Source organism: Sesamum indicum, linkage group LG11, assembly GCF_026168435.1.
Source record: "Sesamum indicum cultivar Baizhima isolate 11 linkage group LG11, ASM2616843v1, whole genome shotgun sequence".
Taxonomy (NCBI): Eukaryota; Viridiplantae; Streptophyta; class Magnoliopsida; order Lamiales; family Pedaliaceae; genus Sesamum; species Sesamum indicum.
The window spans coordinates 10,960,850-11,082,919 of NC_142667.1; the positions used below are offsets into that span (position 1 = coordinate 10,960,850).

Sequence of the window (122,070 nt, forward strand, 5' to 3'; positions counted from 1 at the left end):
CCATGGTCTGGCTTATGCCATATACGCTCTCATTGCTAAGATAGAAATATTTTTGTGATAAGTTGTACCCATGCTATATTTTATGTGTGCTCTGACTATAAAATAAAAGTATTACTGTGATGCCCTGTGCCCACATCTTCTGTTAAGCTCGTTGCAATTTCTAATTTTTTATCTGTGAAAGTTCTTTGAAGTTAATGTATGTTCACAGCTCATCGATAAGCTAAAAGTTTTAATAAAAACCACTTGTCCAATGTCGAATGCATATTTGACGCGTGGCAGTGATTAAAATTATAATCATTTAAATTTTTTTAAAAGAAAACGAGGGACACAATTGTCACACAATGCATGTAAACCAAAATTAAATGAAAAAATAAAAAGAAAGGGCAAATTGTAATTTATCTACCTTTGATACAGAAAATATGCAATTAACCTCCTTGTAAAAAAAATAACACCAATTTCTAAATTTTAAGAAATTGTAACAACCCCTTCACATAAGCAGTGTACTTCACGGGCATGGGGTGCAATTTTGCTTCATTTTTAGCTATAAAATGCTGTTATACCCTTAATTATAAACCGTTAGATCTTATTTTATACATTTATCAATGGTCCAGATCTTAATGAACAAACCGTCTATATTTTTTCTAATTTAAATTAATAGTGTATATTTGATATACAAATCAATAGCTTATATCCATTCGAATTAAAACAATGACCAATTTTATTCAAGTTACAAAAATAAATTTATAAAATATTAGAAATAGATTTATACAAAGAATAATACATAAAATATACATATACATGTATACAGTATTTAGAAATAAAAAAAGAATACAGAAAAAATAAGAGGGTGGCTGTGAAGGGGGAGGGAGAGGCGGGGGGGTGGCAGGTCTGGGGAGGCGAAGGCGCAGGTGGAGCTGGGGAGGCAGGGAGATAGAGGCAGAAGCGAAGCGAAGGGAGAGGCGGAGACAAAGGCAAGAGGGAGAGGCGGAGGCAAAGGAGAGCGGTGGAGGCGCTGGTATATGTGGGGCCGGACGGGGGAGGTGGTGGCAATGGTAGAGGCAAGTTTTGGGGGGTTTGGGGGAGGGGGCTACATGAGGAAGACGACGAACTTTCTTTTTCTTATTTCTACTTATTTGTATTTTTTATACTATATATATTAATAATATATAAGATCTGAATCGCTGATTTATATTATATAAAATTCAATGAACAAAATAATTAAAAAAAGAAAATCGCATGTGCACAAAACTACTTCCGTAAAAGTGGTATTTTACACCTTTTTTAAATATTAAGGAGGGTAAATTCTTATTTTATTTTTCATAAGGGGACTAATTGCCTAATTTTATAAACTTGATAGGTCAATTATCATTTCCTAATAAGTTTATGTGGGTCCCATTCTTCTTCTATTTTCTATTTTTCTTTCCCTCTCTTCTATTTTTCTTTTTTCCCCTTCTCCTCAATCACATTATCTTATTTAACTAATTGAATTATAACTATTCTTGATCTATCATATATTAAAGTAAACTTAAAAATAATATAATAAATAATTATTTTATATACTCAAAAAAATTGTACACATATATAGAGTGAGCAAAGATCCACAACCATGAATAATAAAAAAGTATTTATCGATTCTATACGATTTATTAATTATGAAGGATCAAAATAATTAATAGTATCAAATCGAATTTTCTTCTTTTCTCCCAAATTTATTTCATTTGTTCTTTTTCCATCTTATCTAATAGAATAAATTCAAACACATACATTGGAATAATTTTTTAAAAAGCTATAACATAAAAATAAATAAATCATTAACTTTAATTAATATATTAAAATTTTAAGTACACACATCGTGTAAATCTCCCCAGTTAGTAAACAACACAATACCTCTCTTTGTTTTTACATATTCCAATTATATAAAAGTATAGAGATACAACACACGTATCACTCGACACTAAGAGAGCCCTTGGCCGAACTTATAATCCCCTTAAAATATTTTATAAGATGTTTGAGAGCATATAATATTTTAAAAATTATTTAATATTTTGTTTTAAATAGCTTATAGGATCTTAAGATAAGATATTTTGAATCTTATAAACTCTTTAAAAATATTAAGTTCGCCAAATGTTTTAAAATTTTTATAAGCTCTTTAATCTTGACATCCAATAAATACAGATACGCTCATAGTTTTATAATTATTTTAGTTTTACCCTTTATATAGTTAATGTTCCCCTGCAAAGCAAAATTTTATATTTATATAATTTTAAATTCTAATAGTTTGAAGGCATTTTTCCATCATTATTATAGTATGAAGACTTATTATTTTAAACACCGTAACATTTTATAAGGTTTGATATGTTATTTATTCAAATACTTTAAAATCTTATTTTTTATACTCTTAAAATACCTTATAAGATGCAGGAGTTTTATAAAATATGTTAAATAAACTTATCCAAATATATGGGTGAAAAAAATGAATCAAACTACTCGATACTCACTGGAAACCGATAAATAAAAGCTCGTTTGAATTTGATTTGTTAAACACAACAAACCAGAAAATTTTATTTGGTAAGCTTTTGAGTTCAGCTCGAGCTCGATTTGAAGTATAATAAAGATTAATTTATTCGGGTTAGATTCGTTTATGATCCAATTAAAGATCATTTGAGCTCAATTAGATTATTAATTGAAATCAAATTCAAGTTCGATAATAATACGAATAAATTTGAATAATAATGCGTGTTCATATCGACTCGAGACATTTACAACTCTAGCCAAGCACCCTATACATGAAATAATATTTTGTAGAAAATGGGCTAGGATAGGTATGATATACCATTGCCAATGGGTGGCCCAATGTACAATTTTTGCTTCTTTCTCAAATAACTTGGGTCCAGATATATTCCCATTGTACAAATGAGAAATAATAAGACTCAGAGGTCTATGGATTCCAATGCTAATATAATAATTGTACTACAGTACCTAAAATCATCATTCGGGCTCAATTCCGGGCCAAAATCCGGTGAAGAAATTAATTAAAAAAAATACATCAAATTACAGCTTCGATTATTTCCTCGAACGACGTCTCCTTCACCGATCGACGACTCGCTCTCGCCGGTGGTTTTTGAAGTATTTCCTCTCGATATTTCAGGTATTCTTTCTGTCTTTGTGATGATAATTGTGATTTTCATTTGACGTTAATTTTTTGTTTTGCGTTTGCTGATGTAGCTTTATCTCGTTTTTTCTTTTTTCTTTTTGGTGTGTTTTATTATATGATTTTTCAAAACCCTAATTGAACCCTTGGATGATTGATTGTTAACGGTGTTGGTTGATCATGTCTGAGGTTACGAGTTAGAGCTTTGTAGATCACACGTTTTTTGTTGAGATTTTGGCAGTGATTGTTTAAAAGTTTGTTTGCAGGTTACCTGTTCTCGTTGATGATTATTATCTTAAAGGATTACTGCTGGTTTTTTGACATTTTTTAACTGTTAAGATAGTAGGTTCAGAAGCTTACTGGTTTTGAATCTGAGGGATAAGTTCATTGACTGCCAAGAGTTTCTGCTGGTTCTCGTTTGATCACGGAGGTGCATTTTATTGGTTTCTGTTGGCAGTTGAAATGGGTCGTTTGTTACTACTGGTAAAATCTGCATGAAGGAGTTGTGATATGTATGAGTCACTTTCAGAAGCAGAATCTAGTTTGTGGAATTTGAATCTGACTTCCAGAATCTGTTGGAGAGAAAGAGAAGAGTTGAAAGAAATTTGAACTAAATAGGTCTTTTAGTTACGAATACAAGCTAGTTAGTAACTGAATATAACTATACGGGAGCACAAATGTTTCTTCTTACCGAACTTGGAAACTCCGTAATGAGACTTATTCTATGACTGTGAGTATTATTTACTATGAAACGCGAGATAATTGTTATTGCTAGTTAATATGAAAGTTTCAATTTGATAAATGGCACTGTTGGTATAGAGTATAAACTTGTTATTGTGATGTTAATTGACTTGGTTTATTGTTTAACCTTTTCTGCTTACAAGCATTCATGAAATGATCCCTGTAGGAGCTTATTCATATTACACTGCATGATACTTTTCTCAAGAGCTTACATTAGAAGTTTCCACTTGAAGACCCTCTGGCGCTGTAACAATCTAAATAAAAAACCATTTTTTTGGATGTCTTGCTCTACTTAATTGGCATGCATTGTGTTGCAAATTCTCTTTGGAGTATTTATCTTCTTGAAGCTCATTTGAATTTCCCAGTTGCCGTTCAATTTATTTATTTATTTCTCTCAAATGGGACTTGCTATTGATTTGTGAGGTGAATCTTCAAATTGCATTTTGATACTGGGTTCTCTTCTACCTGCAGGTCTGTCGTACTGTTGTCACATTCAAAATCTTAAGCCGTGGTTTGATGCGTGTAGATTGTAATAATTCAGCATTGCCATGCACAATTCTGTTAACTGGTTTTTTAACACAGATAGTGTGTGGACACTGATGCCATGTCAGCATCTAGCAAATTTGATCTTTCTTCTGGTAGCCCAGATAGGCCATTATATACATCTGGGCCTCGTGGATCCTACAGTGCCTCTTCACTGGACAGATCAGGTAGCTTCAGAGAAAATATAGAGAACCCGCTTTTATCAAGTCTGCCAAACATGACAAGGAACGGTTCATCTGTAACTCATGGAGATGTGCTGAACTTCTTCCAATGTGTGCGTATTGATCCAAAGTCTATGGTTGTAGAACATAAGTTGAACCGGCCAGCAGAATTCAAGCGGCTTGCAAGTGCTGCTGTTGGCATTCCACTGGAAGATTCTATGCCTGCATCATCAAAAAGCAAACAGCTGTCTTCTCCATCACTGGAGGATCTCCGACGACTCAAATCTGGTGTGCGGGAAAGTGGTACTAAAGCTAGGTAATTGTTATGCATTTTACTGCTGCCCCTCCATCCTTTCCACTTCCTTTTCTTAAATGAGTGGCATATTTTACTGTTGCACCTATATTAGGGAACGTGTGAAGATATTCAATGACTGTTTATCAGTAATTAACAAGTGTTTCCCGACTATCCCGTCGAGGAAGAGGTCGCGACTTGATGCCTTGTCTAATGACCGATCTAACACAATGTTGTCAATTGATCGTTCTGCTTCTGGAATGGGCATTGGAAAAATGGGACCACAGAATCATGCCAGTACGAGTGGTTTTGAACCGGAGCAACAAAAATCTGAAGAAAGGACCAAGAGTACCATTCCAAGCAAGCGTACTCGAACTTCTATGGTTGATGCTAGGGTTTGTGTCCTTTTTTCTCCTTTTTTTTTTCTTTGGTAACTTTATCTTTTTTTGTTTCTGTTTGACCTTCAAATAATATTCTGTACGTCTTTAGTGATAGCAGAATTTCATGTGATGATGATATTTAGCCACCTTTTCTTGTCATATTTTGCTCAGTTTTCTGTCTGCCTATACCTATAAGATCAAGAAAAGTTACTCTTACAATGTCTGAAATAAACTGCCAACTCCCATCAAATTTGGAGATTTTACTAAGTTATCTCATAGTTGTGGACTGTTTGTTCTTGCTTTTTGGAAGTGAGCATCAGAAAACCTTTCCTATGAAGGTCTAACTTTGTTTGCCTTCACCTAGACGGATATACGTGCAAATAACCCTGCAAGACCATCTGGCAGTGTGGATAAGGACAGGGATGTAGTAAGACTCTCTAATAATGGTGCAGTCCAGGGTGAGGATCGAAAACTATCAGTTGCGGTTGATGGTTGGGAGAATTCGAAAATGAAGAAAAAACGTACAGGTATAAAGCTAGATGTTGCTGCTAGTTTAATGGCAACAAAACCAGTTGATGGTTATAGGGAATCTAAACAAGGAATGCATCCGCGCCTTCCGAATGAAGCCCGTTCAAGGTTGACTGATCTACATGGCTTCAGGTATTACTTTCTATGACTTTGTTATTTCATGTATTGGTTGGTTGCTTTTAGGATGCATATATTTCTAAAGTTTTGGAACTTTGAGTTATATGTAGTGAATTGTTACATATATGACCCAGCCCTCAAATAATAAATAACCTTATGATATGGAGAACTTTTATTTTTGGTGGTAATGAATGATCTTACAGTTTACTTTTTCTATGAAAACTTCTTCTGGTACCAGGTGCAAAAGTGCAGAGGCAATACTTGGTGTGATTATTGTATGATACACTTGAGAATATATTCATCTCATTTATTCTCTGTCCTTGTTCTAGCTTGAAGATGCACAGTTGCTTTGATTATCATTAATTTTTCCTCTCCAGAAAACTACAGCTTCATAAAAGTTCAATTATATTTTCTAGCTCTGGGAAACTGAACTAGGTTCAACTTTCGTACATATGTTTGATGTGTAATGCAAAGAGAATACTAGAAATGGGCATATTGGTACCATCCACTACTTTACTGAATGGTACTTTTCTAACTTTTTCACATATGTTTGCTGTGTAATGCAAAAGGAGTACCAGACATGGCATATTGTTACCATCCGGCATCCAATATGATTTTATTGAATGAATTGGTGACATGACTCTGAGAAGTATTCTTCAAAAAATGTTACCCAAATGAAATTTCTGTAAACATTCACCAGGAGATTTTAGAAGGGAGCTGTCTTTTTGATAAATTTCTTGGTTAGGTAATTTATGTCATTAATTCCAACTATAAGGGGGCTAGTGGTATGCATGAATGGATTTAGCTGACAATGGAATGAACTTAGGAATAGAATAAAGGTAGGAAATGAATGGTTTTAGTATATCATTCCCACGTTTTGTATAATGAAGAAGGAATAAGAGAAGGAATTGAATGAAAGATTTTCAAAACACTTGTTTATATGTTTGGTGAATAGTAATGAAAGTTTAAGGGGGTAAAAAACACACACACAAAAGTTTTGTTATATAAGAAATATTAAATTAATTATAAATTTACAATATATAGTTTTGAATGTTTTCATGTATTAGATATCCAATAAATACTTATAATTAACAAAAAAGTATCATGCTTGTTAAAAATATAGAACAATATTACATATAATATTCTATACTTATAGTAAACATTTGGTAAAATACATATAAGTATGTAACTCTCCTTATTGTATATATTTATAACACATTTTTAAATATTTTATTATTAATATTTATTATACTTAATGTATTTAAAATAATATATAATTTTTGTGATTGTAAAATCTTGTAATTACAAATTTTATTAAATGTTATGTAGCAATAGAAAAGAAATAATGTATCTATTGGCATAACTAAAACCATGGGGAACATAAGGACTGGCTAATCTAGTAGGAATAGGCATTCCTATGTGAATGGCCATTCCTAATACTAATTTATACCAAGCACGTATTTAGGAATGAGCTTGGGAATGCTCATTCCTACATACCAATCATGCCATAAGAGATTTTTCTTTTGTAGCTTTATTGCTGACTTTGCATGTTTTTTGAGGATGTTGAAGCTCCCATTTTATAGGTGATTGTAGCTGTAAACATCTACCCGTTGTTGGCAATTCATAAGAATCTTTAATGAATCTAATATAAGCATTAAAATAATTGAGTCCACCGTCAAAATTTTCTGTTTAGTTGGATAGGTTGGGTGTGGCGTTAACTTGAAAATAATACTTATACTAATAAAATAGTGGAAGGTGGCATTTTAGTTGCTGCATGAACAGTTTAAGCTGTGGGCTTTACACTTGTGTATATCTGGTGTCATGTCTTTATGGCTGTTGAGTGCTTCCCATAGTTCACATAAAGGACCAAGGGACAAAGTTCTGTATGCATTCAAGGAACTGAGTTTTAGATTTAAGAACTAATGAAACTTAACAATAAAAGAAACATAACGGTCTAGTTGTATCTGTAGATTTATTTCCATCTTCTTCATGTAGATTTTAATATTCTATGCGCTGTTTTCTTAGTTTTTATTTGTAATCATATCGGGGAAAACATTCCTGCATCACAAAGGCTTCTCAGTTTTATAGCCTTATGATTTTGGGTTATGAATAGCATATTAACTTCATAAATCTGATATTCCATGTTCGATGTAAATTGCTAGTTGCATGCATGGTGTGGATAAACAAATCAAAGAGATCTCATTGAAAAGAGGGAATGTATGGGATTTGATATATGCAAGTCTTTCTGTTGGCTTGAATTTTCTGTGACATGTCTTCATGTCTTATCAGCTTCACCTTAAGTATATGTGATTTAATTGAATATAGTGTTAAATAGAAGGAAGTTAAAGCTTTTTAACTGCTTTCTGGATAAAGATGTTTTTGCATGGAAGATTAGCAACTACACAAAAAAGATTCATTTATTTTTGGTTTTTTTTTATTCCACATTTTCTCATTTTGATATGTACCTTGATGTAGATCTGGCAATGCTAATGGAGGTCTGGGAGTAGGAAAAGGTGAAGCCAACCCGCAGACCAGCTCAGGCATGCGCTCATCTGTATCTAGGACCGATTCTGATAACAGTTCCCTTCTCCATGAGAGGAGAGAGCGTCCAAGTGGTCAAGAGAAAGAAAGGTTGAATCCGAAAGCAACAAACAAGTATGAAAATGTCTTTACCTCACTTCCTTCTAAACGCTTTCAGAAATCTATTGTTGGCTTAATCTAATATATCTATGTACTGTTGCCTTTATATTGTCAAAAGACTCTGGTTTACTGTTTTGAAGTGCAAAAATTAGAGGATGTTTTTAAATGTTATGAGCTGCAAAATTCCGAGTATTAGGTGAAGCACTGAAGCTTGGCGTCAAATTTCTGGTTCAGTGGAGCCTCCCTAAAAGCTTGGTTGTCTTGTTATTACAATTGGATTGATCCAAGAATTTTCGTAGATATGTGCAGTGATAGTGAAACAGTTCAAGCCCCAAGAAAGATGCATTGCATGAGCTGAGTTAATAAAAGCTGCTAAAAATACTTTGTTGGCTGTCTATGCTCTTTCTGGGGGGTTTTCAGTTCTCTGGAACTTTTTGGGGTTATCACTTTCTCTTACAAAAGATGCTACTTGGTTGAGCCTATTCTATTTTGTCTCGATTAGGTAATATGATGTTGGGCATTACTTTTTTGCGTGGACATTGCTTTCACGGTGTACTTAAATTACTTGTCAGCTATAGTGGAGGAAAATGAAGAATCAGAACTAGCTGAACCAATTTTGACCTGGAAGCCTGCAGAGATAGCAGAATTTTTTTCCTTTTTATCCTTTTCTCAGGAAAAATATCGAATCAGTAATGGTGGAAACCAGCCATTCTGACTTAGTGGAAATTTCAGTAAGTAGGATGGGGGGCAGGATCAACTTGTGTCTTAGTTCTTATTAATGAAATAGTTTATTGTGGTCTGATGCTTACTTCTTCTTACTTTTGCATCTTTATTTGCTGTTTGCTGACCTATTATTATATCTTTTATGCACTTTGAAGTGGAAATTCACGGGAAGATTTCAGTTCAGGCAGCCCAACTTCAGGCACAAAGTTCAATGCAAATGTTCGTGGCCCACGGTCAGGTTCAGTTGGTGGTGTGTCCAAGTTGTCTCAAGTGGTCCAACGGTCTGCATCCTCTAATGACTGGGAACTGCCAAATTGTACAAACAAAGTTCCTGGTGGCCTTGGTGCTAACAGTCGTAAACGGACACCTTCTACTCGCTCTTCATCCCCTGTTACCAATTGGGTTCAGAGACCACAAAAGTTCTCCCGAACTGCAAGAAGAACTAATTTATTACCCATTGGTCCTGGCAAGGACGAGAACCCAGTTGCGGATGTTACATCTGATATGATGGTAAATGAAAGACGCTTTCCTGCCCATTCCCCTCAACAACTCAAAATAAAAGGTGACAATTTCTCCCCAGCTGCATTATCTGAAACTGAGGAATCAGGTGCTGCTGAAATCAAGTTGAGAGACAAGAATAAGAAGTGTGATGAGATAGATGAAAAAGGTGCTCAGGTCCAGAAAATGTCAACCCTCCTGCTACCACCAAGAAAAAATAAGACAGTGAATGGGGATGATCAGGGAGATGGTGTTAGGAGACAAGGCAGAACCAGTCGAGGATTTACTTCCTCTAGGTCCGTCTTGCCTATCTCAGTGGAAAAGCTGGGAACAACTAAACAAATTAGAAGTTCCAGGCTCAGTCTTGACAAGACAGAAAGGTTTAATGTGCATTTTCTCCTTTTTGCTCCTTATTTCTCTAATTACACCTTTCTGATGCACACCAAGATTGTGACTCAGTAGAGATTTTTTTATGACATGGTAAAACCTTCTGTTCAACAGAGGAGGTCGGCCACCTACGAGAAAGCTCTCTGATAGGAAGGCTTATACACGACAAAAGCATATTGCGATCAATACAGCAGCTGATTTTCTTGGTACTTCAACTTTTAATGTTGGAGTGAATATAATAAGCATTTGATTTTGAGGTCCCTGTATTTAGTTGCATTTCCTGATAAATGATTGACTATTCTTGAATGTATATTACAGTTGGCTCTGATGATGGTCATGAAGAGCTCTTGGCTGCCGCAAGTGCTGTTACGAACACCGGTATTGTTCATTTGACAGTTTTAGTTTTCTCGCTCCATCTGTACATTGTTCTCCTGGGAATAAGTGGCCTAGTATTTAATGCAGCTCAAGCCCTCTCTAGCCCACTCTGGAAGAAGATGGAGCTTCTATTTCGTTTTATAGCTGATGTGGACATATCCTATTTGAAAGACCAGGTGGAGTTTATTTTGGATATCTGTTAAATCTGTTGCCGCAAGAAGTGAACAGTTTGAATGTTGTAATGATATGCATCATATGTTAAAGCAACATTAATTAGTGTCTTATCTATTGTATATTTCATATGAGAGTGTTCAGTTTTATAACTGCATTCATTAGTACCTCCAGAGTAGTCAATATCAAGCTGTGAGTCGTACTTAATTATAACCAGCAATATCCTTGTACTTTCCTCTGACATTAAGTTTAATTTCGTGTCAATGGCTATGACAAATAAATTTGGATTCAGTTGCTCTTTTGTAAGTTGGCACTATGTCCTGGGATACTCTTAATCTAAAATAGTTTAATGTGGTTAAGATATAAATTTTTGTGTTGTTGTGTTCCCTTGTGCTCCTATGTACGTGCACCTGATTGACCATGCAAGCAGGTTTAGTGAAGTTTACAGATAAACAATTAAATGAAAATTTTAAAAAACCCACTATATGTGCTGCCAATTTCTGGTCACTATCTTTAGTGTGTTAATTATGCTACCTTATCTTTATTATATATCCTTTTTCCTTCTAGGTTAATCCTGGTGTAGCTGTGGAGACACTGGCTCCAGTGCCTCTTGATGCAGGTAGTTGCACTTTGATACACAGTGGCTGTGTGTCAAATGAACCGGGAAGTGAGGAAAATGAAGCGAGAAGTTTGGAACATAGCCCAGATCGTTTAGCAAAGACACCAAATGAGATTTCCTTGTATCAGAGACTCATTGCAGCTTTAATTCCTGAAGAAGGAACTCAGGTTCTTTTCGGTAGTGGAAAAGAGGACCTCAAATACGATGTGCATGGATCTCGATTTGAGATGGAAAAAGATATAGAATCAGATATTTTCTGCTCTCAGATATCACCGACTTGCGACCCTTCTGGATACCCTTCTTCTAATGGTTATGGTGTAAATTCTAATGGACGATCATATTATGAGATGGAGCACCATATCGTGTCCATTCCAGACCCGGGCTACGATGATTTACAAAATGGTTTACTTGCAGAGAGACTCATACCTGGCACAGTATTTTCTGAGTATGAGTACCAAAATTTGTCAATAAGTGAAAGACTTATCTTGGAGGTTCACAGTATAGGGATCTACCCAGATTTAGTGGTATGTTTGTCTCTTCTATAGGAACGTGTCTAATCTTGTTTGCCTTTTTCCTCTGCTCTGTGGAGCTCTCAACATTATTTTTACTGCTCATCTCTTTTAATCAGTCTGATTTGGCACAGAATGGAGATGAAGAAATAAGTGGAAAAATAAATAGGTTGGACGAGAAGTACCATGAAGAGGTAAGATGTTATTCCATACGTAGTTGTCGAAGTAACTTCTAACTTGGAAGCACTAAAACTTAGACTTAAGATTTGGTGCATTGAAATCTGATTGAGCATTTATTTACTTTTTCTCTCTTCCTCTTTTTCCCCTTTGTTTGGTATATATTTTTCTGCTGCTAGTGCATACTTCTTCAACGCGCATACGCTAAACACTGTAATTAAAGTATATGTCACTTCATATTACAAATAACCTAGGCTAATATGCCCAGGCGTTTGGCCGAAGCCTTAAGGGGACAGCACCAAGCAACACTGCTACCTTCACTCACCTCAGCTCTCTCTCTTGCATGCTCAGAAAGAAAAAATAAATAGAGGTAGTTAAATGTCTTTAGATGGAACATGGAAAGAAGCAAGGACATTGTTCCTTTGTTGTCCCCATAAATCTGGAGTGTTGATTAAGGTATTCAACTAGGACACTTCTGTTCTTATGATGGAGATGAAAATTGCCAGAGCTTGTGATATCCACTGTTTTGTGAGATTTACTCAATACCACCATCTGATTTCTATTTGGATAGGATCAATAATGCAAAAGCACTGTAGAGTTAAGAGTTTCTGCATTTGAGTCTTGTTTTCCTCTTCCTGCTGGAGAGGCATCCTACTCACATTGTAAATCAGGAGTTAGTATGATATTGATATATTGTTACATTTTCTTTAGTGAAACTTCTGAATTGCTGTCACTTCTGGAATCTTTCTCATTGTTAAGTCAATGTCTAGGTTTCAAGGAAGAAAAGCTTGCTCAGCAAACTTCTAACTTCTGCTTCTGAGGCTAAAGAGCTCCAGATAAAGTAAGGGTTTGTTCTTCCCTTTTATGCATGAAACCGTCATTATTGACAATCAGTCCTCCTGATAATAATTAAGCACCTTCATGTATTGTAGGGAGTTTGAAGTACGCGCTCTTGACAAACTTGTGGGAATGGCCTATGAAAAATACATGGTAATTATCATTGCATCTGTGCATTTGTCCTCTATCTTCCTTTAATAAATGATATCATAATTCCTGTAAAATATGAGATGACTATTTTTAGCATCATGACAAAATCTGTATCTTGTCTTTATCCACCTTACCAGAATATCTATTTCTGTTATGTGAAGTTTGATGCTAGATCTTGGCTTATATCTCTGTTTTATTTGTCAGATCTCGAGAAATTTCATTTTGAAAATCTTGAGTATCAGCTACTTAGGAAATATACTCTGTTGAACAGCTTGCTTATTTAGAAACTTGACTTTCAGTAACAACATATCCATGGCTGAGAATTTTTGCTACATACTTCAAATGCATATGGAGCATTATTTTGTCCCTGAAAATTCACGCTTGTAAACCTGTGCCCCTCACCCCCACCCACACAAAAAGAATGGGAAAGAAGAGAGAAGGTACAAGGAAAAGGAAAAGATGATTAAGATATATATGTACATATATACAAGTCTGTAGTTTATGGTTTTTGTGATTTGTTTTAAGTTGTATCTTCTGTGTTATACGTCTGTCATGATGGGTAACAAAGCTCATGGGAACTCTTTCTTGAACTGTATTGAAGCAAATAATAGCGGCACCTGTATTTATCTTAGGTTGTTGCTTAAAGATTGTGGTTTTCAGTTACAATAACCTGGTCTGCTTTAAAAATTGATCAAATACGATTTTCTGTTATATCCAGATGTGGAATCTGTTTGGTTGACTTGTTTTTTGTTAATTTTTTTATTTTCCCTGTAGAGTTGCTGGGGTCCATTCGCTCATGGGATGAAGAGTGCCAGTGGTAAAATGGCCAAACAAGCTGCCTTAGCTTTTGTTAAGCGTGTATTGGAGCGATACCAGGAATTTGAGGTGACAGGGAGGAGCTGCTTTGGCGATCCTTTGTACAGGGACATGTTCCTTTCTGGTGTATCGCGCCTCTTTGATGGTCAGCCTTTAAATTCCAGCTCTGATAATGAATCTGGAAAACTTCAGCATGGCACACCTGGATGCTCAGTGGAAGTTAGAACTTCAGGTACTTGGCACAAGTTCATGATGCTTATCAACATTTATTTCTGTTGAATCAGATGGGAGTTCCTTCACCATTTTTCTGTTCTTTTCTATAATCTCTTGTATCATTTCTTTGGATGCTTTTATTGTGCAGCTCCTGCAGGCATACAACAAAGCCCTACCTCAACCAATCAGGACACCTATTCTTCTGAAGCATTGCTATCGGCAAATCTGGATTCTGGACAAAATAGTGGTAGAGAAGACAGCTGGTCAATGAGAGTGAAAAGGAGGGAATTATTACTTGATGATGTAGGTGGTACAATCAGCAGAGCTCCAGGTGTCCCATCAGGAATTGGTGGTTCTCTTTCATGCAGTGCCAAAGGAAAAAGAAGTGAGAGGGACAGAGATGGAAAGGGAAACAGCAGAGAGGTCTTGTCCAGAAGTGGAACTACTAAAATTAGCCGCCCTGGACCAACCTCTGTCAAAGGGGAGAGAAAGTCTAAGGCAAAACCTAAGCAGAAAATCACTCATTTATCTACTTCAGACAATGGTCCTGTAGGAAAGATACCAGAACAACCAAAAGGAATGTTCTCATCAACAGTGAAGTCTAGTGAGATTAGTGGAAGTGACAGTGGCAAGGATAAAAATGAGTATGACATTGACATGTTGGAGGAACCAATAGATTTATCGGGCCTGCAACTCCCTGAAATGGATGATTTAGGTGTTGCTGATGATCTTGCTGGTCAAGGAGAGGACTTAGGGTCATGGTTGAATATTGAGGATGATGGATTACAAGATCATGACTATATGGGTCTTGAAATCCCTATGGATGACCTGGCAGACTTAAATATGATGGTTTGAGTCTGAGAACAATGTATATTCCTGTGCCTTATAAAATCACAAAAAGGGGAATTATTTAAAAAAAAAAAAAGAAAGAAAGAAGAGTGAGAAAACGAAAACAAACTGTTGTCGTGAATTTACTTGTCACGTGCCAAACCATAATTAGTCTATGTATCCTTTAGGTTAAGCTATGTACAAGTTGGTTCCAAGTGAACCTTTTACTACTATGGATTTTATTCGTACTCTAGATGTCGACAGTTGACTGTAAAGATCTTTTTGTTTGACGTATAAGCCCATATCTTAGCGATAAGGTCTTAGCACACTGTATTTTGGTTGTAGCGAACACTGTATTTTGGTTGTAGCAATTATAGATCAGGGACATGTCCCTTGTACATAAATTTTATATTTCAATAAGATCATGCTTTTGCCAATTCAGCCTTCGTTAGGAGCCATAAAATGTTCCACTTTGCAAATGAGCCTATTACTAGATAGCACGTCTAGTTTATATTCACGAACTTCTGATTATCCTTTTAGTTTATTTTTTCGATTCAGTTTCTCATCTCTTGCAGATGTGAGTCTTAGGGCTTGGATGATGGAGAACCGCTGGTTGTTGTCATACACCGAATGTTTCTTTGAGAATGATGTATCATTAAGGTAAGGGGTGAAGAGAGTGCCTAATGTATATAAAAAACCCCTTTTGCTGGTCACCTCTTCCTTTTAACTGTTTTTACTAGATCGGAGGTTAAGTTCACTTGCTCTCAAAGCTGACAATCAAGCTATGCTCAATCATCCTCATCATTTCGTTTATCAAAACTTGTGTTCTTCGGTATCTTTAACTACCACTTTTGTATGCATCTGAAGTACAAAATTAATTGAAAATTCTATTTGCTGCAAACTAAGGCAAACCCTTATGTTTTACTGTCGTAGTTCTGTACAGGTTCTAAATTCTGGTATAAAGTGTCTTGCGAAGCAACAACTTGATTTACTGCTTCACCTGAAGATCATTAAATCTTTGGCCCCCCGAACCCTGACATAGCTGTATTGAGGTGTCTGAGTTATATTCTATTGGTTACTTGGTAAAGGTAGTCATATTCTATTTTATCCTATCTACAAGGTTGTCTACTGACGAACGTTTTTCAGGTTAGTGTCACTTAATTTGTTATAATAATGGTGCAACCTTATTGAATCAGGCTTTAGTTAGAGGCTGCTCATTACCATTTCATGGCACAAATCTGACCTGATAATGGTTGGTTCGTTCGTATCATGCCGAGTCCATTTAACATCTCAATGCAGTCAATTCTGAAGCATTATGCTGCAAACTGTTCCTGAAGGAAATTTCAAAGGCCTGTGAGTTTTTCATTTGTTTATATTAATCTTACGATGTCATTTGATAATTTCATAATGTTCATTCTTGTCGTATTGCCTCCGATTTATTGTACAACTACTGCTATCTTGACACATCATGTTGGACACATTTTTGCACCACAGAATCTTGTCGCAGTTTCCCTACTATGCAACTTTTCCCTACTTCATCTTTAGTCAGTAGTTTCCATAGGCTAGAACCATTAGTATACTTCTCCTGTAACATTTGGTTGTAGTATTGTAATGTGTTTCTTATATTAAAGAGCAAAATGGAACAGTTTGATGATTACAGCATTCTTTGAGGACCATTTGTGCTAGCAAAGGTTCAGATAGGAGTTGCCTTTCCAACAGTCTCTGCAACGGCCTAAGGTCAATTCATCTAAATGGGGAGCTAGCTCTAAAGAGACGGACCTCATCATGCACCCAGTGCATTAGGAGCAGTATGGCTTGATAACATTTGTCCTTCGGCTGGTTCCTGAAATACTAGAATATAAGAGGTAATGTGGCATGCTAGTTTTTATGAGCTGTTTCCAACTCTAATCTATTGATTATTGGAAGTCAGCTTTGCAAGAATATAGTTTCTGAGAATTTTCGTAGTCACTGTTGATCTATTCTGTTAACTCTCCCAGTAAATCTGTATCCTTCACCAATATATCTAGTTGTCTTGTGCTTATTTTACCTTCACTTTGTTACTGTCTATTTTGAGCTACATTCAGTTATACCATCTCCCCTTTGAGGCAATTGTTATCTATTTATTGATTTGCATCCTCTTCTTGCTTCCCTGTGAAAAGCCCTTCTAGTGGTGCAAGAGGGTGTTTTTTTTCACTTTTGTAGTGTGTACTTTTTCGCTATGATCATGAACTACGTGGGTCGGGATTTGGATTTGCTATTCATTATCAGATGTTGAGCCCTTGCTTTTGTTCCATTTCCAAAGGACTAGTATACATATGATAGGTTGATGTAACTTCCAAAACACTGATGGAAACATATGCAATTGGATAAGCACCGTTGCTTAGGTGTTTTTTTAGGCATTTCTTACTCAGCAAACATGTCATTTCTTCACTTCCATATATCTTTCTTGCTGCTGGCATCAGTGATTCCGCAGGCATTCTCACAAAGTGGGATTTCAGATATTAATTTATCCTTGAATACCTGTTTTAGATTAAAAAACATTAAAGTTTTTATGGGAGTTAGTTTGTGATGTGAAATTGCCAACACAGCCATTAACTAGCTGTGGGAGAATCTAGCAGATAATTTCCTGAGATGAACTTGGAGTATCCAGAAGACCAAGCTGTAGAACTCAACCTCAAGACCCCCTTGAATTTCAGCTACTGGGGGTTCTGATGGTAATCCTGACTGGTATTCATATGACCAACATGATCTTAGGTTTTAATTACAATAATGTGTATGCTAACTAGGTTTGAGATGGAAAGCTTGGAGAACAGTAATCCAATCTGGTTGTCAAATGATGTTGGGTTCTGGCTGTTGCATTTGTATTTCTTTCAGTAACCTGATCAGTCCTGGCAACCATTGATAAAAACACAGTCGCATTTGACAATGAAATTCAGTGATAGCAGGAATGAGTTCCAGCTAATAGTTTAAAAGCTCTTAAAGTCTAGTTTCATATGTTACGATAAAAGGGAAACACATTGCTAATTTCAATAAAACAAGTTGGAGCGTAGAAAAGACACTTGGTATTATATTTAAACTATATTATTATTAAAAAGCCCAAATATCTTTTCTATCATTTAGTACATGATAATTATTATATTATTAGATATTAGAAAAAAAATATTTCGAGAAACTTTTTGAATATTTTATGTCTTGTAGTATAGATTTCAATAAGTCTTACATATAAAATAAATATCTTGTATGTACAAATATGCGTTTTTAAGAATTTGCTTGAGATCAAATGATGTTTAAAAGGATTTTTAAATTAATTTTTCAGCAAATTCCAGATGATTATGGAGATATTAATTTCTTCTAAAAAAATTCACTTAATTTATAGCTCACTTGAATCTTCTCTTTGTGAGAGAGGAAACAATCCAGATTGATTGCTGGATAAAGAAGATACAAGAAGAATAGGAGAAGTAGGGAAAAATATATATTACTATGGAGATATAAAGAACAAGAACCCTCTTAACTTCTGATTTCTTTTCTTGTATCAAGAACTTAATACACGATGACAATGGAGACATTTAGAGCTTTTACAATTAATTCAATACATAATGCTGGAGATATCTAGCTTAATTTAGCATCCTAAACCGAGAGACCCATTTACAGAATTAGCACAATTTTCAACACTCCTATGTTTGATTAGACTTATGATCTTCAATTTTTTATAGGGTAAATTACGATAATTTTGTTTGAAGTTTTGCATAATTATGAATAACCCTCGTTATTTGAAAAATTACAAATACCCTTATAAGAATGACAGGAAATGAAACACAATTTGCAATAAAAAATTCAATTCATATAAGAATGGGACTGGAGCGTCTTTTTATAACTCTAACAAGTATGCTAAGATTTTTTTTTTAAACTTCTCTCCTAGAAATTATAAAAACACGTTTTTTCCTACTATTTTTCTTGGCTTCTCTTTCTCTAAATCTTTCTTCTCCAATCTCCATCATTGATTATTCCGGCCGCGACACAGCAGACTACCTGTCTACGCAGAAATCATAATGATACATCTGAAAGCTCAAAGGAAATCGGAGAAGACAAAATTGTGTGTACTCCTTTTCCCTTAACGGAACAGTGAAGAATTTCATGTGGGGAGTACATTAACAAAACCACAATTTACACATTGGCAGTGAAGGAGGGTGTAGGGGCAGATGCTAAGATCATATCCTCATCCACTTAGATAGTAAGAGGCTATCATCTGATGATGAATAGTCTTTGCTTTCAACTTTCAGGATGTTAAGTTCATTTACTGAATAATTGGCAGATGGGATTCTCATGAATATCAAACAGCACTGCCTATTATTGGACAATTATACAGAAAAGCATTGGAGACAAGAAAATGTAGATCTCATCATATCTCTAGAAAGCATCTTGTACATAGGTTAAGATCAAAACCTTAAAGTGTGGCAAGTGAAGGTCCTGCACTGGTGAAGTACATGGCAAGCTCAATGTCAAGATTGTCGTATTTAGTGATGAAAGGATGTGCCTGTATTTCAAAGAATAAATAAGATTAATCACCATGTCTCCAATAGACTAACATGAAGCAAGGAAGTATTACAAGTACCATAAGTTCATTTGTAGACAGTCTATCGTTGGGATCTTTCTGCACGCTGAGAAAATCCAATTACATGAGATAAGCCAGGAGTGCGAAAATAAAGCTAATAAATAAGGAAGGACGCATGTAACTAACGAATCATAAGTGGATATAGAAGGCTTCTGGAAGTTCGATAAACAATATTGTTGTTTAAGTTACATGTTAATCCATTCTAACAACTAATAGCTATGTTCCTGATATTTCAACATAGAAGCGGCAATGTTCTGTGTTGTAACTTGTATCTCTTTTGTGAATAGAATTTGCAATGCATGTAAGGCTTATGATGAGAAGTGAGAGCACATTTTCCAAAAACTCTCAATAATGGATTTTAACACATCCAGCAAGATAAACATTGAGTAGTCAAGCAAGACCTAATAAACAAAGTGATACGGTAAATGTAGAAATGCAGATAAATAAGTTTGTTCACAATTTAATCAGAAAGTTGCTAATAACAGAATTAACACTATATCATACTTTACCACATTGAGTTTGATGAGATAGTAAATGCATCCAACATACCAAATGATTAGAAATTAGATTCAGTGTAGTATGTACCATGCAGAAATAAATGAACAGAATTCAGGAGAGTATAAATCTGAAGGTGCACGGGGTGCTGGTTCATTAACAATAGTTTCCATCAGCTCATAGACATTGATCCATCCCTCTGGCTGTGGTGACAAGTATGGAAATTCTCCTGTTGCACATTCAAGCAGAACAATACCAAGGCTCCATATGTCGCTTCTGTAACCATATCTGTCTGCGCTAATCCTCTCTGGCTAAGGATACACAAAAATGGAAACACAAAGAATTTGGCCATAAATGCTGGTAAAACACCAAAACATCATTGCAAATATTGAGATAACATTTTTACAACAAAATGAGATTATATGTGTTCAGCAAGTAACTAATGCTAAACACAGATAAAAAGTGGCATTAAGAACATTGCTGGTGAAAATAGTTAGTTGGATGATAAGTATAATACTCACAGCCATGTATTTATACGTGCCAACAAAGCTAAGAGCCGCATCAGATGTGCTAGCCAGTATTGCACTAACACCAAAGTCTGTGATCTTGACTTCACCTCTGTGATTTATCAGCAAATTTGAAGGTTTGAGGTCCCGGTGGATAACATGTTTTTCGTGATGAAGATACCACAAGCCTTTGAGTACCTACAGGCACAATCAGGAATTTATTAGAACTTGAGTAAATCTTTTTTACTCAGAATTTCAAACAAATTACCACCTGTTTACAGATTACTGCAAGATATGGCTCTGGAATCATGTTAACTTTCTTCAGAAGATCTGTAAGAGATCCTCCATCCATGTACTCCAAGATTATGGAGATTGTGCCATTATCATAGAAACACTGATAGCAAATTACAATGTTGGGGCACTTGGATGATTGGTTAATTTTTAGTTCTTGAGCAATATGCCTGCGAACAGACTCTTCGATGTTCATCTGAATAACCTGAAATAAGTTGTGAATAAAAATACATATGTTATGCATCAAGGAGACATTATCCATTGCAAAGAGTTTTATTCTATGCAAGTTTGTGAAGTTTTTTCAGAGATGCTAATGAGTAACCTACAGACTCTGAAACCTTGGACCATTAAATTTTTTATGGCATTAATATCATGGTGAAATCTCACTGTACCGGTGCATTTATATCTTTAATAAGCTCACTTTTCTAGCAGCCTGTGTCTCTCCAACAATGCCATAACAGAAAATTGAATGTGATATAGCTGCATTATCAGCATAAATCCCACTTGTTTATTTCATGAGTTTAGACTCTGAAAGACATTATCTTGCTCTATATGAGCTCTATTGGAAGCTGTTCTTTTATTTTATTAATGAAATTTATCTTACACCAAAAGAAAAACAAAAACAGTATAAAATAGTGAATGGCACAGACTGGAGACTTGCCATATTAATGAGTGTAGAAAAAAAGATACAACTCAAACATTTGAGAAAAAATTACAATCTGGATGACTTGAGCCAATAATTCATGTAAGAGACATTTTTATGAGGAGCTGGTTTGACTCAGTTGAACAAGTAAAACAGCACAATCTTTATTGTTGATTTCCATACGATGAAATTGTGATTTAATTACATACAAATATGTATTATGTCTTCTTGTAGGATTAAAATGTAGTAAGATACTGTCACTTCAAACTCCTGTTACAGTTGGAACCAAAGAGTTTTAGGAAACTGCAATAAGATCTGTAATTATTGGACTAGCACAAAGCAAACTAGATCATACTATAACCTACTGAATTGGAAAGACACATAAGCCTCCCCCATGAAAGACCCAAGTCCCCGTTCAACCTTGCCCTTTGAGTTCTCATAATATCATTCTTCATCAAGAATACTCCATATAATTTTCAGAAACTTAGTATGCTTTGCCAACAACATGATGGGGGTACGAACTTTAGATCTTTATACTGAGTGAAAACTATGTATAACTACCAAACCAAAAGAGTCATACCTTCAGAGCAAAAAATTGTCCAGTCCATTTATGTTGCACCAAGCGCACAATACCACCATTTCCTTTACCAATAACTCGAACTGCATCAAAATCTGCTAAGCTCAACTGGTTATCTGATGGCTGAACTAAGGATGGCTGTAAAGATTGCAAGAATGAACTTAAATTTAACTTTCCATTAGCTACAATGAAATTGTACCGACTTGTAGAATCTCTTTTTGAAATAGCAAATAGGAAGGTAAGTGAAGTATGACTTTGAGATTTGTGCATTATTATCATGCAACAGCTATACAAAGATTATAGAAAATAAAGCACAACCATTGCAAAGTATTAGAACATGTCAAACTCAATCTAACATACTTTTTTGTCTCTATCTCTATCTCTATCTCTATCTCCATTACTATAAAAAGAAAGAAAGTATTTCTGAATCTTTTGCCAAATTAAATTTCCTAGGATAGTATTAGTTTTAGCGGCAGTAATAGAAATCGTCATGTTCACCATCTTGAATTTGAATTTTCATAGTTTCTTGATTTTAGAATAAAATATTAATATGGAACCTTGAACTTGGACCATTTCTTATGGTAAGATCTTAAGTGCATGCTATTATTTCAATTGATTTCTATAGTTACCAGTCCAAATAATGTTCTAAATACAATATTTATCTCATCAGGTCGTATTTCTGTTTTCTAGGAGAAAAAGAAAGATGATATTATAGATAATTTAACAGATGTTTGGATTTGACTATAAAATGGAAAAAAAAAAAAAGTTCAATCTGCTCTCTTTGAGATTGTTTAACATATTTATTTTATTAACTCCTTCTTTCTTATGTTTGTAAATTATTTCTGTTCTCATGATATCATAAAGAATGTCCATGCAAGTTAGCGTTTCAATTAATGATACTTATATATGTACATGTACATTATAGAAATTTGTGCACTAGAAACTCTATGGAGAATGTGAGAAGTTTACAACAATGAGTAAGAACTTTTGCATGGATTAATCCCCTCTTTTCCTTGTGCCAACCAACATGCAATAAATTTCATTTTATAAATCGACTTTTTAAGTAATTCTTTTGATTAACCATGTAATATTTGAGGGATAATTTAAAATAATAAATTAAAAATAGTTTCTCAAATATATTTTGTAGTTTGAGCTGTGAGTTGATTTGATTCTTCTAAAAAGTTGTAAAGCTAATAAAATATTCCTTACAATATGAGGAAAAATAATTGACTTAATGATGTATTACCATCATCATTTTAAAATTTTGTATCTTAAGAATATATTAATTTCATACATAGAACTTAAACTTCATATTGTAATAAAATTTTGAATTAATTGAACTATATAGATTCATTTCTAAACTTATTAAGTCTTTGCATTATTTTATAACCACATTTGTTCATACATTATGACTTAACTTTTTCTTAAAAATGGTATATGTAATCTACATTTACATTTATAAAAAGGATATGCTACACATATTAATATGCTACATTCTTGTGAAAATAAAGATATGGAGATGAATTAGTTCCCTTCTATTCAAATTCAATTCAGAATAAAGTAACTTAATTCGGTCATGCATATAAAATATAATTTTAAAATAAAATTTATTTTAAAATTTTAAATAAGACTTATCAAAAAAATATTATATTAAATAATATAACTTGAATAAATGAATGAAATCATTGACTTTGCAAATTTTATCTCTTCTATTTTTTCACATCACACATACACAAAAATAATATAAGATATAATTGACTAAAACATTGTATGATTTGCTTGCATGCAAAATAAATCATAAATTTACTTTAAGGAAAAAATTTACGTCAAAATTATAAAATTATTATGTTTCATTATTTTCTCGTTTTACGGTAAACTAGAAGCAAGGTTTTTCCCATGTATTACTTATTAGTCTATTGTGAAACATATCATAATAATATTATATTTTTTTGTGGAGAATAAGTTTTTATTATCCAAAAAACAGCAAAAATCATTTTAAATATTTGCTGTTATCTTTACAAAACACACAATTCAGTGCATTCTAACTTAGTTTTATCTATTTTATACTAAAACAAAATACAAAAAATCTTAAAAACATAAAACAAAGACGGACACATAATCCAGAAACGACAGACAACAAAATTGCATCAAAGACACGTTGCCTTTTTTTTTGTTCCACTTTGAAGTTGTAATTCTTTATTTTTGTGAGCTCCACACAAAAAGATAGGAAAAAACACAAGCAAATTTATATGATATTGCGACTGAGTATATTATTCTCTTATGAAATTTTTTTTTAGCAAATTATCTTCTTATATTAAATTTTAAAATAGAGAAATTTACCTCCTTAAACATAAATGTAAATTTTTTTATTTTAAAAGACGGACATTTTTTTTTCAAAGTAATTTACTCATTTGCAATATCACAAGGATAAACTGCATTAAATCCAAAAAGATATAGATAGATGTGGTTGCTTTTTAGAGTTTTTAATACGTTTGGATTTATATTTTATATTAGTATAAGATGGATAACTATAGAGCAAACCACACTGAACTCCAGATGCTTTTCAGATAATTAAAAAACAAAAGCACAAATGCTAAAAGTTGCAGTCCAATGGTGAGGACCCAGAAAGGATATATAATTATAAGAAAAATGTGATTCAAATTTGAAGAACCCAACAAGGATAGGAAAGCAGCGATGAGCAAGAACAAAACATACAGTTTCAACTTCACTCTGAGAGACAATACGAACGCCATCTCTGTTAACCAACAGATCACCATCCTTAAATGTCCCCGATTCCGTCCTGCCACAAGAATTCCAAATCAGAAATAGAAAGAAAACCCATTTGATCACAAATATTCACAACTACAATAACATTTCACTTGACAGGACGTACAGGAATTTAGAGAGAGAAACTTCATCAGGAGGAGGGAGAGAGAGCTTGAGGTTGGGTGCCAGAGACCCTTTCTTCATGATCCTTTGCTTTTGTAGGTATTCTTGTTCAGGAATGAATGTATTAATATATCACAGGTTCACTGATCATTTCGCGTTCCCCACAACGCATTGCGTGGGTGTTGGGCAGAGATCCATATACACAAATAACCTATCTTCAAACAAGTCTTTCAAAGTAAACCCATGAATGAGACGAAAAGACTACTGGTGCGTGGTGAGTGGTGAGAATGCGGAAAAGACGTCACTGGGTTTGTTTTTATTTTTAAATTATTTTCAATACAAGTTAAAACATATTCAATATTTGTCATTATTTAAAAATATTTTATTTAGATGTTTTTAACTATTTTAGCATAAATACATACATATATATAAAAAAAAATATGATTTGGCAATAAATAGAAATTTTTGTCTTCCAAAATACTTATTTTAAATTATCTCCAAAAATAAATCCAAACTATATACTATCTGTAACGCACACTTATTTATCTTTGTTTTTCTCTATCTATCTTCACAAAATATAACAAAACACTCAAAAAATGAATTCTAACAAAAAACTCAAAAAATAAATCATAACAAAACACTCATAAAATAAATCCATAACATTATGCATATATGTATATTTTGGAGATAGAGAGAGAAAAATAGAAATAAATAAATACATATTGAAAATAGATAATATGTTTGGATTTATGTTTTGAGGTAATTTAAAATATTTTAAAATAAGTGATGTAGGTTTGATGTTGAGATTCGGAAGACAAAAATCACTATTTATTGTCAAATCATGTCTCTTTTATATTATATATAAATGTATATATATTATATATAAAAAGTTAAAAAATAAAAAAACACACAAATAAGATATAAAAATACAAAAATAAATATTGAGTGTATTTTATTTTATTTTGAGAAATACGAAAACACAGAACCAAATACAGTGACATTCTCCCGTTTACTTTTCTTCTTGATTTATAGTTTCCTTGTTGCTTACCGCGCCCGCCCTATCCCATTCTCGCCCCTTTTCTCCGTTTACTCACGTCACATTTTAGAAAATCTTTATTCTTTTACTGTATCTCAATTAATTACATGACGTGATAGAGATAGTATGCAAATGTTTTATGGGAAGTGTATATGAAAGTAATCACATGTTCATCCATTTTTAAGCTTTGGATGTGTGTGGGAGCTGTTCGTTTATGAAAATGGTCGTTTCCCTCCATTTTAAAAGAATAATGATCATTTATATATGATCTTTTTCACGTCAATTTTCTAAAAAAAATTGGCAGAAAAATTAAAAGTGGGACGTTTTGTAAATTATGGGACGAATTTGAAAATCATATACATAATGAAATTAAAAATATACTTTTTCTAAGTTATGAGATGAAAAATATAATTTTCTTACGAATTTTTTGAGTAGTGATTAATTTTTGTTGAGAACCATGTAGTCATGATATAAATAATGTTTTGTAATGAAGGGTTGTGTTTACATAATAATATGCACTTTCGATTTATTTATTTATTATATATTTATTTTTTAAAAGTATGAGGAATTAATTATTATTAATTTAAATAAATTGATTACAATTATTTCTGTCAGATATTATAACTAATGCTTATTATTACAATAGAATCACCACTTACTATTCAGTAGAAACAATATCTAACATATAAGACGGGATTTAAACTCATGACCTCTAACGTCATGGAGCCTCAGTTTCATCAACTAAATTAGTCTAATTGTCATTTATTATATATCCATCATTCGTTCAAAGTTAACACATTTACTCAGTGACTACTTCACAGAGAAATGGAGGTTAGGCAATAAAAATGCTATTATTAGAAAGTTATAGAATTAAAATTGAAAATTTCATAATCAATTGTTACAACAATCATACTTTGATTAATAACATCAAATAAACGAAATCTAATCAACACCTATTATTGCAGCAGAACAACACATACTATTAAGTAGATACAATATTCCACTCATAAGGTACAGTTTGAATTTTTATGAGCTCTAAAATTATGAGCCTCAACTTCACCAATTGAGATAATTGTCATTGATTATTAATATTAATAATTAACCGTTGATGATAAAAGAGAAGAATTATCTGGGATGAATATTGGGCCGGGTAAAAGGGCCCAAAACGGTTCCTCTCATTACCTAAGGAAGTAGGTGAAGCAGGACCCATTACATGCTGTCGTATAAATTGCCCATCCGACTCCCCTCTTTCGTTATACTCTATTTTTGTGTCTGTAAGCACTGATGCAGCAGGATCTTCAGCAGCCTTACTCCAAGGTTTCATTTTTCTTTGTCTGGAATCTATCAAATTATTAATTGGATGTTTCTTAAATTGATTCTTCATTGTTTTTGTGTATGTTTATGTGCTCTTTGATTGCAATCTCTGTTCTTTTATTTTATTTGGCCCCTTTCTTCAATTTCAAGAAGTGATTTTCTTGTTTCTGAATGTTGTTTAAATTTGTATATTTCTGTGTGAATAAGAGTTTTCAGGTGTAAATAGGCGTGATCCCGTGTTTATATGTTTGTGGGCATGTGTTTCGCTGTCAAGATTCTGTCTGGGGTTTAATGTTTTCGGCGTGTTATGCGTTTTGTCTGCTTTGTTTTTGTCTCCGAGGATCTGAAATCCGGTTCTGTTCTGCTGTTTGCAGAATTACATGATTTAGGCGAGTGATCCTTTTTAGCTGTTTAGTGGTAATCCTCAAGGAGAAAAGATGGCGTCTATGGCTCAGCTGCGCTACTCTCCTCTTGCTGGTCACTATTGCCGCACCGCTGGCGCTCCTCCGATTACGACTTTTGGCCCTGTATTCGCCGACAGTGCTTTTCCGAATACCGTATCGCTCCCATCATTGAAATGCAGTGGAAATATACGGTTGAACCCTGATTTCAAAACTAAACTACACCTACCTTGTGCTGGTGGAGGCGGTGATATTGGCATTGGGCAGGGGGGGGGTGGTGGTGGTGGTGGTGGTGGTGGTGGTGGGGGTGGTGGAGGAGATTCGGATGAATCCAAGTCGTCGTGGGATGGGTTTGGACCGCTTGGGGCTTTTGTTAATGGATGGAGATCGAGGGTTGCTGCCGACCCACAGTTCCCTTTCAAAGTTCTCATGGAAGAGTTGGTTGGTGTTAGTGCTTGTGTTCTTGGAGACATGGCTTCACGCCCCAACTTTGGCCTCAACGAGCTTGATTTTGTGTTCTCAACGCTTGTCGTTGGTTCCATTATGAATTTTGTACTCATGTATCTATTAGCCCCAACCATGTCGTCTGTAAGCCAAACTCTGCCTGGCATTTTCGCAAACTCTCCCACAAGCCATATGTTTGAACCCGGGGCTTATGGTTTATTGAATCGACTTGGCACTTTTGTGTATAAAGGCACTGTATTTGCCGCTGTTGGATTTGCAGCCGGGCTCGTGGGGACTGCTCTTTCAAACGGGTTGATTAAGATGAGGAAAAAGATGGATCCAAATTTCGAGACGCCGAACAAGCCTCCACCCACGGTTTTGAATGCGATTACTTGGGCAATTCACATGGGCGTCAGCAGCAACTTCAGATACCAAACTTTGAACGGAATCGAGTTCTTGTTGGCCAAGGGGTTGCCCCCAGTCCTATTCAAGACCTCAGTTGTGGTTTTGAGATGCCTGAACAACATACTCGGAGGTATGTCATTTGTCGTCTTGGCCAGGTTGACGGGGTCCCAAAGCGTCGAGGGAGGGAAGGCAACAAGTAGCATTGCGGAGGGATTGGCTGAAGAGAAGCAAAAGCTGGTGAACGAGGTCGCGGACTTGCAAGCAAACGAGGCTACATCCAAGTGATCCAGATCACCCGTTCTGTCAACTTCTCAAGGCTCGACTTCTTCCCATCTTCCGGAACTTTATCCGCAACAAAAATAATTTCATGAACGATTACATTCTCGTCTAAATAGAACTATGTTTTAGGAATGTGGAGATTTTCTTGAGGTGGATCTAACTCTTTGGTTGTGTATCCTTACTCATAAAATCCACCAGCGGTTGGAATTCCTTTGTCGGGTGGTTTTAGATTGCTTGTTGAACTATGTTTTGGTTGATTCGAATGATGTTATGGTAAAAACGTGTTTTCATGAGATGGAACCAATTGAATTGTCATACTGAATGAAGTTCGTATCCTCGTTTGTCGTTTTTCCTGTAAGTACGACACACTCATACCCGGTCCATAAACACGTGCATAGATTCGTACAAATATTATGGTCTATTCTGGTACTAGGTATTATGTCGGAGCATGCTTGAATTTTAGACTCCGATTTCATATGAGAAAAAGATGATGAGAATTCTATGAATTCGAATCAATCACGTAATAAATGTAGAATCAATCATATAATAAATATAGTTGATTTTAAGCTGTTTTTTAATTAAATGGCACATGTAATAATATATTTATTATATAATTAGTTCATTATTATGCATATCGTATACTAAAAATTTGGAAATCAGATTTGATTTGGACTTTTTTATATGACACGTGTAATAATATATTTATTATATATAATTAGTTTGTTATTACACATATCGTATAACTAATTTAAATCCGACAATCAAATTCGATATCGCAAACTTTGACCAGAATGGTAAGGAGTAACAGATGATTATTGGCAGCAATAAGATAAATTTTGTTGAGTGCTAATTTACACATTTTAGGTAATAAAATTAAAATTTTTATCAGTAAGGTTTAACTCAATTAACAAAATTTAGGTCCAAAACTATATTATACTCCTCTGTAAAAGGCCACATCACCGCTGAATTTACTTAATTCATCACAATTTTCAACTTAAAGAAATTTCAAATTTGCTTTTTAATTTAAAACAATATTTACTATTACAGTAGATAACATCTGCTATATGGTTTAAATGGGAATATATAAGCTGGAGAATAGATAAAATAAAATTTAGATAAAGAAATTTATTTTTGCGGATAATATGACAGGTAAAAACAAAATAGGATTTTTTTTTTCTTTTAAATCTTATACTTTCATTTTTTCCCAAATTAAAAAAAAAAATAAGATTGGGCTCCAGGAATATTTCATATATGTTTACTTGGGTCGATTAACATATTCATTTATTTGAATTATTCATATATCTAATTAATTTTTGAATTTGAATGTATTGAAAGATATAATAAATCACGACTATAATATTAAAAAAAAAAATCCACTGCTCACTCATAATTTTTTACACCGTCACATCGCAACACAAAATTTTAAAATACTAATTATACCATTAAATTTTGTGCCGATGTAATTACTTATTTATTTCAAATTCTCCATATTATTTTTTAACCTCCAACGTACTGTCACATTTACTCTCTAGTTTCACTCATTTAATCACTTGATCCTATTTTAATTATTAATTAAGCTTACAAGTAGCACATACAACGTACCGCAATGATTAGTATAATTTTTTTTTAAAAAAAAAAAGCTCTAAATGTGAATAATTTGAGTTGTAGTGTAGCAAACAAACAAATTGAAATTACTTATTCTAATATACAAAAATATTAAATCTATCCCAAAAAAAATAAAAATAGATAGGTGAATAGCAATTTATTCTCTTGTGATATTGAAAATGAGCACATTATTCCATGAAAAAAATATAATATTTATCCTTTATACTTTTTGAAGCAATTTACCTCTTTATATAAAGAGGTAAATTACTTCATTTTAAAAATTATAGGGAGTAAATTATTATATTTTAAAAAATACAAAAAATAAATCGTTATTTATTTTTTTATAAAAACTTAATTTACTTATTTACGATATCAAAAAAATTAGTTGCATTTTTTTCAAAAAATAAAATAACTCATATCCATTTTTACCAAATTCTTGTAATGCACCAGTGTCCCCCGATTCATTGCAATTGCGCCCCTTGTTTTGTTCCTTTTCTCTATCAAATTGTGATTGTGAAGCTCCAATCGTTTCTGAGACTATTAGAACTCAGTTTCCCTTCTCCCCATGTATCTTTCTCTATTTTTCTAGAGTTTTACGTTAATTTTATTCTGTTTGATTGCTTTTATTGGCATCGTTGTACATCTTTATGCTGCTATTGTTTCAATCGAGTCCTTCGCGATGATGGATTGAAAGGTGTAAAGGAAATTAGGGATTGACGTTGTGGGTTTTTAACAAGGTATAGATTACTTGAGATGAGATTGCAAAAAATATCAACTGCATGCAGTTGATGCTTGCTTGAAATTCTACTACATTGATGTATAACGCTATGATCGTTGCGATTTGGTTTGTTCTATGTTTCATTTGAAACTATCTTGGATTATCGCAGCGCTAGCTTTCCGTTTGTTCCCGGGTTCCCATCGATTTGCATTCCACTTTCCCTAGACACGGTTCAGCTGTTTCAGTAATCTTTGGCTAAAACTTAATACAAAGCAGTACATATACTTATCTCTTTGTTCTAATAATTTGGTGAAGCAGCTGCAGGCTGTTTAATCGTAGTGGAACGGAGGCTCTCGACCCACAGTGATATATTGCCTTTTGGGAGCGCCCATGAATCATAGTAATTCAACTTGATTTCTGCTTTTTGTTGCTTTGTTGATGAGTATAATGTTGGCTCTTGGCATGTAGTATGTAGCTTTTCTGGAATATAACTGTTTTACAAGTCTGTAAGTTTTTATATTGTAAGTTCCCTTTTTGTGAATTACTATGTGGAGCAACTAGTGGGAATCCCTTGTTATGGGAATAGGATGAGTAGGAATGCTTTTGTTTGTTTATAGACATAATCTGTTATCGACATTGTTCCATAGAGTTAATAGGAAAGGAAACTGCTCGATGGAAGTTTCAGGGATGTCATATGGCTAAAGGGAACTTCTCTTCATTACGAAATTAGAAAGATCAGTCGTTCCGGCATTAACTTTTTTTTGGGGGGGAAGACGAGATTAGACTTAATTGGTTCCGAGCATACCACCCTTAGCTATCTGTTTGAGGCAAGCAATTCATTTAGAATGAGTGGGTGAGAAAAACAACTAAAGGGACTAGTAAGCATCCTAATCCAATGAATTGGGACTTTGTGGTGTTACAGATGCTACTATTGAGGAGGGAGAGAGTAGAAATGACCTTGAACTAGTCACATCAGTTTCAGATAATTCATCTTGATCTTTTGAGACCATAGCTCGACATTATTCCATGTATACAGGTAGTAGTTACTCGGTTTGTGATTTTTATTAACCCTTTCAAAAATTGGTTTGCAGAGAATTTTTTTCAGCAACAATGTCTATGCACCAAATGGTAATAATTCTGCTGCAGTTGATGCCCACATGCCTGTATTACTTGTCTTCTTTTCCATTGTTTCTGTTTATCTGGTGCCTTCTGACTGTTCTCTTTTGGAGCTGGAGCATGTTGGAGAAGCAGTGGAGCTCCAATGCATTGAACTCCTTTGAGAGAAGGCTGTGGAGCTAAAGCATGTTGGAGGAAAATACAAAGCTTGAAAAGGCGGCTCGTTAGAGAGAGGAGGCTTATAAACCACTTAAGCTTCAAGGCTGCAATGAATTTGAGACGCTTGCCTATATAAGAGATACTTACACCTTCATAGAAAAAAGGGCAGATGGTATGGACAGGGAGAAGGGAAATACACTCTACTCGGAGATGACGAAGGCTTAAAACTGGGGGTATATGACAAACCTCTTCTCTGCTTTGGCTGTGGGATAGGATGGTTCTCTTAATACAAGTTTAATCAACGGTATGCTGGTTTTTCCCCAGTTCTGATTAACATAATTGCCTACTCTCGCCTTCAGGTTTCTGTCGGGTTTATAGTGCCCACTTATGTGGTATTATGCTACGATCTTGTACTTTGGAAAGTACTACCGCAAGGATCTTTGGGAACGACAGGCCTTGCCGCCTCTGCGATTGCTGTGAGTACAGTTCCTTCTCCTATTCATCTCATTAATAAACAACTGTTAGCCCGAATTATCTAAGACCTGCAATTTGACGCAGGCCACGGCATGCTCTGTGATATTGTTAACCATAGGTGTAACTTTGCTTTTCTCACTCTCATATTGCTGCTGCTTCCTTTTATATGTAGTTGAGATGATTTACTCACAAAAAGTAGATGTTAATCTTGTTGGGAGAAACCAAAAGTGTTGTTGAATACTCAGGTTTCTTCCTGCACTTGGTATACATGACCAAAAAAGCAGTGATCTATACGATCATAGTCTTGACAAAAGCTTATGTACCGTTTGACGAACTAATGAACAGCCAATTTAATCCTCAGTTTTTTCTGATATGCTTTCTGTCATCTTTTCTAACACTTGCACGGTGGGATTTATGTTCGTTTGTTTCAAGTGAGAGGAAAGGAGGGGAGGAAAAAAATAATAATTTTTATTTGATATGATTGGATGGAAGTAAATTTCAAATATTTCCATTTATTTGGTATAAGAAAAATAGATTTAGAAGAAAAGACTATTTTTTTTAATTTTACTGAATAATTCTTCTCTTTGTATTGTATTAAAAAATAAATAAAGAAAACTATACTAAAATAATTTTAATATATCAAAAATGTATAAACCTTAAAAATAAAATATTTATCAAACAAGAATAAAAATATATTTTATTATTAATAACATTCATTATTAAATTCGATGCAATAGTTTTTCAGTGATTTTGTTATCTTTTCTCTGGCGACTATATACGGTATTTTCAATTGAAAAGAGAAAAAAGTTGGAGGGAAATTATATTTATATGGACAATAGAATAAATAAAAATGAAATATATATTTTTGTATTTTTGACTTTATACTTTCATTTTTTTGTCCAATTAAGGATGAAAATAAAATTGAATTCGGGAGAAATTTATATACATTGAGTTATACATCCTCTTCATCTTTTTTTCATAACCAAACATCAAACTATTATTTATACATTTATTTTTATTTTCATTTCTCTTACAATTTCACTTTTCATCCCAATCAAAACACTCCTAGTGTATTGGGGAGTTTTGGAATAATACACTAATATCGTATCACAGGCTTCAGCTCTTGATTTTAGGGGATTCTTGGAAGGAATTTTTGGTTAATGGGCTATGAATTGGGGGCTCAATGCTTAAATTAGACGAGACTTTGTATTTTCCTTGAAGGCCAAAACCTACAGTGAAGATTTCAAAAAGTAAAATTAAGGGTTGGTTTGATTCAAATGAGATGAAAAAAAAAGTGGAATAGAGAGAGTGAAATGATAATAATTTTCTTTTAAATTATTTGGTATAATTAAAAAGAGAATAAATTTTAAATACTTTCGTTTATTTGGTACGAAATATCAAATTATGTCATAGTTTTAGGATACGAAATATGAAATTATGGCAATGTTTGATTGAGACGAATGATTGCACATTTGGGCGTACCCCACAATTAAAATATACACGACAAGTAAGGATGTTTTAATAACATGAGAATAAATAAAATTGGAGTTGTTCAAATTAGGAGTAGAACAACGCTATCCCGCCAAAGAATAAAATAAACTTGTTATGAGTATATGTGGAGACTTCCCACCCACATAAATCACATTTATGATTAACTCAAAACAAAAATTAATTGACTTCGCCCGCAATTCTACTTCCCCACGGCTTTTCACCAATCAACCTATATTTTAATGGCTTATGTGGCAGTATATTTGTTACGTCGTTCATTCGAGTTGATAAATCTGATTTGAGTTAAAAAAAAATTATAATTGTATAATCAAATTTACATTAATAATTCACGTGAAATTGTAACATTCGATCATAGTTATATATACACATCACAGCTTACTGATTTAAATATCATAATAATATAATCGAGATATTCTTAAAAGCTTTGTTTTACAAAACATATTAGGGAACATTTGATTTAATTTCGGATAAGAATTCAGATCAATAGGGGTATCTTAGTCAATTTTATAAATTTTTTTGGAATTATTGATTCAATATGAATATATGACAAAAAAAATATATGATAAAAGATCCGTATCGTATAAATTTCGATCGTGGGTTGTGTACAAACGAACCCAGGCATATTATTTGTTACGTTAATCGATTATGGTATTACCAAATCCTCATTAAAAACAAAAGAAAGAGAAATATTGGAATGGAGGGATTAAGTGGTAATTAAGTAACGATTATGGGAAGGTTATAAGATTGTTTAATGATTGAAATCTCACACGTGAGAAAGGACAGAAGTCGTCCAGCTGTTGAGGATACTTCGTGGGGGTTCATTGTCTTTTTCCAACCTGTACCCCCCCCCCCCCCTCCACACCTTCTTTTTCTTTTTTTAAATAATTATATATAAATATAAATATACGCTTAGTGTGTGTGTTTGTGTTTTTGTCTTAAAAAAAGAACAATTGAAATGAAAGAGACACTACCAACTTGTATTAGTAGTTACAATCCACACATGAATCCGTTTCTTTTCGACGCGTCCTCTAACGCGTGAAAAACAACCATTTTTACTCATATAATAATGTACATTATTTGCTAAAAATGCCACTTCAAATGATTTGATTGGATAACAACATTGGAATACTCTGTTATAATACTTTGATGCTTAAGTCAGTAAGATGATACAGAGGTAAAAAAATTGAGAATGTAGACCCATCATTTTAATAATATATATTTATAAGTAGTACTGAGTTACACGACTTTTTATTTCAATTGTTAATTCAATTTTCAGATTATTTAGCAACGGCCCCACATCAACCATTTTTTTTTTTTGGGCAATGTTATATCAATATCTTATTCTTCAAAATTACTTTTTCGCTTTCTTTTGGCAAAAGACTAAAAGTACATCTCTATTACTTTCACAAAAAAAATAAGGATAAAATACAATTTACCCCTATATTAATGAAAAATGCAAAAAAATCCCTATAAAAAAGTAAATTGTAATTTATCTCCCTGTGAAACTAAAAATGATGCAATTTACACCGTCTAGAGGGATGTAAATTGCATTATTTTTTAAATCATAGGGGGGTAAATTATATTTTTTTTATAGAGTTTTCTTGCATTTTTTTATTAATACAAGGGTTAGTTGTATTTAACACAAAAAATAATAATAAATAAATTAGAAAATAAGAGTGAAATTATTTTTATTACACAAAATAAGTGTAATATTTTTTTTAAAAGAGAAATACTCAGTCGTTTTAGTTTTCCACTCATAAGTTCAAGTACAGTTTCAGCTGTTTTACTATATGACATGCACTTTTTGTTTATTTTACAATTTTATAAGAAGTATCTTTCAACCTTATTTTTTTAATTTTCATAATAGTGTCCGATTCATTAAATTATTTAATAAATTTAAATATTAAATATTGATTCGATATATAGATAATTCAAATCAATAAGATAATAAAAAATTATTATAAAAAGTAAGCACGTAGTCATATTTATGAGACTCGAACCTATAATTTTTTAGTTGTTAGGCCTCAACCTTAGCAATCGAGCAAATTCCATTGTGTTTACATGTTTATGTTTGATCTATTTAGCGATATATTTTGTGTTTGAACCCTATTGTGCGCAAAATTCTTTTAAGTCAGCGGCAACTACGAACTACAAGTAAGAATTAATCTCGAGTCTTGTGGGTTTGGGGCGTATTTGTTGAAATAAAATAAAAATAAAATCTTTTGATTTTTTATTCTTTTGCCAAAAGCATAAGCATTCGCAGTATATAAATATGTTAAAGAATTTTAATTTGTTTTAAATTCTAATTTTAACTTTATAGAATTTGAAAAAAAAAAAAAAAGATATGGAGATTGGGTGGAGGGAGTGGAGGTTACGTAGACGCGATTTTGTAGATTATAAGAAATACATTTGAATAAAAATAATAATAGCGACATTGCTTGTGAAAGGAACATTCATAGGAGGTAGTTCATAACTCCTACTCATGGGACCTTTCTCATATTTTAAAAAATAATAATTATATTTTATCATTTGAATTATGATTATTTTTATATTTTGACATTTATGTTATTTTTTTTATTAGTTTATCATCCCAACTTTATAAAATTTTACAGTTTGTCATTTGTGATTGTTTTTCAATCAAGTTTTTTGCTGAAAAGACATTATATGCAGTACACGTGTGATATTTAAAGGTTATGTGATGTTATATTTTTAGCATATGCAGAGCATATGATATTCTTCCATAAAAAAAAATCAACAAAAAGATGATCATATATGGCAAAGTGCAAATTTTATAAAATTGAGATGGTAAGTTGTTACAAAAAAAACTTTTGATGGCAAAGAATAAAAACGGGCATAGTTTGAATGGCAAAATATAATTTACCCAAAACAAAAGATATATGGTTGGTCCTATTTCAAATGGATACGGTTTATCAACGATGTCTGATTCAATTTACGAAATTCAGATTTGATAATAAAAAAGTCATGAATATCAGTTTTACTAATAAATAAATATTAATCTACTTTGATAATAATTATTGGACTATTATAATAATAATTAATTGTCTTATATATTAAATATTAATAATTAATATATATTAATAATCAATAATTGAAATTCAAAATATAATTGCTATATTTATGATCATCCACACGTAGCTTTTCCCCAAAATTTGCCCATCTTAATTTTTGCCCGGGTTTGAGGGCCGATCAAAGAAATTTGCTTAAATCTTAAGATTAAGATATTGAAATTAATTAATATATATTAGAATAAATTACATTGACACTCCTTGAAGTTAGGCCAAATTACACAAACATCTCATGTCTTTTACAATATTACAATTATACCCCTGAGGGATGTTTCTATAAATTTTATCTTTAAATAGGGGGTGCAGTTCTAATTACAACAAATTTCAGAATTAGCTGTACAAAAGATAGAAAGTGTTTGTATATTTTGACATAATCTCAAAGGGCGCCAATGTACCCTATATATTAATATAAATTCTACCCATACTATAATATTTGGTTCTTTATATGTATATTATAAATTTAACCGATAATATTTAATTTATTTATAAAATTTCGACCTTAACCACTAAACTAAGATAACATGGGTGCCAGCGCTAAGGACTCATTAAAATTACAAATATACTATTGTGAACAACATTTATAATGTGATGGAAAAAACAATTAGTTTTCAGAGGGCTAAACCCAAAATTAGGGTGGAATAATGCAGCACTATTTAAACTTTAAAAGGTAAAATTTAAATTAAAAAAAAAGAAGATAAATACAAGAAAGCAAAACAACCCAAAGAAACTTTACTGGGCTCGTTGCAAATCTACACAACAAGCAAAAAAACACAAGATCTCAAGCTTTCTCACTTGCTAAAGTTCCCACCAATCCTAAAGTTGGACCACAATGGAACTTAAATTAATCCAAAGTCTAAATTAATTAATTATTTGGGATGGGGTTAGAGGAATAGGTGGAGGGGCAGGTAAAGCATAAATAGTGACAATGAGGTATGTTTTAGTTGGCGAATTTGAGATCTCATGACATCATGAGTTTGAATCTCACTAATGTGTGGACGTTGATCTATTTCAACCGTAGTTGTGGGCCTAATATAATAGTAATTAATGATTAATTATACATATTTGATATTGACATTTGACGTATATTTAAGATATAATTATAATTGATTTAATTTTTTTTAGAAAAAGTTAAAGATTAAATAGTGAAAAGAAAGTGAAATTAACAATGGGTTTTGAGAAAGTGGGATGATGTAAAGGTGTGCTTGTTTGTATTATTATTTATGTTTATTGTAATTTAATTTATGTGAAACTGAAAAGGGAGGGAGGTTCAATCATTCCAACCACGCTCCAATCATACAAGTGCTGAACTGTCTCTCAAGTACTCATCACTTCATTTCAGGGGTACCCTATGCAGCTTATCTTGTTCTTCCACTCCTACTTTCTTGCTTTCTTTTTCTTTTTTTTTTTTTTAAATCTGTAAATAAAATAAATTTGTGTAGTTTTTCAAGAATTGATAGAATAATTAAATTTGGGATTTAAATGCAGACAAAGGAATTAATTAGGAGACAAAAGAAATGGTTGGTTGCTATGTTTTTTGTACAAGATTAGGTGGCCTCTTACTATTCTTGGTAGCTCTAATGCCAAGACAATTATTATTCGTTTTATTTTTGAATAATTATAAATACCTTGTTGATTTTAAAGTTTTTGTAACAACGAGTCTATTCCATTTGATTTTCGTTTAATTTTTGTGGTGAATTGTTCAAAATACCCTTTTGGATTATGAATTATTTTTTAAAAAATCCAACAAGATAAAGTAGTAACTTTTACTTCACCATCTAAGAATTACGTAATTATTTTTAATCTGAGGAAGGTATCTGTAATTTTTCAAACAACAAGAAGGTATTCGTAATCAACCAAACATTAAGGGAGGTAGCTGTAATTTACGCAAATTTGTAATGTACTTTTATCGTAAGATAAGTTCAATTTTACATCTTTTTAAGTGTACATATCAATCATCGGGGATCTTACATTCTTTTAAGTGTACATATCGATCATCGAGGATCTTACATTCAAGAGTTATAAATTCTTAATAATTAATGGAACCTCAAACAGCTTTGAGGGCGAAAATATCAATTCTCTCTTTGTAGGTCATAAAAAATGCACCATAAACCTTCGACGTTCAAATGAGTCCAAAAATTTCATATTACCCTAAATAGCAAGAATTTGATAGACTTAAGAACTACGTACTTTCAGAACATCTACACAGATGGGTATATACATAGAGTTTTCTAATTAAAACAAGAATGATAAAATAACCATCTCAGTCTGTAATCAATGTCTAATATCAATCAGGGTCAGACCATAAACCATATGTACTTCTACTTCTGGCATAATTTGATCTACTCATCTTCAATTATTACTTTGGATGCAATATTCTATACGCCTTAATTAAGTTTTAGCCTTTATAATATTGAATTTTATTTTTATAGGAGCGATAATTATATGATTATATCAATATTTCCATAAACTCAATAATTGAACAATATATTAATTCGATCGACACATTAATACAACAAATAATCATAAAATAAACATATAAAGTGAGATAAATACTCATACATCATATGAAACTTAAACTTATAACGTAAAGTCCGTTCCCGAGATCTCAATTTTAACCAATGCACTAAGACTTTCCCATGAAGTAAAAGTAGTGAGTAAATTAGGTTTGAATTTATGGCCTGCTCCCTTACAACATGAAATTTTAAATTTGAACCAATCTACCAAAAAAATGTCCCACCTGTGTTTTTAAATTGTTGCAATTAGGAAAGGAGCTGCTGCCTACCCCCATTAATTAAACTACTTCCCTACCTTTTATTACCTGTTATTTAATTTTTGGGCAACAAATACAGCAATTTGCAGCTTCCATAACTACAGCCCAACAGTATTTTACACACGTTTTAAAGAATTTTAATTGTTTCTATTAAAGCCATGGTTGCACCCAATAATTATAGGACATTACTTTAGTATTTCTGGTTGTTTGACTACTTATAATGATGTGAGAATTGGACACCGGATCATCATTAAATTAAAAGATTTTGAATTCGAGTTACACGAACGTAGGGTGCGTATGCCGATTTTTATAGTGTTTTGTTGTTTTTTATTTTATCTGAACGTATTTATTGATTGATGTACTGAATCGATATTTGAATTTCAATATATTGAATGGTGTAATATGTAGCATACTATTTAGAAACAAAAAAAAAAAATAAAATTGTAAATGATTAAGGTTAAAGAATTGAGTGTATTAACTTTAAAAAAATAAAAAAGAAATGATATTCGTATTTTATTTTAGGGTAAATTTATCGAACTTCTCTGAAATTTGTCATAATTAAAAATACATTCTCGTTATTTGAAAAACTATAAATACTTTTTAGAATTAGCGATCGTATAACAAATACTTTCCTGAAATGGGTTGGCATTAGAGGGTTTATACTTTGAAAGCCTTTTGATCAATGTTCACCCTTCTAAATTTAATTCTTGTCTTTTGAAATTGGAAATGCCAATTATCTTACATTTTAACTTGTCAAATAATTATACTTTCTAAGCTATACAAAGTAAAGTGATAACATTAGAATTAAGAGAAATGTAATATGACCCACTAATTTTATTTTTTGGTATGTCATCATAAATAATTAATTTAATTTATTGGATTTCTAACTAAATTTAAGGAGGTGGAATGCAGAGCCATCAACCAACAAATACTTTCTTTCTTCTACAATTAATTTAAATTTAGAGCATCATTATCCATAACAAAAACACGTAAACATTATTATTTAATGAAAAATAACCGACAATTTTATTCTATTATTCCTTACAAACTTAATTTTTTCCTGCCAAACACATAAATAAATGAACAATTAAATAACTTGATCCATTCCGTACATTATTGTTGTAGATAAGTATATATATATATAGAGTATATAAATAAATATATTTTGGTATGATATAGTTATTTTATTTAATTTGACATTTAAATGTGCATAAAATTTCATTTTTATTTCAAACCTACGCTCATAGACAGACCATCATATCATAGTATATGTCCTGTCGTGCATTGTTAAAAGCTTCAATCCTCTCTCAAAAGCACCACCACCAAATGGAAGCCGACGGCGACTTTCCACCGTTCTGGGCTCAGCCCCCCACCACTCTCCTCCTTCCCCCCCGCCGCCGTCCTCAGCCGTCTCCGCTCTTCAACCCGGTGGCTCTTATCTTGGCTATCCCGATACTCACCTTGCTCGTTTTATTTTTCCTAGTCCCGCCGTTTCTGTCCCACACTAATCAAATTCTCAGGCCTAATTCGGTTCGGAAGAGCTGGGATTCTCTCAACATCGTGTTGGTCTTGTTTGCTATTCTTTGCGGAGTTTTCGCTCGCCGGAACGATGAAGCTCCGGCCTCCGGGGATGATGATGCTGCCGATCAGGGGAGGTTGGAGAGTGTTTCGAATGTATCCAGTTTTGTTACCAATCCCAGGCAATCTGTTCCGTCGTGGATGGATTTTCCGGATCGGAAGGAGTATAATAGGATCAGTGGTGGCGGTAGGCTGAGGAGGAGCAGCAGCTCTTATCCTGATCTGATAAGGCAGGAATCGTTGTGGGAAAGTGGTGGTGGAAACAGGTCCAGATTTCTTGATGATTTTGAGGTGAATTTTTACCGATCTCCGCCGCCGGGAAATCTTGAACGCCGTCCGAGGCGGAGCCATGAGGCGGAGAGGGGAGAACAGGAGACGCTTGTTAGGGAAACTCCGGTGGATAAATTTGAAGTCAGTTCATCAGCCCCGACGCCGCCGAAGTCGCCGGCTCCTCCTCCACCCCCTCCGCCTCCACCCTCTGCGGCCACTTTGAAGCCGAGACGGTCTCTCCATAGTGTTCCACGTACGGCAGAAGTTGAGAGGCACGGTGATGAAGCTGAAATTAGAGAAAACCGACGGTCAGTGCCTCCTCCGGCACCACCTCCTCCACCCCCGCCGTCGAAGCCACCGCCACCGCCTCCAGCGCCGGTACCAGCACCAGAGTTTCAGTTTCCTGTGGAAATACGTGAAACGATTCACCGGAAGAAGAGTGGTACGACAAAAGAAATCGCGACAGCGATAGCTTCGTTGTACAAAGGTCAAAGGAAGAGAAAGAAAAGAGTGAAAAGTAGAGATATTTACAACAGTGCCACTCAAAACTCTTCTCCACCTTCAATCCTAGAGCCACAATCGACTCCTCCACCTCCACCTCCACCTCCACCGCCTCCTCCTCCGCCTTCTAATGTGTTGCAAAACCTGTTCAAAAAGAGCACCAAAAGCAAACGTGTACATTCTGTTCCCACCACCATACCGCCACCTCCTCCTCCACCGCCGCCTCCGAACTCCATTTTCAATAATCTATTCAAAACAGGCAGCAAAAGCAAGCGGTTCCAACATTCCTCCACAGCTCCGCCGCCCCCCCCACCTCCACCGCCGCCTTCATCAATACTCAATTCTTTATTCAAAAACGGAAGCAAAAGCCGGCGCTTCAAAAACGTTACCACCACCCCACCCCCTGCACCACCTCCTCCCCCAGCAACTCCTCCCCGGCGCCGCCATCTCAACACCGGCAAGCCACCAAAACCCACAAAACCGAGCCCACAGTACCACGAGAACGTGATCATTGCCCCACCGTCGCCGTTGATCCCACTGCCCCCACCTCCCCCTCCGCCCCCATTCAGAATGGCGGAACTCAAATTCGTCGCCCAAGGAGATTTCGTGAGTATCCACAGCGCACATAGCTCCCGGTGCAGCTCGCCTGAGCTGGAAGACATAGACTTCATGTCAGTGAAATCCGACGTTGGAGACTCAGCCGGGCCCTCGATTTCTTGCCCCAGCCCGGATGTAAACGTGAAAGCGGACACTTTCATAGCCAGGCTCCGAGACGAGTGGAGATTAGAGAAGATGAATTCAATAAGAGAGAAACGGCAGCTAGGCTGAGGCCCGGTCCGATATGCATAATCTCCATTCAATCTGACTGTTGATCCGCTGGCTTGTCTTTTTAGATTAATTTTTTGGTTTCTTACACGAGATAAAAGATTTGACTACCATTTGGTAATTAAAGAGAAGAGTAAATAGAGTGAAGAAGGATGATGATATTTGGCTCCATTTGTGCGTTTTTAAATCTCAAATTGGAGCAGTTTCCGACCGTAGAGGAAGAAGATGAAGATGTGGAGTTGATAATTACTACAAAATAGTACTATGTTTGGAGTGTTTGATGATGATGATGATGTACACAGTACGATATTCGAAAAGTTTGATTTTGGAGTTTGATGTAATGTGGCTCTGATTCTGTTTTTTTGCCCCCTCTTCAGAGTCCTATGTATTAATATTCCTTGGAGTTTTTGATTTCTGGATTGACCTTACTACTAATCAATGATTTATTTGGTTCATGTTCTCAATATATATATATATATAGAAAACAATTGGTTTTTTAGGATTCAAAATTTACGAGTTAATGATTTTAAATTTTTTACTGAGTTATTATTATAAATTTAAATTTATCCAATTTATTATTGTCGGCGATTTATATTTTTATATATAAAAGTTTGAATTATTCGAACCTCGCTCATAATCACTTGTGCACCAATCAAGCCTCACACCAATAGAGAGAATTAAAACCACAATTTTCTAATATGATGTTGTTCTTCCATACAAATTAATTCTACGTTGCAATATAGACACGCATCCTACATTGGTTGTGGATAGGAAGTTTTAGTGGCTTAACGACTCATCTTTCTAGAGTGATGTTTTTTCAAAACAAAAATATAAAACAGATACGAAATTAGAACGGACAATACATCATGCAGTGGGATACTAATCGCGTCACACCTCCAGTATATTCATCTAAAGTGATAAGTATGTAATAATTCATAAAATATCTAAATGATGAGAATTATATATGGGGCATGATGATGTTCATTTTCACCTAAGACATCTCTTTTTTCAGTTCAATCTCTGCACTGGAAAGCAGGAGAAGGGACCTCATTGTTAGAGATCCTCTCTCATAGGTAGTTTTCATGACTATGAGGCTGTCTGCACAGAGAAGCTTAAGAAGGCAACAAAACTACAACAGCTTGAGGTGGACTTCAAAACCCCTAAAGTAGTTTAAAACATGTTTGCATTTTCAACCTCAAATTTGTTAGCTGGTCCTGCTGTCCATGCTTTTTCCCAAAATTCATTTTTTGATAAATAATATTATTCCTTTCTTTTTTTTTTTTAATTTTTACGAAAAGATAAGGCGGAAAATTCTAATCCTTGGGTCGGGTCCCACGAAGAGAACCCTCCCCAAAATAGTATTTTTATTAGGTTTTGAATTTTTATCTATTTTTGGAGGTCATAAGACGCTAAATACTAGGTCCAACCACCTCGATTATCAAATAAGTAGTATACCAAGCTACAATTCCGATAAAAATTAAGACACGTCAAATCAATGGGCTCAATTTGAAATTTGTAAGCATAATTTTATTCAATTTTAAGAGTGGCTTATAGGATTGAGAGTTGATGTCTTGCATAAAATAGCAGCTAAATTACATATTGCGCCCTGAAAATAATTCATATTGATACTTTCCATCTCGAGAAAGAAAAATATAGTTTCTATTTTGAAAATATATTTCTCCTGATATGTTGCATTTAGGCACTTTTCAAGATTAAAGATGGCAATCGAGACCCGACTCATCACGAAATTCTTGAAAGTTTGATCCAACGGGTTGACCCCATGAACTTGATACACTCAATTTAAAAATTTTAAAATATTAAAAGATATACCTTTTTTAAAAAAATAATACTAACTAGCATAACTTTATAATTATAAGACAATAGTATTATGGAAAGGTCATATGTGCATATTTTGTGATTTTAAAATATTAAATGTTATAAAATTTACTCATATATACATTAAAACATTTATAACCTTTTCTATATCACTATTTAATTTATTTATTATATGTAAGTATAATAATATATACTTGATATAAGTATATATAAAATACATAAATAAAATTAAAAAAAAAACAAATTTAAGTTAGGTACGGATCTGAAACATCAACACTCGATAACGCAAACGGAACAGGCCTGAATCTAACCCAGATCATCCATTGCCGCCCCCATGTAAAGGAAAATTCTTGTCCGGATCCAACTTGGTCTGTAATTGAATTGATTCGGGAGAACCAAATCCGGGCAAGAATTTTTCTTAAGCTAGGAAAATTTTTACTCGAACTCAGCTCGGTTAAATTTGAACCAATCACATGGAAAGTGCAATACACTTGCCATGTGAGTGGTGTACGATTTGGATAAAGTCATAAATCACAGAGCAAATGTGATTTATTTGATTCAATCGAATAAAAGTATTTATTGGAGGGAGACATAAAAGTATCCAAAAACAAAAAATATAAAAAATGATTTTCCCGCCTAAAATAGTTTTCAAACACGTTTTCAACTTGAACCTCAAATTTGTGTCCGTCAATTTAAGCTGGTCCTGCTGTTGTTGCTTTCTCCAAACTCCAACGTAATTCGGACAAACAATAAGCCAATAAGCTGCAGTTTCTCTAAAATATTAAGACCTTCATTCTCCAAATGGGCACACTTTAAAACCTGTAAAGCAAAATTGCTAGCTTAATTGTAGAGTTAAGAGTTGATTCAACAAAATTTACTAACATGATCATGAAATTGTAATGAGATACTCTATTGTTACATAATTAACATGTTAATATTTCATGAAAATATCGAACAAATAGAGCGCACGAGTTGGTACATGACCGTGTTGAGTATATGTATAAATCTCGTACCTCTTACAACTAGCTAGCTAATTAGATAACCAGAGATTGTTTAGAGAATACGTTGGTTAAGCAAGAAAATTCATATTCAAATCAGATTTGGTTGAACCAAATTAATCACTGAATAATTATGATACGTTTGTCATGTGATTGATCATTTTTTCTAAACTATACATCAATTACACTGTAAAGTACAGTAAATGTATTGTACTTGTCATATAATATATAAACTGTTGTGATGCCAGGAATGATGGGACCGATGCTTAAATAGATGGGAAATTAGCACAGCAAAACTGGCTACATGGACGTCCACATGAAGTAGATAACATAAGACTAAGTAGGAGAAAATTTTTTATGCATTTAACTTCTAAATAATCCCCTTTGTGGTGGCATCTGATTTTTTGGGATCAATGATCAGTAATGATATGAGTGTATCACATTTATTTAAGAAAAAATATAAATAATCACTCTACTAAGCCAAAATATCTCTATGGTAATCTTGCACTTAAGCTGACTTAAACATCGAAAGGTCTTTACAGGAGACCATTCAAACTAGCCTGACGTGTTTTTCTCTTCTTAGGGACCACCAAATATCTGGAATGATCATATTGATTGGAGAGTTCAATTCCTTGGGAGATTGCATATTTGACCCGAATCAGGTAACAATTGCAAGCTTGATATGATGATTGAAAGGGATTATTTCACTTTTCATACCCAAAGTATACCCATTTTTTAGTTGTAGTACTCTAAGTTTTCAAGTCAAAGTTTTTTAGTTTCTCCGCTTGAATACCCTCCATAAATTTACTGTTAAAACAAACTTAAATTAGGTGGGAATTTGTCTATCTAATGGCATGTTTGGTTTTCATTTTATTCAACACACAAAAAAAATTCTATTTTGATTTATTTCGATTTTAATTTCATTACTAAGGACAATAATTTAAAAGGAATACATATTTAATTCAATTTCTATCAAAAAATACCAATTTTACTGGGAAAAAAATACTTTTTTTTTTCTTTTTGCTTGGCCACAACACAAATATTGTCATACTTATTTATCAAGGGTTTCTAATATAAATTTTCATACTTTTTTCTAATTATTTTAACAAATATTTTTTTTTGGCCTTTTTTGTGACTAGTGAAATGGAAAGTTTTAATAAATTTATAGATAAATTTCTCTCAGTCAAAAACAATAATTGAAATGTACTCTTTATTTTGTGCACAAATAAAGGTATAGTATATGAAATATGATATGCAATTTTTATTTGACTCAAAAGTACATTGACACCCTTTGGATAGTTTATTTGATTTTTTTCTGTTTATTTTTCACAAATAATGTTAGTAGTGATTGAACATAAGACTCTGTTAGTAATCTTGAATTATTACTAGGCAGTTATCTCTATCATTACTCCGCATTTTCCATAATGATTTGAATTGGGAGGAAATGTTTGAATTAGCATTTCCATAACGATTTGAATTAGTATTTTTTTTTTATATAGAAATTGGGTAAAAAATATTTTTTTATATATTGTTATCATCAATTATAAAATTGAAATCAAAATATAATTTTTTTTTTGTGTATTGAATAAAATGACAGCCAAACATGCCCTTATATATAGACAAAATCCCACTTAATTTTCCGCTCAAAATAAACGGCCAACCTAACGGAGTGTACTTAGGTAGATAAAACTTAAAAACTTTGGGTAACAAGTCTGATGTTTTGGAGTCCTGGGACACTAAAATTAAAAAAGGAGTATACTTTGAGTACGAAAAATAAAATTATCCCATCAAGACCTCATGGAGAGATTTTAACCTCCTGCTTGGCTCAGAGACTTTACTGTCATTCATCCTTTGATCATTCCTGTAATCTTGCATCATCACATAATATATTTATGGCTACTCTCTCTACTGTTCAAGAATCTAACCATTACTTGCAGGCTAAAGGAAAGATAGAATGGGAAAATGCCATGAAAGAGGAGCTTGCACCCTTGGATAAAAATGACACTTGGGAAGGAAAAAAGGCCATTGGAAGCAAGTGGATATTCAAACTGAAGTTGAAACCAGAGGGTATAGTGGATAGATACAAGACTCGCTTGGTTGCAAAAGGCTACAACCAAGTGGAAGGCGAGGATTATATTGAACGATTTTTTCCTGTTGCTAAAGCAGTCACCGTTCGTATATTGCTGGTTGTTGTTTCCAATTGTGCGCGGCCTATTCACCAGGTAGACATAAATAATGTGTTTCTTCATCGATTTCTACAAGAGGACATATCTATGTTGCCCCCAGATGGTGCACCCATTCAGTCGGGCAAGGTATGCAAATTAAAATGATCCTTATATAGGCTCAAGCAAGCTTCTCGACAGTGGAATCAGGAGGTTACTTCTAAGCTCCTTGCTTGTGTTTTTTCTCAGTCGCATCATGAGCACTGCTTATTCATTAAGCACTCTGCAGCTGGTATTCTTATCTTGTTGGTTTATGTTGACAATGTATTACTCACTGGTCTTTGAAAAGCTGAAACTGCTGAAGTTAAACGCTTCAATCTTGGTCCTTCCAAGTATTTCCTTGGATTGCAGATAATCTGCTGTGATGCAGGTACTTCTATCACCCAACATAAATATGTTCATCATATTATTCAAGACGTTGTCTCAGTACTCCCCTGCCTTTGGGTGTGAAGTTATCTGCTCATAACACTGATCCTTGTCCTTATTGACGCTTGGTGGGTCGTCTACTTTACCTAAGCTTTACCGGCCGGACATGTCTTTTGGTGCCCAGATCTGATATGAGAAAATTTCTATACAATACAACATAATTTCTGTTGCATTTCTTCTTTCTATGGCGTCTATATGTGAATTCAACAATCTTTTCTTGGTTTGTACGTCGGCTGTTATGGGTGCGTCCACCGTAGAAATGGAGTTTTCTCCAATTCCCAACTTATTTTCTTAACCATCCTGATGTTTGTTGGTGGTGAGGCTTTTACCTCCATGCTTGGAAGACTTCTGATGAGGCCGGCCAAGATTCAGCATACACGCACAACCCATAATCAGAAAACTATTCTCACAGCTTACATTCCAGTGTTGATTATTATATTGAGCTTGCAGTTGTTACTGATCACCCCAGAGATCAAGAATCCGAGAAATCAGATGTCGATTGAAGAAGAATAAACTTAGATGTATCAAAATTTTGGGGTACGTAGTGATATGTTCTTGTAGTCCATATAGTAAGTTTTGCTATGGTATCCATCTATTTGATCCTGGTTCCAAGCGTGAGAGAAGTGCTTCAGCGCAGAGGCCTTGCCATCAACGTGGTTTTCACACTAAGTGCAGCCTCTACATTCACAAACTGCGGTTTCAGGCAGACCAATGAAAACATAATGGTTTTTAAGAAGAATTCAGGCCTCCAGCTGATTCTAATCCGGCAGGTCCTAATGAGGAACACATCGTATCCTATGTGTCTACGTTCAATCAGAAGGTAAACGATGAAGAACTAGAGGGGGTAGGGATATGGACACCTGCTCTCTGGAGTGCACTCTCCAATCATGGCTTTCCGGTTTATAGTTGCGCACACGGTAAGAAATTTAATATTTAACCATAATTAATAATAATTATTTACATCAATTTTAATTTATGACCAATACAACAGTAACCAACAGTAAATTTTCTTCTAGCAGCAGTTGATAATGTTCTATTTGGTGGAGTGGAATTGTGAAGTCGCTGTTGGACTAAGTGGTTCCAGGCATGCTGGAGAGACTGTTTGATCTTTTAGCAATCTCTCCAGCCATGTTTGTGCTGTTTGTCCTCATGATGTGATGAACTGCTAATCACATTCTGTTTTCAGATTGTGCTACATGTGAAACCAATAATTCTATAACTTACTTTTATTTAAATGAGTAGAATTAATTTTTCAAAAAATTAGCCAAAAAGTGACATCATATAAATCCGGCCAATTTTGAAAATTCCAACCTATTTTTATCATAAAAATAGAAAAGGTGAAGGACCATTTTATAATTCTAGCAAATTATAGGACTAAAGTGTTTAATAACTCTAGTTACAAGATTAAATAGCAGGCAAAAATCAAAATTTCTATTCGCTATATATACATATATACGTGTTTATTGAATTGATCAAAATACCTTTTTGTGTTATAAATTAAAATTTTATATATTTTTTTAGAATTTTTAAAATATTTTTATGAACAAATATTCCATATGAAATATTTATTTTACCCATCCTATTTTTTTTTTGACATTTTTTCAGAAGTCCGTTTTGTTTTTTAAAATATTTCGGCAAAGGTAAAATAATAATGTCTACTTCACGGTCTGGGGACTACATAATTATTTTTTATTTGAGGAAGATATTTATAATCTTTTGAACAATAAGAAGATATTTGTATTTATATCAAACCTAATGAGAGAAGTAACTATACATGCGTTGGATAATTATATATACTAACCACAGAGAAACTTATTAAGTGAAGCCAAAATATTAGCTAAAATTAAAATCATGGGAAATGTCTTGATCATAACTAAAAATCAGGTGAATATTGATTAATCATGGTAAAAATTTAAATTTTTATATTAATTTTATTTGACCGTGATTAATAATATTGATTTATCATTATTTTTATACTGTGGCCATTTATAATTTAAAAAAAAATATTTTTTTTGTAGTGTACCGTCAAACTTAAACAATCCGTTCGATGACTTCGTAATATATTAACAAATTTTACTCTTAAAATCTTCATTAGAAACCAATTCGAAGGACAAAATTACTATTTATAGCTTTTTTCAATGTGTGATATATACAATTTATAGTGTATTTGTTAATAAAATACAAAGATCAATCAAATACATAAACAATTCCAAACTACAAAATACATTTATAAAAGCCAATATTACAAATATAAATATTAAATATATACCCATATTTTTTTAATACAATCCATAACTTTTAAATCAAAGAATATTAATAATATTTGTCAGCCAATAATTATGAGGTGGACCATTGCCAAATATGGACATTGACTAATGCATCCATCTCCCGCTCAAGAAACGCCACCAAAACTGTGGGCGGATTTCGGGTCCAATTCAGATCGTATTACTATTTCTCCTGTCGTTATACAGAACATTTGGATATTTATCTCACTTTATTTGAATTATTATAATTTATTTATCGTTATTATAAGTCATATTAATGTATTGATTGAATTGAAATATTGTTCAATTGATTTTTTATTAGTTATAAATATATATATATAAAACTATTATCCTTGCCGGATGTATCACCCAATTATTATACTGATTTTTAATAATAAATGATTAATTTCGTGTCCAAGCAATTAACTTTGAATATATTAAGATAGTCATAATGAATTTTGTTTTCCTATGATTTGACTGAATTATTTAAATTAAAACTTATTATTCAATTGACTAATCACGATAGTGTTCGATATTAATTTGATGCAGCATTTACAACTATATATGTAAATAGCTAAACCTAAATCGAATAATTGAAATACATTACAAGAAATATAACCATTAATCATGAACAATTGCCATAGTTCATAATAAATAGTCGTAATAAATAGTCACGATTGTTGACTATGACTTATGCGAGATTGGCTAAAATATTCCTCAATTTTTTTCCATGGCTCTTAGTATATTTAAATTTAGGTGATTATCATTGAAATGAAATTATATATTTAGTTTATATAAAATGCTACTGTACTTAAATTTTATTCAAATTTTAAGTGATTTACAGCTGAAAAAGCTTATATTCAATATTTTTATATTAGCTTCATCAATAAAAACATATGTAAATTTAAATTTGTTATATATATATATATATGTCTAAAAGTAGACATCATATGTTGTTGGAACTTTATTGCGTGTGTGTGTGGTGGGGAGGAGGTTTCTTCTTTTCAATTTTACCCATCTTATTTATTTATTATTTTCTTGAAATTCAGAACACGTGCATTTTACATGATACTTCATCTTAAAATAATATATATCCTCGGCCAATATTTTCTCTATCAGACAATTGATTACTTAACGATCATATACTTTGCACGTAGTCAATCCATCCAAATTTTAACGGTGAGATCAAAATCTCAGTAAACATTTAAGATATCGTCAAAAAAAAAATTGCTATTTGGAAAAAGTATGACACTATTTCTATAAGTCCCCAAAGTATAAAACCAATAATGCAATTAATTCTACATTTGAAGTAAAGATATGCCAATATAATTAACAAGATCAGCATAAATTAGGGCATGCTTTAATTAATCAAATGAGAAAGGCATTTGTTAGGTTAGGATGTATAATTTGCTTTCAATTTTGGATTAAAATGCAATTTACTCATATAATATGTGAAATGAATAAATACCCCTTTGTGAAAAAAGAATTAGTAAATTATTTTCCTGTATTTCAAAAAATGAAGCAAATTACTCCCCTATTTATGGTTTAGATAGAAAATAATTTGTTTTATTTTACTATTTTATTTTTCACAGAGAATTTGTTGTTCATTTCTTATATCACAATGGGTTAAATTACATTTTTCCCTTTCCATCTTTCCATTATTAAATTCCAAGTGGATATTTAAACAATATGGTGCTCTCATTCACATAATAATATGTTTAGTTAGTATGGAAGAAGATGCATTATTAAAGCAGACAGCCAACCTCAGCTTCTCCAACTTGTAATTATTATTATTTTTTTTAATGATAGAGACAAAATAATTATTTTGCTATATTTCATATGTTGCCACATACTTGCTCTTATTATTGTGTTCCCAACCACTTCTTAACAGTATTTTACTAGAATTTTGCTATGTTGTAGTAGTAAAACTACAATGTCACAAAAGTAATATCCATCGTAATAAAACACTATTTATAGATTTACGTGGTCAACAACTTCGCCTACTGTCACGAGATTTGTTGTTCTTTCACTCCATTCTTTTTTAACTATAATATGAGATGAAATTTGAGTTTAATAACCAATATAAAATAAATGAAAAACTCTAATATTCAAAATTTTCAGATGGGTCGGGCTTTATAATACAACATTAGTTAACCCCAATATATAATACCCTAATTCCAAATGAAGGAGAGTTGAAAATGGTCTTAAAAGAAAGTGAAATGGGCATATAAGGATGAGACATTACAATTGTACCAAGAATTGTAGTCAAAGTTAAAAATGGGGAAAAGTGAAATTTTTAATAAATTGAGGGGCGCAAATTAAAATACTACTATTTGTTACATACAATTTTGGCTTCAACTTTGAATTGAGCACGCTGAGGGAGGGTGAGAGAGAGTCTTCAGGCACGCAATCTAAGAGCGGAAGGTTCGCCCAAAATCTCGAATGCTCTTACTTGTAAGTTTCTTCATCTTGTTTCGCCTATGGTTTTTGTTATTTTTTCAATTGTTGCGGAATATGTTTATGAAATATTCTTGTAGACTGATTATTTTCTTGTGCGGGGGCGATAAAGCCTATGGATTAATTTTGAGAATTTTCTCTGTATGAGTTTCTACTCATTTTTGTGAAGCCAAATCCCACCAACATCGTTTTTTCTCTATTATTATTCTGTTGTTTTTTAGTTCTACTCAGATACTTGCAAATTCAAATAAAAAATCGATCGCAATTAGTAGATTATGGATTTTTTGGACTCTTGGTGGTCTTTTAATTCTGGGTTTTTCGATTATAGATGTGATTCTGGAGAGATTTAGTTTGTGTGTGGATTTGTAATTGTGGGATAATTCTGTGTTAATTGTGTAGCCTGCGAGGAGATAATGTTGTCAAGAGCAGATAGCAGAAAGAAGGCTGGTGGGGTTTCAGGAAATGGGAAGTTTTTAAGCGACCTTGAAACCATAAGTAAAGCCTTTTATGTGGACAATACAGTGGCTAGGCTTGCTAGTTCTACGGCTAGTAGTCGATCAAAGTCTGTTGTAAAGTCCCATTTGCCCGAGCCCAAGGTGAAGCCAAAGGATCAGAAGAACAATACTAAAGACTCATTTGACAAAGATAAGAAGTCATCCATTTGGAGCTGGAAGGGTCTGAAGTCCTTGACCCATATCCGAAACCGTAGATTCAATTGTTGCTTCTCACTCCTGGTGCAGTCTATTGAGGGTTTACCAGCTTTCTTTGATGATGTTTGTCTTGTTGTGCACTGGAAAAGGCGGGATGGTGAGCAGATGACACGTCCAATTAGGGTTTCTCAAGGAGTTGCTGAGTTTGAGGAACAGTTGACTCATTCTTGTTCTGTATATGGTAGTAGGAGCGGTCCCCACCATTCGGTGAAGTATGAGGCCAAGCATTTCTTGTTGTTTGTTTCTGTTTATGATGCCCCTGAGCTCGACTTGGGGAAGCATCGGATAGATTTGACTAGATTGCTTCCTCTGACATTGGAGGAACTAGAGGAGCAGAAGAGCTCTGGTAAGTGGACGACTAGTTTCAAGTTGTCTGGCAAAGCAAGAGGTGCAACAATGAATGTCAGTTTTGGATATGAGGTTGTCACTGAGAATAGTAGCACTGAGCTCTCTCGCAACAGAACTGTTCCTGAGATCCTAAGCTCTCTGCAGAATAGTGCAAGGACTGCAAAAATCATGGGGCCTTCTGATCAAATAGATGAGCTAAGCATTCATCGAGCAGCAAGTCTTCCTGCAAGGTCGTCTGCCCCAAACCAGTCTGCTGGAGATATAAAGGATCTTCATGAGGTTTTACCAATTTCAAGATCAGAACTCCGTGATTCAGTGAATATACTCTACCAGAAATTGGATGAACAGGCGTCTAGTAGTTCAGTTAAAAATAAATTAGAGGCTGATGCTTTATCTTCACCCACCAACCCTCATAATAAATTAGAGAACGATGCTTTATCTTCAGCCACCGACCCTCCTAAAGCAGATCTATTTACACTCCCTGATGCTGATGAAAAAATTTGTGGACCTGAATGTGAGATGACTGAGTTTTCTGACCCTCATAAAGCAGATTTATTTACACTCCCCGATGCTGATGAACAAATTTGTGGACCTGAATGTGAGGTGACTGAATTTTCTGTCGTAGACGAGGGGATAGAAGAGTTAACTAAAGAACATCTGGAAACAGAAGATGAATCGTCGAAGATTGCTCAAGGTTCTGGCATTGCAATTGAGGTAGCCCTTGATGAGGAAGCCCCAGCTCATACTTCAGCTGGAGAAGGTGTACCTCAGAATGATGAGCAATCACCTAGCAATGGTAAAGAGAAAGAAAATGACATGTTCTCCAAAGAATCACTAATGAAAGAATTAGAGGTGGCATTAAGTTGTACTTCAGATCTGGTGAATGAAGGATTAGATTCTCAAGAGGATGGGACTGATGCTTTAGACCTAGAAAATTACTTGGAGGTTGATTCTGGTCACAGAGATAGTAGAAAGGGAAAATTACTTAGCTTGGATGATGTTGCTGACTCAGTGGCTAATGATTTCTTAGAGATGCTGGGGATAGAGCATAGTCCATTTGGTTTGAGTTCCGAAAGTGAGCCTGAGTCTCCAAGAGAGCGCCTTCTCAGGCAATTCGAGAAGGATGTTCTTTCCAATGGAGGTTTACTCAACTTTGATATTTACAATGATCCAGTGGAACTTGCTAGCGACAGTCCAATAGGATCTGTCTGGGAACCCATCTCTGAGGAATTCCATCATTCATCAATGTTTGAAGGTGTCGGGGAGAGGTCTAAGATAGAGACTGATGCATTCAGGACTAAGACAAGGGCCTCGAGGATGGAGGATTTGGAAACCGAAGCTTTAATGCACGAGTGGGGCTTAAATGAAAAGGCATTTCTTAATTCTCCACCTAGTAGTTCAGGTGGATTTGGCAGCCCAATTGACCTACCTCCTGAGGATCCTCAGCAGCTACCTCCAATTGCAGAAGGTTTAGGTCCCTTTGTGCAGACTAAGGATGGAGGATTTCTGCGCTCAATGAATCCTGCACTTTTCAAGAATGCCAAAAGTGGAGGGAGCTTAATCATGCAAGTTTCGAATCCTGTGGTAGTTCCTGCAGAAATGGGCTCTAGTGTAATGGACATACTTCAGGGTCTGGCCTCTGTTGGAATTGAGAAGCTCTCCATGCAGGCTAATAGATTGATGCCATTGGAAGATGTAACTGGGAAGACAGTCCAACAAATAGCATGGGAAGGTGCCCAGAGTTTGGAGGGACCTGAGAGGTCTGTTGTTACTATTTGAACATTGCCAGAGACGCTTGCCTTTTTCCTGTATCCATGTTTCCATAAAAAGTTGTAATTCGTTTATTGTTATATTAACACGTCTGTTCCTCTTTCAGGCAAGATCCATTGCATCAGGAATCTGAAATCAGGCAAAATTTTCCAAGTGAGCAAAAAAGTGTAAAGGACATACGCACTGCCCCGAGGTCAAATAAGTTCGACTCGAGTTCTCTTAGCAGTGACACAGAATATGTATCTTTAGAAGATCTTGCCCCTCTGGCCATGGATAAAATTGAAGCTCTTTCAATTGAGGGTTTGAGAATACAATCTGGTATGTCAGATGAGGATGCGCCATCAAATATTAGCACTCAATCTATTGGTGAATTTTCAGCCCTGAAGGGAAAGACAGCTGATGTTGTTGGGCCCATAGGTCTCGATGGCACTTGTGGGTTGCAACTGATGGATATTAAAGATAATGGTGAAGAAGTTGATGGACTGATGGGTCTGTCTCTGACACTTGATGAATGGATGAAACTAGATTCTGGTGAAATTGCTGATGACGATCTCGTTAGTGAACGAACCTCTAGAATACTGGCAGCTCATCATGCTACTTCATTAGACCAGTTTCGAGGAAGATCAAAGGGGGAGAAGAGACGAAGCAGGAGTAGAAAGTATGGCTTGTTAGGTAATAATTTCACTGTTGCTTTGATGGTACAGCTCCGTGACCCTCTGCGGAACTATGAGCCAGTTGGTGCCCCAATGCTTGCCCTGATTCAAGTAGAGAGAGTGTTTATCCCGCCAAAACCTAAGATCTACGGCACAGTTTCTCTGTTAAGGAACTCGAATGAGGATGAAGTGGTGCCCAAGTGCTCCAAAAAGGAGAATATTATTGAGAAGTCAAAAGAAGATGAGATTCATGAAGAAGAGCTGATTCCCCAATATAAAATAACTGAGGTTCGTGTTGCTGGTCCAAAGACAGAGCCAGAGCCAGGTAAAAAAAAGTTGTGGGGTTCTACAAATCAGCAGCAGTCTGGCTCGCGTTGGTTGCTTGCGAATGGAATGGGAAAGAAGAATAAGCATCCTCTGATGAAATCAAAAGCTGTTGCAAAAACTTCCGATCATTCTGCTGCACCAATGACTACAACAGTACAGCCTAGAAATACATTGTGGAGCATCTCTAATCGTGGTAAGAACAGAGGCTAAAAAGAAGGGACTTGGGTACTTGAGGAATCCAAATTTATTTTCCCTAAAGAAACTATGAGATTACACCAGGTTGGCAAAAGGCTGAAGTATGTGTTGAATGATACGGTTTTAGATAATGATTAGCTTGATTGTATTTCAAACGCCCCTTTATGTGGCAGAACTGCATAGGTCTTGGAAATGGGAGTTAGGACATAAGAGGGTAGTGACCTGAAGAAGTCATTTTTATCTCTGTAAAGTATGTTGAATTAATATATGGATGTGACAAGATAGACAATATAGCTTCGTTATTGATGTTTCATTTGTAAATTAATGACTTTGTTGCAATCTTTTGGGTTGGCAATATTTGATGCCCCTTGCACCAGTTTTCCTACCTTTTCCTGTTGTAATGAAGAATACAGTGGCACCGTCACTCTTTCTGTTCTGCTATCAGAAATAATAAAGCTGAACCAGTGTTCGGCTTCGAAAGCACTTTCAACTTGTAACTTCAAAAAGATGCTTTTAGGGGTGTGAGATGTGAGTTTCTGTTCAGAAACTGATAAAGCGAAAAGCTAGAAATATGTGAGCACTATGAGCATAGTTTGTCGCCTAAACAGGAAAACTGTCTATAGATGCTTCACTGGTTGCATAGTTGAGTGTGGGATGTGAACTTGATGCGCCTGGGAGAGTATATCCAAGTATATGAAAGCTACACGATATAAGACAAGCACGAGAATATTATGGTTTAAAAAAAACCATGAGTTTTGCAGTTCATTAATCAGAATTGACGTGTATTTCAGTCCTGCTACTGCAGTCTGAGTGATTCAGCATGTATATTGTTACATATAATTCACCTTGGTAAGTTTATAATTAGAGTTTCTTCATCAAGTTAGACAAGTTATTGGTTTATGCAGCAAAAGAAGCACTATATTAATTGCATACTACATTCTTAACACGAAAATGCTTACTAATTTCAGTTATGAGCGTGCATGGCTACAGCAATCTGATGACTATGCATCTCATCCTAGTTTCTTGACTTATAATGAAATTAGCATTTTTGCTTTGTCTAATTTGAATCCCACACATTATTTTAGGACTTCCAAATAAAGAAGCCATAACATAGATATTCCCCTGTTCATCTAGATAGGTAATACAATTGTGTATTTGTTGTTAATATCCTTCCAGCAAGTATGATCGGATTTCTAAACCAACCAGAAATTTAGGATTGTGGGAGTGTTTGTGAAAAATTCTGCTTCCAGAGAAGTGATATTTGTAGAACAAGTTGGAAACTATAGCAGAATCAAACTTGAGTAATGTTTGTAAAGAAAAATTAAAAGCTGATAGAAAACATGTGGCAATAGCTTTTCAAATCCCTCTATTTTTTTATACTTTCTTAGAATCCATAAAGTCAAGCGGATAACGTTTCCTACGAAACAACACCCTTGAGCGTCAACCATGTCAAGACCGATATTTCCATGACTTCACTCAAGACGCCCCTCACATCATCTGGTGACATGCCACGAAGGGTAACAAAGTACGTCACGACTTGAGCACTTATTGCGATCCACATTATCACCGTATGAAGCCACATCCATTGCCTTTGTTTCAGAGGCTACCGGCTAACAAGCAATCGTGTTGAAAATCATGAATATGCCATAAGCTCGCTGGGATCCTCGCATGCCATCATTGACTAGATTGCTTAGCGGCTGCCCATTCACGTCTGCCGTGTAATCTTCCTGCCAAACTCCACCAGCCAGCGTTAGTCCAGCCCGAAAGGCCACCTCTGCAATCGAAGATGCCACCACCATCAATGCACTACGTTTCCTACTTGGCCAGTCAGCTGCAGGCTTGTGCATTAGTTTTTCAACTCCGTGGCTTACCATCTGACTGAAGCCAGCTAGGCTTAGATCCTATTGAAATATGAGTATCATTCTGATCCAGAGTTCCTAAGCCTATTGTAGCATTCAGAGCTCATTGCCCCGACTCGGTACCGCTCTTGCGGCTGCACCGGAAGAGTGCTTTACCTCTAGATGTTCAGTCAATTGTTGTACCTCAACGCATCTTAAGGAGAATGTGTTAATTTTTTAATTATTTTCTGAAAATGGGTTCCTTTTTTAGGATAAAATTTAGTTTGATAGCTGCATTTTGTTGTTAATGTTAGTAATTACTAATGACATAATTTCTACTCGAATTTTATGATTAATATCATTTTGGTACTTAAATTATTTTTTTTGTTTTATTTTTTCTATTATTTTTTAAATAATGAACATTTTTTACTCGTATGTTTTAAAATGTAAAGAATAAATATACTTAAAGAAAAATTTGTATAAATATCAATTGACATATTTTATCTTTATTATAGCCATTTTATTTTTATTTTATTTTTTCATATGTGGTTATCAAGATTATTATATTTTTATTATTTCTTGGTATTTTTTACTATGTTTATTTGTAATATCTATAAAAAAAATAATTATTACATAAATTATATAATAGAAAAGGAAGTTCACTCAAGGAATATGTTTGAAGTAGTAATTGTTTTCTAATTAATATAATAAATATATGATATAAGGATTTTTATTGGTCGTCAAAAGTATTTATTTGCATTTAATTTAATTGAGATACTAAAATTTTATTGCAAAAAATTAAATTTAGATTCAAGAGACTAAATTTTATATTATAAATTTTTAAAAATTAAAATTAAAATCTATTTTTTTTTTCAATGTTGCAATATGTCTAGGATTTTAGTTTTAATATAAATAATTACTAAATAATGAGTTATCTAAAAAATAATATGTGTTAATTATATTTAGACCCCTTCTAAAAATATAAAATTATATTTTTCTCTAAAAAAAATTTAAAATTACATTTATACTGAAAATTCACCTTTTACACTTTACATCATTCCATTAAAGTTTGGATGAAAAATATTAATGTTATTAAAAAAATACACAATTTTTCAAATTTACCCTCACTCAACATTCCCCAATAATATTTTTATCCTTGTAAGGGATAAATAATAATATATAAAGTCACAAAGGTATAATTATAATAAAATATCGTCCCAAATTATAGTAATTGAACAGAGAGTAGCCTATGAATGAAAAAACTAGTCATCTTTCGATATTATATATGAATGAGGTTAATATTGTTATTGCATATAATTTTAAAAAATATTTTATTCAAGTACTTCATCCAATGCTCTAAGAAATGTATGCAACAGTATTCAATTCAACCCACACATAAGGAGTAAAAAAGATACAAAAAGGTGGCTAATATTTCATTCATAAACGGCTATTGTTTATAAAATGACTATAATTCAAAAATAATATTTTATTTACAATTACACTCTTTAACTTTATATATATTGCACTTAACCTCTTATAAATATAAAAAATATATATATAAAAATATTAAACGAGCGGTAGAATTAAAAATATATGTATTTTTTTTTTTTTACTTTAGTATTTTCCGTCCAAATTCTAACGACAAAAAACAAAGTGTAAATGAAAAATTTTCAAAGATAATATAAGTATAATTTTAAAATTTTTTTAAAAAAAAAGTGTAATTTCATAATTTTAGAGGGGAATTTAAATGTAATTTAACCTACATATATTTATAAATAAAGTTGGTGCATATTAACAAGAATCCAAAAGCACGAGGAACCCTATAAATGGTATAATGCAAGCGGGAGGACGGCAGCATAAGAGGAATAAACGTGCCCAGCAACTGCTGCAAACAGCAACATTACACACGACAGACAGACGGCAGCTATGAGGCAATCAACGAATATGAGGTGAACAGCAACCACTTAAATCATAAATGTTATGATGGAAAGACACAGATCTTCCTTACAAGAGTGTATTCTCTACAAAAGACAGTAAAAGCAAGTTAACTATCCAGTTAAACAAGACCAGCAAACATTGTGCTCAAGGAAGATCCGACACAAAGGAACTAGGACCACCTAGATCGTTAGCGGCAGCCATGAAGATACAATTACAAGAGAAGTAACCGAAGCAGCTAAAGAACTACTCATCAAGGCCGTGCTCTCTTGTTACTACATGAAGGACATTTGTACTGCTTGATGTGCTCGGCCCTGGCAGGAGTGATCTTCACACACTTCCCATGGAACCATCTCTCACATATGTCACAGCAAATCCAAAATTCATCAGTGCCATAGTTCTCTCCACATGCTCCACACAAGGTGTCACCATGCTCCTCCTCCTCTTCGTCTTCTAATGCCTCATCCTCATCCTTTGGCTGGGCATTGGGCAATGTTCCCTAAGATGCAGAAAATACCAAGTATCACATGTAAATGATTTGATTGTATAAAGTTGGACATAACATTTATGGAGTGAAACCGATCACTTATTCAGACAAGACAAGTTGTAGTTATGGAATTCAGGTCATGAGATGAACTTCAACATAAAAAGCTAATTGCTGCCATAAAGAGAAAACAATGGTATATGAGTGGTTGCTGTGAGACGTAAGTACAAAGGTCTATAACTTTAATGCAGAAGCAATGTGCTAGCCTGCACGGAAGAAAAGTCATGATCATGTTAAGGTATTTCCAAATAGGAAAGCCCCTCATCAAAAGCACCATTTACTTAGTTGATTACTAACATAATACAGATCTTTACAAAATTTCACCATATTCATGTTTCTACTTAAGAAGACAACCACATACTATGCACAAGTATGTAACAGCAAAACTTTGTAATCCTGCCTCAGAAAAATGGAGACCAGATATAAACATAAAAAACAAAGTCTGGACATACGATTTTCAGAGCATGAATAAGGCATAGTAATATACAAATCCAACAAAACATGAAATGACTTCAGGAATCCTTCATTAACCAGATAGTTAAGGAATTCTCTTCACAAGGACATAATCCTCCAATTAAGTATAAAAAAGTTGGTGATTTGGACTCAACTTCAAAAGAATATGAACTCAAACTTGCAAGTTTTACATGGTATTACAATTGTTCCTCCCAGAATTCTTGACCTCAAATGGAATGAGTGATGTAAGAAAATGTGTATGTCCCTCATAAATTATCCATGTCATTTGAAAGACCAGCAGGAAGGACAAAAGTTAGTGGAAACAAATTCAATCTGCTGATTTTTCACAAAAACATAAGAATCAGATGGGCTATTATAGTTATGTGCCAGAAGATACATTAAATTGCAGAGAAGAGAAAGATCTGTTTACTATCCTGTACACCAAGCTTAGCTTATACTCAGGCCACATTTAGACTCGTAATAATTAGGTACAGCAACCAAATACAATAATTTATGAACTTATATTGACATACAGGTAATTCCATTTCTTCACAGGTTATAACAGAGAGTGTATCCTTTTACCATTTTTGAGTTTGATTTGGACTTGCTGCCACTATGGTTTGTCACAGATGATTTATCCTTCAGTTGCTTCTTTGCAGCTCCAGTCACAACTTCAAAAATTGTAGGAAGATCATTTATCATATTGAATAGGCGTTTCCTGCATCCAAATAACGAGACAAATGAAGCTCAAACCAAAGTGGAGATGCTGGAAAAAGGCTTCATCTACTCACAATATACATTTTAAATCCAGCAAAGGCAATCACTGAAAGTTACCATGAGAAATGAAACCTTACAGAAGATAGTGTATGTTAACTTTATACAACTCAAACCTCGGTAGATGTTTAAAAGTTAAAACATATCTTATAAATCCTTGTTTAAAGGATGACACCTCATAAGATAATACAGCAACACACTACATATGGACTCCTAGCAGCCCTCGTCGTGTTGAATGACTAAGAAAGTAAGTTCAGGTCACACAAGCAATTGCCCTAACGCTCTTATCGGAAAAGACAAAAAGAACAGGGAAAACAAACAATAATTTGCCCAAATATATCCTTAAGTGAGAGGGTAGGAAACAGATTGGGGGAAAGTAAGGAAAGAGAAATGCAAGATGGAATGCAAATAAATGTTCAACTTATTCCGATACAGAAATAACAACTCGTAAGCAGTATCGGCAACACATGACTAAAACTCAATTTAGTTAAGATCAGCCGTCTCTCCGGAATAAAGTAAAGAATTTCCTCTCCTAATAGTTAGCCCTACAAAACGACAAAAGCAAAAAAAAAATCCATAATTTCAGGAAACAAAAGGGAAAACAAACAAAAATTATTGGCATTAATAAAAGATCTTAACTTACAAACAAACGTACCTATCAGCTTTATCAAACCCAAATCTAGCACCAAAGTAGAAAGCAACAGAAAGTAGCCATGCATCACTATGGACAGCGACAAGAGCCAACCAGTCTTTTTCTTGCATCCCATCTCTGGCAAAGTTTATACCTAAAGCAGGCTCCGGAAGCTCAGGAGGCACCTCCTCAGCAGGCAAATTAACTTCCCACTGCTCACTCGGAAATCCATAAAGGCATAGATTTTCCTTCTCTGTGACAATTCAATGTTTAGGTACCATTCAGGGTATAACTTTCACATAGAAGCACCATTTATTAACTGATGATTACAACAACTACGGAAGATATACTTTCTAAACAAGCATCTTACCAGACACTGGTTAATTCAAGAGGACAGACCTTGTGTTACTACAACTAGAAAAGAAAGAGGACAGACCACCAAACTGGCTCCCAAAAATGCACTCAAATAATAATTAATACACAGCCACGTGTATCAATAATACAACTTCTAATAACGCTATAAAAACATGTATTGTTTAATGATTTTACCCCCAATTTTTAAACTTGTTTGGTCCACATACAACTTATTGTCTAGATTTAACCTCCATTAAAGCTCCACATTTGTAAAGTTAACTGAAGCCGTTAGCTGTTTCAACTGAAACGTAATAGATCTGGATAAACTTGCTTCCTCTGCTTTCTAGAAATTAAACTTTCACATCTTCATGTGCAACCAAAAAGACACCAATTAAGGGAAATATATAACTAAAAGAGATGTTGACCCCGTGCAGCCACTCAAAAACTAACACAAAAGGAAGTGCAATGGAAGCTTCCATGTCTTATATATTGGCACTCCAAACAATTCCATAAAGCACTAACTAGCAGTGAAGCATAGCCCAGATACCATAAAACTTTATATCCAGACACAATCAAGAGAGCGGAGAGAAATGAGGTAGCAAACCCCATATAATTACCAAGTCTGAAACACCCATTCCAGAGGAATAATGTGTGAAAAGCTTATCCAGCCAACTAACTCTAAACATGTGATAGACAAACCAGAGGTTAAAAGAACTAGTCAAAAATTCATCCACCAAGTAACATGATCTAATTGCAACGACGAACCGCCTATAAAAAATTCAACAAAAATTGAGTCCAATAACCATTGAGATAATTAAGTACACCAAATAACACTTCAGAACGCGACAGAATTGTAGGCAGAGAAGTAAAAAAGGGAACCCTAAGACTCACCAGGATCGCACCGTTGAAAAAACTCTTCAACGTCTGAAAAAAGGCAAAAGAATGGACAAAACCCAGAATTTAGTAAAAAAACTAAATGCACTAAAGTCCGAACAAACAGAAACCCTAAAAGCTCGAAAAGCAAACAAAAGAGAAAAGCTAGAGACGCTTTAAACTCCAGTAAAAGATCAAACCATAGAAAAACGAGCAAATTCGAACATAAAAACGCATTGGAAAACAAAAGGGAAAAAAATATACCGGTGGTGAGAGCTCTAATCAAACCATTACGCCTGCCCTTGAAATCTCTGAAAACCTCTTCCACCGTGCGAGGATTACTCTGCGCTCCTCCACCGTCCATGGTTCCTCCGTAAACACTCACACACAAATACGCTGCAGTACGTGTGATTGTTGCAGTAATGGTTTCAAAATAAAATCAGGAGTGGGGGGAGAGGGGCGGAAGGAGTGAAATAGGAGGGCATGATTGGAAATTTATGGATTTCGTGGGGTCCTTTTGGGGACCGCTGGACGTAATTGTTTGGGAGGGGATATGGATTTTGGGTGAATTTCAATATTGCCCCAAATTAAATGTTTTTCTTTTTTTTTTTTTTCACGAGCTATCTCCAAATTTACTGAGTTCGAAATTAATTTGCACTTGCAGTGTTCGTAACTGTCGATAGACCTAAGGAAATTTTGCAATAAAATACAAGTTTTTTTCTTAAATAAATCGACCCTACACATGTGAATGCAATAAAATGTTATATTCTTGCGTGAGCCCTTCGACTTAAAATTAAATATTTCACCTTTAGTTATAAAATAATACTAAACAGATACATTAGGTGTGATCCGAGCCGAGGTAATGGGTGACCTCAAGGCCAAATGTCGATAACATGTACATGTGTTCTTCAAGCATCCTCAATCTAAACTTGATAATAGATTGACCTACAAAATAATTAATTTTGTTGGGGTAACCCCAACTAAACACTCTGAAACTTAAGTTAAGATAGGCAAACAAAATAATCGAGGTCGTGAGGTGAGATCTCAATATAATTAACGCATACTTGATAAATGAGGACATCCCTTATTTATAGAAGTCGTTTGTACGGACTTGTACAGGGCTATGTGTCGGCATTCTGTACCTTAGATGGATGATGCATTAACCACTATGATTTTGAGTATTCGGATTGGCAAATCGAGTCAAGTCCGGTCCGTATAAAAAACACATGGGTCCCATCCTTTTTCTATAAATTTCACTTTTTTTAGGGGTAACGTTATTATTGTTTTTTTATTTAGTATCTAAATTTTTTTACGAGAAATCTTGTATTTGAATTTGAGTGTGTGAATATTTTAGGTGTGTTCATAAATAAAAGATTTAAAAGAAAAAAAAATATCCTCCCTTGTTTCGTATTGTCTTAGAAATATGCGCCCTTTTATCTTTTTAATTTATTCATTACAAATGCATTCTTATAAAACAGGTTTATATTTAGATACAAAGGGCAGTTTTGTTATTTAAATATGTTGACAGGCATTTCTTGAGCGCAATTTTGTCTTTTTACATTTTTCCAACTAAGCTTGTGAAGTTTTACAAACCTCAACAGGCATTGATGTAATTTCTAACTTAAAAGGGTTTTTTTTTTTAATTATAATAAATCTTGATAAATTTAAATATGATTTATTCTATTATAAAATTACAAGTTATTGTTTCTCCAAAAAAGCTTTCAGAATTATACTTGCATCCTTTCTGATAAATTTTTATTTGCAATATACTTTTTTTGTCGGGTTTGGACGAAAAATAATTATATTAATCAATATAAACTTTTAATTTCACCCTTCACGGGCAATGTATGGTTTAATTATAATAAAGAATATCATAGTAATATTTTTATACTTATTAGGGTCAATGTAATATATATAAAGTTAAAAAAGCATAATTACTATAAAATATTATTCCCAAACTATTTTCCTGAAAACTAGATATATATTGTCAATAATTTATATGAAATATTGAATGGGACGTAAAATTAAAAGTTTATATAACTTTTCTGCTAGCATCAATATTTTTTGTTTAAATTCTAACAAAAAGAGTACAATTGTAAACGGATCGGGATGCAAGTTTAATTGTAATTTTTTTTTTTTTTGACAAAAAGTACAATTTCACAAATTTAAATAGGATTTTAAGTTCAATGAACCCAATCTTTTAAGGTCCCGTTTACTTTGGGTATTCGTCTAAATGGATGACAGGATTAACCTTAATTAAATAAATGATAAAAAAGACTCGGGATAAGCCGTTTACTTATTTGCATAATTGCCTCCAATAACCCAAAATTGGTGAGATGAGTTATTGAGGCAAAAACGTGATTTTAGTCGAGCTTGATACCGGGCCACCATTCATCAAAATAAACAAGTAAAACCTTAGTAAACATAGCCTAAGACCATGGTTTGCATAATTTCTTTAGCGGGGCTTGACTCTTTACTATTTCGGTTATTCAACCTTATAAATCCAAGTAAACGTAACCTAAGACCAAGTATTTGTATAATTTTTTCTTTATAATATTAAAATAAATAAGCCTAGAAATCTCATCCCAGTCTCCATCAAACTTGTATATTTTTTAAATTTTGAGCCGGCGAAGAATTTACAATCATTTTTTATGCATGAGATCTAAGCAGAAATGATGTGATTGATAATCACCACCTTCTGCTCAAATTCCCTCATCATGCCAACCTTTTGCTATACGCCTGGAGATGTGCTTACTTTCATCTTTCTCATTCAGTGAATTTCCAGGTCCACTCCCCATGCGACCACCTTTCGCCCGGAAGGCGGTGCAGTAACTTCTGCCGGAGCAATCCAGTTCAATGATGTCAAGTCATCTGCAACGGAAAGATGCCTCATTGGGACTTCAAACAGATTTGGATGCATGAAACAGTTCATGCAATGCCAATGAACTTGCTTTCTTTCTAGACATCTTCATTACCAGCGCCGGAGACTTCCCTCAAACCTACACCATCTCTATAGAATTTGACTCCTCTCCGAATCCTGTTCTACTGCGGTTATTTTCTCAAATAATATTAACTGTGTTATTATTTTTTAATTGAATAATTTTCCTGTAACTTGTCCTATGTGACCGTTTTAATTTCTATGTACTAGCTGTCATGCATACTCAACGAGTGTTCGAAATTAAAGAAAAAAAAAAGAAAGAAAAAAAATGAAAAGCAGTATCTATATATTTGTGAAAAACATATTGAGCATAATCCTTTCTTATCAAAATAAAATCAAGAAACAAGTTTATATTAATGGTCTAGACATACTCAATATATATGCATAATTAGAAGTTTTATTATACTTTTATCTAATTAAATAAAAAATTGATCAAACTTGAAAAAGATAACATTAGTTATGCATGATTATTTTTTTAATTTTTTAGCTTAAAAAAATTAAAAAAAACTATTTTAAATTAGACCAACTATGAAATGGCAATAATAGTGCTTTGTTTATTCATTATTATAGATAATAATTATTATTATTTAATAAACTAATTTTCACTTGTAATGATTCTTTACTGTAAGAATTTGAAGAGATCAAGATTTACATATAATTTTACATGATCTCAATGGCAAAAGTCCAAGGCGAAATACATCTCTATATATGAAGAATTTGAGATAAATCTTGGGAGTTACAAATTGCCAGGCAAGGAACAAGGAACAAGGAACATACAAATTTAAACACAAACATATCATGCACACAACACATCACACCCGAAACAAGGACAAGCAGCAGCAGGAAGGGGCACTCTGTAGTCTTTCTATAAAGCCCAGCTCTACGATGTTGACCACACTCTCATCGGATGTCGATAAATTGCTTAGACTATCTCAAAGAAAAGGCGTAATATAACTGAAGAGTGCAATATGATTTACGGTTGAATAACCAAGAAAGAGGTGGACTGAGAGTGAAGTTAGTAGTGGGAACAAGAACTATTGCAATGGAAGTTCCGATTCCTAGAATTAAATTTGAGATTCTTTTGGTTCATTATTCATACAATACCATTGGTCCGATGAGATCTACTGCAGTATGTCAGGTCAAGCTATATATGCCTAAAGCATCAAACCTTTTCGTCTCCTGGAAGTTTGCCCAGAAGAAAAGCTCCGAACAGATGCACCGGTGGGCAGTCACAAGAAGCTTTTAGTCACTGCAAAATTCAAAAGAGGGCACAACTGTTGAGTCCGAGAACGCCCAATATAACACACTGAAGTGGCGAAACTCCACAGTGCTTCACTTCGCCTCAAAATCTGACACAGGTGCAAAACCAAAGGCTCACTACCAGACTGGCAATACCAAAGTGAAAAACAGAAAGATAGAACATAAACATGCAAAACCAGAGTCATGGGAAAGAAAGAAGTTGGTACTAGATATTTGAAGCAGCAAAGGAGTTTGAAGAACAAGAAATCCAAAACTTACCCTCTCGAGAAGAGTCCTCATCTTTCTTATTCGGGACACTATTTTCAATGAACTCCTTAATGGTTCTCCAATAACGATCTCCACCAGCTAACCATGTATCCATGTGCATGCCAGTGGGGAAGTCTACAAATAAGCATTGCCGATTGTGTGTGGCTGCTTTAGCATATAACATCTCCATGTGCGATGGGGGAACCATTTCATCTTGTAGTCCAGAGAGGAAAAGGATTGGCTGTTTAATCTGCAGTTGAAAGCATTAGATAGGATGTAATGCATATAGCTAACAGTCATTATTATGAAAAACATGTCTGAGAAACAAGAACATGAAGGAACGCCAGATGAACCACTTTCATCTTGCTATAGCAACAATGCATGCAATATCCATAATTTATGCCAACTGGAGTTGAAAGGAGCTATAGAGAATATAAGAACTCAGGTAATTAGACTCTACAAGTGAGATTGCAGTAGCATAAACACAATCACTATGTTTGTTTTCATTTTAGTATAAATACATACATACACACACATATACATAAATATATACAAAAAAGACATGATTTGACAATGAATAGTAATTTTTGTCTCCCCAAACACAACATTAAACATATAATACTTATTTTAAATTATCTCCAACAACGAATCCAAACATACATACTATCTCTAACACACACTTATTTATCTTTGTTTTTCTCTCTCTATCTCCATAAAACACAAAACACTCAGAAAACGAATCCAAACATTATGAATAGGTTCTCAATATCAGTAATGAGATCTGCAGTATTATGTTTCCTACATGATTTGATTTTTCATGTTTCTTTGTGGTGTGAGATTATTTAAGACCTTTTTCCAAATTATTCTATACCAATTAGATATAATACTAGAACAGTATCAGCAGTTTAAATTTCCTGGTGGCAGTTTTATTTTTAACTATTTTCACACCTAAGAAAAAAGCTCCTCTGATGTACCTTTGTTTGAATAAAAGCAGTTTCTTTAGCAAAAACAGAAAATACAACCGTCATCCCAAAAGCAGTTAAGAATTTAATACCTACTAGAATTGTATGCCATATATGCAAATTCTAAACTCCAAAAGTATTTTTTCACAGAAACTAAGGTTTTTGGTAATTAGAACTCATTCACAGGAACAATCATCCAGAAGTATAGCGTTGAAGCTTTCCAGATACATCAAATACCACCCAACACGCAATTCTGCTTGTATGGAGCATTCAAAAGGCAGTAATGACGCATACAAATGGCCTCCAGAGACAAAGGGCTCATAGTCTGCCGGACCAGGATAATAGTTTAACCAGTGCTCAGTATAAGTTGCTGGAAGACACAGGATTACAGTACAGAGTGTTAAGGGAAAACTTCATTTAAGTTCAAACTTTAAAATCTGTTGCTTCAGACAAAATGAAGACCAGAAATCTACCCAAGTCACCAGGGACGTTTTTGGCAAAGTTAGCAGATCTTGGGTCGAGTTGAAAATGGGTATAACAAAGTCAGGGTTCTGTTTAATCTACTTAAATCAAGGACAGTTAGTTTTCATTAATTTTCATAATTGCTCTATTCAATACTTGGTAAGTGCGAGCGAGAGAAACTTAATAGCTATTAAAAATAGACACTTACCTTAGACATTTTAGCAACCCCAAAAATAAGTAGAATTGCAACTTAATCTATTCTAGAAGTTTTAACTGAAAAGCGAAATGAGGATGGATTGACTTCAAAGAAACAACATAGAAACCTACAGATTTGTTAATTAGGTAATATAATGGTCTGGAAAATGCATACAGGCCAAGGGTCAAACATACTATATGATACAGGAGAGAGATGAAAACAAGTAGCAAGAAATTTCAAAGAACATGCTTTTATATGTATTGTCATGGTAATAATATACACATAGTATGAGCTTAACCACAAGTCAAGTCAATCTTGCTTTTAGTCACTCAGCTTGAACAAATTCATTATTGAGACTAACTATTACAGAAATACTAATTATTAAGACTGGATATATCAAACTGGTGGATTAAATTCGTAAGATATGTAACACACCTGATAACACAAAAGCCTGTTAACCACGAGTTGCCACGTGTAGTATTAATGCAATATACCATTTGTCAAACAAACTATTTTGTTACAATTTTTTCTCCTGTCATTTACAAGATGAATTCAGTTTAATTCATTTCTCCAGTAAATCTGGATTCCTGACTCTTTTAATCAATTACATATGCATTCTAATAAATGTGGCACATCCAAATGTGTGGTTACATTTATAAGAAATATAATTGTTTAATTTTCAAATTATGTATCATAGTTAAATAAACAAAAAATAGTAAAACATAGAAGTTATTGAGAGAAGAGTGGGGAAGAAAAATAAATATGGAAGTTGAGAGAGGGAGTCATAGACAACAAGAGGTTGAGAAAGAAAGAAAAATAAAAATTGATGAAATAATTTTAAAAAATAAGAAGCAACAGACGACACCAAAAGGATGCTCTTCAATTATAAAAAAGCAGATGTTTTACAAGCATTAATGTTCACAAAAGGATGCTCTTCAATAATAAAAAAAAAGTAGATGTTTTACTAGCATTAATGTTCACAGGAGTATGACAGAATACACATTAGGTAGGATATAGAAACCAATATGCTAATCTATAAGGATTTGAAGGACATCAATTCAGAAATCATTATCTTCATAGGTACATTTTTGCTCTTCAATTGAGCTGTTGTGTTCTTTTAAAATCGAATGCAATAGCAAACTTTTGAAGATATGTTGTATACCATGATTTTTTACACTAAATTCAGTGGGAATACATTATATAATCTTCATATGTTGTCCTAAACCAATGAACCCAATTAGTTTCCATATAATCTCAAGCATTATATAAAGGCATATTCCAAGTAAGTAGAAACCAACTAACTATGAACTTAGGTACTCCAATATGCTAAAAAAGTGTACCCAGGACTTAAAAACAGAAAAGTTATTATCAACAAGAAAAGACGCACCAAATATTAGTAAAATAGTATCTCTGTGAGTTATTTTAAATATGTTTTTATCTGATCAGCAAAAATTTTTTTGCGGTATGAGCTCAAGAACAATTTAGGTTGAATTACCTGTACCCACACTTTGCTCGTCTTAAAATGTGACTACTATACTTTAGCTCAAACTTGGTAGAGTTTTAACTCATATTTGGCTCGATTGAATAAGTATTACCCTGATCCCATGAACTTATACAATCTTGGACTCACACTAATACTCCTCCAACAAGCACTAAAATTTTATTTTTTGAAAAAAAATGTCCCTAGTAAAAGCCTCACCTCGCTGATAATATCAATGGTGCTCCATGGAGACCGAACTAGAAAATTCAGGACTCTGGGACCCTTTGTGTTGCTTTTTCCAATAAACCACTTCAGAAAGGGTAACAGGACACCAGCCATGTCCAGTATGGATGTGAAAGTATTTTCTAATATTAAAGCAGCAACCTGCAGTAACATACATACAACTGTGAATAAAGGCTGGTATGCTTCAGTTTACCTCCAGAAACATTACGATAGAAGTTCTTCTAAAACAGCAAGATAGAACTACATTTAATAGGAGAAAAAAAAGAAGGTATAATGAAAAGCTAAACATGATAAAAGAGGTGAAAATGAGCAATGAACGATAAACTGACATGAAAATACTCCACATGATGGAATAGGAATTGATAGATGACTTGATAAATAATATACCTTACAGAATACATGTTTCAGTAAGTCTTTAGTACAAAGGGTAAGATGGCCAGCTCGTCAAAACTAGTGTGTCATACCCATAACTTAATCACCTAAGAACTAGGAGTAGTGCTGCAACAAGTTGAAGATCATGTGGAGTTGGCAACAAAAGAATGGTACCAAAAAGGGGCAAGGAATTCAAAAGGCCAGGTAAGTATACTGCGCATGCATCACAACAGAACAAAACAATGGGAATCTGGGAAAGTCAAGTAACTGGTATTCCTTTAACCAATTCAGAGTACACCGTGTACTTCTGTATCCTATGTTCTTGATACAACATACAGGAATTGTTGGATTTCTGCTTGAGAACATACATGTTTACAAGTTTGTCATTGTTTTCCAACTCATGCATGCTTCTGGTCAGAAACAGGATTCAAAATTGCATCACGTGCATGTTCAGTTTCCAAACATAATCAAGAATATGGGAACTTTCACCAACTAATCAAATTTCAAAAGTACTTTCCAAAACCTTGTTTCCAAGACATGATTTCTGCAAAATGCAACAAAATGAGTGCTTAGCACTTAAAATAAATTAACACATTTTTACCAGTAACTTTCTATAATTGAAAGCCATAGACACCATAGCTATGATAATATCAAGAGCTTCTACACCTGAGCAAGGATAGACTAACTCAAAGCTCAAACCAAGAGCAACTCATCATGACAGAAAAAACAAAACTAGCGGGTTATGGCAACAAAATGGTTCTTTGCCTGCATGGATATAATTTTAGGTACAAGATTCCTATAGTCATTACCTTGTCCGGATTGTTCTTGGTAAGAACAGCCCCAACAGCTCCCCCAAGTGACCTTCCAAAGACTACAATTTTGGATGTGTCAATGTCTGTCCTCTGGACAAGATGATCCAATGCAGCCTACTCAAGAAGGAATTGAATGAATTAAGTTAAATTTATCAGGTCACCTATACAGACCCTCATCATCCTCCCCTTGCCCCCAACTCCAACAGAGTTAAAGAGACCCAGACATCATCACTAAAATAATAAGACAGGGATAAAATAGCACTAACTGAAAGATGATGAAATTTTGTGTAAGTGAAACAAAATGGCTAGCAACTAACCTGGGCATCCTTTGTGATACCATGTTGTGAAGGCAATCCTTCACTAGCTCCATAACTGAGTATCAAAGAGTCAGAACAATTTTACCAATTTGTTAGACAAGCAGTATGCACAAAAGTCATAAATATGCTGGATAGACCATCAATATAAGAGCATGAGAAAGAGGTTGAAGAGAAGAAGGCGGCAATGTTCACTTACCCTCTGTAAGAAAGCAGAAACACATTGCACTGTAGCCTCTGCAACATAATGCGAACCATTTCAAGACGATGAGCAATGTCTGTAATCAACTAGTGAAGGCCTCCGAAATAGATGTACCCCATGCACACTTACAGATGAAAACATAATGTTGAAAGCAATCTACAGATATAAGGAATTGTATAATAAATAGTCATCTTCAAGCAATAGAACAACAAAAGGATACTTCCTGCATTTTCCTGGAAAAAGAGAATAGTTGGACCTGCAAACTCAATGACAACAGGTCTTAGGTTTAATGCACACAAAAAGAGCCAACAATTAAATGCAAACCATAAGTGCAAAATAAAACAATAAGAAGAAGCACAGGAATAGTTAGTGAAAAAAGCTGCCATGTGAAAGATGGATTTACTGGTTAATAGGAGGCTCCACCTGGAACTACTGTTGGATCATGAGAAACCTTTTTTCCATTCTCATACTTCGATTTATCTTGCAACTAAACTTGTTATTATATTCGAGAAGCTTACATTCAGTAGGATTTTCAAAATGGAATCACATCTTTCCAAAAATATTCCAAATTATGTGAAACTATCCATCAAACAACAAGAACAGAAGAAGTAAATCAAGTACCCACCCATCAAACAAATATTCTACATAAGTGCTATTGGTATTCTGCGTTATTAGCAACATCAACCACTACAAAGGAGATAGTTTACCATTTAAGTAGATCATCACACTATTGCTCACATACATCAAGAGTCAAAACACAATTAGCTTAAACGATGCTGAATAAAATCCATTTTATGCACATTAAATAGAAAACCTATAGAGGAGAAAAAAAGATTAAACAGGCTATCTCAGGCAAAGGTTTATGGACATGATGTCACTATAAATTTGAAATTTTCAATGTTACTCCTTTTTAGCAAGTATCATGAGAAAATTATCACCATGAGAAAAAGAATTTTCACAACAAAAAGAAGTCAACTGGAATATTCTCAGATCAACTTCCTAGGCATTTTATAGAACTATTTGCCTATTTGGTTTCTAAATTTTTCCTCATTCTTGTGTAAAATACTTTGCCGTTTATTACACTGTCAAAGTTATCAATTATATTCTGCATCAACGCCAAAGAGGAACATACCACAACTCCAAAAGATCACCCCCATCATCGTATCAGCAAAATTACAATCACACTCTTTCTTCCAAGACATACTACCTTAAAGGTAATCAATCTAACAACAAACTTTCAGCCAACAACTAGATTTGCTTTAATTAAACTTACCAGCAGAAATGAAAGGATAAACACACAATCACGAGGGCATAGACACGCACACAAGATAAAACACACCACCTTGAGAACCCTACCTTGCCCAAGGAAAGTGGATCCAAATCCAACATCTTAGAATTAGAATCATAATTCGCAATAAAATTAAAATGACAGGCACCTCGACAATCGGGGAAGAGCTTTATAAACCAGGCATGGAGGCTGACGCCATCGGAGGATGTGAGCCATACGTCTTCATAAAGGAGTCGGAGGCGGGCTGGCGTCATAGGGTAGGATTTAGTGAGTCCAGGCAGCACCGGGACATAGACAAGCTTCTCCTGAAAAGCAACGAGCAATGCCATCCCCGCCACCACTATCCCGCCAACTCCGTACAGCAACGCGCTTATGTACGACACCATGATCTATTCCCTTCCCCTCTTCGTTCCTCTCTCTACTTTCTCTTTCTATATAAGCGCTTGTATATCCGTCTCTTGTGTATGTATAGCATGTAGAGATTTTGCTTCACTGAGACAACGGAATCAGCAAACGGTGTTGGAGTTTTTAGGTCGTTGGCGACGACCTTTTGATCTGTATTCAATCCAAAAGCCCACCTTTGGATGTGAGATTCTGTTTGTGATGGAATAATTACTTTCTTAATATTTTTCATCCCATCATTTACTTAAGATGGTTTTATTTTGGTCCTATTAATTTTAAAAATCTACCATTTTTTTTATCTTGTATTCTTGACAAAAAAGTATTAGGGGATCAAAAATGCTATTTTGTTAAATTTATGTGACCAAAAGTGAAAATTCCGTACCAATAGAATTAAGAAAACAAAATTCCTAAGTTACTAGACGAAAGATGCTATTTCTCCTAAATAATTACATATAAATATTTGATATTCGACGTAATTACAAATAACATCATTGCTCGTAAATTACAAGTACCCCCTAAATAATTAACTCAATTCATTAGTCTCCATTGGGTTTATATTCATTTTTTATGGTGAACTTACAAAAATGGATTTATTGATTGTATATTATGATTTTATTTATTTTTTAAAATCTTATAAAAAACATTACGGGCTACATGAATAATATCTTTATAAATTTCGAAAAATTTTCATCCACCTCTTATAGTATTTAAATTCTTTTTTCAAGAGAAAAAATTATTAAGAACGAAGTTGACAATTCCGAGCTTTTGTCCAAGGATTACATATTTTCATCAAATATAAGATAGTATTGATAATTTTTTAAATAAAATAATTTATAATTATTATTAGGCTCAATGTAATTTATTCTATTTCTAACCATTTGAATTTAAAAAATAAATTAAGAAAAAATATTAAATAACTTCACATGAGCTTAGTCAAACAATTTGATGAATGTGTCATAAATTTCAAATTCCTTAATTCTTAAAATTCATTAATTCAAATATAATATTGGACTGGTCATATAATGCACTCAATCAATTTCAAAAAAAGTTGGTGGAGTTCATAAATTGGCTATCTTACCCATCAGCAAAAAGAAAAGGCAAAAAGATAATAAATAAATAAAATATTTGATGGACAAAATATTCTCTAATTTTTCAAAGGGTTTAATACAATTTACCACCATGTGATATTGTAAATGAGCAAATTACACCGATATGAAAAAACAATAACAATTTACCCCCTATATTATTTAAAATGAAACAATTTATCTTCCTGTCTAAAGAGGTAAATCGTTTCATTTTTTAAAAATATAGGGAAATAAATTGTTGTATTTTTTAAAAATACAAGAAGTTAAATTGTTATTTTTTTCATAAAAAAATAATTTACTCATTTACAATAACACAAGAGGTTGCTTCCTTTTATGTCCTCTCAGCTATTAACTTTATTTTTTTTGTTTTTGTTTTAAATGTACTGATATCCGACAACATTTAATATGTATATAATGCGCGCAAAAAGGCTTATATTTATAAATTCAAATGGATTGTAACTCATAAAAAAAAATATTAGCACTCCGCTGTACATATAATACTAAAACTAATTCTATAAATTAAAACAATAATATGAAATAAAATATATATAAGTAACATAAATTTTTGAAAGCTTTGACATTCTAAAGTCTAAGATGTGTACACATAAACTTATAAAAATAAAAACCATTTTTCAATAATATTATTTTATCATACTTATAAGTTATGGTAGCACTCAAATATATATATTTTGAAATTTTAAAAATCTTATAGTAGATCTACCAAATCTTGGTCTGTGCCGGGTCGAATTCCAAATCCTAACAAATCTTGATGGGTCGGGTCTCCTAGGCATGACCTGTTATCATGTCTCTCAGACATAACCTGTTGTCATGTCTATATATGAGTACACTTAATCGTAATCGATTACTTATGATAATTCACTAGAAAAACTTATATAATCATATTTAAAAATGCTTTTTTTCATATACGGAATTAATTATTCTAAAACCCACATCCTTAATAATATAGTATCAGTCTATATATGTGTATCCACATGGTCGGGTTAGGAGCTTGACCAGTTGTAAGGAATAATTCTGAAATCAACGCATACATTATAAGGGTTACGGTCGTTTTTAACATAAAAACGTTACGATGATCAAGTTAGTGATATTTTATCGTGGGATTTGGCGTACAAATTGCCTAAAATATTTTGCCTTTTGATAATATATACTAGTAAGTGTGGCACGTTTTAATTATGTACATAATTTCTTATAAAATATTTTTTAACATTATATTATTTATTTTTTATAATATTAAAAATGACCTAAAATATATATGATAAATATGAATTGAGGAAAAAAAAATACCAAAAGGTAGTTATAAAAAAATAATGATGAGTGGGGAAGTTAATATCCATTATTCAATATAAAAAATAACATACCAATAAATTAAAGACACTAATAGAGTGCTCTGAAATTATATATAATATTAGTTGATATGGCACGTTGTCCCTGTGTGCATATAATAAATAATTATTTTATGTTTTAAAATATATTATAAGTAAAATATATATAAACCGACACATTATTTTCTAAAATAAATAAATTAAATTAATTTAGACTTACCAAGTTTGTGTTCTGCCATTAATGGAAGTGTGAAAAAATAAGCTTTGGTTATCAACCATATAACAAAGGAAAATTACATCGATATCCTTTAAGATCAGGTCTAATTACAAAAACGCCTTACATGTACATCCTTTTGAGGGGTGTTAATGCAATAATCCAAGGGGTGTTTATTCAAAGTTCCGTCGTCGAATTAAAGATTATACTTATAATTACAACTATAATTTCAAAATATGTGCTAGTAATTTTATAAAAGACAGAGAGTATTAATGTAATTAAGTCTAACTTCAACGGGTGCCAATGTAATTTACCTATAGTAAAAATCCGCAGTTAGTGGTGAACTGACACACAGAAAACCAGAGTCATAAATTCCAGATAACAACACATAAACTAAGTCCTACCTGCAGTCAGGTTCAGTGTACGTAAGTAGCATTCAACTATCATACACACAATCTTCACCACAAAGTGGCGTTTGTGATACTTTTGATAGGATAAAACCTGCAAGAACTGGAGTAACAAAGCCAAGGATGAATTGCCCAGCCAGTTGGGAAGTCGTTTTTCCGACTTCTCACCGGACGATGGAAGCATAATGCCGGTTCCCATTGTAGACGAGGCTGCCACTGCCTTGCATGGGAACCGCCATGTGGGACGGGAGGCTTGGAAACCTGCCGTCTGGCTGCTGCAAGATGGAGTCAGAATCCGGAACCCTCGATGTAGTAGGGGCAGTGTCGTGCTTGTTCGCCTCGAACCGATGCTCACTGGAGTTCAACATGTTCCCGAAATGAAAAGAGTCTGGAGTAGTTTGAGATGGGGGAAGCGACTCTGGTTGCTGGGATTTCTTCGTGCTGAGAAAGCGTCCACCGGATCCTCTAACTCTGTTTAGTGCGTGTTGATGACGAGACTCGTGCAGATAGGGCTGCATTTAATAGATTTTTTAGCATGGTATATTTAACGGAAAATTATTTATACACCCCTCAACTATAGTCACATTTAAAAAAGTATGCATTCCTATTGTCTGAATAATTACAAGAACACTTGACAAGAGATGTAAGTGGGATTGAAAAGAAAACATCATTAACAGAAGATATCAGTGCAAAATTTTCAAATAGTAGTGACTAAGTTCTGCAATTTGACTATAATCAAAAGGGTTTTATGTAATTATCCATAAATCGAAAATCCATTACATATTCCAAGAAGTAGTGTCGATCTTGCTGTATGGTACCATAAATCTCTTGTTTAATCTTTTGTTGAGTTACCACAAGCTGAAGCAAGTAATAAGACGAGAGGCCAATGCTAGCAAACTAACGAAGTGAAAAGGTGCACGGTGATGACTTACTTTCCTAGTTTTGACAAGTTTGTTTTGAGCCTCCAGCTTCGCACGCGTCTGCCTCCTCCTAAGTATTCCATGATACTGCTTGGCATTGACATATATCGGGCCATCCTCAGGAAGATCGGCAGGTAGCGGAACCCGACCAGAGGCGCTGGCCATCACCTGCGGCTGAATCTGATTAAGCACTTCATGAATAATAAATCATGATCGGAAACAACACGAGTAACAGTGATAATTCAGCAGTAAATTAATGGAAGAACGTAATTAGGCAATAAATCGGGGACTTAATTTCAAGATCTGGGACTTGCTTCTCATAACAGGTAATACAGACTCGAAACCTTGCATTTAAGCATCAGGATGGGGCAAAAACAGTGTGGACAATGGTACAGAAAACAAAATAATTGCCGTTTCACATGTATAACTTGAGCCCAGAAGGGAAGTTGACACCATTGTCTTCATGGAGGAAGGCTGAAGTGAAGGAGCGTGCGATGGGCCAAATAACTCGGGTAGAAGAACATGGCAACACATAATACAAAAAAGACATCAAAAAATAATAAAGTAGAAGATAAAATCCACCATATTATGAGGTCCGTAGGGAGTAAATAATCCACTGAGGTAGGGGTCAGAGTATGCATATGGAAAGTGCACCTGAAACAAGAATTGGGAGCAATAAAATTAGCATCAAACTGGGAAAAAAAAAAGGAAGAACGTCCTGGGCACTGAGACTTACAATTGGTTGGCTTATTTCAGGCTGTGAAGCGTTGATGGACAGCTCCGGATTGCACAGAAACATAGCAGCCTTCATATCTTGCCCATGCTTCCCATAGCTATCATCATGCACTGAGTCAAGCATAATGAACCAACTCAATTTCATCACAAAACAAGAAAAGGATAGATACCAATTTGGCCTGGCGCTGTGGCACGACTCAGCCCCATTAACCAAAATGATGGGAAGCAACAATGCTAATCTAAGATAGGCTACCAGTGCGATCATACGAATATCAGAACATAGTCTGAACCTAAGAAATGAGATGTAAAAGTATGGTAAATCCAAGGATTGTGATTGAATAGACTGAGGCACTATTACCAGAGTCTGATGAAGCGCATTGATCTTGAGAACTAGTCTTTCCCATAGCAGTCTGTTCCTGATGAGATAGGCCGGTTGATTCAGTTGAGGAAGAGTGCTGGTCTTGTAGTTGAAAACTTATATGCTTCACCTCCAGGTCACGTTGCGCAGAATAATCCACTTCAAAACTGAGATTTTTGGATACTGTCTGCGGAAAATGCTGCTCGTGTAAATTCTGCAAAGAAGAAAAATTAACATTGAAATGACGCGAGGAGCTTAGCTTGTCCAACATACTTCTTGGGTAAGTTTCGAAGTCATACAGCCATTACTTAGTGAAGAAGCTGAATCCAGAAGCATAACCGATGAGCGTTTAGAAATGATGAGGAGCACTTTTGGATTGACTTAGCTGCTCGAGGAAAAGACAAGAATAACAAAACCGATCACCTCAATTAATTTAACAAGTTAAGAGTTCGGTAGATAAAGACAACTGCAGGAAATTCATAATTGCATTAGTTAGAGAAACAAGAAGTAGAAGAAAGTTAGATGAAAGAAGACAAACTCAACGGTATATACAAATATCTCCCCATTTAATTCCAGTAGGAAACATATGCACACATTAGTGAAATATAAGTGTTGGAATATAATCGAACTCAAGAGCTAATGCAGTTAAAACAATCATACGTAAAATTCACCCTCGTGTAATGTACTCCTGAATAGAAATCAGCCCTCAATGGAAATCTTTTCACAAATTCCTTGCTGCTTGAACTAACGAAAAATGGAATTATTAGCTAAAATTGTAGATGAAAGTTTTTTTCCGTGATAAGAAAAGAACAAACGAGTAAGAGAACATGTTCATTAGATCTTTTTGCTTCTTTTAGTTACCTTCGCCATTGGCTTTCTTCTTCTTTATGTAGTTTTCCAAGAGAGACGAGATATAAGCAAACTCAAATAACCATTTCTCGATTCTAAAACTTTGTTTTGTGACTAAAAGCTAAAAAAACCAAAGGAATTCTTTCAAGAGAAAAAATTGCCAATAGCACTAACGATCGATGGTACAATCACAGCACAGGTGTATTACTATACAAAGAGACAATCACAAAAACAACGCAAAGGCCAAATGCAAAAAAACAATGCAGGAAAAGCAACCGATGCCATAATACGCCGTGACAGCAGACACAACACACACAAAAGCTTTAAGCATAAGTTTCCCTCACACTCATTAACAACTCATCATTCTGCAACTTCAGCAAAAACACAGACATTAAAAGACAGCACCAATAATCAAACTCAGAATAATGTCTATGTGAACCTCAAATTTAGGCGATTTCTCCAACGTTGTATTTAATTGATGGAGTACAGAAGTTGGTGAGCTTTGAATGAAAATGTGAGCATGCAATTAAGGGAGTAGACAGCTAACAAAAACAGATTACCTACTCAAAAAATGGTCCTTCTCTCTGACATAGAATGGGGCTAACTCCCCTAAACTTTGATAGAGAAAGAAATCTTGACCCTCCAATACCACTCAATTTCAGAACCCATGAATGGAAAAAAAAACAACAACAATTGAGTATTTTACAAGGTCCTAAGTAGCAAACCTAACCTCCAATAGTGTCCAAAAACTCAGCTTAAACATCCTTAATGATGCAAGAAATGAGAAGGTAATAAACAAACCAATTCAGAAACACAAAGTCTCCATCCCAAAATGGGGTCAAGAAATCAACTCTGTGTACTTAATAGAAGAAAAATCACATCCCATGAAGCTATAATGACTCCCAAATCAAAGTTTAATATTCTATTCCAAGATTAGTACTCTATCATCTCAAATTCAACATGCACTCAAGATCCATCAAACTATACCAAAAAACATCTCCAAAAATGGAACTGGTTGGATTGGATATGAGAAGTCTGAGCCCACAACTCAGAACCCATATACCCCACATCCTCATATGGAAATTCATTTAAATCCCAGAAAGAAAAATCAAATTTTACCTGAACTAAGCTTACATGGAAAGTCAACAACTCGACTGAAACTCTAACCCCAATTACAGTAGAAACAATTCAAACCCTCCAAACCTCACATGCATCCAAGAGCCTCAAAGCAAGTCCACCAACCCAACAAGATCACAAAACCCATGTATTTATACACTCATACAACAGTAAATATGAATCAAACACACACAGGAAACAAACCCCTTCACACAGTCAGCAGCTTCTTGACAAAGAAACAGAAGCAAAACAAAAGAAACTATGTATAAACACAAAAAAGATCTTCAGAGAGAACTCGTGTATATATTTATAGTATAGTGAAAGTGAAAGGGAAAAACAAGAGAGAGAAAGAAAGAGGAGAGAGACAGAGAGAGGGAGAGAGAGGGACCTTTAGGATCTGCTGCCAATACTTGGAGGAACAATGAACACAACTGTTGGGATGAAATTGGGCATGTCCCCCTCCCCTCAAACTCCCCTTTTTCTATAACTATTCCCCCTATAAGATTCTAACTCTTACGATTCTTGCCTTAAACTCAAACTCAAAACTCAAAACTCTCCCCTACTAAAATACTAACACTACTTCTTCTACATTAAAATAATATATATTACACACAAATATATATACCACCATCATCATCACAATAATAATAATAATACCAGTAATAATAAAGACACAGGCTACCACCCACCTCCACTATTCATGGCATCATCTCATATGAACTCTCTCTTTTTCTCATTTACTGGGTCTTTTTCATTTTTTTTTTGTGGGGTGGGGTGGGGGTGGGGGGTTGTTCTTGTTTTGTCTTTAGCACTTGATGTCTTCTTCTACTGAAGAGTGTAGTGGTCCCATGATGCAATTTTCTCTTGGAGCCTTCTTCACATTACTTCCATTAACTCTGATCACCCCTACTACATACACATCAATTCAAATGTTGAATTTTCTTTATTTTAGATTTTATTATATTCTTTATTTTAAATAAAATAAAAGATACAATAAGATTCCAAATAAATATATTGTTCGGGTAATCTAGAAATATAACAAGTATTTATGTTAGTAGAATGGTTAGGAAATGTGTATTTATTGTTGATAGGGTAGTTGATGGTGAATATTTGTTGAAATTCGTAGAAAATTAATTCGTTTTGAATATTTTGAAGGCAGGAGAGTATTAAATTATGATAAATCAATTGAATCATAGACCAATAAAAATTCTAAGGACGTTATAGATTTAATTTCATTCGTCAATAATATGTCTACTGAGTTTCAGTACTACCGTTATCCTCTTTAAATTTATAAATCAATTATTATTATTTTTGAACTCCCAAAGTTTTAATTATTTTATATCTTTTCATGTAAAAACTAACATAATTCTTTCTAAAATTATTTTGTAAAAGTATATTAAATATGGACCCTCAGCACTTAAGCGTCGAATCATATTTTTTATCACAAATTTTATTATTTTTATTTATTTAATTATCCATATATAAAAAAAATTTAAACAAAATATATAACGTTATTTTTGTAATATATGAAATAAAATAAAAAATGCAATAACATTGGATCCAATCCTTAAAATCGCAGCATCTAATGAGCCGAGCCTAACCTAACCATTACTCTCAGCCGCCCTTTCAGGCTTTAACAGTCTGACGGCGTCGTTCATCCCACGTCCGCCACGTCATCCTATCGGCGTGGCGCCTAGCCGGACTCCATTTATTGGCTGTACGTGTACGCGCCACTGGCATGAGAGTGGGACACTGCTAAGGTTCCTGGAGATTCTGCTTTTAACACTGGAAGTAAGTTTAATTTCAAGACTGCCCCTCGCGATGTTTTCTGTGCTGGCGGGTGACTTTTTGCAGGGAGATTTTGGTCATAAATGAGTAGCAGACGTGCAAACACACCAACACATTTTATTAAACTTCAAGGGGAAAACGACAAGGCCTGTGTAAACGGACATGGAGTTGCGCGTTATTTCCAATATGCCACTAGAGGCTGTTTGACTGGTAAACTCCAAGTTATATGATACAATGTGGATGGTAAGAAATTGAGGTACCAAAACATAATCACCGCAATTATTGCCTTTTATGGAAGTCTTTGGAATGTTGATTGTCACAAATAAACATCCAAAATTCTTGTCGTAAATAAATTTGATTGAATTAAATTAATTATAAAATATCACATTTATTATGTGATTGATAATTTTTCTTAAATTGACACCAATCACACGATAAGTGTATTACGCTTGTCATTTAATTAGTTCAAGTTCGGCCAAATCATGTTAGGAGTATAATTTTTCAAGAAACACAAAATATTTAATTGGAATTTTACCTTTTTTTTTCTTTTTGAATTACATAATTATATCATATCTTAATAAATTGAATGATACATCGATTTAATTATGTTCAATATTCAATCAACACGTCAATATAATTAGACTGATAAGATAAATTACCATTATTTCACAAACTCACATAAATTACATTTATTTGGGTGATTCCATATTGGAAACGATTTCAAATTCTTCTGCTCTAATTCTGGACTGTGTTTTGTGAAATATTGATGAATTTTTAATTCTTTTGAAATCATTTCTCTCATTTTTCTTTAAATTTAAGTTATTTCATCCGTGGCTGGGAAATGGATAAGATTTCATGAGAGGGCTATAAGTAGGCCGTTTGCTGTTGTTATAAGGGTTGCTCACCTTTATAGTGCTTGGCTTTGCTATCGCTCCTATGTAGTGGTCGATCGAAGAACAAAAGACTATCTGTTGCACTACTATTTTTTTTTTATATTATCTTGAGATTTGATATAATTACAAATATTTTATTATTGTTTGAAAAATTATGAAAACCTATTGATATGGAACATAGGAAGTGTTCGCGTGAGTTTCAAAAAAGCACTTTTCAGCTTCTGGCTCCAAAAAAGTACTTTTGAGGTGTTTAGGATGCTAGTTTTTGCTTTTGAAACTGCTAAGAAAAATATTTTCAAACCAAAAGTTAAAAGCACCTTGGGAGGTGGTTCTAGCTGCTTTGGATTTTTTGTAAATGAGTTCAACTTCATTTTTTACTATTTTATCCTTATTACAACAATTGTATTACATGATTAGTAGGAGCGTTATTGAATTAAACATTAACTTTTTCATTAATATTTTAAATATGAAATATATTAATAAAAAAAATTATTATTTTTATGAAAAAATAATTATTATTGGCCAATAATAAATACAAATATAAGCAAAAATAATATCAACAAATAGGAACAAAATGGTCTTTAATCAATTATGTTTGTTTTAGAAGTAATTTTTCCCAAACATTACCCAATTTATCTTTTGTCTGTTTTTTACTTTTTTTTATAAATACTACCTACTTTTTGTTCTGCTACAATTTTTAACCTTTTCTACAAAAATTACTTTTCTAAAAGTAGAATTTTTTGCAAATACTCCCATAATTATATAACTCTTGGACTGTAAGGTGGAAATGTCAAATTTACCATTGGTGAAATTTTAATATTTTTTTAGAACAAATGACAAAATATAGAAAAAAACTCAATGTTGAACGGATGTTATTATAAAACAAAATTATGTAAAATCATAATACATTATTTAAAAGGATATTTTGAATAATTTAATTCAAATTTGGTTGGAACTTTGACAATATTTTTTTAAATAAAGACAAATTATCTATAATTATTTTAAATTTTTATGAAAACTTTACATAATTTACCCTATCTTTTATGGACTCAACAGATATAATATAAGATATAAGATACAAGAATTCTTAAAAATATTTTAGGCAAAATCTTCATCAAACTTTTAAATTTATTTATTTATTAATTTTAGTTTCTCATCTTTCAAATATGACTTATTATGGTTCACAACTCTTAAGTTTCAACGGAACTTAAATTTGGACTAAAAATATTTAAAATAAATATTATAAATTTTCAAAAAATAAATAATTCAGTTTAAATATATACCAATTATCAATATCGAATATATATATCCAACTGACTATTGCTTATTATTACAATAAATCGTCAATTATGATTAAAATAGAATAATACTCGCACATTTGTGGGACTCGGACCTTGAGTCTATGACCTGAATTTGCGTTCACGAACATGATTAGGATTGCTAATGAAATTTAGCTCAATTTGTGAAGTTGATGCCTCATGACTTTAAGATCATAGATTTGAACTCCAACAACGTATGGGATGTTATTCTACTTTAATAGTATGTGTTGTTTTACGTTAATAATAGGTATTGATTAGATATAATTATTTGATACTAATGATTTAATATAATTATTATAATTATCTATAAGTACTAAATTAAATAATTAATACTATTAATTATAATTAATAATTCAATAAATAATTATTCATCATTTTTATTTTATTTAAAAAAAAAACACGATCAGGGTTAATTAGAGACAGCTTTAGGAAAATTTCCAACAAGAAAATTATCGAGGCCATACTTGTAAAATAAGTATATATATATATATATATAAGAGTAATAAATGCAATAATTAGGGGGTAGTTAGATAATTAAATTATTTATAATAGGTGTTCTAGCACACAAAATATAAATTATTCAAATTATAGCCGTCCTTCCTAAGCTAAAAGTATTAAAATATCTTATAAAATATTAAAAAAAAACGTATAAATTGCCACATAGCGTTAGTAAACTTTCTGAAAAATGAAAATATAAGCTTCAAATATAAAATATTACGAGCTTTCTTAACATTTATTAGTGGTCGCGGTGCTTAAAAAATAATAATAATTGTGACACACTCAATGCGTCGGGCAAATACGATAGAGATTCACTTAATATTCATATAATTATATAAAATTATTCCGATATAACTAAATGTATTTTTTGGTTATAATACTGTTTTGTGATTTTTTAAAAATAAATAAATAAATATTATAATTTTCATGGATTCGATGAAAGTTAAAGAGTGCAGTAAAATCGAGAGGAAATATAGAGGAAAAAAATATATGAGACAAGGAAAAACGAAAAAAAAAAAAGGATTTCTTGTCATTTTTTTATATATGGGTAGTTTAGTTTATCCGCGTAGTGGAGACCGAAAGTTACACTATATCCCTCAAGTTGAATAATATGAATTATTATTATTTTCGAACACTTCAAAAATTTATTTTTAAAATTGACGCGACATAAATTTTAAAGAATTCTATAAAGTATATAAATTAAATATATATAAACAAAATTAAGTAAATTTGGGCAAACATTCTCCTCAAATTTAAGTTGACAGATCTAACAACGGATGTTGGAGAGAACCAGTCTAGACTTCCAATGAATGGTCGAAAATACCCTTGGAAAAATCATTAAATTGCGAAATTGGTGCACCAAAATCCAAAGCGGTGATGCTCACAGTCACATAATTGAAGCAGAAAGGAGTCAAAAGATGCGGTGAATTGAATAAAGACAAAATAAGGGGCAGATATGGAATTTTTTTGTCGTTTTATCTTCCACTGTGGTGGGGTGGGGGTGGGGTGATGATTTTGACTCTTTTCACAAAGGGACAAAGCAGAGACAAACAAATAACCAATACACACAGCAGAAGTAGTTCAGAAGCCAATTATGTCATCATGCACCTCATGCTTTTGTTTCCTTCCCTTTTTTTTTTTTTTTTTTGTTTTCCCCTAAAAAATTCCATTTATTGCTGTATCACTACATATAAATTTAAAATATTAATAATTTTCAAACCACAAACAGGTAATGATAAATTTTCAAACCACAAAAAGTATTTATAATTATATTATAATTTTAAAAAAAATCGTGGTAATTTAGGTTAAGATAGACTTGGTTTTAGGCTTCAATCCGGCATTGCTTGGACACCGGAACAGTGTTCTTACATCAATTGAGCATTTCTCTCCGCGTTGAATTAGGTTTGTCATGAACGCCTCCATTAATATGCAACAATCCAAGACAGTAAACCGCCTGAGACTGCATGCGATGACTTTTGAATGTGGATTGCAAATATGCAATTTCAATTTATTAAATTCTTCAGAGAATATCTAAATCCATGGTCACGGGCAAATATCCAAATAAATGCCGATTTTGAGGGCATTTAGTGTCATTTCATTGATAATTTCCTTAATCCCCGTCAAGAACAGACATCAAATTTATATATTGAGTAAATTACAATCACCTCTTTTGAGATTTGATATAATTATGTATATACACTCTCGTTTTGAAAAATTATAAATACTCTCTTAATTTTAAAAGTTGTCTAACAATTAATCTAATCTATTAGGTTTTCATTCATTTTTTACAGTGAACTGACCAAAACGTCATTGTGGATTAAAAATTATAATTATATATTTTTTTAATTTTTTATGAATTAAGTGGATAATTTTTTTTATAATTTTTAAACAATTTTCATCCACCCCGTTTGATTTTTTTATAAGTTTTTAATTTTAAAAAAAAAATTATTGTAAGGGCAAAGTTTGCAATTTCATACTTCCATACAAGGATTACATAATTTCATAAAATATTAGAGGGGTATTTATAATTTTTCAAACAATAAGGGATATTCATAATTATAGAAACTTAGGAAGGTCATTGTAAATTCATAGTTATCATTAAATGAATTGTTAGACCAAGGGAGTGTTTGGCTAAACTTATTTAAAGATTTTATAAGTTCATACATCTTTTATAAGATGTTAGATCTATTCTAAAAATAAATTATGAAATTTTTGGATAAAATAAGATTATAGAGCTTATAAGATGACAGTAATGTCAAATTCGCAATTAATGTGAATTAAGGTCTCAAAATAAGTTACAAGCTTCGTATTTTTTTCTATAGAGCTTGTAAGCTCGTAGCATCTTATTTCTAAAGCTTATAAACTATTTTTCTGAAAAACTTTCGAAACACTTTATAACATCTTATAAACTCTCAAATATTTTATAAAATATTTTAAATAACTTATAAGCTCACCAACACACCCTCTAAATCGAATGTCTGGAAGTTCAATTTTATGAGGTGGGAATCAATCTTGCTGCATTGTCTAGAAGTAAACACTGAAATTAGTGATTCTTTTTACCAAACATGTCTTATTGATCTAAGTTTATTGGAATTTGAATTTATTTATGGATTATGATATGTAGCAAGTGACAACATGATTTTGTTTTGCAACAATCATATTTCACAAACTTATGAAAGTCAATATTGCAAGAAAACACACCAAAATCTATTTATGGGCTCTTTGCCTCTACTTCCACAAAGTTAGTTACTTAGACATGGCTCAGTCTCCCCTAAACTTGGATAACCCATCAATTTGTTCAATCTAGCAGCATTCAGACTATTGATTATAAGAGAACTTAGGTTACATTCGAATTGTTCAATCTAGTAATATTCGAATTTATTTGAATAATTCTAAATTCAACGAATTTCAAATCCTTCAACTTTGAATTTTTGAACTATGTTTTGTTAGATAATAGTGATGGATTGTAAATTATTCGAATATGAAATCATTTAGAATCCTTTCTTCAAGTCATCCACTCAATCCAAATCCATCAATGTGGTTAATGAACTAACAAAATTTCTTGGGACATTAAAGGCCAGCAAATGCAAGCGGATACCGGTTGCACTTTGATTCTGCCATGGTCTATTGTTCCACTCACAGTCCTGATTCATGCTAATGACTACAACAGAGTAGTCGGTACCCAACCTCAGCACTTCTTGCATCTGGCCTGCCCGGTTAGCTATAGGTTGCGTGAACCAGGGCAATAGAAACTCTAAAGACATTCCACATCCCAAGTTTTCTCGGCATGAATAGAAGCAGAATATGCTTCGTCAGTCGTCTCTCTAACAAATCGGAAAAGCAAGCATCAACTACGTGCTGCAACTGAGACTAGTAAATACTCCAAAGCAGATATAGATCAGGAGTCATAATGATGTAAATTACCAATGTGTTTATAGACCTGAATGCTGAGGGTTCCCAACAGAGCCAAGTCGCTGTTCAACAGCCTTGTGAACCTGTAGGTTAACTTGAATGAACACACAGATACGGCTCAGGGATAAGAGAAAAAATATAAGCAATCAATTGGCAAATGCATATATACACTTACAAATTGTGAAGGGTAGAGAACTCACATTATAGTACATGAAAACATTCTAAAGTCTTAATTTAATCCTTTCTGACCATTTGAAAATATCAGAGTGCACTTTATCTCCTCCTATCTCTTCTCCGGTGGCACCTGCTGCAACTCTAATGATATCTTCAATTAGAGCAAAGTTTCCCATTATATCAACATGAGCACCACTTTGGGTTCCCCTGCCCTCTAAAAGAGTTGTAGGAGGGGCATGATTGTACTCTCTTAAGAAGGTACGTATTCCGGATGGATTGAATCTAGTCTTTCCTCGCCAACCTTTGGCAGACATAAATCCAGCACTTAGAACTGGGACGGTTTCATCTCCATCAACCGAATATACTCCTCCTTGCAGACAATGGTTGTCATCTGCACCATCAACTGAGGTGTCAATCTGGAAAGGAATAAAGCACTCTGCAGCAGGACTGAACTTATATACATATGCTCTTTCAGTAGGGATCCCTACTCCATACATTGAAAAGATTTCCATGTCTGGTGCGTTTGGTAATCTGGAAAAATATTATGGAAATATTAGTGATATAAATATTAACTCAATCTCTTAAAGATTACCTGCAATTCACTAATTGAAATAGAACTATAAGCTGGTGCAGGCTATTATATGAGAAATACTGGAGATGAAGCAAAAGAAATATCCGAACGACTCAACCAGACAAATGAAGATGAAGGATGGACAAGATATGCAGAGTTACTTGCAAGTACAAAGTAAGAGCATTACGTTGTTTCAAGGGGATTTGACCAGTATTTGAAATGTTCATACTTTTTGTCACTCAGATCATCAGCAATTCCATATGAAAAATGGGCACCGCCACGCTTCATCATTTTTGGTGCAACAAAATGAAGCAGATCCAAGATCGAACCAGCTGTGTAGACTTTATAATCAGCTACTGCTTTGATTCCACCAATGCCCATATCATGGTACTCTGTCCATACATCACGGCAGGTTATGTTTGCCAGATTGTTTCCCTTGAAAGCACCCTATAAGATCACCCAAAACTCAAATAAATGAATGAAGATTTTCTTGATGTCAAGAAAGACACTGCTCTTTGGCAACAGAAATAGATTTGAGGAAAATAATTATTCTGTTTTTGTCCTTTCACAGGCACACACGGGGACTAACTCAATAAGTAATATAGTAAAGTTTAACGGTGACTAGATGTAGAAGCTACAGCCCTTAGGTTGTCTAAATCACAGTTAAAGATAGATAATAAAATTGGTCACAGCTTAGATCTACAACATTCTGTGAGATACATGCAGAATTATGAGAAACTGGTTTTGGGGCATTGGATTATAGGTTTAGACAAATGGCTTGGCCAAATTAATCAGTGAATGTTACTATAGAAGTTACCCTAAAATCAACACTCCCAATGTCTGATGAACGTAAATCAGCCACATCTTTTCCAAATGATATAATTCTTCCATACTTCACCCCACCAGAATTAGCCAAATCCTCTGTCCTGTTATAGCCTGCTATCTGATCATTGCTGTTCTTCTTTGAACTACACGCATGACCTTCTTCTGGCGACCAATCAAGTCCACCCCAGATAGTGTCCCCACCCTTTGGTATCATTGACATTGTTGAGTCCCAAGTACGAGTCATGCGCATCACATGCTGTAGAGTTTGAAACCCAAATACATCCCTATCCAAAACACCTGGTGCAATGGCCCTGCATAAGCAGAAAGAAAATTAAACCTGAGGTTGAAGATAATCAGTTTTGAGACAGGGCAGAGTTCTATCTCCCTTTCCATGAGGCAAATAACACAAAGGGAAACTTTCACAGATCTTTCATGCACATACTCAGAGTTAAAGAAGATGCATTATTAGCTGCGCTTTAATAGAATAGAGAAGCAGGTCTGGCTAGAAGCAATGCTATAATAAGTTCTTCCAGCTAAACGTATCAATATAAATAGTATTGGTATGAAATATAACACTATCCAACTCAAAAGTATCAACCGAAAGATAAAACAACAGAAAACTCAATTTTCATTTGGTGGTAGCCACTAGCCACTCCTATATTTTGAAGGCACCAATAATAAAAATACCAACACAGCATGCAGGAGTGAAGCAGGGTGCACCGAGGTCTAAGTTTGAACACATTGCTAAGCTCAAATGATTACCAGTACACAGTATCTACATCCAAATGACAAAAATATTCTTATTCGGAGGAATAGAAACACGACGGATACATAGCAGTTCTCCTATTATTTTTAAATGGTTGATCACACAACAATTAAATACAGTAAAAGAGATGCGCATCAATGACAATAATCAAGACCGAAAGTTAGACATAAACCTCGCAATTGCTATATCTTTGGCTTCAGCAGAGAACAATCCTGAAACTGCTTTAGGAACACCCAGGAAAGGTCCACCAATGTTCATTACAGCCTTTATATGCTCAGCACACCAATTTGGTCCACCCCCACCACCCATTGGTTTAGGTGCCTCCACCCACTTCATGAAATGCAAGAAATACAGAACACCCATTGAATGTGGAACAACCACCACCTTTTTACCGCCACTCGTAGCAACCATGAGCTCTATGTTACTTTTTATCCTGCTGAGAGTTTGGTCTCGAACCTGATGATAAAACATAAAGAAATAAAAAATAATTTATCTGATTTAAAAGAGCATCACAGGGATAGGAAACTTCAGAAAAGATATTGTAGTGACAAATTATGTCAATGAGTTAATTGCATAATAAACAATTACATGTTAGAGAACAATCAAAAGGCTGCTCTTCACATGAAGGTTATGAATTCAAATCGCTGAAAATGTCCTCGCTTTAGCAAGGGTGAAATTACATACTGCAAACCCTTTTAAGACCCTAAAGTGGCAGTGACTCATCTGTAAAGTGTGCCTTTTCTCAGTATTCAGTTCTTTGCTGCTTTATTAGATTGTTTAGAAGATTATAAGCACCTAAGCAAGAAAGCACACCTCAGTATTTTGGAATGAGAGCCTCCAATCGTATGCTGCCATATACATATTTTTGTCCTCATATCCAATACGAGCCAAGTTGGCTATTAAAACTGCCCAAACAAAATAACCTGGAGCGAAGTAATCAGCTGCTACAAGGCCAGAAACAGGCCTGATCTTTATACCAGGAGGATCCAATCCGGTTTCATTATCCAGTGACATGTGCTCAACCCAGCACAAGGGTCTGCAAAAGTAGTGTAACTTTTTGATAGAAAACATGAAAAAATAGCAATGCCAAGAGAAAGGGAAAAATTACGAATTAACAAAAGCCCAAAGAAATTATTCCATTCGTAATGAAAAATTAACAGACATAAACACAGATCTGCATTGATCATACACACTGGAGGACAAAATGTAAGGAAAGGTTTCAATAGAGCACATGACCATTATCGTATTATTAAATAATAATCGTGAGAGACCAATAAGGAATTGCTTCATTACCAATGAGTTGGAAAAAGAAAAAATGGTCTAGAACATCACTTCTTCAGGAGTATAAGCGTTTGGCACTGCACCTCAATTTGAATTGCCAGACACATCAAATATTAGTTGAGTATTGTGTCACCAATTTCTATCACAAGAAGGAATTGCTTCTGGAGCGGAGAATTTATGGCAGACTATTGAAGAACCAAGCAAACATTTAGCCCCTACGTTGCACCTCAGTCAAGTTTGTAGTTTCATCTTCGTCATCATCGATCTCATAAAGTAATGACATAAACAAGTGTTTTTTATAAAGTAAAGTTGACAATAACCTTAGTAGCCAGATCCTTTTTACAACTCCTTCCTTCCCTGACCACTTACAAACAGATAAACGCAGCATGAAAAACCTCTTTCACTCATCTTCTTCACAACAACATTCATGTATATCGTTCACTTCTTTTCAGCCCGAAAGCTGACATATCTGAATATCAAGGGCATTAATATAATGGTGGTCGCTGGCATTTACTTTAGAAACCAAAGGTGAACCCATGCGTTATACAAGTTCAGATTACATGAGGTAATTAAAGAGCAAATTTTAAGCTCTCGTCACTTGAAGCTTCCATCTGATTGATCAGATACCTATCCATCGTTAATTGCTGGACCAATTAACCTAGACACATCTAGTAATTTGTTCTAGCAAATACATTTCAATCATTCATCATTCCACATTAAGAAATAATGAAAACAACTGGTCAACTAAATTCCTTTCCAGTCCCATAAAAAGGAAAAGAAGAATGAAACTGAAGCTCTCAGAGAGCATTAAAACATTTTTCACATGCATTTTCTAGGAAAACTAAGCAAGCCCAAATCTATAAAGCGACTATCAAGAATCATTTACAGAAAATGAAATGTCATAAACATTACCCTATCTGTTGTTGGAAAATAAACCTAAATCCATTATGAATCTACCAAACATTTCCGCCTACTAAAATTTCCACTTTAAAAGCATACGTGTAAACAACTTTATACACCATCACAACATATGTATTCCACATTATAGATGCAAGCCATGTGTGTTTTTCCTCCACCTACCATCCATTTATTCATTCCCTTCAAAGTAAACTTAGTGGATATTCATAAAGTAGAATTTAAGAAGAAACACAAGTTTCAAATAGAAGACCATCCAATATGCATCAAGAGGTTTCAAGGTTTGATTGATTACCTTTTATAGACTTCACCAAAGGTACCACCCCAGAGTCTCTTTCTGAACAACCCCTCAGCACAAGCGTGCCCTTCCCACAACTCAAGCCCCCCGGTCACTATCCCAGGAACAAAAACCACTGGATGCTTCGCTTTCAACCCATCCTTGGCTAACTTCACTCCCGGCGGATCCGGCAGTGGGCCAGTAATCGCCTCCGTCACGTACTGCGGAAAGGACGGTGGCATTGCGTTGTAAAGGAACAGCAAAAACCACCACATCGAGCATATGCATCCAATAAACCAGCAACAACCATCCACACAGCTCCATTTCTTCCTTGATTTCTTCGCCACCGAACCCGAGTGCAAATTAAGATTCAAATTAACATTCAAATTCGCGGAACCCGATTTTGAATTCTCCTCCGATTCCTTGCCCTTTTTCTCCTTATTCTCATCCGATTGGTGCTCTGGATTCTCAGACCTCTTCCCTCCCCCGCCTTTTCTACGCCTCATGATCGCCATTTATACGCTAACTCTACCTATACACTCTATATCACTGTCTACAACATGCACAAGCGTATACCTACATCCAACAATCGTATCAACCCTACTCTTTCCATATCCCAGTTCATCCCAATCTTCCTTCTCTCACTGCTGGATGCCAAAATTATATTTATCAATTCATTATGACATTACCATATCAAAATCAGCTTTTCAAGAAACTAAATTAATCACTGAACAGCTAATTAACATTAATTAAACCCCCAAACACCAAGAATTTCCACTGCCGTTCTTGCAGATACAATCCTACGAATTACATACAACCATATGAGTCTTGTCTGATGAGGGGTTATCAATTATGAATATTCTGGCGAATGAGATTGATTTTACACACTAAGTATTAGTTATTTCCGGAGACTTCAAGATACGATCCTCTGCAGCACAGTGCAGTGCAGCGATTGATGCCGCTTCAAGCAGATGCTTCCAGGTGTTGTACATTTTGATTTCAACTGGACATTTTCGGAATTTCAGGGGGAGTTTGGAGGATCCTAGAGCAAGTAGTGACTACATACTTGATGTAGCTGTAAAATATTAAATAGGATTAATTATGTAATATTAATAACATTGACATATTGCTAAAAAAGGTCTCATAAATTTTTAATTGGGACTTCGTGTACCACTATTATAGCTGTATCTATATTTTTATCATAATTTATTATTTTATTTTTTTTCTTCCAACGTGTCCGTTTATTTGAATTCTTAACGTATTGAATTAGTCTTTAAATTCGAATATATATAATAATAACATAACATATATTTGAAGATTAAATATTATTCGGGACAGAATTTTAATGAGCGTATCATTAAGCGGTGTTTGCCTAATTTTATTTAATAAAAAATATAATTTTTTTTTATGTCGTATAAAATATTTTTAAAAATTATGAAATATTAAATGTTATCATAAAAATAAACACCTGCAGTGTTTTGAGAAATAAGATTATAAATGTTATAAGATGTTAATTTTTGAACTCTTATAAGATATTTTAATAATTTTTTTTTATATAAGATCAAAAAATACAGTAAATTATTAAGATTTGCATCGTTTAAAATGTATTTTAGTCTAAATAAATATAAAAATAAGAACCAATGGAAGAATTTCGAACTTTTTATTCTCTATGCACTCTTGATCCAGCATAATATAAAATCAAATATATATGGGTAAATTACAACCACCTTCCATGAGGTTTGGCATAATTATAATACCTCATCGTTATTTGAAAATTACAAATACAACCTAATTTTAATGTCTATCGAATAACGAGCCCATTTCCTTCAGGTTTTCATCTAATTTTTTTGTGATGAACTGATCAAAATGCCCTTTTGAATTATAAATTATAATTATATATATCTTATAATTTTTTAAAATATTCTTATGAACTAATATTTCCTTTACATTATTTATTTTATTTACCCTCATATATTTTTATATGTTTTTTAATTTTTTAAAAAATTCAACAAGAGTAAAATTGTAATGTCCACTTCACCATCTAAAAGTTACATAATTATTTTCTATTTGATGAGAATATTTGTAATTTTTTCAAATAATAAAAAAGTACTCGTAAATATACTAAACCTCAAAAAAGATAATCGTAATTTATCATCTGCATATATGTACGACTGGATAATGTTTTTGAATAAATAAATGTAACATTTATCGAAAAATTTAAATAACAACAATCACATCACCAACTTAGTCTTTACTTTTTTTAGCACATATATATATTCTAAATATAGTGTGGTGCAATTATTTCTTTTTTATTTAATTAATGTATAGTTTTGTAATAAAGAGAGAGTGACAAAATATTGTAGGGCTGGTGGCCCTTGAGATATAGCATTTTTTTCCTCAATATAAGTAACAATACTAACAAATTATATCGATTCAATCAATATATTAATATAATTAAAAATAGTAATAAATTACAAAAATTCAATAACCTATATAAAATAAAATAAATATCCACATATATGATGGGATTCGTAACCTTAAACTGATTCATTGGACTTTAATCTTAGTCTTAATAATTATGTTAAGACATCATAGACCTTAAAGCTTAAGTCGTTGCATTGTCCCCGACAACCATTAGTAATTGTGCCGCGTATGATGTGATTAATGCACTGTTGTGTATAGTATTATCTGAGCGGGTAGAATTTTATGAAGTTATTCTTGAAAAACGACTTGATTAGGAAGAGAATATTTTCAAATTTATAAACTACACAAATTTCTCGTCTACACTGTTACGTATGCCAACATCAGATATTAGGTGTTCCATTATTCATCTATTTTTTATGCTGCTTTAAAACTTTCTAAAATGTTTTTACAGACTAAGTGGATAATTTTTTTTTTTTACAATTTTTCAAATTTATCCATCCACCTCGGTCGTTTTTTAAATTTAAAAATAAAAAATAAAAAAATACAGTAAACACAAAGTTGATAATTACAAGCCTCCATCCAAAATTTACAAAATTTTATCAAATATCAAGAATATTAATAATTTTTCAAACAACGAAAAAAAATGCATAAGGACGTCAAATTTCATAAAAGCTCATTGTAATTTTGCTATAACTAAATCTAACTTTTGAAGATGTAGACATAATTTATTCTTAAAATAATGATTTTACATATATCTTTAGGGTTTGTGGAATCTTATGGGAGGAGCAAAAGCAGTCCAAAAAGCTGATGGTTTGATCCGTCGGAACCTACTGGAGTTCATCTGACTTCACCTACCAAAAAGTTGAATCTTTCAACCAACTTCTGGATTATCCCATAAGCACTTCCACTAGAAAAAGCCTGAAAATCGCACCTTAGCCCCTGAACTTTGAGAAATGTTGTTTATGCCCCTGGAATTTGTCTATTTTCACTCGTTTGCACCCTTACTACGACTGATGAATGATCCTCGCACGTTGTCTGAAACAATTTGGGTGTGATGGAATGCTATGAATTGATTTATGGAGAAGTAGACTTTGACCCATTTCTTTTTTTAAAATAAAAAATAAAACGAAATTGGCTATTTATAAAGAATTTTTTTTTTCGGAAATTTGAAATTACCTAAACATAGCGTTACAATTTTGATCTATTTTTTTTTTTTAATAAAATTGGACAACTCCTAATATGATTGATTATATATCTCAGTTATGGTATTTGTACACCCGTATTATTTAGATAAGTGTATCATTGATTTTCCAATTCCCAAATATTCACTTTTTAGGTAAATTAGTTAGTAAAATAATTTATTTTTATAAAGTATAGGGGTAATTCGTTAGAATATCTGTAATTTATAAAGATCATCACTAGCTGCATAGTTGGGAAATAATTGATGAAATATGTCCTTCCAACACTACCAATTCAAAGTTGATGGTACAAGCAAGATCAATTGCTGCCTTCGTTGCAAGAGTTCTGAGTACTACATATCATTTTAATATTTTAAAGTTTAAATAATTTAAATAAAGTTCATTTAATGTTTTTCTACTTATTTATTTAGAAATATATATAATGACACGTAGATGTGACAATTAGATTCGAACCTGACAAGATTTGCCTCGCACCTAATGAGTTGGGTTCGGATCCCAAAAAAATTAAAATGGGGCGGGTAGTGGGTTCTAAGAACTAGGACCCGATCGAGTCCGAGGGTGGGTCCTGGGTCCTTAAGGACCTATCTTGGGACTTATCCTGGAAAATTTTTTAATATGTCTATATATATATATATATTAATTATTTTACCTTATTTTGATAGAATAAATACTAACAAAATTATATCATTTTATTTGTTTACTGTTAGGTATTTGTTCAATAATTGATGAAATGAAAAAATTGTCCCACAATACTTAACGAAAAAGAAGTTGATAGTAATGTATAATTATTATAAATTGTTTGGATTGTTTTGTTATGAATAAATTCATTTGTACTTGAGAATTTATTTTTTGAACTTGAATATTTGAGTTAGACAATAAATAATTTTATTTGTAATTACTATGTTAAATTTTCTTTTATATATATTTGTAAAATAAATAAAAATAAAAATAATTAGATCTATCGGGTTATACCCATCCTGATGAGTTTTGTGCTGAGGCGGGTGGGTTCCGGGTCCTCCCTGAATTGGCGGGGCAGGTTCCTGGGTCCACCCGAGCCCGCCTCATTGCCACCCCTAATGACACGCGGTAGGAATATCAAGATGGTTTGAGATTCATGGGTTCAACCAAACCAACTAGTTTTGGGTTGAGTTGGGTTAGTTATATTTTAAAATGAATTGATATGAGTTGGAATTAAATAAAATTATATTTTATATAGGTTGAATTTGAGTTGTGAATAGGTTTAAAACGGGTTTTTAATTATGATTAATGATAATTATTTATCATAGTTTTTAATTCATAATTATAAAAACATAGGCAATAAAATAAAATTAATCTCATATTACGAAAATATATAAGAATAAAAGAAAATTGAAAAAAAAAAAGAAAAAAAGTTTTCACACTAGATTAAAACTTTTCCACTTTTTTAGGGAAGTGGCATAGAGTCACAATAATAAATATGGGGCTACAATGTTTTTTAAGACATCTTTGAGGCTATGTTTGCAAAAGTTGGGAGCAGCTTTGCTGAAACAAGGGCTTTTTTTTTAAAAAAATTTAAAATTTTCACTTTTGATCAAATTTAATTAATCATATGGTCTAATTTTTAAATATATTATGATAACATCTAGCAATTTTTTTTTAATAATAATGATAAGAGATTATGAACTTAAATTGAGAGTATTTGGAGAAATAACTATTTTTAAGGAAAAAAAAATAATTGACAGGAGATAATTTTTTTTGGTAAATAATTGTGTGGTGTATTCAAAGTTATGGCTACAACTCAGGGTAAATTACAATTCGTCATTCAAGCTATATCGTATATATATGAATGTTTCTCGATCGATGTTTTGTTGGAAAAATATTATACATTTAGAAAAACTTCATTACATTGCTTTAAGAATCACATGTGTACTGTATGTAGTATGTTTTCTATAGAAATATTGATTAAAAAACAGTTATATATAACAAAGCGTAAATTCATAAAATTAAGATTATAAATTAAAACAAAAAAATGATAACATTTATTTAAATAAAGTGCTAGTCCTGCATGTGCTTTTTAGGTCTTGTGGATGTTACATTCTAGTATAGGTAAAAAGTGAAAAATACTTTCTTTGTCCTCTAAAATTGAAAAGATATATATAAAAAAAGAGCTAAAATCTATGTATTTTTATATGGGTTGAGTCAGATCCATCCCGATTTGATCTAAAGGCCTAGAATTTTAGGTTCTTGATTGACATATACGTCGCATCATCTTAGAGCCGTTAAGTGGCATCGTACAGTGAGAATAACTATAAACAGATGAATAATAGATGCACATTATGCTTTTAAGTGCGTTCTATTATTGTTTTTATATCAGACCAATCAACCTAAACTCATTTCTAGTTTGAACGTCATCACCTCTTACTTTTATTGTGGATTTCAGACTTATTTCCTTCAACCCAAGACCCGAAATGGGCGACCTTAATCTCACCATGCTTTATTTAACACATCAAGCAGTTTGATAATTGACTCATAACCCACTTTTTTGAAAACAAAGGTATTATTAGTTAGGATAAATCACAACAACCTCCCCAAGATTTTGTAAAATTGCAAATACCCCATTATTGTTTGAAAAATTACCAATACCTCCTTGATTTTAACGGTCGTTTAACAATTAACCCAATTTATTTTAAATTTTTTAATTTTTTATGGACTAAGTAGATAAATTTTTTATAATTTTCAAATTTTTATCATCCACCTCTTTTGGTTTTTTTATAAGTTTTTAAATTTTTTTAAAAAAAAATTAATAAGGGCAAAGTTGATAATATTATACATCCATTCAAAAATTACATAATTGCATTAAACATGAGGGGGGCATTTGCAATTTTTCAAATAACAAAAGACATTCATAATTATAAAAAAATTCAGAGAAGTTGGCTGTAATTTACCGTATTAATTATAATTCATTTATTCAATGCGCAAACATTGAGTGTGATATGAATTTAATATTGATTTATATAGAAATATACAAATATTAAATTTTGTGGGCCTGGAAAAGGCAAACAAAACTGCAACGCCATACAAAGCCCAAAAGAAATCACGTATGGACCAACGAAGTCACCACAATTACTCAAAAGTAGCTTATTTCAACTTTTTATTTTTCTATCTATTCTATAAATAACTGAGATTTTTAAATAATACCAAAGCCATAAAAATGATCATTCTAACTTAATATGCATCCATATAGTTTCCAATGTTTTTTTTTTTTTAAAAAAAAAATTAGAATTATATACGCAATCACTTTCTTTAATAGTTAATAAATATAGTTATATTGTTTTTTCCTAAAAGTTTAATGTAATTATACATAAACTCCTTGCAGTTTGAAAAATTGCATTTACTACTCTTGGTGTTTGTTTCTATATAATATATAGATCCCCTAGTTAGTCAAACTTCAGTAATTTTTTTTCCGATTAATTTATTACAGGTAAAACTAATTTATCTAGACCAAATTATCCTTATAAGGATTTATTTGGTTTCTAGAAAATGAGTAATAAGTCAACAGGGGTAATGTGGATTTCATTCAAGCTTTTGCTAACGCAACAAATTTAGTGAATTTTGACTAATGGAGGGATCTATTTGTTATATGAAAACAAACGTCGAGATGTTAGATGTAATTTCCCAAATCATAAAAATCTATGTATAATTATATCAAACTTTTGGGAAAAATAATGTAATTATTCATAAGAAATATTATTGTGTACTTTCATTTCACATGAACTTTTAATTGACTTGTTTTTTCTTTTTTTTTTTATAGTTAGAGGATTTAATATATTTATTGAAAAGATAAAATATGACTTCATTGTGTAATTATAAAAAGAGTATCTCTATAACTATTTTTCCATTCATTAAAAATTACAATAAATATAAATATTTAAATAAGAGCGATGAACAATTATTAATTGAAATAAATCGATTTCAATCATTTATGTAGAATGTCAATATCTAACGAAGACTATTACAACCATCATATCCTGATCAATAATATTGAATAAACTAAATCTAACAAACACTTACTATTACGATAGACAATACCTACTATGCAGTAAATAGTTTTTAACTCTCACGAATTTTAACATTTTTTAAAGGACAAATTACAATGATCTCTCCGAAGACTTGTCATAATTACGAATACCCCATATTGTTTGAAAAAATACAAATATCTCCTTGATGTTTGATAAAATTATGTAATCTTTGATGAAGATACGAAATTGTCAACTTTGTTCTTACTATATATTTAAAAAAAAATTATAAAAAATTGAACGGGATTGATAAAAAGGTTTAAAAATTATGAAAACAATTATTCACTTAGGCCATTTAAGAAATTAGAAAATTTTAAAAAATAAATAAGATTATAATTTTTAATCCACAAGGGCATTTTAGTTAGTTCACCACAAAAAAATGGATGAAAATATAATGGATTGGGCTAATTGTTGGACGGCAATTAAAATCAGGAGGGTATTAGTAATTTTTCAAATAACGAGAGAATATTCATAATTATGCCAAATCTCAGGAGAGATTATTGCAATTTACCCTTCTTGAAAAAACAACCTAATGATTCAAGTACAAGACTTTTTTACAGGAGGTCTCGTATTTGAAATTTGAATCTGTGTGTGCATCTACAAATCGCCTTAAACCTCCCATACTTTGATCATACAAGTGGCAAAGTTCCTCAATAGCTATACACACTTTGTTTCAAATCAAAATACATATAAGATCAAAAACAAAAATGTAAAAGAATTTAACTTTTTAATAGCTTTTTGAATTTTAATCATACTAATTTCTATTCCTGACATCTTATAAGGTTTTTATTTAATACATTCAAAAAAAAATTAATATTTATTTTTAAAATAAAATTTAATATTTATAAGTGGAATTTTCTTTTCCATAAAATGTATGAATCAGAAGATTTTCTTTAAAAATAAATTAAGTCGAAAATCTCGACAACTAAACAAATGTATAAACTACTCATTAAATTTAAAATTACTCGAACTCGATCCGTGTATTACTCCATTAAAACTAGTCCAACTCGATTCATCTTATAATCATAAAATTAAATTCAAATACAATTTCAATTCCAGAAAAGTTTAATTCAAATTTTTAAAAGAATACACTTTTTTCAGCTGAATTTATTTCCACCCCACAAACCAATGTTACAAGCAAAGTGAAATAAATAAAGAAAGAAAGCAGGTAGCTCGTCATCTTTCATTCATTGGGATTAGCGTAGAATTTCGGATTATATAATATTTAGGAAAAGTGATCAATCACATTAGAATTAGCATGTGACTGGTGTACAGTTTAAAAAAAATGGTCAATCATAAAGCAAGTGTGTGATTGAATTGGTTTAACCGAATCAGGTTCAGGCAAGAATTTTCTTATTTATCAGCAAAACAACTAATATTTCTATTTTTTCCACTCAAATCAGATTTACATGAATCAAACCTATCACAATAAAAATAATATAATTTCTTTTAATTCAAATTAGATTCTTTCCAATCAAACCAATCACTGAATATGTGTAATCTATTTTTTATGTATTGGGCATTTTTCTTAAACTGTAAATTAATCACACGTCAAGTATATCGCAGTTGTCATATAATTGGTTAAGATTCTGCGAAATTCGATCTGGATAAAATTTTTTCGTGTGGTACACTATATGATGGATTATTTTTCTTGAATTGTATGTTAATCATATGATAAAAATATTACGCTTATCATATAATTTGTGTATGTCGGACCCAAACCGCGAGAACTTTACCTAATAATTGGCGCTTCCTACTACTCCTTCGGAACTACAGCCTAAAAACAGAACCACATCAGGGAGAAAAAGAAAGAAAAGAAGGGTTTAAAAAGCAAAGGGTAGAAGCCTCAAGCTCAAAGCTCTCAATCAAAACCAAACACTTCTCCACTTCACAGTTCTGAGTTCACACCTGCTTTGTTTATTCACCTTCCTTCTCCACCCCCCTCATAATATTTGATTCTTTGAGAGGGATAAAGAAAGACGAAATTCTACTGGTTAGTGTGTGTGTATATATATATATATATGTATAAAACGTTGTTGACTCATGCCCTTGTACTGTATTGTTAATTATGATGAACAGGAATCTCTCTCTGTGATGGCGCAATTTATGGGACGGCATTAAAAGTGCCTCATCACCATCCACCAATCCTCACTACTCTGTTTTCTCCCACTTTTCCCTCCTTCTCTACCCCAAAACCTCGTTTTCCTATTTCTTTCTCAGGTCCCCTTTTTAGTATTTAATTGAATTGATATTTTTTTGTTTCTGTTTACGGAATGTGTGGATGTGGATTTGATGTTTGGTTATTGTTGATTTCTGATGTTGCAGGGACTTTTTAGAGGAATCTGTTTGCGTATTTGCTTAAACGAAAATGCTTACATGCATAGCACGTTCGAAGCAAGGGAGTGATGATTCGCCATCCGCTGATCATAATCTTCACCATTATCAGCCGGGTGAAAAGACTAACTCCAATGCTATACCTACTAAGCACGCCATTAAAGCACTCTCTTCTCAGGTTATTTGCCATTGCTGCGAAAATTTACGTTCGTTTTACTCGGAAACGGTGTTTTGAAATTGATTTTTCGTGCTTAGATCAAGGACATGGCTTTGAAGGCGTCGGGTGCGTACCGCCACTGTGCGCCGTGTGCTAACCAGCCGGCTCCACAGCCACGGAGGAACGGGAGCTTCGGAGGGGGCGGTGGAGGAGAGTCTGACTCGGTGGCGCCGGAAAAGTTCCGGTGGTCGTACAGAAGAACTGGCAGCTCGAACTCGAGCTCTACGGCTGGCAGGAGGGAGCTGGAGGCGAGGCTGAAGGGGATATCCAGCGGTGAGGGGACGCCGGCGTCGGCCAGCGGACGGCGAATCGAACCGGTCGTCTTCGTGGAGGAGAACGAGCCCAAGGAGTGGGTGGCTCAGGTGGAGCCCGGTGTGCTAATTACCTTTGTGTCCTTGCCACGTGGCGGCAATGACCTTAAGCGGATTCGATTCAGGTACCCTCTTTTGGCAATTTCGTACCATCTTCTGGTGCGTTTTTGATTGGCTGAAAGGATTAATGATAGCGATTTATTACTTGCATCATTACTTAAAAAAAAATAACATAACTATTTTTAATATGATTTAGTTTGTCTTATTCATTCATTTATTTAATTTTGCTTTTATGAAGTAGGCCATAAATGTGAAGCATGCGGACCACTTACATGATTGCCCAACCTACCTAGTCCAAATAATTTCTTGGTTTTGGATAAATAATCCAATCTTAATATAAGTATATATTTTGAAAACTAAGATGACAATTAAAAGAAAATTAAATACTACTATACATACATGACGTAGAAATTCATTACAGGTTGTGGACTGCGGTTCAAATACTCTATTATAAAATAAGATTATACCATATTTCAATTCATACGTTGCGTATAGTTGACTTACAATGCAGATAATCTTTATTATAAGATAATATATATTAATATTTTATTTAATATATATACATATTAAACTCATAATATCAATATATTTAAGAAAATATTTTGTATACAAACATATTTATGCTAAATGACATGCGATAGGTGAAAAAAAGAAAATAAAAATAATGAATTTGAAATTTATGGAAATTGTGAGTGGAGAGTATGATATGGCATGATTGATACAGTCATCATTAGCGTCCTTAGGTGTTGACGAAAACCGGTCTATGGCCCCCAAGACGATTCAATTTGCTTCGAGTGCTTAACCAACCATTAGGTAACATGTTTGCATGCTTAGTGAGAATATTTTTTTGACTAGCTTTATTTGGTAATAATTAGTGGGAGTTTAACAATTGTGTCTATATCTCATACACAGTCATTTTTACTATTTAGAAGCCTAGTTATTCATAATGTAGCTCTGTGAGAAAAATAGATAAAAGGAAGTATAGCTAGAGCATTTGATTGAGGTTTGTATAAAGTTCTTCCATCTAATTCAGTCTTTATTTTTTTCACCAGGAAGATTTTACGTCAGTTGGTTTTTTGTTTCGAATCTTGTTGCATCTTTTATTTTATTTAATATATATAAGCCACGTATATAAAATATTTTGCTAAATAAATCACGTGATGTCATCTTTATACACGTGGGGTATATATGTTAAATGGAGTATAAAGTATAATATGATTTGTAATGAAAAATCTAAGTTTGTGTACTTACTGTTTCTGGATGAAGCAGAATATGAGATGAATTTATAACAAAATCTATGGACTGATTACAGATTCTAAAGGAAATAATATTGCGAAGTTTGCATACCAGTGCGGAAACGTTAATTTAGAAGATGTAATAGAATTTAGAATAGAAAATTCGGTCGGCTGTTCATATGGAAAAATCAACATAAATGTCCGACAGTGAATGAGTAATTATGTTGGTCATCATGGAAAAGCAATGAGAAAAGAAACTAGGACTTGCTTTTGGAAAGTCCAAAAGGGAGAAACTTAGTGAAACACTGTGGTGGGCCTGTTCTCAAAGTGTTGGCAACCCCTTTTACTAATTGTTGTTGGCTTGTCGGGAATGCCATTGCATTCGTTTTCGGTAGTCTTGATCACGCCTATTCTTTGATTTGTCATCATGTGGGAACTATTTCTTGTCAACCTGTGATACATCTTGACAAAAGATGCATATCCTATGTGTGACAAGATGGGCATCTGATACTGGCTTCTGAACAAGAATCTACTCCAGCTGTGCTTTTATATTCTTGTTTCTTTTACAAGGTGAAAAATGGTAAGAAAGTAAAACATATGATAAAAGGCAGGAAGACTCTTGATATTTACTCTCTGTAAAAACTATGTCACGTCAGCAGTAAAACCCATACTGATGTTATGTGATCCACACAATTTAGTATATTCACAATTGATGAATATAAGAATTTTTTCATTAAAGATCCATGTGATTCTAAATGATTTTGAATTTTTTCATTAAATGATCTTGATATTTACTCTTTGTAAAAACTATGTTACGTCAGCAGTAAAACCCACACTGATGTTATGTGATCCACACAATTTAGTATATTCACAATTGACAAATATAAGAATTTTTTCATTAAAGATCCATGTGATTCTAAATGATTTTGAATGAATATGTTTGTTTGCCATGGAGTAGGGGTGCATGCTTTAAATACTTGTTGTAATGATCCTCCATGAAAGTTTTTGGTAGGTATGATAAGCCATTAATAGCAGAAGAGAAAGCTAACATGGAGAATACATACCCCTGTTGATTCATTCAATGTGCTGTCTCTGCCTTGTGATGGTGAACACATGTACTTGAACAGGAGCCCTACTAATCAAATACAGTTTAGGTTTATTGATATTCTAACATCTTGGTCCTTAAAATGGATGGTGGCTCACGATTCGTCCCCGTGAAAAATCTTAATCATTTCGGTTGTTGCTTGCCTCTCTGGCATTTTTCTGTTACCCCATTATTTTGCGGAGAGTTGGATGCCCTCTAAGCAAAGTCAAAAAACAATCTCATTTCTAAATGCATTGAAAAGGTCCAGTATTTTATTTGAAGCTCTGTACCACTAATCAAGAACCTTATGTAGGTCCGACTTAGTGGCTTGCCATAATAAACAACAGTTCCATGAAGCATAATTAAAGATGATGCTTTGGTTAGTTGGAATGATGCGTATATGCTTTGACCACCGGAGTTGTGGACCGATTCTTGTGATCGATATTTGCACTTCTTAATGTTGGGAAAAATATTCTTTTACTGTTCGATTTCTTGCCTTACAGTGACCAAATATGAAAAGCTACTGAATCAGAGTTCCCGTCTCTGTTTTACTGTTATGCACTTGTACTATTCTCATTTGAACTTGAATCAAATGAGGCCTCTTTGAATCGTATGATGCTTCAACTTCTATGCAATGAGTGTTCAATCCTCATTACTCTGACAAAATCTTGATCAACCTGATGGATTATACTGATCAACTCTGGACTTCTTTCATAGCCGAGAAATGTTCAACAAATGGCAAGCTCAAAGGTGGTGGGCCGAGAATTCTGAAAAGGTGCTGGAGCTGTATAATGTTCAGAGGTTAAACCTCCAAGCCTTCCCTCTTCCAACAACTCCAAGATCTGAAGATGATACCAGCTCAAAAATGGAGTCCGTTGAAGACAGCCCCGTGACACCGCCACTTGGCAGGGAGCCACTGCCTCGCACCTTAAATCGACCAACTGGAAATGGGGCAGCATACTCATCATCCGATTCCTTAGACCTTCAGTCGATGCATTCTCGATCTAACTATGATTCTTGTGGTGTTGCCTCCACTCCCAAGCTCTCAAGCATTAGTGCTGCAAAAACAGAAATATCATCAATGGATGCCTCCATGAGGAGCACTAGCTCATCCAGAGACGCTGACCGCTCTGGAGAAATATCCATCAGCAACGCCAGTGATTTGGAGACTGAATGGGTCGAGCAGGACGAGCCCGGTGTGTACATTACCATCAGAGCTCTGCCTGACGGTAGAAGAGAGCTCAGACGAGTCAGATTCAGGTCAGTTTCTATTCACTTTTCTTGAACCAAACGGGTCAATGCAACGATCTCTGCTAACTTTCATGCAGTTATTATTAAGTCTGCACAGTATGTTAACTTTAAGTTGAACCGATCATTTTTCAGCCGGGAGAAATTTGGAGAGCTACATGCTAGATTATGGTGGGAAGAGAACAGAGCAAGGATACATAAGCAATACTTGTGATGAATGGATGCTTCATTTTTCTTACTGATGGAAGTACTGCCAATTACCGAAGTGTGTGCTATAGTTATATGGAGAAGCCATTTGAGTATTGTTATGATACAAGGAGGGAGGAAGTAGTAGCCTGTATGTAAGTGATGCACCTTACATCAAAAGTCACAGTTTTGTGACCAACTTGAGAAAGGCCTTGTGGGCTCTTTTTGCTTTTTTGTTTTTCTTGGTATTCATTTACATGAAAATGTGGCATAAAATTATGGGGATTGTGATTATAAATGGCAAATCTTTGCTCTAGAGGTAACCCAACTTTGATATGGAAAGTATTGAACAAAGGGTGAATGTCAGTGGGTAAAATGCAATTTACCCCTATGTTTCTAAAAATGTTTAAATACCTACCTGTAAAAAATAAAACACTAACAAACCCTTCTGTGATATTTAAAATATAAGAAACAGTCCTCTCGGCCCCGAAAGTGCATCACACGTGCTGTTTTCTTTCTTTCTTTCTTTTTTTCTAATTTTAATTTTTTAAATGATATATTTGTTCTTATTTTTCTAACGTTAGATCTCATATAATAAAAACGAATGGTTCAGATTATCAATATTATTTAAGTTTCTAAATATATTTTAAATAATGTATATTTTTATATATATTTAATATATATATATAAATATATATAAAGAGAGGGTGAGGAGGCGTCAGGAAGCTCACGAAGGAGCCAGATAGATAGGAGGCAGGTCGAAAGAAAGGAGGAGGCGCGCGGGGAAGGGGGCGGCAGACGGCGGGGGTACAGCAAGGCATGGAGGAGGCAGACAACAGTGGCCGGGCGTCAATTACTGTGAGGAAGACGGCAGCGATGAGGGACGAAGACGGCGGCTTGAGGGGGCGTCAGTGAGGGAAGGGCGGAGGTGGGTGGGGTGGGAGGGAGGTGGTGGGTTTGAGGAAATGATACATTTTTTTTAATATATTTAAAATTTTATTCATATTTAATAAATAGAAATATAATAAATATTTGTATATTGAACTTGGACCATTAATTTAAACTAAATGAATTCTGAATTATTGAATTATGCATTGAATTTGGCCATTTGATTCAAAATTTAGCGAAATCTAGTCGTTGATCTATTTTTTTCAAATTGTAACCATTAGATGTATAATAAGGAAGATCTAATGGTTCATAATTTAAGATACAAAATTAATTTATTGTTAAAAATTAAAGCCCAATCGTAAGGAAGGTAAGTGTGCTAAACCTCCTGAAACCAAGGGGGTTGTTTGCTATATTTTGAGTATTATAGAGGGTTTAGTATTTTATTTTTCACAGGAGATATTTTAAGTATTTTTAATAACAAAGGGGGATGAATTGCATTTTAATTCAATTCTAACTCAAATTGAGTTTGATCAAATCTGAATAAATTAGATAATAAGTGCAATACACTTGTTGTGTGATTACTATATAATTAATAAAAAATAACTAATCAAATTTACTTTGTAATTGAATTAATTGGAGCAAACCAAATTTGAGCTAGGACATAATGGTACAAGCCTGCTTGAATGCATGTGAATCTATTGCTTTCTTTTAAATTTTTAGAAATGAAGTGAGATAAGAATATTTGGACGAAATACAGCGGATTTTTCATTCTGTGTTTGAACGTGAAGTAAAATAATAACAATAATAATAATAATAATAACAACAACAGTAATGAAGATGACAAATAAAAGGTGTTAAATGTATTAAATTGAGTTGACGTTAGTACTGTATTTTGAAATATTTTTAAAAAAATCTTATAAATAAATATGTAAGGTGAGAAAATATATTATCATGAGATGAAAAGATGCCACAAGATATAAACAAAAATACTATTCATACCTTGTGCCCATTAATTTCTCTTAAAGCTCTTATTTCCATAAAAATGGAGTAAATTATGATGGGTTTATTAATATTTGTTATAATTATAAATATTTTATTATTATTTAAAATATTACAAAACACTCTATCGAAATTAACAATCTTTAACAAACATCATCTTATGACAACTTATTGTAGGAGGTATTTGTAATTTTTAAATAGGATGATGCATTTATATATATATATATATATCTATATATAACAAATTTCAGGATAATTGGTCGTAATTTATTCTAAATATTAACCAAAGATGTTGCCATACATGGTACTTGGTTTATAACTAGGGATGATTTGTTCTTTAATTCTAACTTATAGATATTATTCAATACTCAATTGAAATCGATCGATAAAAATTCGTTTGAACCTGATCGTTAAATTTTACAAACCAAACTTGAACAAAAAATTTTGTCGGTAAACTTTTGAGCTCGACTCGAGCTCGATTCAATTAGTGGAAAAATAGTAAAGTATACTTAAAAATATCAAATTACTCGAGCTCGGCTCGAGTTTTAATCTAATTAAAGCTCATTTGAACGCGACTAGAATAATAATCAAACCAAATTCGAACATAATTTTTGAAGTTCGATAATAATTCAAACAAGTTTGAACAATAGTGTGCTCAACTCGATTCGAATCATATGATGGGGTAGTAGCCCCCTGACAAAGAAAAAGACAGAAATGCCCTTCAAATTCTATAAAAATTGCAGAAAAGGGCAAGATCCGCGTATGAACCCGCGAGTCGGGTTGCCCGACTCGAACCGCCCGATCCGGTTCGTACGAGGAGACCCGATTGGCAGACCGTTGAATCATCTGACACAAAGACACCAGATGCTGCCACGTGGAGTCACCTTATACGGTATAAAAAATTATAAAAACCACCAAATATGAATATTAATGGCAAGTGCATTTAATGACATTTCAACTTTATTAGCTCTTCAAGCTCGAATTTGATCCCACTTTTCTAACTTAAGCATTGGAGAGCCTTAGTTGGGGGCTATCCAACAGTTTAACGTGCTTTCTGTTCTCATAATCCACTTTCAGGAAATTCGAAAAGGATTCAGCGATCCAATCTAAGGGTACCCAAAATCATGACCCGATCTCTATCTAGCGAGCTACATCAATTTACACCCCTATTTATAAATGGGAATTAAAAGAACACCCACATTGCAAAAATAATTTTACCCTATCCTTCAATATTTGTTCGTATTTATCAAAGTTTGAAAAAAATACCCACATTATCGTATTCATAGGATCTTCAATTTTTTTTTTTTTGTGAATAAAATGCAATTTATATGACTTACATTATAATCAAAATACTATATAATTTAGTGTCTAAAGTGAAAATTAGGGGCTACAACTTAACTTTATGAATTTGTTGTGACGGTTTCGTCTCAATAAAATGGCACGTCTCATCCACATAATTTTTTTTTGAAAAACATTATTAGAAAATTGATCTTAATAAAATGAAACTAAATTTAGAGTTTAAATATAATAATTTTCCTGAACTTTAGTAATTTTAGCAACCGTAATTCTATTTCAAGAATTCAAATCCTATGGTCAAAAATGAATCTTTATACTTTCATATATTTTAATATTTTTGTAAATAATCTACTATAATGATCTTAAAATTATAACAGGCTCCTTTAATGTATATTATAATTGTAAATATTTTTTTATTATTTTTAAATTAATAATAGTTTAATAAGTATCCTATAAATACAATGGACTATCCTAAAATATATTTATTAAATGATCCATAAATATAAAATATTTATAATTTGACAAACATCTTATAAACACACATAACGGTGTATCAAGTTCTCGTCTCTCCGTCTCCTACAGGCCATACATAGTTCATTCTCTCCCAAATTCGCGTTTTTCTTTACAAATCTGGGCAACCTCAGCAACAAACCGGGATCATTACGGCCATTCTGCGACGCCGACCCCTGCAATTTCATCCACGGCGTAATTGGAAGCTAAGTCACGATGCTCCTCCTATTCTGCCGTCTGCTTCCCTCTTCACCAAGGTACATTTTTTCTGATATATATCTTTTCCTTGACTTGATTTTTTGCTCGAAAATTGTCTCCTGATGGATGTAACTGTCGGATCCCTCATTCTCCTATCTCTTTGGTTAACTGTGTATATAGTTTCTGACTTTTATCTTTTGGTGAATTTCTGTTTATGTTTTGTAGTTTAGGGTATTCCTATTTGCCTTTTGATGTTGTGGGCAGTAGATTGTGACGCATTCTCTCATTCCTATCTTTACTAACTAGGACTCCACTTATCTGTTAAAGATCAATTCACTTGAATAAGGTGGAAAAGATAACACATCTTTTAATCTCAAAAAAGAATCTAATATTTTGTAGGATTTTGCTATGATAGGACGGCTGTAAGTTGAAATAAAAATAACAAAATATATTTTAAGTTGAGTTTAGAGTAGTTCTTGCCTGCACTTCAATTGTAACTTATATATATTTCGTATTTTGTTTTAGAAATATTTTCGGTTTAAAATAGGGTAGTTTTGTTAATTGTTTTTGAAGAAAATATAATTTATTGTTATAGAGTAAGAAAAAAGAAAATTCGAATTATTTATTTGGAATATTAGAAGTATTATTGAAAATTAGTTTAAGAAATTTAAGTTGTCATATTAAGAACTTTTGAGACAAATTATTTTGATATTATATTGAAATAGTTAATTAAAAAATTAATTTTTAGAAAATGAGAAACAGAGTTGAAGTCAAAATGGGTTTAACAAAAAGAAGTCGAAATGAATATCATCTCCCTCCCTTACACTATGTACGTTGCGTAGTGTTTATTTTTAAACTTTTTGAAGTGATAGGATATTTAATTTCTTTTTATTTCTCTAGAAAAAAATTTAAGAGAGATGTACAAGTTACAAAATGACCTATTTTAAAGGGGTTCACATATGTTTAGCAGGTTAATAATAGAATTAAAATGCACCTTAAATTTAAGAATATTAAAATTTTTTAGATTATTTTATATAAATATAAAAGTTTGTGGATGCGAGATTTTAGAAAAATATAAAAGTTTTAAAAAGCCCTAAATATAAATATAGAACCTTTTATAGTATTTAAGAACATTTTAGAAAAAGTTTCCTCCCCTAATAATCATTTACAATATACTCTAACATAGAGGTAAATCTAAAAATGTTTATCGCATTCCCACAATCACTTGACACAACAATGGCTCATGAAAACCCAGTGCCACAAGAGATGGACAGAGGGGAAGTTGTAGCATGAGGTTTACTAGCTCGGTAAAGGGTGATATTGCTGAAGGAACAACTATGTTTAGTACATGTATCATGATCAACCAAAGTCAAGTTCCGTGATATCATTGAGTCGACTATACATAAATGTTGGTGATGATGATGAAGTACAAGATGAGCTAATCGAGTATGAAATATGTGATATGTGTATTGGTGAGAAACGAACAAGTCCTGGACACCAACATCTACGTCACATTTGTGAGATTGGGACACTATTATGAGTGTATGATAGTTACTAATTTTTCAAATAAAAATAGTCTAATTATGTACTATATCTTATTATTAAGTAATACTCGCCTCTATCAAGTATCATTAGCAAGAAAAGTATAATAATTAGAGTATACACTGAAATATTATAACTAGTTTTTCAAATTTAAGAACTTTCTAAAATTTTTTTTAGTAAAATCTTATAAAATAATAAAAAAAATTAAAAAATAAAATAATTAAAATTTAGAAAAAGAATTTTAAGAACACTTTTACAAAGCAAAATATATAATTAGGTATATTGTAAATAATAAATTAGTCTCTCATTTAAGGAATTCTTAAGTAGATTATTTTAATAAAGTCTTACAAAATCATTAAAAGTTTTATGAATTAAAAGAATCATAATTATTTAATATTGTTTGGATAATTTTTTAATGTAAATGATTTCAAATCCTTCCAGTTCAATTTTGAGCTAAAATTTGATAAATATGGATGTACTTCAAATTCCTTTCAAATGGAGTCATTTGAAATACTTTCTCCAAATACTTCTTTCAAATCCAAATCCATCAATCCAAATACACCCTAACAAAACTTGTATTCTTAACAAAAGAATAAGAAATTTCTCAAATAAATATTTGAAATAAATCTTCTCAATACATCATAGATCTATTGATATAACAACATCAAATTAAAAAATACATATGAATCATTTTGAGCTCTAAATATTAGCTCAAACTTTTTAAAAGCAAACTATTTCTTGCGGCGTAAATTTGTTTAAATTATCTGTGGTGAATTTGGATTGATAGATTTGGAATTATGAATTTCAAATCCCTAATAACAAATCTTTTGGATTTGTTTGGATAATTTTAAATTCATAGCATTTCGAATCTTACAAATTTAATTTTAGATAAACCCAAATATAGCATACGAGTATATAGAGTTTCTTAAGTACTAACTTCCTTCTTGTTCTCAACTTTAACCTTTATAAAGTTTTCCGTTAAATGTTTAGTTAATATTTATTTATATCAAGTTTGTAAAAAATTTAGAATCTAAAAGATAACAAAAAGGTAAAGAAAATCCCAATACCATTTTTGTTTGTGATCTAATATTTATGTTTGTATTTTATAATTTGAAGTGAAGAAGGAGAATCACATCAACAACCCGACGAAAAGAAAAACTTTATATTTTTTAGAAAAAAAACTCACAGGGTAAGACAAGAACATATATTTATAATTGTGCTGGTGTCATTTTTTCGGCACTCTTTCTCAACAACCTATACTAACATGCACATTTGATACAGTATATATGGATGGTTTTTATGTGAAGGCAATGTTGGGTTATTGCTGCACCTTCACAGTTATGTGAATTTGCCATTTTCCATGCCTGCATATCTATGTCCGAATTGTGTATATGCATGTAAACTTAAGTGTCCACCTCATAGCTGTATGTAGCAACTTATTCACCTGCTTGACGTTGTGGTTCTAGTTATCTGCCCTGGGGGCTCTCGATTCTTGTTGGACCAGTGAGTACACATTCAAAGTGCTGAAAGATCTTCGTGTGATTTGATATGGTTTTGAGGTTCTCAACACAAGTCCGGATGAGCAATAATTTTCTCTATGAAATTTCAGTATGAATAATGAATAAACAAAGGAACTGAATCTTTCAGTTCGGTGAAGTAGTTGCTACTACGAATGTGATGAGGTCATTTATCAGAGAAGATTATTCGCTCATCGAGAAAAGAAGGTAATGTGAATAGACTTGCATTAAACAGTTTCAAATTACTCTCTCTTCTGTATGGGTATAGATGAATATGTATCTGTTGTTTCCTCATCTGAAGTTGAACTTTTACTGTTGGAATTTTAAACTTGAAGATTTCAAAGTTAAAGAAACGAAATTATGGTGAATGTCTAATCAGTTTTTCTTACTGGAATTGCACACAAGTTTTCTTTTCTGCATCTTCCACTGATTTCTCTCTCGTGCGTGCGCTCTCGCTCTCTCTTACTTTTTTATTTTTTTCCTTTTCCTTTTTTCCCTGTCCATCTGTGTCCTTGGGTGGCCGAGAAGCTAATGTGCTGTTAAGCCTTGTCATAGTTTTAGACTAAATCATTTTTATGTTGCCTGCTCTTTTCCTCTGTTGTTCATTTGGTGCTATCAATAGATGCGATTGTTTTGAATTTGTCCCCATTTAAGTCCTTGTTTCATTTTGGATTCCAGATATCTTCTAAGTTAGACCCTAACATGAGTTGTATGCCGGTACATTTTAGATCGTCATCCAGCCCAGTGACAGCCAATCTGCTTCACTTGACTCATGCTAGTGTTTGTAAGCGGAGCATACTGCCCATTTCAGAGGCAACGTCAAGGGGATCTTTTTACCAGCTACATGATGTTCAGAGGCTGAATTGGTGACCAGTTGAGGAATTCTCATTTTGCACAAGGGAGTCAAGATTACAGTAACACAAAGCACACTAGTCAGAAAATGCCCCTATTCAAAAACCTTTTGTCCTCTATGCTCATGGAGGCCACCTTTATTTGTAGATGAGTTGCTTAGGCAGAACTAGAAAAATATGCCAGAAATTGCTCCTTTGAGTGTGAAAAAAATACAGCCGTGTATAAATGGCCCTACCGTACACGTTTTTGTCAGAAAATGTGAAAAAATTGCCAAGTTGAATATCTGTTTATGATGTACCTCCACTTACAGAAAAACTTTGGTTTCCTTTTGCCTTATGCTTTGACTTTTTTTTTATCGATATATTTGCTTATTGCATCACCTGCCTAGACATAAGTTTCTACTAAGCTGAAGACAGGATCTCATGCCATCTCATGATACTGCTGGTTGATGCTCTAACTGCTCCTTCACTAATTTAATGCATTGTCTGTAACTTGGCAGAATATAATGCCCAATTCAACAATTTCCTTAAATTCTCTGTCTGTACTTGAATACAAGCATAGGTGTTTGATTACAGCAAATGGCTGTCTGATCCTTTGGCATATGCAAAAACAAAGCGTATTCCGTACTTGAAAACAAGAAGGGCCATCAAAACACATGGGTTTTTGATCAGAAACCATATGGAAACTGAGTCATCCAAAATGGAAAGAACAGTACCAGCAAACTAAAGGGGTTGTTACTCAGCAGCACCTTCGTGGCCACTCTGTCATGGACTCTATTTCTAATGCCATACGCACGCGTGGTAAAGTTTCTTTATACTAAAGCTTACACTCTCAACCCCCCACCCCACCCCAATGTTTATAAATACCCTTTAATTTTCTAACAACATCAACTACAGTCACCCTCTGTTTTCTTTCTCTCTCTGTCTAATTATTTTAGGCCAAGATCAAAGCCGTGGCATTTGGCTTTTTCTTTCACATCTTCCCTCTATCAATCGCTTTCTTCACCTCTGCTAGTGACCTTCAAGAGGTCCAAATAGAGCCTCTTTCTGCTCACTTTGTGTTTCATGTCCATGTCAGGGAAGTTTTTGTTTTCTTTCTACTCCACTTTCTTTGATTGATCACATTACTAGTGTATTATTGAAATAATAGTTTGATGGCTATGTGGGAGAGGCAGACGCAGAAACAACGGCGTAAAACACCGTCATTTTCTTCGTCCCTCCTCGACGCCATTTACCATTCCATTGATGAACCTAGAGGCACCGACGGGCAACAAGAAGTGGACAACTGTTTCCTCCACAGAAGAAAGAATGCTGCACAAGTTGAAGAAGAGATCGAAAGCCTGCGACGGGCGATCATGGTAGAGAAATGGATGGAAAACTACGGCACTACCACCACTCCAAGGCACCTCTCTTCCAACTCAGGATCATCAACAGATTCAAGCTTATTTTCGTCATCCGAAACAGACTCCTCAGCTTCAAGATCATCGGTTTTTCCTCTGCAGAAACCGAAAAATGCTCAGAAACTTCCTGCAGAGAGGCCAGGAAAGATTTTACAGCTCGAGACAACGCCAAAGCGCGAAGGCCGGTTCACGAGGACTAAATCAAGGGCGATGAAGATTTATGGAGACTTGAAGAAGGTGAAAGAGCCCATTTCACCAGGTGGCAAAATAGCAAACTTCTTGAACTCCATATTCAGTCCAAGAAACCTGAAGAAAAATCAGGACCTGGAGGAATGGAGCTCTGTAAGAAAGTCAAGATCAATGAAAGATACAGCAACATGTTCATTGGCCTCAAGATCCTGCCTGAGTAAAAACCCTTCTTCCAGAGGTAATAAATCTAAGAGGTCTGTCAGATTTTGCCCTGTCAGTGTCATTGTTAATGAGGATTGCCAGCCCTGTGGCCACAAGAGCATATATGATGACGAGTATTCAGTCAGTGCATCAGTGCCAAGTATCGGCAGCCAGTTTATCAAGAAAAACATCGACAGTTTTCGACTCTACGAGGGCAAGAATCCAAGAAAACATGAATTCAGGGACTTCTATGAGAATGAAAGTGATGTTGATGATAAGAGCTGCGCCAGCTCTGATCTCTTCGAGCTCGAAAACATCGGTCGGGTCGGGATCGGAGCATATGAAGAAGAACTTCCAGTATATGGAACCACAAGTCTTAAGATGAATCAGGCCATTGCTAGTGGTTTGATAATGTAGTGCAAATTTGACATTTCTGATCATCAGTTATGTAGACTCTGAGTGATTAAGCATATCCAGCAATATTTCTCCTAATGAATTTCCTTCATCCGTAGCATGTTATACATAACAACATGTAGATTACATTTGCATTTCAACTTGAACTTTACAGACAGCAGCTACAGAAACCTGCAACTGCAACATCATGTCTTTGTCATCATCAATGAAAAACTTAAGTTGTCGCGCTCTTTCTCACTTAAGGTTGTCACACATTATGAGCAAAAAACAAAAGAAAAATTGCATTAAAAAAAACAAAAAAAGAAAACCAAAAAGGAAACTGAAGGTCACAATTGTAATGATGGCGATGAGTCTGTGTTCCTTTAAATTGAAGTAAAAATGATTTGCTTTTTGTGCTTTTGAGAGATGTTGCAATGTGGGATTGGATTCCATATATTTATGATCAGATTGTTCATGTGTGAGTATAAGAATTATAATTTAGATTGGATTTGAGTGTTTGCAATTGTATATATATTGTACTTTTGGAGAAGTTCAAAAAGTGACATCTTTATAAGATGGAGTGCAAAAGTCTTGGTAGCAAAGTGAATCTGCATGATGTTGTCTGCTAGAAATTTGAAGTAGAAGAAAAGCTTACAAGCAAGCAACATTGTCAAAGCAGCACACATGCATGGAACACACAAATCATGAACTGAGAACTATACATTTTACATTACTCCAACCCTTTTGTATTTTTCTTTGATCATTTTCTATTTTTCTAAGATGGGATTTTTATTTAAGTCCCATTAATAATAAGTAAGTATATAACATTTCGTTTAATTCAGAATTATTGGTTGTTCTTAATTAATTTTTCACGAATATACTTTGTTAATTCTAGATATCTTGATTTTACTGTTTATTTAAAAAAGAATGTTATTAATGCATATCAAAATCAAATAATTATCTCCGAAACCAAGACGTAAAAAAAGAATCAAAGAATTTCCAATCCCACGAGTAGAAAAAACCAGCTTTACTTGTTTTTATTTTTTCATTGTCCTGAATATTTGTCTGTATCTTTATAAAACATATACTTGAGTGTGTTTTAGCTTACTTTTATTTATTCTACACTAATAGAAAAAAACAAAACCAAAGATACTAAAAAGTTAGAGAAAAAAACACATAGAAATCTCTATCTTTGTCTTTCTATCTTAAAAGAAAATTTCTCCTAATTCTAGACTTGAATTCCAACACCAACCCCAAATAATTGCCAAGAAGAGTGAAATAACCAGGAATTACAAGTGATGGGGTAGAGTTGAGTTTATTATACTGCAAATATATGGAGGAAATATGATTGAAATTGGTAGGTGTGAGATGTCTGTTAGTTAGCAAGAGAGGGAAAAGGGCAAATCCAAAGAGCAAAGGACATGTAAAAAACTGTGATTGATATAAGAGGTAAATGGTATGTCGAGCTATCACAAAAAAAGTTCCAAGTTTATGGGCTCGAATCCTATCGAATGACTATTTCTCTCACTTTATATAAGTGTTTATCTCATTTTATATGGATCGTAGTATTATAATAATTTGTTATTATTTTTAGTTATATTAATTTATTGTTTTTTTTAAAAAATATAATTAGTAAAGGTAGTGGGAGTGGGCATACAAAGAGGCCCCATTCGGAATCTCACAAGTCAAAATATGGGCATCATAGCGCACATGCAATCCTACTTTTGCACCAACATAAAGCTGATTTTTTCAACATCTTTGGCACCCTTTTCAACCTTATTACTGTACTACTCATCTTACCAATACACACAAACACACACATACACACTTTCCCCCTGTGTGTG

At 33.4% G+C, this 122,070-nt stretch overlaps 11 protein-coding genes and 1 pseudogene across 39 annotated transcripts; 7 read left to right on the plus strand and 5 right to left on the minus strand.

Moving 5' to 3' along the window:
* The first annotated feature begins 2,915 nt into the window (after positions 1–2,915).
* Positions 2,916–15,297, plus strand: LOC105173644 (uncharacterized). Of its 4 annotated transcripts, XM_088875458.1 has the most exons (16): positions 2,916–3,148; positions 3,418–3,581; positions 4,364–4,912; positions 5,004–5,283; positions 5,633–5,928; positions 8,389–8,568; positions 9,432–10,154; positions 10,276–10,367; positions 10,480–10,539; positions 10,624–10,712; positions 11,275–11,850; positions 11,955–12,029; positions 12,783–12,853; positions 12,945–13,002; positions 13,774–14,047; positions 14,177–15,297. In XM_088875458.1, exons 3-16 carry the CDS (start codon positions 4,497–4,499, stop codon positions 14,881–14,883), a joined length of 3,897 nt encoding a protein of 1,298 aa, XP_088731584.1. In that variant the 5' UTR covers positions 2,916–3,148; positions 3,418–3,581; positions 4,364–4,496; the 3' UTR covers positions 14,884–15,297. The 4 variants fall into 4 exon arrangements, with proteins under 4 accessions (XP_088731584.1, XP_011093770.2, XP_011093772.2 ...); XM_011095468.3 differs by lacking the exon at positions 3,418–3,581; XM_011095470.3 differs by lacking the exon at positions 3,418–3,581 and having other exon boundaries at positions 4,475–4,912.
* A 3,378-nt stretch (positions 15,298–18,675) lies between these two features.
* LOC105173645 (mitogen-activated protein kinase kinase SIPKK) lies at positions 18,676–25,150 on the minus strand. Of its 2 annotated transcripts, none has more exons than XM_011095472.3 (9): positions 24,874–25,150; positions 24,696–24,780; positions 21,984–22,118; positions 20,741–20,965; positions 20,485–20,667; positions 20,054–20,274; positions 19,469–19,514; positions 19,300–19,390; positions 18,676–18,885 (listed from the first exon to the last, which is right to left on the minus strand). In XM_011095472.3, the coding sequence occupies exons 1-8, from the start codon at positions 24,948–24,950 to the stop codon at positions 19,301–19,303; spliced, it is 1,062 nt and encodes a 353-aa protein (XP_011093774.2). In that variant the 5' UTR covers positions 24,951–25,150; the 3' UTR covers positions 18,676–18,885; position 19,300. The 2 variants fall into 2 exon arrangements, with proteins under 2 accessions (XP_011093774.2, XP_011093775.2); XM_011095473.3 differs by having other exon boundaries at positions 18,676–18,889.
* A 1,930-nt stretch (positions 25,151–27,080) lies between these two features.
* LOC105173646 (protein RETICULATA-RELATED 3, chloroplastic) lies at positions 27,081–29,048 on the plus strand. Its single transcript, XM_011095474.3, has 2 exons — positions 27,081–27,222; positions 27,594–29,048. The coding sequence occupies exon 2, from the start codon at positions 27,657–27,659 to the stop codon at positions 28,752–28,754; it is 1,098 nt and encodes a 365-aa protein (XP_011093776.2). The 5' UTR covers positions 27,081–27,222; positions 27,594–27,656; the 3' UTR covers positions 28,755–29,048.
* An 842-nt stretch (positions 29,049–29,890) lies between these two features.
* LOC105173647 (uncharacterized) lies at positions 29,891–33,180 on the plus strand (annotated as a pseudogene).
* Positions 33,181–41,426: 8,246 nt separating this feature from the next.
* Positions 41,427–43,814, plus strand: LOC105173648 (hydroxyproline-rich glycoprotein family protein). The gene has a single exon (XM_011095475.3). The coding sequence runs from the start codon at positions 41,455–41,457 to the stop codon at positions 43,360–43,362; it is 1,908 nt and encodes a 635-aa protein (XP_011093777.2). The 5' UTR covers positions 41,427–41,454; the 3' UTR covers positions 43,363–43,814.
* A 9,591-nt stretch (positions 43,815–53,405) lies between these two features.
* Positions 53,406–57,904, plus strand: LOC105173649 (protein PLASTID MOVEMENT IMPAIRED 1-RELATED 1). The gene is given in 4 exon segments (XM_011095476.3): positions 53,406–53,559; positions 53,962–56,380; positions 56,497–57,576; positions 57,578–57,904. Coding segments are annotated over 3 exon segments (3,546 nt in total). The 5' UTR covers positions 53,406–53,559; positions 53,962–53,975; the 3' UTR covers positions 57,639–57,904.
* Positions 57,905–61,348: 3,444 nt separating this feature from the next.
* LOC105173651 (PHD finger protein ALFIN-LIKE 5) lies at positions 61,349–65,443 on the minus strand. The gene is made up of 5 exons (XM_011095477.3): positions 65,232–65,443; positions 64,986–65,018; positions 63,765–63,993; positions 62,918–63,053; positions 61,349–61,837 (listed from the first exon to the last, which is right to left on the minus strand). The coding sequence occupies exons 1-5, from the start codon at positions 65,329–65,331 to the stop codon at positions 61,592–61,594; spliced, it is 744 nt and encodes a 247-aa protein (XP_011093779.1). The 5' UTR covers positions 65,332–65,443; the 3' UTR covers positions 61,349–61,591.
* Positions 65,444–68,856: 3,413 nt separating this feature from the next.
* LOC105173652 (alpha/beta hydrolase domain-containing protein WAV2) lies at positions 68,857–76,343 on the minus strand. Of its 3 annotated transcripts, none has more exons than XM_011095478.3 (8): positions 75,891–76,343; positions 74,675–74,710; positions 74,452–74,530; positions 74,256–74,310; positions 73,936–74,052; positions 72,731–72,895; positions 69,424–69,661; positions 68,857–69,154 (listed from the first exon to the last, which is right to left on the minus strand). In XM_011095478.3, the coding sequence occupies exons 1-8, from the start codon at positions 76,126–76,128 to the stop codon at positions 69,135–69,137; spliced, it is 948 nt and encodes a 315-aa protein (XP_011093780.1). In that variant the 5' UTR covers positions 76,129–76,343; the 3' UTR covers positions 68,857–69,134. The 3 variants fall into 3 exon arrangements, with proteins under 3 accessions (XP_011093780.1, XP_020553614.1, XP_011093781.1); XM_020697955.2 differs by having other exon boundaries at positions 68,857–69,290; XM_011095479.3 differs by having other exon boundaries at positions 68,857–69,254; positions 75,891–76,342.
* A 2,712-nt stretch (positions 76,344–79,055) lies between these two features.
* LOC105173653 (nuclear transcription factor Y subunit A-3) lies at positions 79,056–83,977 on the minus strand. 11 transcript variants are annotated; one of them, XM_020697910.2, is made up of 7 exons: positions 83,861–83,977; positions 81,480–81,591; positions 81,207–81,393; positions 80,850–80,959; positions 80,696–80,767; positions 80,126–80,293; positions 79,056–79,705 (listed from the first exon to the last, which is right to left on the minus strand). In XM_020697910.2, the coding sequence occupies exons 2-7, from the start codon at positions 81,540–81,542 to the stop codon at positions 79,358–79,360; spliced, it is 948 nt and encodes a 315-aa protein (XP_020553569.1). In that variant the 5' UTR covers positions 81,543–81,591; positions 83,861–83,977; the 3' UTR covers positions 79,056–79,357. The 11 variants fall into 11 exon arrangements, with proteins under 11 accessions (XP_020553569.1, XP_088731879.1, XP_011093783.1 ...); XM_088875753.1 differs by having other exon boundaries at positions 80,126–80,287; positions 81,207–81,420; positions 81,506–81,591; positions 83,560–83,877; XM_011095481.3 differs by having other exon boundaries at positions 81,207–81,420; positions 81,506–81,591; positions 83,560–83,877.
* A 6,662-nt stretch (positions 83,978–90,639) lies between these two features.
* LOC105173654 (phospholipid:diacylglycerol acyltransferase 1) lies at positions 90,640–96,771 on the minus strand. Of its 9 annotated transcripts, none has more exons than XR_016062862.1 (8): positions 95,908–96,771; positions 94,230–94,452; positions 93,589–93,872; positions 92,643–92,961; positions 92,055–92,272; positions 91,281–91,785; positions 91,093–91,174; positions 90,640–90,992 (listed from the first exon to the last, which is right to left on the minus strand). XR_016062862.1 is itself a non-coding variant. In XM_011095486.3 (7 exons), exons 1-6 carry the CDS (start codon positions 96,402–96,404, stop codon positions 91,302–91,304), a joined length of 2,067 nt encoding a protein of 688 aa, XP_011093788.1. In that variant the 5' UTR covers positions 96,405–96,770; the 3' UTR covers positions 90,640–91,163; positions 91,281–91,301. The 9 variants fall into 9 exon arrangements, 3 of the variants coding, with proteins under 3 accessions (XP_011093788.1, XP_011093787.1, XP_020553630.1); XR_848771.3 differs by having other exon boundaries at positions 91,109–91,163; positions 92,013–92,272; positions 95,908–96,770; XR_002288067.2 differs by having other exon boundaries at positions 91,093–91,163; positions 92,013–92,272; positions 95,908–96,770.
* An 8,569-nt stretch (positions 96,772–105,340) lies between these two features.
* On the plus strand, positions 105,341–110,558 carry LOC105173655 (protein Brevis radix-like 4). 2 transcript variants are annotated; one of them, XM_011095488.3, is made up of 6 exons: positions 105,341–105,560; positions 105,647–105,787; positions 105,893–106,079; positions 106,157–106,554; positions 109,526–110,068; positions 110,192–110,558. In XM_011095488.3, exons 3-6 carry the CDS (start codon positions 105,936–105,938, stop codon positions 110,268–110,270), a joined length of 1,164 nt encoding a protein of 387 aa, XP_011093790.1. In that variant the 5' UTR covers positions 105,341–105,560; positions 105,647–105,787; positions 105,893–105,935; the 3' UTR covers positions 110,271–110,558. The 2 variants fall into 2 exon arrangements, with proteins under 2 accessions (XP_011093790.1, XP_011093791.1); XM_011095489.3 differs by lacking the exon at positions 105,647–105,787.
* A 3,388-nt stretch (positions 110,559–113,946) lies between these two features.
* On the plus strand, positions 113,947–120,435 carry LOC105173657 (protein BIG GRAIN 1-like A). Of its 4 annotated transcripts, none has more exons than XM_088875876.1 (4): positions 113,947–114,192; positions 117,142–117,399; positions 117,871–118,844; positions 118,982–120,435. In XM_088875876.1, exon 4 carries the CDS (start codon positions 119,198–119,200, stop codon positions 120,248–120,250), a length of 1,053 nt encoding a protein of 350 aa, XP_088732002.1. In that variant the 5' UTR covers positions 113,947–114,192; positions 117,142–117,399; positions 117,871–118,844; positions 118,982–119,197; the 3' UTR covers positions 120,251–120,435. The 4 variants fall into 4 exon arrangements, with proteins under 4 accessions (XP_088732002.1, XP_088732001.1, XP_088732004.1 ...); XM_088875875.1 differs by having other exon boundaries at positions 117,921–118,844; XM_088875878.1 differs by lacking the exon at positions 117,142–117,399.
* Positions 120,436–122,070: the final 1,635 nt, after the last annotated feature.

Excerpts from the sequence above, each read along its gene's own strand:
- LOC105173651 (XM_011095477.3), bottom strand. The coding sequence starts at position 65,331 with ATGGACGGTGGAGGAGCGCAGAGTAATCCTCGCACGGTGGAAGAGGTT. Across the intron at positions 63,054-63,764 it reads GGGTTTGATAAAGCTGATAG|GAAACGCCTATTCAATATGA; the intron begins GTACGTTTGTTT and ends ATTTGGATGCAG. Across the intron at positions 61,838-62,917 it reads CCAAATCAAACTCAAAAATG|GGAACATTGCCCAATGCCCA; the intron begins GTAAAAGGATAC and ends TCTGCATCTTAG.
- LOC105173646 (XM_011095474.3), top strand. The coding sequence starts at position 27,657 with ATGGCGTCTATGGCTCAGCTGCGCTACTCTCCTCTTGCTGGTCACTAT.
- LOC105173652 (XM_011095478.3), bottom strand. The coding sequence starts at position 76,128 with ATGGTGTCGTACATAAGCGCGTTGCTGTACGGAGTTGGCGGGATAGTG. Across the intron at positions 72,896-73,935 it reads CCAAGAACAATCCGGACAAG|GTTGCTGCTTTAATATTAGA; the intron begins GTAATGACTATA and ends ATGTTACTGCAG. Across the intron at positions 69,662-72,730 it reads CCATTGATATTATCAGCGAG|ATTAAACAGCCAATCCTTTT; the intron begins GTGAGGCTTTTA and ends TTTCAACTGCAG.
- LOC105173644 (XM_088875458.1), top strand. The coding sequence starts at position 4,497 with ATGTCAGCATCTAGCAAATTTGATCTTTCTTCTGGTAGCCCAGATAGG. Across the intron at positions 10,713-11,274 it reads TATCCTATTTGAAAGACCAG|GTTAATCCTGGTGTAGCTGT; the intron begins GTGGAGTTTATT and ends TTTTCCTTCTAG. Across the intron at positions 14,048-14,176 it reads AGTGGAAGTTAGAACTTCAG|CTCCTGCAGGCATACAACAA; the intron begins GTACTTGGCACA and ends TTTATTGTGCAG.
- LOC105173645 (XM_011095472.3), bottom strand. The coding sequence starts at position 24,950 with ATGAAGAAAGGGTCTCTGGCACCCAACCTCAAGCTCTCTCTCCCTCCT. Across the intron at positions 20,966-21,983 it reads GACAATTTTTTGCTCTGAAG|GTTATTCAGATGAACATCGA; the intron begins GTATGACTCTTT and ends AACTTATTTCAG. Across the intron at positions 19,515-20,053 it reads TGTTCATTTATTTCTGCATG|CGTGCAGAAAGATCCCAACG; the intron begins GTACATACTACA and ends GGATTTTCTCAG.
- LOC105173648 (XM_011095475.3), top strand. The coding sequence starts at position 41,455 with ATGTCCTGTCGTGCATTGTTAAAAGCTTCAATCCTCTCTCAAAAGCAC.
- LOC105173657 (XM_088875876.1), top strand. The coding sequence starts at position 119,198 with ATGGCTATGTGGGAGAGGCAGACGCAGAAACAACGGCGTAAAACACCG.
- LOC105173653 (XM_020697910.2), bottom strand. The coding sequence starts at position 81,542 with ATGCTTCTGGATTCAGCTTCTTCACTAAGTAATGGCTGTATGACTTCG. Across the intron at positions 81,394-81,479 it reads CTTCGAAACTTACCCAAGAA|ACAGTATCCAAAAATCTCAG; the intron begins GTATGTTGGACA and ends CATTTTCCGCAG. Across the intron at positions 79,706-80,125 it reads AACTTGTCAAAACTAGGAAA|CCCTATCTGCACGAGTCTCG; the intron begins GTAAGTCATCAC and ends TATTAAATGCAG.
- LOC105173655 (XM_011095488.3), top strand. The coding sequence starts at position 105,936 with ATGCTTACATGCATAGCACGTTCGAAGCAAGGGAGTGATGATTCGCCA. Across the intron at positions 106,080-106,156 it reads TTAAAGCACTCTCTTCTCAG|ATCAAGGACATGGCTTTGAA; the intron begins GTTATTTGCCAT and ends TTTCGTGCTTAG. Across the intron at positions 106,555-109,525 it reads CTTAAGCGGATTCGATTCAG|CCGAGAAATGTTCAACAAAT; the intron begins GTACCCTCTTTT and ends CTTCTTTCATAG.
- LOC105173654 (XM_011095486.3), bottom strand. The coding sequence starts at position 96,404 with ATGGCGATCATGAGGCGTAGAAAAGGCGGGGGAGGGAAGAGGTCTGAG. Across the intron at positions 94,453-95,907 it reads TTTGGTGAAGTCTATAAAAG|ACCCTTGTGCTGGGTTGAGC; the intron begins GTAATCAATCAA and ends CTACTTTTGCAG. Across the intron at positions 91,786-92,012 it reads TCAAATCCCCTTGAAACAAC|ATTACCAAACGCACCAGACA; the intron begins GTAATGCTCTTA and ends ATATTTTTCCAG.